The 139,000-nt window shown below is 46.6% G+C and overlaps 7 protein-coding genes across 24 annotated transcripts in view; 3 read left to right on the forward strand and 4 right to left on the reverse strand.

The window, feature by feature from the left end:
- Positions 1 to 1,543: 1,543 nt before the first annotated feature.
- Positions 1,544 to 28,425, reverse strand: AREL1 (apoptosis resistant E3 ubiquitin protein ligase 1). 9 transcript variants are annotated; one of them, XR_008234514.1, is made up of 21 exons: positions 28,312 to 28,425; positions 23,957 to 24,217; positions 22,731 to 22,790; positions 21,845 to 22,071; positions 19,941 to 20,178; positions 18,778 to 18,947; positions 18,519 to 18,699; positions 17,546 to 17,793; positions 15,765 to 15,842; positions 15,118 to 15,259; positions 14,000 to 14,121; positions 12,167 to 12,242; positions 11,682 to 11,791; positions 10,983 to 11,162; positions 10,709 to 10,834; positions 10,379 to 10,508; positions 10,234 to 10,292; positions 9,953 to 10,042; positions 8,719 to 8,959; positions 7,555 to 8,596; positions 1,544 to 1,874 (listed from the first exon to the last, which is right to left on the reverse strand). XR_008234514.1 is itself a non-coding variant. In XM_052782722.1 (21 exons), the coding sequence occupies exons 4-21, from the start codon at positions 22,744 to 22,746 to the stop codon at positions 8,532 to 8,534; spliced, it is 2,499 nt and encodes an 832-aa protein (XP_052638682.1). In that variant the 5' UTR covers positions 22,747 to 22,790; positions 23,147 to 23,248; positions 23,957 to 24,217; positions 28,312 to 28,425; the 3' UTR covers positions 5,413 to 8,531. The 9 variants fall into 9 exon arrangements, 7 of the variants coding, with proteins under 7 accessions (XP_052638682.1, XP_052638679.1, XP_052638683.1 ...); XR_008234513.1 differs by having other exon boundaries at positions 1,544 to 1,877; XM_052782722.1 differs by lacking the exon at positions 1,544 to 1,874 and adding an exon at positions 23,147 to 23,248 and having other exon boundaries at positions 5,413 to 8,596.
- A 124-nt stretch (positions 28,426 to 28,549) lies between these two features.
- FCF1 (FCF1 rRNA-processing protein) lies at positions 28,550 to 33,165 on the forward strand. Its single transcript, XM_052782729.1, has 7 exons — positions 28,550 to 28,676; positions 28,855 to 28,926; positions 29,449 to 29,597; positions 30,033 to 30,105; positions 31,018 to 31,105; positions 31,556 to 31,650; positions 32,937 to 33,165. The coding sequence occupies exons 1-7, from the start codon at positions 28,642 to 28,644 to the stop codon at positions 32,983 to 32,985; spliced, it is 561 nt and encodes a 186-aa protein (XP_052638689.1). The 5' UTR covers positions 28,550 to 28,641; the 3' UTR covers positions 32,986 to 33,165.
- A 5,251-nt stretch (positions 33,166 to 38,416) lies between these two features.
- Positions 38,417 to 77,191, forward strand: YLPM1 (YLP motif containing 1). 8 transcript variants are annotated; one of them, XM_052782730.1, is made up of 21 exons: positions 38,419 to 39,554; positions 44,439 to 44,681; positions 45,616 to 45,810; positions 47,077 to 47,819; positions 50,856 to 53,276; positions 57,069 to 57,174; positions 59,011 to 59,491; positions 60,665 to 60,757; positions 61,165 to 61,339; positions 61,488 to 61,633; positions 61,992 to 62,179; positions 62,832 to 62,894; positions 63,184 to 63,303; positions 63,588 to 63,764; positions 63,976 to 64,059; positions 64,321 to 64,404; positions 65,883 to 65,969; positions 69,020 to 69,071; positions 74,296 to 74,426; positions 76,235 to 76,414; positions 76,778 to 77,191. In XM_052782730.1, exons 1-20 carry the CDS (start codon positions 38,499 to 38,501, stop codon positions 76,379 to 76,381), a joined length of 6,792 nt encoding a protein of 2,263 aa, XP_052638690.1. In that variant the 5' UTR covers positions 38,419 to 38,498; the 3' UTR covers positions 76,382 to 76,414; positions 76,778 to 77,191. The 8 variants fall into 8 exon arrangements, 7 of the variants coding, with proteins under 7 accessions (XP_052638693.1, XP_052638692.1, XP_052638694.1 ...); XM_052782731.1 differs by having other exon boundaries at positions 62,025 to 62,179; XM_052782735.1 differs by having other exon boundaries at positions 59,248 to 59,491.
- Positions 77,192 to 94,046: 16,855 nt separating this feature from the next.
- On the reverse strand, positions 94,047 to 102,790 carry PROX2 (prospero homeobox 2). Of its 2 annotated transcripts, XM_052782738.1 has the most exons (6): positions 102,276 to 102,790; positions 100,923 to 102,190; positions 96,999 to 98,624; positions 96,334 to 96,441; positions 95,670 to 95,864; positions 94,047 to 95,577 (listed from the first exon to the last, which is right to left on the reverse strand). In XM_052782738.1, the coding sequence occupies exons 3-6, from the start codon at positions 98,559 to 98,561 to the stop codon at positions 95,392 to 95,394; spliced, it is 2,052 nt and encodes a 683-aa protein (XP_052638698.1). In that variant the 5' UTR covers positions 98,562 to 98,624; positions 100,923 to 102,190; positions 102,276 to 102,790; the 3' UTR covers positions 94,047 to 95,391. The 2 variants fall into 2 exon arrangements, with proteins under 2 accessions (XP_052638698.1, XP_052638697.1); XM_052782737.1 differs by having other exon boundaries at positions 100,923 to 102,790.
- A 111-nt stretch (positions 102,791 to 102,901) lies between these two features.
- On the forward strand, positions 102,902 to 120,881 carry DLST (dihydrolipoamide S-succinyltransferase). The gene is made up of 15 exons (XM_052782740.1): positions 102,902 to 103,032; positions 107,790 to 107,823; positions 109,162 to 109,210; positions 110,265 to 110,320; positions 110,678 to 110,752; positions 111,141 to 111,196; positions 111,903 to 112,014; positions 112,517 to 112,675; positions 112,964 to 113,049; positions 113,739 to 113,836; positions 115,707 to 115,837; positions 116,418 to 116,491; positions 117,369 to 117,452; positions 117,996 to 118,163; positions 118,666 to 120,881. The coding sequence occupies exons 1-15, from the start codon at positions 102,964 to 102,966 to the stop codon at positions 118,798 to 118,800; spliced, it is 1,386 nt and encodes a 461-aa protein (XP_052638700.1). The 5' UTR covers positions 102,902 to 102,963; the 3' UTR covers positions 118,801 to 120,881.
- Positions 120,882 to 122,119: 1,238 nt separating this feature from the next.
- RPS6KL1 (ribosomal protein S6 kinase like 1) lies at positions 122,120 to 130,366 on the reverse strand. 2 transcript variants are annotated; one of them, XM_052782742.1, is made up of 10 exons: positions 129,877 to 130,337; positions 129,398 to 129,522; positions 128,473 to 128,565; positions 127,598 to 127,645; positions 126,702 to 126,834; positions 124,463 to 125,371; positions 123,562 to 123,651; positions 123,325 to 123,407; positions 122,930 to 123,025; positions 122,469 to 122,804 (listed from the first exon to the last, which is right to left on the reverse strand). In XM_052782742.1, the coding sequence occupies exons 1-10, from the start codon at positions 130,112 to 130,114 to the stop codon at positions 122,694 to 122,696; spliced, it is 1,926 nt and encodes a 641-aa protein (XP_052638702.1). In that variant the 5' UTR covers positions 130,115 to 130,337; the 3' UTR covers positions 122,469 to 122,693. The 2 variants fall into 2 exon arrangements, with proteins under 2 accessions (XP_052638701.1, XP_052638702.1); XM_052782741.1 differs by lacking the exon at positions 123,325 to 123,407 and having other exon boundaries at positions 122,120 to 122,804; positions 129,877 to 130,366.
- A 2,051-nt stretch (positions 130,367 to 132,417) lies between these two features.
- PGF (placental growth factor) overlaps positions 132,418 to 139,000 on the reverse strand; it is a 9,818-nt gene continuing 3,235 nt past the window's right edge. The window contains exons 5-7 of the mRNA XM_052782743.1: positions 137,588 to 137,617; positions 137,435 to 137,497; positions 132,418 to 136,829 (exon numbers count right to left, since the gene is read on the reverse strand). Coding sequence (XP_052638703.1) covers positions 136,808 to 136,829; positions 137,435 to 137,497; positions 137,588 to 137,617 — 115 coding nt within the window. The 3' untranslated portion in view covers positions 132,418 to 136,807. The remainder of the gene's footprint in view (positions 136,830 to 137,434; positions 137,498 to 137,587; positions 137,618 to 139,000) is intronic.

The raw sequence follows: 139,000 nt of genomic DNA on the forward strand, positions 1-139,000 counted from the left end.
ACTCCTGTCCATCAGAGGCAGGTTTTGGCCCTGAAGCAGGAAGGTTTGTTTGCTTTAAATCTTATTTAACCATGGATGTTTTCATTATCCACATCCATGTCACACTCTTTTATCCGCCCTTAGGAGGACAGGGAGGAAAGCTCTTGCTTTCCTCAGTCCATCTGTGGAGCAGACAGCTTTGATTAGCCACGTGCTTGTTGCCTTTCAATCCCTGCTGGCTGGCTCTTTGACCTTGTTTGACAAGACACAGGGATCAGGAGAAGCTGTGTGTTTCCTCAGCACTCTTCAGCCTTTTATAAACTTCTACTTCAACACCACAACCTCATATCAGACTCTGGTCCTCTATCTGTCTCCATAGGCTACCTCTTCACACAACCCTAAACCTCCAGTACTGAACTGAGCCCTTGAAGAACAGGGATCCTGCTGAGAAATGCAGCCAGATGCCTTCTGATCCGTGAGCATTTCTGCACTAGAATCTAAAGATGCCTCTTGGGTCGAACACCACCGGTCCCATGACTCTTTACCGCCTTCCTCCCCTCTGCTGTTGCTGTTTGATCTGCTGCCTTTCCCTCTGCTCCTTACACTGTGGGGGAGCAGATCTGTCAAGGTCAGAGCCTCAGGCCTGAGCTGGCTCGGCAGCACCAAGTGCATTACACCTCACTAATGTGTTTGGTATGCGGCTCCTCTGAAACCGTGCCACTTCACACTTGAATTGCAGCTCAGCCCTGCTCAGGAGGAGGAACCAGAGGGGCTGAGGCACAGCAGAGCCAACTCCTAGAAAGACGTTCCCAGAGCACCTTCCAAAGCGACTTCCAACAGGCTACTGACACTGCTGACTGCAAAGCGCGAGGTTAGCTGGGCCAAGCTACCTCTACTCAAAAACAACCTGAAGCAGCGTATCCAAGGCAGGCACTGCCTGTAGAGAGACCACTTCAGGACAGTTGCCCCCTGAGGGTGGTAACAGGGTCCTTTTTCCCTCCTGTCCCTGGAGCTGTTGTACTGCTCCAGTCATCTACTGCACCTCATCCAAGCTCGTGTCAGCTTCCACTCCCCCAGGCTCTCTGGAAAGGCTAGTGGTGCCTGCAGTTAATAAAAAAAGTCCATTTTGTTATAACGAGCCCTAAAAGGAGAATATCAGCTCAATTCTGCTTTCCTGGTCCATGCGTTAAAACTCTCTCTCCCCTCGCAAACCGATGACTAATCTGTGTCTCAAAGCCTGAGGGAATACATCTAATCTGTTTAGTGTTACTGCTGTTTGTTCATATTAAGCACATTATTCTTACTAAGCTATTTGTCCTGAGTCTTCTGAGAGAGAGTGCTGCAGGTTAATCATACATATGTAAATCCAACTTCCCTTCATGCATTTTAAATGTGTTGCCTGTTGGAAAACAAAAGGGCAAGGGGAAGCTGCGCAACTGGGACTTGTGTAGAACCAGGGGATGCTTCCTAGATGCTCACTTCTTATACTCTTCAGTTTGGGGATTAGAAGCACAACAACAGAATCTGCCAGCCAACTCGTTTACTAGACTACGAGGTAGTGCTGAACAAAAAACCCCCCCAAACCCCATACAACAGTAACCCAAACTGCAGGGTTTCAAGAGAGCTGAAGTTGGCCACTCTTAAACCTGACCAGCTCAAGTTGACTATCGGTCCCCCTCTGGTGGCCAACCAGCCGCAGTCACCTTCTGTTGGCAGAATAGGGCTGCCAACAGTGCTACCTGTCCCTGCACCGAGGCACCTGGAGCATCCCTGAGCCCGGGGCAGTGCTCGGAGGGGCAGCACGGCTCTGCTCGGAGGGGCAGCACGGCTTCAGAGCATCGAGCTGAGTCAAGGAGCTTGGCAGACCTCAGCACCAGGACAGATGTCATGAAAGTCTTCTAAGAAGAAAAAGATTCATTACCAGAACAGCCAGCATCTGCCCAGTCCCTCCAATTTGACAGCCTTAGGGCTATCTACAACTAGGCCCTCGATTTTTAATAGCAATACTGTTTAGCACTAGGAGCCCCCATCTTGAAACAGGACCCCCTTGTGCAAGGAGCTATACGCCATCCAGACACAGAGAGGCTGTCTGCTGTTGAGGATGGGGAATGAGATATAGAAAGGACAGAAGATGACCAGGATGAGAGCAAGCAGAAGGAAAACAAGACAACACCGGTCAGCATAAGAGGTAGTAGTCAGTGAGATGCTCTCAATAGGTGAGGACATGCAGCACAAAGATAACCGTTCAATGTCTGACTAGAAGACACCAAGGCGACATTTTTGTACTATAATTTTTAGTTTCAACAATGACTACAGTTGCTACCAGTGTATTGCATGTTGTTCCCGATATAAAAGGGCCTAGGAGAAGGAAGGCTCCATACTGCTGCTGACTGCTCTAGTCACAGACAAGAAGTGGCTGCCAGTTTTCCCTGAGTAGGAGTCTGTCTGTTCCACACCAGCAATAAAGGCCTCTGCAAATCTGACCTAGCCTCTACACAGCAAACTACTTCTCCAAACAAATCTGAAACCCCTGGAGCTGGTTTCATCATCCTCCAAGAGGACTGCAGAGAATTGTATTTCCCTGTGTTTCTTCACCCACTGCTGTAAGCAGCACTATCTCATCTCGAGGCAACCTCACACTTCAGCTACTGAAGCACAAGAGAGGCCCAAGCAGCTGTGCCTTCTGGTAAGAGATGAGATTGCTAAGATTACTCAGAAAATTGCATGACTTTACAGGCTTTCAGAATTATGTTAGCCTCAATCCCTAAATTAAGGGGCGGGTATGGGCCAACACACTTCTCGCAGCTTATCAGAGAATTGCCTCAAGAGGGAGAGAAGAATTTGGTTTTGGCCACTGCAGAGTCACTCCCCCAAAAACCACCCAAACTCACTCTGGCCTTCACATGCCTCAGAGAAAACTCTGGAGCAGCCTTAGGCCAATTCCAGTTTCTCCATTCCTCATGTGGTGCAAGAGCTCTGCTTCCTTTGTCTGTATTCGTTGCAGCTTTATACCACGGCTGAGAGGCTTGGCCCTCGGCCTCACTCCCCACTTCCAACCTCCTGTGCAATTGCCCACGCCTCAGCATACTTTGTAGCACACCATCCCTGCAGAATGGTAGCTGGAAAAGACTGATCGGGAATTTTGGGTGAACTTCAGCTACAGCTGTTTTGTTTTACTGCAAAAGAAGTTATAGCAAATTATATCTAAAAATGAACACATTCATGCAGTAACACCTCCCTCCTACAATCAAGTTTCATGCTCTGGAGAGCAAAGATTAGGGTTTCTCACGCATTCAATGAAAAAAACAAAAAACAAAAAAAACCCAAAAAACCAAGGAAAGAGTTTAAAAGGAAGATTCTAAAATCTCAGATTCTGCACCATACCGCTGATGCTGAGACAGGCTGAGGTTCTGGTGGACTTTGCTGTTTCCCATAAGTGTTTTCCTTCTATAGTTCCTATAATCACATGTTCAAACTCTTTTTGCTGTCATATACCAGGTCAGTCAGACACAAGATGGTAGCCAAAACCATACATAACATAGTAATTCACTACAGGAACTAGGAGTTACGGAACCAGGAGTTACAGCCTGGTTCAACTGACCAACTCAGCCATAACACTTTGAAAGCAAGAAGGGATCTTATCCAAATCAAGCATCATTTCCCCATTTTCTCATTCAGGTATCTGAAGTATCCTTCTCCGTACCTCTACAACTGAGGCAAACAGAAAGCTGAGCAGAGGAACTGAATGCACAAAAGTCCAGTTTCCCAAGCAGCACATCCTGACACACCTCAGGTCAAGTGGCCATGTATATAATCAAGGATCCTAAGACATCAGCCAACTCCTTGCTATTGCTGGAGACACAAGCTGGGGCGTGTAGGATTCCAGCATGAAGTGCATAGGCGTGATTTCTCTCCCAGCCCCAAGTCCATGCCAGGTGCTAGGATAAATGGATGTTGTGGAGTCAGCAACAGGTCAGTCACCACTCCCTCTCTATTAAGACACCACAAGAAACTGGTGATCAGGACAGACAATGTGGGCAGCCAGATGATACCACGCATCCTGCAAAGACAGGCAGAAACTTTAGATCCTACTTTGTCCTAAAGTAATCCAGCATGCTGAGCACTCTCCTTCACACCCAAACAGATAAGAGTTTCTGAAAACTCCAGCCTCAACTTGGCCCCCTTCCCATGAGTAATACAGGTCATGGCATGTAAAGACATGTCCACATGGTTTGCTGTGTTTCATTTTGCTCATGCCAGGTTTGCAAAGTCACCCCACCTGACCCCAACTCCAACAGCTCTAGACTCACAATCTCTGCGATTTCCAGGGGACAGTGGAACTTGTTTCTGGATTCTTCATAACGCTCACCACTGCTTTATCTAACCTCTATCTTCTCTGAGTCCAGCATAAGACAACTTTGTTCCCACAAGTAGCATCTAAATAATACCATGACCCAGCACAATGCTACAGAGGCAATCCCTGAGACTCACCTGCACTGCTCACTCTCTTCTTTAGCCAGCACTCATGGCTTGAAAGCCAGAATCAAGGCTAGAGGCTGGTTTCATAATATATGAGAACATCTGCCTAGTTATATGGTGGAATACACGCAGCTAGCCAATGCTATGCTGGCTGAAGATGGGCCAAATCTTTGTACAGCCCAGGAAACTGTTTTCATTGTTATACAGGCAGCAATGCTAATGGGTACAGAATCATATTGCAGAATCTTCTCAAGTTTTAAAGTTATGATTTTAATCCTTAAGCTACAAAAAAAAAAAAAAAAAAAGTCCATGAAAACCAGTGATAAATTGAATGCTATTTGTCAGAGCTGGGAACAGCTCAAGCTCAGAGAATCACAGAAATTGGGTATTGCCCCTGAAGGCAACAAGCTGTCCACTTACTAATAATGCCGTTGTTCGTTAGCAGACACTTGCAGGTACATTGTTTCCACCCTGCAATCTGAAAGTATTTTGTACAACTTTGAAAGGTGCAAAGGTCTCCAATGCCCCCTCTTCTCCTGGCTTCATCTAACCCTCTTGAAAGTACAGTGAAGCACAAGCAGTACAAATACCTGCAGCTCAAAGAGTCAGGTAATACACAGTGAGATGAAAAAGTAATTGCACCAACTGCATTATTAATTTACATAAAAGAGTCTTTAAAATACTTTCGGGCATTACTAGCTGCTTCAGCCTATTTTCCAGCCTGCTGCAGAGAGGCCTCACAGTAGCCTGTGAGCCCCAGCCGAGTCCTGCCTCTTCCCAGAGAGGTTCAGTCAGGCATCCTGAAAGGCTGCAGGTGGAGAACTGTCCTCTCCCCTCTGCAGCAAACCTCAGCGAGACACCCAAGGACCTGGAGAGGCCCCTCACCCATGGACAGCACTAACCAGTTTGACTCCCTCTGTACAGCCCCAAAAGAACACTGAGCTGAGAAGGCAGCATTTTTAAAATATTTTATTTATTATACAAACTATTTACAAAATCAGCTACTACAACCACAGGCTTCCAAATTTTGGCTGAACTCTGCCAGAAATTCACCAGAGGGAACTAGGATTTGACCTGTATCATCCACAGCTCCTGGTTTCTAAAAACATGCAACATGTCCTGCAGGTGCAGGCTGAAGCCAGGCCCTATGCACCTCAAAGCAGCTTCAGGAAACACAGAACCTGTCTGAGATGATACCAGGATCCTACAGATTTCTACAGAAGGGCCTCTATTAAGTGGGAATAAATAAACGGTAAAAAGAAAAGTAACGAGCCTCTGCCAGAAGTAACATACAGTATAGGTGACCAAAGCACATCCCCATTGCCAGTGTTAAGGGCAGCATAAAAAGTGACTGTACTGGGAGAGTATAAAGCTAGAGACAAGTTTAGAAACATTGTGATGCATCTCAGGAACATGGGACCAGCTAGGGGCCTGTGGAAACAATGGGGATGGGTTTAGTTGACTAAGAGCACCCATCACAGTTCTGACTGCACGTATGTTAAGAAGAAAGTCCTTGGCATCTGCACAGCTGCTGGGAAGTGTGGGGTGTGGGCTGCAATGCAGTAAAAAGAACTTAGGAGCTCCTTCCAGCAGAGGAAGACTGCCCAATGTCCAGCTACTTTGTCCTCAGAATAAAAAAGTCCAGCTCAAGAGAAGGGAGAAGATTCCTGAGGAAGATGTCACTGGCAGAGCTGGCCCATAGCTACAAGGCTGGAAACATCCTCACCAGGTGAGACTGCAAGACAAGGCTGCAACGTGGGAACAGCAATAAGCTACGCCTCCCAACAAACAGGAGTTAAGCCGAGCACAGTCACCCACCTCCTCTTGGTCCCTGGAGACAGCAGTGAAGTGGTGGCATGGAGAACACAGGAGCTGTAACTCTACTGACCATGGAAGCCACCTGCAGTGTAAATAAAATGGTACCATACTCTCCACCCAAAGGAGGTCAGGACCTTGCAGAATGGAGCCTGCACTAAAAAAGGGAGAACAGCCACTACTAAAGTGATCTGTCAGAGCACAACAGTGGCAACTCTCAAGCTGGCAGCCTCCCAGCACCTTGGTGCCAGTGAGAGAGTGAATTCACAAGGCAAAGAAATCCCCCTGAGTAGTCTCAAAGTTCAGCTGGCTGCTTTTTGGCACCAAAATGGCTTATTTTTTTCTGTACAGAAGTAACACACTCAGTCCAAGAATGGTTAAGATGCTGCCTTAAAAACATTTTCTAGATGTAGAATGTTTCCCCCAAATTCCCAGCCAATTCAACTAAGGTATACTGGAAAAGCACACACAGTTATCTTAAAATATCCATACTGTGCAGAAATCTGCCCCAATCAGCTTGAGGACAGCAGAAAGGGACTGAAGAGGATGATGCGACTTTTTACCTAATACGGTGTTCTAAAATTAGCTCAGGGTTGCCAGTCTGAGACTCCATTCTGGAAGAAACCCAGCAATTCCATAATCCAGTGAAAGCTTACACTGCAAGTAGTAGCAATGCAGGTTTCTCACACTTTGACTCCTGCATGCCTTTGACTCCTGACCTGAACTGTTTAAGGGACTGTTGAGAACTTAAAGATCTTGAATTTTGCTTCACTGAGAACTTGTGAAGATTCCCAGATTTCCCTTCCCTTTATTTCCCTGGGAAGGGCTGAATGGACTGCCAGCAACAACACACCACAATCATAAGCTTACTTCTCATGCTGGTCTGCCCACTCCTCTCCCCACAAGCCAGACAACGGTGAGTGCAGGCTGTTGAGTGATCACTTGAGTGAAGTTCTTGTTCACATTTTGTGCTGGAAAGCCAGTAGCACTGAATGGAAAAGGAGGAAAGCAGAGCTGAAGAAAGAAGGTAGGAAGATTGGGAGGACAGAAAGCCAGCTGCTCTCCAGGCACCAGCACCCCTCTGGAAACTCTGCCTGAAATGCAGTAGAGAAAAAGAAGCCTCAGGCTGCTGCATGATAGAGGTAGAAGCCAAGACCCTGTGGGATGCCAGTGTGGAGGTACCACGCTCTGCCCAGTACCATCACCCCAACAACAAATGCAAGCCCAGTGCACACTGTAGCTGCTTACTGACCTGTCACTGTTACTACATAATATACATACCCTGAACGTGAATGTGGGATAGGCATTGGTGCTCAGCATTGAGGGATCACACTCATGCCCATACTCTCTCTCCTGAGGAAGGGAAAAGAAGGCAAGGGCATGGGACAGCTTCCTGTGCAACATCAACTGTCAGAAACATTCAATGGAGGAGAAACTCCTCTTCCAGTTCATTTGTAGAGGCTCATTACCAGCCACTGCTGGAGAAGGACGCTTCTGCTGCTGGACCCTGGCGGAGGTAGTACAGGATCACTGTCAGGGCCAGCACTTGTGCTCCGATGAGATTGTTCTCCCCTTTGGGTTACTCCCTCCAGTGGATACTGCCTATTTTTCTCTGTGGCACAGGCAACAGCAGCATCCAGAGCAAGATGGAGGAGGAGAATCAGAAACCCTTCTGGGTCAGGTGCTGAAAGGATGGATAACCCTATACTCTTCATGAGTCATAGTTAGATGAGCTATCAGGGTAGCATTACTGTGGGAGTTGAGCCAAGACATGGAAAGTTACTAAGGCTTCCCATGAGCCAGCTTTCCAGCAGAGCTCCATGCTGGTCTTCCCCCTTCCTCCCAGAGAGCTACAATAAAGGCAGCTCATCAGATCTTCTGCACATCACTAACTTTTGCTTATGAACTTCATCTTCTCACAGAAGGATGTGGGTGCAGGGAAATCAAGTGCAGTATCTCCTTGATGAATGCACCACAGTCCTTTTGCTGTTTCACATTGAACCAAAAGGGAGAATGAGGGAAAGGGAAAAGATGAACTCTTGATGACATATTTGGGATACGGAAAGGCCACGTGACATCTTCTGGATGACAAGGTCCTTTACATGGAGTCTTTGCTCTGTGTCCATTGCCCATGTGAAGGGAAGGAGAACAAGCAGAGGACTGAACCTGGGTCTTGCCATGAAGAGCCAGGAGGCTAAGCTGTCTCCTGGAAAGGGAAAATCACAGCATGCCAAAGCCCTCACAACCCTCGCTGATAGCTAGCTGCAGCATCTTGTGCACTTCTTCATAGGAGTCATAAGTAGGGAGGCACAGCTGGTTAAAACTGTAAAACAAAAGAAAAATTCCATTCAGACTAGATCTGACAGGCGACCATCCCCATCAGCTGCTTTTAGATGGGCTGACACGAGCATCACACACTTTACATGTTATACACTGCTTGCTCACCACAACTAGCTGGTGTCATTCCCAAAAGCACAATGCAGAAAGTCCTACCACCCCAGGATACTTGCCAAGTGTGGGCTGTCGGCAAAGTACTGTGAGTTGGAGCTGCAATGATCTGGAAAGATGGACAGAGTGCAGCAAACCCTCCTGGGGGCAGCTGGGAGGAACCAGTTGTGAACTGCAAGAGCCTGGCCAGCTCTTCCTGCGTGAAACTAGAGACCACAGTCCAAAACCACCTCATGACCTGTTAGGAAATAGGAAAGGTAAAGCCAGTTCAGCCAAGCAAATCAAGTAGGCATATAAGCAAGTTGCAAGAAGATCAGTCAATTGCCCTTGCAAGCAAGTGCTCTACTAATAGTCAGAATTTTTTTGTTTTACCAGGGTGACACATAGAGGCAAGTATTACATAGTTTCTTCTTATCAGTTAAGAGATGTCCCACGCTACTACCTCCCACCAGTCCTTTCCCTTAAAGGAGAAAGCTTATGCTCTCCCCACAGAGATTTTAATTTTAGAAATACCTGCATAGGCAATGAGGTAGGTTTACAATGCAGAAGCTCATTTGCTTCTTGCACTATGCTCATCTTTTACTTTTTCACATCCTCCGGTAATTTTGCAGGAAGGTGGAACCGTCCCAGTGTTTACAGCTAGAAGCTCATACTCCCAATCTCTTTTCATCTTGGGTGTTTTGGCAGCTTCCATTACTTTTCTAACTGAAGCTGCTACCATTCCCATACCCCTCCCACTGGGAAAGGCAGGGAGGGATGGGAACAATTACAGGGTATAAATTTAGGCTACTACATCAGTAGTCTTTACAACAGCACTGAATTCCAAACACTCCATGTTGGCTGCAATCATGATCTTCAAGCATCCCTTAGAGATAAGTGTATCACCATGAACATCTTCAGTAGCAATAATTCCCACCAATTCCTCCCAATTCCCTGCTGAACTGTTCTTAATTAGTGTTGTTGGATTTTCTTAAAAAGACCACTGCTGCTGATTTTTACCTGCTGGTAACTAATTAAGTATCATCTCTAGTCAGCCAGGCTGAAGGATTTCTCTAGGGTGAAACATTATTTCATAGTGCGTGCAGTCCTACTCCCGACCCCCAAATCTTCCAGTTTGTCCTTCTGGAAGCTAATTTCCAACCAAGAAATCTGTTCCCAGTTTTAAGTTGTCTTCTGCTCTAGTTGGGATAACTGGTTTCAGCAAGGAGGAAGGAGAAACCCTTTCACTTACCTTCTCACGGAAGTGCCAAGATCCTCCTACCACTACAGCATGTGCCTTGAAGTCACAGACACTGATATCTCCGGTACCGCACATAAGCAACTGAAAGGCAAGAGACTGCAGTCAGAAAGTCAGAAGCCCAGGAAACAAGGCAACAGTTACTGTGCAGATTACAAACATTTAAAATGCTTAGAGAAGAAACATTTTGGCTTTATTCCAGATGCAGAAAGCACTTCCATTTGTCAGAGAGGAGGGGAAGTAAGGGTAGAGATGCTTATGGAGGCAGCAATTACCTCAAGCTCATTCTCATCAAAAATAGCCAGGAGGTTCTCAGGAACTAACTCATTAAGACCTGGAAGAGAAGAGGAGAGAAGAGCAGCAAGAGCTATCCTCTGGGACATAAAGGCAGAAAGGAGCAGGGAGCAGACAGCCTGTTACCTTTCAGGAAGTGATCCACTTCCTCTCTAACCTGATTGGCCAGCCTGTATTGCGCAAGCAGATTTAGATACAAGATTTTGTTTTCATTGGTCACTTGTACTTGAGCCCCTCCTGTCACCAGTTCCACCACCTGAAAACAGGAGAACACTTGACCTTGAGTGTGACCAGCAGCATTCCCCAAACCTGAACTCCCAACCAGAATAAACCCAAGCAAGGAGCTACTGCCCAGAGTAAGCTCAATTTTCTGGGGCACAAAGCAGAGTTCTCAGCTGCCCCTGCTATAGGCAGAAGGGGTTAAACTGTCCCACCCTCAGGAACTGCCTCCCTCACCTTCTCCAGCTGTCCTGTTTTGCTATACTTCTCTTCAGCAAAGACCAGATCCATCTCACTCACATCATTGTTCAGTATGAAACAAACTTTGGATTTATAGAATTCTGGGTCATCCGTTTCAAAATACTGTGTGAAAGAAAAAGAAGGCAGGGACATGGAGGGAAGAAAGAAAAACACACATTGTTAGCCAGGACTCTGGATCTGCTTCTACTACACCAATGCTCAACCTCTCCCCACACCAATACAGCCTTCAGACAAGGCTGGGAAGCTTTACCTTGTAATGCATACGAAGTCCTATGATCTGAGCCAGGAATGATCTGGTGAAGCGAGCTCGAACCAGTTGTTTGTAAGCACCTCCCAGAGATGATTCATAAAGACACTTTCCTACTAGGCGGCCTGCAAATTCGTATACTTTGAGTCGTAAATATGTGGGACGCCCCGGATTTGGATGCACCTGTGAAGAGGAAGCAAAATGAAATATCCAAGTACCAGACAAGACTAATAAAAAGCAAGTATGGGACTAGTTCAAGTCACTGCATCTCTCAGGCTGCCCCAGAAGCTTTAGTGTAATATTCTCAAAGCCAAGCAATAGAAGTAAAATGCCTGAGCCTGCCTAGGAAGAATACAAAATGTTTCACATGCACAGGCCAGAAGCTGTACGAGAGCAGAAATGGATTCTGAAACATTCAGATCCAACAAAACCTCTAGACTCTCTGATGCCACCTCCTCTTGCCCAGAAATCCAGCCTTCCCTACTGACTGGCCACCCTCTGCTGTTCATCCAGCCAGTTCTTTGACACTTCAATGGGTTAAGATCATTAAGCAAAGCTTTGAGAAAGGCACTGGAAGTGACTGTGCAGGCAAGCTAAAGAATGGGTAAGGTTGCACACCACTTAATAGCAGCAGCATTACTTAACCATCAGCATGTCAATGCACACATTTCTGTGCATTCAGCATAGGAACTGCAGACTCACCAAGGCCTGGTTGTTATCACTAAAGCGGGTAAAGAGTTGATTGGTGGTATCAAATAACGCCTTACAGATGAGTTCAAACCACTCTCTGCGTGGACCTCCCCAGTCCAGAGCTACAAGATAAAACAAGCCTGGTCATCCATGGGTCATCAATTCAAGAGTTTCATGAATGCTGCTCACTATTACCTGACATGACAGCTCATCACAGTGAACAGCTCTATAGCAAAAAAGCAGTAGACAGGGACTCTACAACTCTAGGTTCTGCTCCCAAACCTAGTCCTGATATTTTTTATTTGGGCCTCAGGTCCCTATGTAAAGTAGGGATAGAATAGCACCAGCAGGGTAAGTTGCTAACATCTGTGAGTAAGTGATAGTACTGGAAAGCCACAAAGGATAGACATATTACAAGAAACCAGAATTTCAGACTAAAACTACTCCACCATCATTCCTTTCACTTCCTCCTTAAACATATTCACAAGATAACTCACCTTCTTCATCCTGAAAAATCACTTCAAAGTTTTTGCTCCAGTCAGAAACAGAAAAATTTCGTGTTGCTTTAAAAGACTGCAAAAAAAAAAAAAATAGCAGCAGCCATTACTGCTTGGCACCCCATAGCCAATATGCAATCCTGCACATGTGGATAGGCAATTTAAGCAACACAAAAACCAAGAAACAGTCTAGTACTCTAAAGTATAAAAGTGAGAATTAGGAACTCCTAAGGTCTAATTCTTATTTGTCCAAAGCCACAGAAGCCCATTCCTCATTTTCTATTATAAGACACATTATCCACATACAGCTTGTCTTAAAACCAGTATGAAGTCTTAGCACAGCACAGATGTATCCCTCTCAAGGCTGCAGTACAGTATTGTTTAAAGTATTAAAATGCCTGTGGGAAGGAGCAATTTCTGTAAAGCACTCTCAGCCCACGAATTAGAATTAAAAAAGGAACATTTCAGAGAGCATTAAAAAATAGCTTGAAGGGTTCACTGAATGCATACTTAAAGCAAGTCACGATGCAAAAAAGTAGCAAAATATTTCCAGTGTCTAGAACTTGCTGTGTCCCGATTCTGGATTCCAATTAAAGAAAATTTAAAAAGCTACACAGCAGTCCTCAGTCATACAGGTAGCTTTGGCTTAGCTTATTTTCAAATAGGTTAGAGCATCATGCTAGTCATACCTCTGGGTTAAACACCTTGATCACATTCATTGTGCTTGTCAACCTTGGACACTAAAGCTTACATTTATTATTATTATGGCCCTTAATTTATTTCGTCTTACCAGGCTGTAACACCAGTGCTCATGACAGTGCAGGAATTTCCAAAATTGCGGGAAAAATAGTCATGGAAATGCTGTTTAGAAGTGAAGTCATTTTGTAGCAAGCTATTAACCGAAACATAATCTCATAAACACTGCAAGCTCGTACATGCAGAAAATATTCTAAAACACAGATTTACTGAGTGTAAGTCAAGGGAAATCCCAGCCACTCCTGCTTTCCCCAGAAATGTTCTTTTCCATCCCTATAACATTACTGTTGTGAGACACATGTGGAAACAATAAGTCAGGATAACTGCCTGCGCTGTGGACACAGTATTTAGAATGTCAGTTAAGAACTGTATTATATGAATGACGCTTTTTTAAATTCAATTTTAGAAGCACATCAGGTCAAGTCAGTATCGGTGAAGACTTAACTCAAGGACTCTAAAGAATATTTTATCATCACACTGAACCACTACTAGAAGCCTGTTGATGCAAGAGTTTCATGCATGCACCTCAGTAACACCTGACTTGACAGCTTACCTCACTGAATGGCTCTGTACCAGAAAAACAGTAGATAAAGACTCAGGAGCTCTAGGTTCTGCTCCCAAACCTGATCCAAGCAGACACTCTCGCTCTGGGCCTCAGGTTCCAATGTAAAGTGGGGACAGAATAGCACCAGCAGATTTCCTGCTTTTCCAGGCTATGCATGCATTTATCCTAGACATCTCTCAGGGCTTGATTTACTCTGTGACGAGTTCCTTAAAAATTTATCAGAGCTGAAGTTTCCTCATTACTTAAGAAACTGATCTGATCTTACTGGCTGTAGAGAAGGAACACAGCATCCCACACAATACCAAACCTGAACACAGAGGAGCTACCTTGAGATTATTTTTTTTCTTTTTTCCATCTCAAGCTGTCTACTGGCATCTGCCTTGAAACAGAAGGACTAACTATTTTAATGTGGTTGCCCCAGCACATGGCAGTTTGGATTTCTTTAGGCACTGAGCAGAAAAAAAAAGAATGGAGGAAGCATTGGGCTTAAGTGAAGTGACCTATACACTCACCGACTCCAGCAGACAGTGACGGCTGACCTTCAGTGTGACCTTCGAATGAGGTCTTTTCATATGCACCTGACGTAGCTCTCGCTGAAAGAAGTTCACTTTGTCCTGGAAGGTCTCTGAGCCCCCTGAGAATAGTGACAATTTGGGTCAGGCCTGAGCTGTCAACACCTCAAACATCTAGAAGGCATTCCTAAGACTAACTGCACAGGTGTCCTGTTTTTGGCTGGGAAAGAGTTAACTTTCTTTCTAGTACCTGGTATAGTGTTATGTTTTGGATTCAGTATGAAAATAATGTTGATAACACACTGATGTTTTTCATAGTTGCTAAGTGGTGTTTATACCAAGTCAAGGATTTTTTGGCTTCTCATGCCCAGCCAGCAAGAAGGCTGGAGGGGCACAAGAAGTTGGGAGGGGACACAGCCAGGGCAGCTGACCCAAACTGGCCAACGGGGTATTCCATACCATGTGACATCATGCCCAGTATATAAACTGGGGGGAGTTGGCCTGGGGAGATCACTGCTCGGGAACTAATGGCATTGGTCAGCAAGCGGTAAGCAATTGCATTGTGCATCACTTGTTTTGTATATTCCAATCCTTTAATTATTACTGTCATTTTATTATTGTTATTACTATCATTATTAGTTTCTTCCTTTCTGTTCTATTAAACTGTTCTTATCTCAACCCACGAATTTTATATTTTTCTTTCCGATTCTCTCCCCCATCCCACTGCGGGGCAGGGAGCGAGTGAGCAGCTGCGTGGTGCTTAGTTGCTGGCTGGGGTTAAACCATGACAACAGGTCAGCTTTACAGCCCAAGGATGAGTTTTTTACAGCAAGGTTTGGAGACAGAACTCTAAAGGCAGTTTGCAGTTAGTCTTGCTGACATCCAGATACTCACAGGTGTGCTTTCAAAGAGCCTGACAGAAAAGCCAAACTGAAAAGGAACAGCTGGCATGATGAAATACATTCACTGGAAGCACCAACAGGAACAGAACATGAGACTCTGGGAATCAGAGTCCTCATCAGAGGTCATTCAGTGCTGGCAATCCTCATTCCCTGGGGAAACCAGCAGACTCAAGTGCTAACTTCCTGACTACTGTACCCACCTCACCACCCCTTTACCTATGTTTTTATGTAGAGAGCGAATGAAAGTGGCTGCCAAGATGTTCCTCTCCTTGCAGCTGAGCTCCACAGGGGGTTGGATCCCATCATCCACCACCAGTGTCAGTAATTTGTGCACAGGGTCAGGACCAAGGTATGAAAACTAGCAGCAAAAAGATGCAAGAACGGGTAAACCCATCATGCAGAAGGCACAGTATGTTCAGTAGACGGAGCAACACCACCTGTGCTCTAAAACTTTCTCTGCTCACTTATGTAGATGCAGTTAACAGGAGCACTATTTCAAGCATCCAGACTCCAGTTAGGAGGCTGCTTCAACCTTCACAACCTAGCCTAGGGGCTTCAGTGGACACCACCACAGCATTTTAGCAAGGTTATGAGGAAAATAAACATGGGAAATGCAAAAGGAATCAAGATTTTTGCCTAGCATTGGGACAAAGGGCAGGAAGGAGTGATACAACTGGCTCCTATTCATAAATATTAGCAGAATTCAGGCAATGAGAGGGAATTCCACAGTTGAAATTTATGCAACAAAATGTTGTTGTGGGTGGAAGCCCTCCTCTCCAAAAGGAAAAATCAAACTGTGATTCACAAGGACCACAAGCTAACAATGTGGAGGTGCAGTGACAGCTGCATGGAAAGAGACTCACCTTTGTGCCAGGACATACTCTAAAGGTGAAAAGGCGCCATGGAATAATCTTCAGGTAAAATTCTTTCACTGAGAATTGCTGAGCAACCACAAGGAAAAGAAAATGTTAAAGGTCACACATCTGTTAAGGGCTGTCCCTGAAACACATGAGGCACAGGACAAATCCATAAGGCCAGGCCTCCCTTCAACCCCAGGGACAGGTTTCTGCAACATTTGGTGAAATCTTCTTCTGGCACAATACATAAAAACCCTTAAAGCTGTACAGAACTGTAAGCAACTTGTCAGTAAGATTTTACTGCATGCATTTACGATGCATGTGGGATCCCAGCATGACATGTTTTACAGCAATAAGCCATTGTGTTCAGTAGAACATCACCAGTCTAACTGGAAGGTAATGTTAAGTACACTTGACAGGCTGAATTCAGGACAAGTCTGTAATGCATTAACAAAAAGGTTTTGGAAAAAGTCACACTAACAGAACTATTGCTACTACTCCCTAATTTTCACAAACATTTCAAACAACTTTTAAAAAGCACTTGCAATTGCTAAGTTCAGGAGGTTTGCAGAAATTTCTTCTCAGTGTATTTCTGCCAGAACAAATCACTAACTGTGGAACTGTCATCTTCTGGAGCACAAGCTAAGATGAAATTTTAGCATCTTTAGAGAAAACACAACCATTTCCTGCACAAGCCTGTTCTAGCTGCAATGACTGGAAAAAATGACAAGCAGCATTTCTCCAGTAACAAAGCAAATAAGAACAGCAACCCCTTAAAGAAATAACAGCATAGTAAGTTATCTGCTGTGCAGGACAGATGCTCTAGATTATATATAGACTTATCCAGGGATACAATTACACAGGCATCAGAATTGCATTAACAACTTTAGCACCTAAAGGGAACCTGCAACAGTACCCACTTCTGTTGATCTCCTTTACCAGGTAACGCAATAGAAAAGAGTACAAAAGTCCAGAATGATACCCCAAGGATGAAAGGATGCTGAGCTCACAAGGACCCAGCACTCACTCCCAAAGTAGTTCTTAGAGCTGCATGCAGCAGAGATTTAGAACTCTCTAGCAACACTCTCCATCCTGTAACTGTTTCACAGCCCTCTTTCTCTGTCAGGAAAGCAATTCCTTGCTTAGTCTTTCACTTTGATGTCTACCACCGCATTTTTCAGAATGCATTCAGATCGCTAGATTAGCAAAGTGAATTTAAGTTTATTAGTAGATTTAGCAGAATTTTCTTTCTAGTTTCCCTGATGCTTGTAGGCAATAATAAGGGGTAATAGTTTGTGTTAACATATTCTTACTATAAGAGAATCCTTTTTCTTCTGTTTATACCTTTACCTTTTGTCCTCTGCCCATTTTTTTTCCTTTTCTTTGCCCTGAAACGTTCATGAAACAGGACAAAGATATAAAATCTGAGAAGTCTCTTCCTCTATGTTCCAATCTACAGGTATCAGAAACTGAGAAAGGGAATTGCAGGTCTGACTTGAACAGAGCTAAGGCAAGGCAAACAGAATATCTATTGAACAATCAGTGAGAAAATTCCCAGTAGGCTTTGGGTCAGACCTAGAAAGACTCATGGCATCCTAAAACTTCAAGGAGCATTTTAACGTTATTCTCAGTCTACTGGGACATTTTACTGCCTCGCCTTAGGCAAACGTTTTTTAACCAAATCTGAGGCACCTAAATGTGGAGCGAAGATATAGGGCACAAGGAAGCTCTTCAGTTGCAGTGTACTTTAAACGTGCACTCAAGAGTGGTAACTTTGTGATATCTACCTTAGGTGACACATAGCAGTACACTTTTTTAGGTTTCTTCACTTTCTCAGGTGTTTGGCTGTCAGAGGGAGAATCTTCATCTTCATCCTCAGTTGCAGTAGAAGGACGGCGCTGGGAGGAGCTCAGGTGCGTTGGTGGAAGTTGCCACTGAGTGTTGGTATAACTAGGAGCATCATAAAGGTAGGCTTCAAAGTAAATACTGACACCCGAGGTGGACACATTGCGTTCCACAATGTTCTTTTCATTCTCTGAGTGAAACAGATAAGAGAGTTGTGTAAATCTTAACGGAGACCAGAATCAAAAAGTAAAGAATCCACAGACCACCAGCAAATTAGTTGCTATGATTTTAAAGAAAAGGCTACACATCCAAAGGAAAATCTGGTCAAGTGAAACTGATGAAGAGAACCCAGGAGTGGGATAAAAAGATTTCAAGACAGCAGTTTGTCTGTCCTGGCTTCAGTGACCGGTTGAACAAAAAAGGAAAAAGGCATACAGAACCTCCCTCTCGGAGCACCAGCTTGAAGGCATAGCCACTTGACAGCCATATTGCAGACTGGCTTACTCCTGAAGAAACCAGGAATTATAAAATTGTAAAAAAGCACATAGGTCACATGCACTGTCATTCATCTATATAGCATAACATACAATACATGACTGGCTCACTTCCAGTATGGCCCAGATGCTAAGTACTAGCAAGCAATAAAAATTGTCTAATTTCAGAGGTAAACCTCCTGAGATAGGGGAAAAACACATGTGCTTTTATCAGCTGATGAAACAGAGTATCAGCCTTCAGAGATCTCCCTTGTCAGGAGCAAATTCATTTACCTTAGCATTTTTAAATGAATAGGTGTTCCTTGAGCAATTAAGCATGGCTAGCCTGCAGAGAAGCCACATTTAGCTCTGCCACACAAGTGTGCAAAGCATCTTGTAAGAGGACACCTGGAGAATGAATACTGAGTAGGTCTCGACTCACCACTTAGAACAATGATGTCAAAATCACCATTGCTTATGGGCTGGTTCTGGTAGGAGATGCAGGCATGGAAACACCCCCTACAGTGCAAGGTGAGTCGGAAGAACACTTCGCAAGTCTGCCGGTTGGACACCACAGACTTCTCAAACACAACGTCAGAGCTCTCTTCTTCTTGAGGACCCAGCTAAACAGAAAACAAATGAATAAAGGGGGCTCTCTAGCTCACCTGAAGTCAAGCAGCAAGTGATGAGGTTGCACTCACCTCATGGATGGAGAGGCTGTAATTGTGCTCATCTATCAGGGACACAGAATTGCTGGTGGGATTGTCATACTCATCTCTGGGAACTATCTGCAGAGTGTGCTGCTGTCCACACGTCAGCACCAGAGTGGAGAAATGGCAGACAATTTTGGTTTTGGAGGGAACCACCATCCCTGAAGACAATAACAGTTTAGAGTCAAACAAATTCCAAGGTGAAGCTACCAAGAGCAAAGGAAAAGCAACTGGGGCACAATACCCTTGAAAATGAATCAAATCTAAACACATTCTACGCCCCTACATTCAAAAAATAAAGTATCTGAGCACTGAAATACACGATGTGGTGCACAGGGTTTGCCTTGGGTCAGAAACTTAATACTGATATAGCAAACCCAGTTACTAGCCTTCTAAAGAATGTTTTTTCCACCATTCTAACCTTCAGCTCAAGAACTTGCTCCCACTGCACATACAAAATACAAGTCAGCTGACATCCAAGGAAACCTGCAAATTCAGCTTACCAAACAAACTTTAGCCTGAAGGGTATCCAAATTAAACCTGAGCTTCCCCTTTCTGACGAGGTACATTAGCAAGCTTTGTATCTATTCACAATGCAATGGAATAGAGGTACTTTCAATGAACATGTACATGAAATATAAAAGATGCCGATTGGGGTCAAATAACAAAAGTAGAAGGAAACCAATTTAAAATGGATAAAAAAGTTTTTAAAGCAGAATATAATCAAAGGTATCAACTGCTCCAGGAGCTTAAAGGAATAGAGTAGGGTATTCAAAAGAGGAAGAGTCAAATCATGACAGCATTTCCAATTCAGATGCAAATAACTCAGTACTTTTACAAAAGGCATTCTCTGACTACTGGATGGATCACGAAGAAGTTACTACAAAACGGAGAACATGACATAAGTGGTTAGGGAGTTTAAGCAGCACTAATGACTTATTCTATAAGGCAGTTTCTATTTTGCCACGTACTGGTAGTCACAAGTATGTTTTAGTCATGGGTGTATTGCTGGGATCTACACACGGCAAGAGGAAAATGGTGAAGGGTAACCCTTTCCCTGTCACCTACCTATTTTAGCTGGAAACACATTTACCTAACTGCCTCCAATACCTCCAAATCCACTTTGAATCATTAGAGGGCCAGTTAGATCTTACCTGGCTGGAACACCTTGTAGTACGGGCTGTAAGCCACATTCAAGCCACCGAGTTTTACAGTGATCTCGTATCTCCCAGCCCTGCGCACAGTGAAGGCCACTTTCACCACATTGGAATTAGGCTCCTGAAGAACTTCCTGGGTTACAGGAATATCAATTGCTAGCTCCACATGGCAGATGTGAACTCGCAGCCCCACAGGCCGGTGAGCAGGGAAGGGTTGCCCATTTTTATAGAATAACTGCATGGGAAATGGAGAAGTCCAGGTCAGCAAAAATATGCAGTGCACAGAGGAAGAGAAAGCAAGTCGCCTTGAGGAAACAAGGGCAAGAACCCCAGCTCAGCAAAGGAAAAAAAATTAAGAGCCAGCTCTGTCACACAGGCTGTGTTCTCCAAAGCAAACAGGGCACAAGTGGGCATTGAACAGCCTCATTCTCTTTTGTGCTGGGGTTCAAATGAGTGCCCTGAAAAGAACATGCCACTAGGCATTTCTTCTCTGCACTGTTAGTGCAATATCAGAGCAGAAACCAAGAGAACCCACTACCAAAAGGAAAAAAGCAAAGCCACATCCTTTCAGAGAAACAAGCAGATCTTGTCCATTTGTACCGCTAAGCTTTGGAAAAGCTCTCACCAATCTATTACAGAAAACAGTTTGGAGAAGATGCTGACCTATGGAGCTGACCCAGTCTGTGCTGATAAGAAGCATCAGCATGAAAACGACGTGTTAGATAAAATCACAGGCAGCTCAATCACAGAAGTGATCTGCTGGACAATTTCAGAGGGTAACATACCTCAACCAGTACTTCCTTACAAGGAAAGAATTACACCTTGGAACCCTACGTGCATGGCTCTTCAAGAGCTGCAGCTTGTGGCCAGACCCTGCCTGCCATCTGCAACCAGCATGCAATCAGCAAGAGGTTACTATTATTCCGTTTCTAAATAAGGCAGGTCGTGGGGCCTGAAGTGGTACGTATCTTGACTGACAGTGAGAGAAAACAGTGCATGCAACAGCTACTGTTGATGAATAAAGGGCTAAGCAAATGGGAGACAAGCATGAAGTAGAAGGGCACATAGCTGGAGCTGCCATGAGTGAGAGTCAGTAAGGTGAAGGGAATAAATTTAAACAGCAGGAACAGAACTTTCCCCTCAGCTCTTTTTCACTGCCTGCCCTGGAGTTAGAACACCTTATTCACCTTCAAGCGGAAGGGTTTTCCTCGCCTTACCAAGAGGTATGGGTATGGCAACCTAGCTGAACCTTTCTTCTTATTTCAATGCCTTTCTGGGTAGGGAAGGTGGGGCAGAAAGGTGGGCACGAGCCCAGCAAAATCTGTTCAAACTTCCTCCCTTAGTTTCAAACTCTCAGTGTTCAGGCCCCTCACCTATCTTATTTGTATACTTGTCCCATTCCCCTAGACTTGGCCTTTTGGTATTGGAGAGAAAAAAGAATCCTTGGCAGGCTTTTCCAGGTCAGACAGAATAACACTCAATTTTGGAGGAATGGGGAGCGGCCACGAAGCTTTACAATTCTTGAGTTGGTAAAACACCCATTCCCATGCTCCCAACTTCAGCTGCACAACCAAAAGATAGCACCAAGTCTGTTGAAGGCAAGGCTCGGCCCACTCACTTCCCAGTAAAGGAAGCAGTAGATAGGACAAGCCTGGTCTCCTCCGGTTCTTCAGAGGATTCTAAAGAGATGGAGATAAGATTTTAAGGAGCACCAACCTCAGCTATGCACTTACAGAGTTCTGCAACACAATTATGGGTAGCAGAAGACATAAACAGATAGTTTTCCTACTCCTAAGTTACATCCACCTTGGCCCCAATAAAAAATATTTTAAGAGCCCATCCCTAACTCAGACCTCTGTTCCTGCCCCCAAAGCTGCATGGAAACAGAAATATTCCCTTACATGCACTCGGAAGGCCATGCTATGGCCCACCTCATAGGGGTCCTTCCAATCCCAGGAGATTTTGCAGGACCGGGGATCCAGGTAGTTGCCTCGCACGTAGTCATAAATAGTTCGTTCCCCTCGGCGTTCCCGGTCCTCATGCTGAAGGAAGCTGACTATACGTGCGGCAAGCTCAAAGAGGAACTTAATGGTGAAGAAGAAAGCTACCACAGATACTGTGATCCCACCTGCAGCAAGGAGAGAAGAGAGGGTGGTTGCAGCAGCATGGCTGAGTCAGGCACCAAAATCTCCTCTGCGTGAGCCCAAGATGCCTTTTATTAATGACATTCTACTCAACTGCAAATTAGGAGTTTAAGGCAGAAACTATTGTGTGAACATTTATGGTTTGTGTTATGCTACAAGTAAGGTTAGAGAATAACAAGCCCCTTAAAACTCTGCAAATGACTGCAAACAGAGGAAATATGTAAAGGTGGTACAGAGTCTCAGGTATGGCTAGCAGACATCCCAACAGAAGCATGGAATTCTCTTTGAGCTGCAAATTAGAACTACAGAGATTTCTTTAAGGAAAACAGTCATATAACCACACAACCCCTGCACATCACGTTAAGGCTGGATTAAGAAGCATCATGGAGGCAACAACCCTGCACTAGTTCCTGAAAGAAAAAGTAAGGGAGTGGCTTAGGAATGAGGTCAATGGAAGGACTTTAGGAACAAGAAGAATAGTGGAGAGGCAAGTCTGCCAGGTGGAGGGCACAGTGTGGGGTGACAGTAACTTCATGTTTGTTAGGTAGACTCTGAACTAACGTGAAAGCAGAGGCTTTCAAGAAACCCTTCTAAAGCCTATGGAGAGGTCAACAAAGACAGTGGCAGCCTTTCCTTCACTTACCAATAATGTAAAACATCAGGTCCCTTCGGTGAGACACACAGCCGAGGATCACAGCTGCATCTAGAACACAAAATAGGCCAAGTCCAGTCCAGTGACTCTTCCTCACACACACTGGCCTAAATTTAATCTATGATTCCTCAGACAAATACCTATCGATCATCTATCTTCCTCTCCAAGGACATCCCTAAAGCATTATTCCGTAAGACTGTGATTTATGCAAACAGCACAGCATGCTACAAGGAACAGTTCTCCCTCCATCACAGATTCCCGTTCAGATTCAGGGATCTATAAGGACAACATATTATCCTCAGAAACCAGTGAGAGCAGGCTCTGGCTGCTGCAAGAAGGAGCTACTTTTTGCAGGATCACTAAGTTCGACAGCACCAGCCAAAAGCCACTCATCCAAACTCTCACACCTGCTTGCTTCTGCAAGCCACAAAGTTAACTTCTAGTCTGCCATGAAAGCACATCACAGAGCCACCACCAAAATGGACAGAAGATGACCCTCAACCAGCAACCTCAGAAGAAAAAGCTATGGAATAAAAGGGTTGCAGACAAGACCATCCCCATTTGTTCAGAACAAACAAAATCCTTCTAGGGCAGAGCTGAATCCATTTTTTGCCCTGTAACTCTACTACAGAAAGTACGAATGCAACTGGAAAACAGTCCATCTGTATTTTTCTGCTCACTTCTGCAAAGCAGAGCCTCTCCGCTGAAACTCTCACTGATCAACATACAAGCTAAAACCTTAGTTTTGTACGCTATTAAGATTACAGCAATTTTTAGAGACACCAATCTAGAATCAAGTTCTCACTGAGGGGACTGCTAAACAAACATGTAGTAAAAAGACCACACCTAGAACAACATGCTGTTTGGTTGATAAGACATAGCTGACAGATGGAAGAGCAGCAGCAAGGAATGTGACAAGTAGACAAACAATTTGGCATACACTAATGCATACAATATAGCTCACCACGTCACCATTCAGTTAGTGAGAAGCTACATTGTGCATTCAAGCCGCTTTTTCTATTTATTTTTTTTTAAACAAACACAAAAGGGGAGTTATTTATCAGTCATCTCAACAGCAGCAGCAATGGACAGCAGCATGCAGAAAGCTTAAATGAGGTATTTCCTCCCAACAATAGCCATGACTTTCCAGCCTAGCAAATACCGTTTGCTGGCCTCCACAGATACTCCATCCCTCCAACCAAAGAGCAATCACATACCTTTACACAAGTGCCCATGTTCTAAAAGCCAAAAGGGGGGTACCCATTCTTCAGCATCCTTCCTCTTTGTGCCCAACACTGGGGCTAATGTCAGCAAGAAGAGGCCATAGAGAAGATTATCACAGAAAGAGAAACTCCTGGAACTTGCATCACAGAATCACTGCTGAAAGGTGAGGACCTGAGCACAGCAATTTCCTCCTCTTTGTGGAAAAGGGTTGTCCTGCAATGTTGCTCCCTATAGCCTGCTGTTTGCTAGCCTCCCTGGAAAAGAAAAAAAACGAGAGAAAGGTTAGATGTCTCCACTGTTGTGGGCAAATCTAGCAAGTAGAAACACGTGAGAGGTGTAAGACGCAAGAATATCACTAGACGTCGAATGCATAGGAGATGAGCTATAAAGGATGGCACAGCTAAGAACCTGCGTGCTATTTATGAGGAGTGCTAAGGAGCAGGTACCACTTCAAGCCTTCACAACCCACAAAATGCCACGTACTATTCTCAGACTGATTTTGCCCAAATCTAGATGGCTATTTATAGTCAAGCCTAAAAATAATTAAATAAATAAATCTTTGAAAGTTCTTGGATCCCAGAGCAAACTAGATAATTTCTTTTGTTGCTCTTGTTTTAGGTATTCAGGAAACTAGTATCCTCACAAGGCATTTCAGTTTCAGCAGCACTATCCACTAAATTACAGTCTACTGTCAAGATTGAGATTAAAAAAAAAAATTAAAAAAAAAAAATCTAACAGCAAGGATTGATGCAGCCCACAAAAAACAGGACATATGCCAGAAGAAAAGCCACAGAACCTACACAGTCGGTATCTACTCATTCAGAGCACAGATTATATAAAGGAGTGAGAATGAAATGAACAAACCCACACTCACCACAGCAACTCTCTGTAAAGAGAGTCAGCTCTTCTGGGGATGTAAGTGATGCGCTCCTCCTGCCTGCCATATCACTGCCTCAGCTGCCACTTCCTCCTTACTCCTGCCTCATCTACCTTCCTCTTCAGATGTCTCTTATTTCCCTCCATCCCAATAATCATACAGATCTGGCTGCCTTTGCATACGTCCACTAAGCTTTCTAATGCATATGAAAACCGACAGGTAAGTCTGTGCAGAGCTCTTTGATTGCACTGCAGAAGCAGCCAGACTCTCACTGTCTTTTCCTCCCCCACATCTCAAGGAAAATCCCACCCACTCAGCTATTTTCTTCTTTCCTCTGCTTGAGCAGTGTTGCAGTCCCCAAGGCATAAGTTCTCATTCTCTTCCTAGATGAAGGTTTCTAAACTCATATCTCTGTGTATTAAGAATCACAGACTTAGCAATTTCATTGGTATTTGAGTTCTTTCACAGTACATATCCAAGATGTGCTACAAATGGCTGGCTGAAACTCTGCTCCAGCTTGGCCTGGCTGTGGAAGGTGTGTGGTTCCTCCCCACACAGCTGAGGAATTTCACAGAAACTTATCAATATTTGGGAATCTATGAGATCTCCCTCCAGCATCTTACAGAACCACTCTCTTCATGTCACTGAAAAAACAACACAAAACTGGCCCTGTGGGTTCATCTACCCAAGCCATTTCTGTCTCAGTCCATAACTCTTTCCCTTCTGTAAAGCATATCACAAGTCACACAGACTCTCTCTCAAAAACATAAAAAGAGAAAGACCCATCACTTCAACTACAAGATTTTTAAGTCAACTGAAGCCTGAGTATCTTGATCTGGGTTGCAGAATTTCAGAGCTCACTGGACACAGGGAATTAATTATCTCCCTCAATCAGCACAGCAACTTCTCATTTTATTATCTCTACATGAAGTGGTAAACAAGACACCAAGTCAGGTGGCCACCAGAGATGAAGTGGCTGTCGTACAATCAACTTCCCTCTAGCATACACACTGCCATCAGCTTTAAGGATGCTCTTGCAGCTGGGATACATTGGGGTAAAGAACCAAGTTGTGAGTAGCTGGTATCCAAGATATGTTGCCACTCACTTACCAGAACGTAGATCTAAATTAAAATAGTATCTGTGCTAAGAACTGCCAGCTAACAATCTGGGAAATGAATTCTGAAAATCAGCAATATAAGGTGCCATCGTAGCTAGGCTGGAAAAAAAATGCTGAATTGTCTGACAGGTCTTAGTGATCCAAGGACAAAGCAAGCAACGGTCTCCTGCCATCTGCAGGGAAAATGGGGATTTGGAAAGCTTCACCTTGGTTTGACTCCAGGAGAAGTACTGGCAGAATCAGGATAGACAGTATGGAATCATAAAATAAACCATATTAGTGCTATTGCTTCTCTCAAGTCAGCAAGGAAAGGAAGGTCAGTAATGGGAAAACATTTTGTTTGTATTACTGCTGCTATGAAGCCAGAAGAACACAGTACAAAGCTCCAGAAGGAAGCACAAGTGTAGCTGCACATACAAAAGGAATTGTAACACAGTAATGGCACATTCGCGTGGCTACTGCTACGACGTCAGTTGGGGGCATGCTATACAGAACTGATTTACTGAGGTCCTAGGAAATCTGTTGTGCCTCCTGGTTTTTTCGGTGCGCTGATAAATTTAACTTCCTTTCTTGTCTCCCCTGACAAGTTCCAAAACTAAGAAGACGGATTTAAAACCTTTCTGCGGGTTGATACTACCTCATCCAACCAAGAAGAGAGAACCCTTCATCTCTGTGCAAAACATCCTCTCAATCCACGTGCACAAATGTCCACCACCAATGGCACGTGTGTCTCATGCCACGCACAAGACAATTCTCTTCGGAGTAAAAAGGCACAGTATTTTCGCACAGTAAGTAGAGCATGCACAAACCAACAAACAGGAATGCCCATGGGAACCTAACTTTAAAATACACCCACAGAAGACTGAAGAGTCAGCACAAAAGGCACTGAGTAGGCTCCAGTATCAGCTGTCAAGGACAAAAGCCACATCAATGGCCAGTGTCCATACAAAACAGTCATTCTCTCATCAGGGCTGGAATTTGTCATATGCGTTTACACACAAGCCAAATAAAATAGTGACAACAAGGAAAAAAAAAAATAACATGGGAGACTTTTGCCAACTGCCTAAGTCTAAAGACTTTTCATTCACAACTGAACCACCACCAGGGCTGTCAGCTCCTCCTGCCTTCCTCAAACACAGCAAGCCAGCCAGATGGCAACTTCCAGGCCATTCTCATCTGGTACGATCACCCAGGTGGAAAGCTTAGCCACAGTTTCCCTAACAAACCAAGTTCTCCTTTCAGCCTAATTTTCTTCCTCATTATCAGAGCCTCAGTCACGGTTCTACTGAGGCCAGCGCTTCAGGAAAAAACTCCTGCATAGTACCTCACTGGCTGCGTATCTGCTTTTTCTGACCAGCACACCAGATAAAACCGGTTGCATTTGGAAGATACCAACAGCTGCCAGTTCTCACTAATCCCAAAAGCTTACACGAGAAAGATAACAACAAGGAGGCCTCTCTCTCACCATTCCCTGCACAGGGCACTACAAACCAAGTGCCTGGGACTAGCCTGAGAACATGGAGAACGTTTCCTTATGTGTGCAAGAGAGATACTTCAGGTCAGACTACACCATTACGGCTGCAGAAAGCACAGCTGCAATTATGCTCATTTGCCAGGATTTCAGGTCACAGCTGTTGGCAAGATATACGGATTCCTGACAACCTACTGCTTTTCATGAAGAAGTTCACGAGCTAGAGTGCAGCACAGCCAGCATGACATTAAGTCTTCAAAACGTGCCAGCCCAGCGAGCTTAAGGAAGCGGCCTGAAGATCTCCGTGCCCTCCCAGCTCCGCAAAAGAGAAAAGCGGGGGGAAGGAGGGCGATCGGTGCGCTGCGGTTCCCCCTCCAGCCCGCACCAGCTGTGGCTCGGCGGGGCCAGCAAACCCCGCGGCCTTTCTACAGGCGCCAGCCCCCCCCAACCTACCCCACGTGCCACCGACAGCGCCGTGCAAAGGGCACGGCTAAACCTGAAGAGAAAGCCGGAGGCCGGCGCGGGGCAGGCAGAGCCAGCTCCTCCCGCTCACCGGGAGCCCCGCTCCCGCCCGCCCCCGCCGCCGGCAGAGCGGGGACCTCCGCCGCGGTAGCTCCGGGCCTGCCAGGGGCAGCGGCGGGGCGGCCCCCAGCACGGGCGCCCCGGGCCGGCAGTGGGGCCGCCCGCGCCCCTCCCGCCGCCACCCGCGGCCGGGCCGGGCCGGGCCGGGCCACCACCCCGGCGGGACGCCCGAGCACGGCGGGGCGACCGACTTGCAGCTCCCTCGCCCCGGGAGCCCCGCTCCCCCCGCCGGAGCCCGCCCTCCCCTCCCGTCCCGTCCCCTTCCCCCGAGGCGCGGGAGGGGGCGGGGACCGCCGTTACCGAGAGCTCCGGCAGCGGCCGCGACGTCGGGCCCGCTCCTGCGCGCGACCGGCGCCGGCTCCCGCTGCCCCGTGCCGGCGGCCGGAAGTGACGCCACTCCCGGGCCTTCTCGGCGAGGCGGGACGCGGTGACGCGTTGTGGCGGCACCGGAAGTAGCAGCGGCAGCAGCAGTAGTAGCAGTAGTGGCGGGATGGTGAGCCGGGCGCGGGCAGGGGGGGCCGTGCCGTGCCGTGCCGTGCCGTGCCGTGCCCTGCCCTCTCCCCAGCTCATCGCGGCTGTGTGTCCCTCTGCTTACAGGGGAAGCAGAAGAAGGCGCGGAAGTACGCGGTCATGAAGCGCATGATCAGCCTCCGGGACCAGCGCATGTGAGTGTGGCTGCGGCTGGGCCCGGGCCCAGGCGGGGCCCCGGAGCCGGCCGCGCGGGGCTGGCCGTCCCCGCGTCCTGCTCGGGAGGGGCGGGAGGGGATCCTGGCCCAGGCCTCTCCGCCGCTGGCCGCCCTTCCCCATCCCCCCCCCGCCAGGAGTGCCTGTGTTTCCCTGCAGTAACGAGAAGGACCGGGCGAAAGCCCCCGTGAAGAAGAAAGAGGACCCGAGTGCCATTAAGGAGCGGGAGGTGTAAGTGCTGCCGGCGCTTTGGGGAGGGAGGGAGGGAGGGGAGGGCCGGCCGGCCGGCCACGCTGCAGGCTGCAACTGAGGGCGTTTCGGAGTAGTAAATGGTGCCCCAAACCAAGGGATTGGGTTTAGGAGGCGGCAGGAGGCCTGGCAGGCCACCATCCCGTGCTGCCTTGTGTTGTTTCCGCGCGTAGGACGAGAGGAAATGGCCTCAAGTTGCGCCAGGGGAGGTTTAGATAGGATATTAGGAAAAACTTCTTTACTGAAAGGGTTGTTGGGCATTGGAACAGGCTGTCCAGGGAACTGGTGGTGTCACCATCCCTGGAGGTATTCAAAAAGTGCGTAGACAAGGCACTTCAGGACATGGTTTAGTGGGCATGGTTGGCGGTTGCACTCAATGATCTTAAAGGTCTTTTCCAACATAAACGATTCTATAATTACTCTTCTTTCATTCTGCGCAAGTTGTATGATTGGATATGTTGTTAATTGCAATTAACTGATTTGAATTCTTTGTCTTCCTGGCAGCCCCCAGCATCCCTCTTGCTTGTTCTTCCAGTATAATACACAGTTGGGCCCCCCTTATCACATCCTGGTTGACACTAACTTCATCAACTTCTCCATCAAGGCCAAGCTGGACCTAGTGCAGTCAATGATGGACTGTCTCTATGCCAAGTGTGAGTGTCTGCATCACTTGCAGCTTCTTTCGGACCACGTAGTGCCATGGTGTGCTTGTGATGTGCTTTATCAGCCTCATACCACTAGCTGAGGATAACAGAAATCTTGAAAAAAGTATGTGTGCTATAATCATCGAGCTCATTGTTCATGGCTATGGTAACCCTGGAACTGTCTCTGGTTTCAGTCAAACAATGGTTTAAATGCTAATCTCAGCAAAGGTAAAGCATTAGTAACTTAAAAATCTAAAATTACCATGGCATGGTCAAACTCAGTGGCTCTACATTTCATCACTTTGCAACTTTATCAGTTCTCATAAGTTTAAAACTGTAACTAATGTTGTAGAGTTCCATGATAGTTCCTGGGCATGTGGGCAATATGTAGGGGTCTGTGAAGACATACTGCTTGGGTTTAATACAGGCTTTTTTTGCATGTAGGTATTCCATGTATCACAGATTGTGTAATGGGTGAAATTGAGAAGTTAGGACAGAAGTACCGTGTGGCATTAAGGTAGGTGCAGGGTGTTCTTCTCTGTTTCTAGAACTTAATGTTTTAATATAAATAAATGAAAAGCACTTTCCGTGATGGTGCTTGTGGACTAGAGAGTAGATAGGTGGTTGCAGAGTCCCGAACTGGGTTTTATTTCTCTGGCTGTATGAGATCAGTACGATGGCTCAAGTTTTAGATGATTTTTTTAAAAACTAAATGCTAGGTATGAGTGCCTAATATTGATCTGTTAATCTTTTTTTTCCCCTAAGACTTTCAAAATAATGCTTCCTCCTGTTTCTCAATATGTATGTAGATTTCTTTTTTAATTACAGAATTTTCTGAAAATAAATAAAGAAGTGACCCAAGTCTTATCGAACCTTTCACTCTTGCCTCATGTTATTCCTGTAGGAGTAGGTAGCACGTGCTGATAATCTAGAGCCAGGTTATTTTGTGATCTGTAGAAAACTAGTCCAATGTACTTTGTCTGCTGCAGGTGTACCAGTCAGATGTATTGTTCTTTACTTTTTATTTTGGCCTGTTGTGTTGTAAAGTATCTGAGTGCATCCCCTAAACAGCTTTGATGTTCCCCTTCAGGGAGGAGGTGAAGTGTTCCGATGTGCATGGTACGAACGTTGAGATACCAGAAATTCTAGCTCTTCCAACAGATAACTTCTTTCAAATTACTTTGTTAGGCAAGAGCCTAACATTGTAGGGATCTTGAATCCAACTAACAAGTAACTAGCCAGATAAATGGCATTCTTTTTTTGCTCCTCATTACAATTGACTGTTGTGTACCATTCACTCCATCCGTTCAGTCCTTGTTTTGAGAATAACGTGCTGTGTATCACAGAAAGGGGCATTCCTGTTCCCCTGTCCTGTGTTACTGTACACTCTGGTCTGGTTGCTGTGATGCTGCCTTATATGTCCCCACAGAATTGCCAAGGACCCTCGTTTTGAACGCTTGCCATGTATGCACAAAGGAACCTATGCAGATGACTGCTTGGTACAGAGGGTCACTCAGGTATTTCTGTTTCTGAAATTTTCAATACTGTGCTAACATACTAAAAATTCCTGAACATTCCTAGTTACTGATGACTTAAATTTCCCACAAAGTGACTGTAAAATCTCACTAAGGGGCAGTTTCAGTCCCTAGCACAACTTTATTTGAAGCAAGGTATAGTCTTCTCTGAGCATTCTTCTTGTATAGGTCAGCATCAAGAAGCACTTAGGATGAGAAAGCTGTCAGCTGGGAAGGCTGGACAGGCTTTGGATGTTTCTATGAGTCTGTTTTGATGAGCAGAATGATGTTACTAGACTGCTATGGAATTCTGTACAAGTTGTAGTAATGCCTCGCTAATGACTCGTAGACCTCTTGTGTTAAATGAGCTTACAGAACAGAAGCTTTTGCTCAGCTTTGTTTCCTTTCTGCGGGCTCACTGGTGTTCGATCTGACTCGCCTCTTTTTTTGCAGCACAAATGTTACATTGTGGCCACAGTGGATAAAGAGCTCAAGCGGAGAATACGAAAAATCCCAGGAGTGCCTATAATGTATATTTCCAGGCACAGGTAAGGGACCCCCCACAAGGAGGAACACTGCCTGGTACAATCCTTGTCTGACAGGGACTCCATCACCAGGTATTTCTCTCCTGCATTGTCTATAGTGCAGGTTGCAGTAAAGGGCCTAGTGTTCGCACAAAAGTAGAAGTACAGCTGCTGCTGGGAAGAGACTGGTCGCAGACCCACTTTTACTGCAGTCTACATGTTTACTTGCTTTTACCCGGAAAACTAGTTTCCTTGAGGCCAGTGTTACCATAGATCAGTTTTGCTTACCAGCAGCAGCAGTAGGACTACCGGGCAAGTGCATTCTACAGGTTCTCGAGGAAAAGAACCATTCTTGTTCCATATTCTGTTTGGTAGCTTTGTGTAACCTCAGCTAAGAGATTGAATTTGCTTCTTAGCTAAAAACCAAACCAACTCAGAAGGACACTAATGCAGCAATTTCAATGCAGCAGATTTTTCCAGCATCTGCAAGTACTGGCTCACTATATATATTTAATTTTTTATATGCAATAGCACCAGTGATCTACTGTAAAAACATTTGCTTAAATCCATTTCCTGTTCCTTCCAAAGTACTTGTAAAGCCTAGACTAAGAAGACTTTACTCACCTTTGTTTGTCATATATACATAATGTACAGCCCAGAAGATTTATCTTGCATTGAACCTATGCCAAATTGTTTCACAGTATGGTAGATATGTTTGGTAGCATTGTAAGGAGAGAAGTCAGGATGTGGAGAGAAAAGGGCCAAAGTCATCAGATGGGATGGGAGAGATACTGGGAAGGAGGCAATTGTGCTAGCAGTGGAGACAACGAGTCTAGTAACATGCAGACAGAGCAATATATCAGAAATTAGAAGGTTGATTGCTATAAATATGTAAAGTCTTAACTGATCTGTAATTAGAACATGGCTCAGAACATTTTTCTCTCAAAACATCTTTTCCCCTTATTCACTGTGGCCATGAATCATAAGTTTAATGGCCAAAGTTTTATTCTTTGTGGTGGTCTGCTCTTCAATCCCAAGTCAGATCTTACAAAACCACCATTTTTTTTCTTCTCTGGAGATGGTGAGTTTTTGAGATGCCCAATTTCTGGATTTGAGGTGAAGGATAACAGCAACCTTATGAAGGCTTTTCACTTTCAGGAGTAATATTTTTCTTCCTGGAGATCTGAGCTGCAGATATAAATGCAACAAAGCTTCTTGTTGTTCAGTCTGCCTGCAAGCCTGTTGCTGCATGGGGAGGGGAGCAATGTGGAGTAGGTTGTCTTCATAGGTTTTCCCTCTTTCTTTCTCAGATACAATATTGAGAGGATGCCAGATGATTACGGAGCTCCTCGATTCTAACCTGTCCAGCCAAGCCATCAATGCCAGGACTCTGAGCCAGGATAAGGGTCCTTCTGGTTCCAACCCTCCTGCTTGCTTTTTTGCTGGGACTCTGCTCATAGGACTGTGGGTGACATTGGACTAACTTCATAGCCTTGATCTTCTAAGAAAAAGCTACTTGGAAGAGTCTGTTTTTATTCATCCTTGTTCTGACTTGGCCTGGGAAAAAGGGGACAGCAGTGCCCAGAACATGCCTAACTCCCTCTTCACTGGGATCATTGGAAAAAGTGATTTCAGCATTCCAAATTAAATATTGGTGATGCAACTCTGACTGAGAAAGAAGCCACAGAAATTTTTGAAGTTTCTTATTGCTGCACCTGCAGCAGGACAACTATTCCTCTGGTAAATCCCTCACACCTGTCCCACGAGCAAATTGGAACCTGCGTTCTGGAGAAAAGCTGTCAAACCTGCACCGGTTGGCATGCCTTCTCTGGACCAGTGGTCTGGAAGATTTTAATTCAGAATTGATGGGCTTTTATTCAACTGTACAATGAATGAAGTTTGGTTAAGCATCCTGCTCAGATTTTCGTGTCTGTACTGGGTTAGCTGGCAGCCTGGTCCTTTTGCTTATATGCAGAGTGGTGGCGGGAGGGCAGGATTGGGTTGGGACAGATCTCTCCCTCTTGTTTGCTTGGCATCTATGCACCTCAAAGCCTTATCCCTTTTGTTAGGTGTCAGGGAGGAGGAGGAAGGTATCAAACTGTGGCAGGAAGGTGTCAAACTGGGAAAGCTATTAATGTGGGCTGGGAGCAGAGTCAGTGGGGGGAGTCGGAGCAATGGCTGCAGATCAAGAGAGTCTCACAGCATTTGCTGTAGGGAAGGAAGTGGTCAGAGGAGGGAGGGAAAAGAGATGGTTAAGCCACATGGAGAAATGCAGCGGAAAAAATATTTCAAAGCCATAAACTTGTATACTCCTATCTTCTCAATTACTCTTTAATTTTTAGCAATATAATTTGCTCTTCTGAGAATTGTCTTAAGACTGTGAGATGACAGACAATATGAGGGTCACCAGGGGCCAATGTGCCGAAGTGTGCTTCCTGGCCAAAATGCTATAGTTGAGGTATAGTAAAGAGGGAGACTGAAAATTTATATTCTTGGTATAATTAGGAAAATTTCCAAACTTTAATAGAGCTTTTATCCTGTGGTGCCTCACACTGGTTTGGCTGCAGAGAATAGCTGAACTCAGCTGTCTGTATGTTGGACAGCATACAGTGAAGATAGTACCTCTCATCTGCTAATCATTTCCTGTCCTTGGGAAATGCCCTGACATGCTAATAACTTTCTTGCTAGCACCCTGCCTCTACAGATAGTGCAGGAAATTTTGGGAACACATCAGACTTACCCCTCCTACTATCTCTTGCTTGCTGCAGGCTCACCTACCATTGTGGTTTAACCCCAGCCAGCAACTAAGCACCATGCAGCTGCTCTCTTGCTCCCCCCCACCCCCAACTGACACCCAGTTAGTACCCAAGTGGTGATTCCTCCCAGCCCCACTCCCCCCAGTTTACATCCTAGACATGACATCACATGGTATGGAATATGCCTTTGGCCAGTTTGGGTCAGCTGTCCTGGCTGTGTCCCCTCCCAACTTCTTGTGCCCCTCCTTGCTGGCTGGGCATGAGAAGCTGAAAAATCCTTGCTTAGTCTAAACATTACTTAGCAATAACTGAAAACATCAGTGTGTTATCAACATTCTTCTCATACTGAACCCAAAACATAATGCTATACCAGCTACTAGGAAGACAATTAACTCTATCCCAGCTGAAACCAGGACAGCTACTAAACTCATCCCTGAAATAACAGCATACTGACACTTTCAAAACATAGCCTCTTCCAAGCTATCACAATTGAAGTTTATCTTCACCTCCAGCCAGGAAGAGGATAGCCAACAACCCTGAGATTTTACGCTCGGTGTATAATTGTACATTTCAAAAATAATATGCTTAGTTTTGTTCTCTCAATCCAAGTCACGTTTCTTTAAGCTAAATGTTTAAGTATTGTCATGAACACTTGAAGACCATGTTTAGTCAAATGAGGACTGAGAAACAGTTGTAGGATTAGATCTGTGTAACTTAGTTTTCAGAATAATTCTAGTTTTGATAGACTTCTTCAAGTACAGAGTTAACTAGAATTGTTCCTGTACAAGCAACTTCACTTGAATTAACCAAAATGGAAGGAGACTGCAGAAGAAAGGAATGGACACTCATAGTAATATTTGATAGAAGTCTTTCTGGTGCTGGAGAAGAGGTCAAAGGCACAGCAACCTGATGAATTTGGGGAATGTCTGCCTGCCAGCAGAATGCCTATTGGAGGGACTTCATGAAAATACATGTATTTAGTATGAACTGTGGGTAGGAATCAAAGCAAATGTGCCCATTTACTGAAGTCTTTTACTCCTTAAATGAACGTTTCTTATGATCTACTTTGTTTTAGTAACAGGAGAAGGAACCTAGAATAGGCATAAGGCAATTGCTAAAGAAGCGTTAAGAGGGTTGGAGGATGAACAGCAAGGAGAAAGTATTAGCAGTGAGTGAACCCATCAGGAAATTTTCATTAGTTGAGTATAATCGGCAAGACAGAAAAAACTTGAGTATTAACTTAAAGAGCCTAGTCAGAAGAGAAACAGGACAGAAGAGGACTGCCTGAGTCATCAACTGCTTCCCCTGCAGTCCCAGGGAACCTGTGTACCAGACACTTGGTTCAGAGGAAAATATTTATTCCATTCATACCATGGCATCCCAACCTCAGATCCAACTTAAGAGTATGTCAGAGGAGGAAAGATCATTGTAACAGGAAAGAGTTTGGTAAGCAAGAATGCTTTGATGTTCCTATGAATGCAGAACTCTGCCAGTCCAAACCAGAAGAGAAATTCCTTCCTGACCCAGTTGGTTTAAACCTGCACACGAGTTAGATATCAAGCAGATGCCTGCAGTGTTTCTCAAGTAACTCTAGGTAATCTGGCCTCCCCCCTAACATCCTGTCTTTTGCTGTAGCCAGTTTCCATAGCTTCAGAAGACAGAATAATCAGAAAAGCCACAAAAAGAAGGTCTTAAGTTATGCAAAGAATGGGAGAAAATAATTTCTACTCCTTTCAGGCCAGAAGGCCCAAGATTGCTGCAGCGTTACCACCAGATGAAGTGAAGAAACTTAAGCTGCTGATCGAAGATGTGACACTGGTTAGTTGAGGGATAACTGAAACCTGGTAGAATAACATTCAGAAGCAGGAAGAGCATGAGCTATTTAAAAAATGAACTAAAAGCAGCATGATGACATACATTAATGTTACAGACTGTAAAAGAATGAGGGCATAATGTGGGCTTAACAGGGTTGCTTTAGGACAAGGTAATGTTGGGTAAAGCAAATGTATCTTGGGTGGCAGGAGTCAACTCTGCTGCTGCCCAGACCAGATTTGGGTATTGACAAAAGCACCTGTCAAGTTATTTGGAAGTTACACTTTGGCCTCTTCAACATAGGCTGGAAAACAATTGCTACTGAAAATGGTTCAGTACATGTATTTCCCCATAAGGGAACTTAACAGGTTTCTTCACAATATTGAGTAACCACAACAAACAGCAAAAATATTGGGAGAGACCTGCCTGCAGGAAATAACCTTGAGTAAACTGATCAAAAGAGAACTCACTTTGAGTGAATCAATCAGGAGGATAAATCAAAGGATGTTAGCAACAGGAATTCCCTATTTTGAAAGGACAGACTTTCAAAAGCTTAGTTAGTGAGTAAACTGGCCCAAAGAGCTCAGGGATATAAATGTTAACTACATGTACAATGTGGAGGAGGTGAGGGCTAAAAGTACAAGTGCTATCTAAAAGTCATATTCACTGCAAGAGAAATCTTAGAGGAGCACCACCCTAGACGGAAAAGGATCAATAATCACCTCTAGGTGAAAGGAAAGGATACTAAAGAATAGAAAAGACAGTTTTATGTGTATTAAATTAATTAAGATAGTTTTCTTAAAGATTTGCATCTCATAACTTGAGTCCATACTACCTGAAGCTTTTCTTGCAGATTCATGGTGTATCACCTCTGTGGATTCCCTGGAATTTAACAACAGATGAACACAAAGTCCAGCTTTTCCAGCAGAGAGGTCAAAGCTTTTTCTCTGCCTAACAATCTGGTTTTCCTGATTTTTCTCTTGACTGAAAGGTCTTTGGACTTTTCTTCCAACACCTGCCTTTCCCCACTAGCCAGGGATCCTTGATTTGCCAGCCATGAACTAGAGATTGAACATGAGAAAAATTGCTCAGGTTTTCTGTATTTGGGAAGGAGGGCAAGCAGTGAGACACCACAACACTAGTGCACTGCTGACCAAAACAGTAGCCACTAGGCTTCACTGCCCAGCTACTAGAATTCATACGCACAAGCCCTTGTGTCTTTTCTCAATGGGAGTTCAGCACTTTGCCTAAGTCTTTGCTAACTGGCTACAGAACGTATTTGTATGTTTAACTCATGCTTCAGTGTGGCAAGCAAGAAACACAAGAAAAAAAATTCTTTCCTGCTCCTCAGTGCAGTTGCTTCTGTAATGGATGAGGCATTTCACACATCTGCTGCTCCATTCACAATTTTCCTCTCAGGTTTATCACCAGCATATTCACTGAAAAAACCAGAATCGTTCACGTTGTTTCTAGGGGTTGGAGCACCCGGCATCGCCCCCATCCCCATGCGGGGGCTCTGCGCCGTCATTCGCGAGGCCGCAGGAGCCCTTTGCGTCTGCCCTTTCCCAAGGCCTAGCTCAGCGGGATTTATGGCCGCGCGCCTTTCACCCTTCAACCGCTACAACCGTTAATTATCTCTGCCATCGCACCTCGGGTCACCGACACCGGGTTTGCCCTAGCCGCGTAGGGGCTGAAGCACGGTGACGCCCGCTGCGCGCCAGAGCCGTTGCTGGTGGCGCCACAGCCCCCGACGGGAGCGGCGGGCAGGTGCGGAAACATGGCCGCCGCCGCCCCGGGGTAACCCAGGTCACCGGCGCCCCCGCCCCCGTAGCGCCACGGCCCACGGAAGGCCGCCGGGGGCCGAGCCGGCCATACACAGCCTTGCCTGCGGGCCGGCGGCAGCACCCGCCTGCTCGTCGCCCCCGCTGCACAAAATGGAGCCCCCGCCCCGCGCCGCGGTCCGCTCTAGCTCCCTTCCGTCGCCTGCCTCGCTCTTGCCCGGGCCGACCGGCGGCGGGCGGGAAGCGGCGCTCTGGACTCGCCTCCGCCCCCTCTATGCGCCCTGCCGCGGGGTTAGCGTCCTCCCTCCAGCAGTGACGGCAACCGTCCGCTAGGCGGCGCGCTGGCGGCGCCGCCCCCCCCACCGACGAGGGGCGCCGCTCGACGCTCTAGCGCCCCGCTGGCGCTCTACTGCCCGGGAGGGCGGTGCGCCTGCCCGCGCAGGCGCCGTGGGCCGCACGCGCCGCCGCCGCGGCCTGTGGAAGGGCCGCGCTCCGCTCCCGCCGCCGCAGCAGCAGCCCTGCCATGTACCCGGCCTGGGGCTTGTACGGGGCGGCGGGGCACTACCCGCCGCCGCCCACCTCCATCCCGCCCCCGCCGCTGCCCATCCCTCCCCCCAGCGTGCCGCCTCCCGCCGTCCCGCCGATGCCGCTGCCCAGCTACCCGCCGCCGGGCCCCGCGCCCCCCGCCGCCGCCGCCGCCCCGCCGCCGCCTCCTCCCGCCGGTACCTCGGGGTTCCTGAGCCTGCAGGAGCAGCACCTGGCGCAGCTGCAGCAGCTCCAGCAGATGCACCAGAAGCAGCTGCAGTCCGTGCTGCTGGGGCCGCCGCCGCCGCCGGGGCCACCCCCGCCGGGACTGCCGCCGCCGCCGCTGCCCGGCTCCTTCACCGACTGGCAGCAGCAGCCGCCGCCGCCCGTGCCGCCGCCGGTCCGCAGCTACCAGAAGCAGTTCGCCCACCGCGAGCCGCCGCCGCCAAGCCGCAAGCCGCCCGCCGCCGCCCGGGAGCGCGACGGCCAGGAGCCGCCGGGCGGGCACGGCGACTGGGGCGAGCCGGTGCCCTCCTCGCCGGTGCCCATGGACATGGAGCTGTCCTCGCCGCCGCAGTCCCCGCAGCCCGCCGCCCAGGCCTACCTGCCCCCGTCCCAGGCCTACCTGCCGCCCCCGCAGGCGGAGCCCTACCTGCCCCCCGCCCAGCCGCCCCCGGCCCAGTCCCCGCCGCTCCAGCCCTACCTGCCGCGGGCGCAGGCCTCCCAGCCGCCCCCCTCCTTCTCCGAGCCACCGCCCCCCTACCTGGAGCCCCCGCCGGCCACCGCCTCCCAGCCCTACCTGCCGCCTCCTGCCCAGGGCTACATGGCGCACCCCCAGCCCTACCTGCTCTCCTCCCAGGCCTCTCCTTCCCAGCCGGCGCAGCCCGGCCTGGCGCCCTCCATCCCTCCACCGGCCAAGCCATCGCAGGCCCATTTCCCCCCGCCCCAGCCGTCCTTGCCCCTGCCCGCCGCTGCCCAGCCGGAGGCTGGGCAGGGCGCCAGCAAGGAGGCCGGTGGCACCGAGCAGCCGGACCCCTCCACCATGACTCCCCAGGTAAGGCAACGCCGCCTCCTCCGCTCGCCCCCGCGGCCCCGGCTGGCAGCGGGGAGCCGCCGGGGCAGCGGTGGCGATTAACCGCTGCTGGCGGGTAGGTCTGCGAGCGAGGGCAGTTAGTAAACACGCCGTATTTGCATAATACTTGAAGGGTTTGGACGCAACCCGTGGAAGGCCGGCAATGGCGCGGCTCAGGCGAGGCTCCGTAAGCGCTTCTTTATCCAGGGGTGCTTGTTGGGACGTAACAGATCATCATTTTTCAAGAGCCAATGAGTTGTTTATGGAAAAGTCTAACTCCTGGCTGAATTTAATTTTCCTGGGGGGGTTTGTTGGTCTCTGGAGAATTGTTTTCCAAAGTACAGTGTGTGGGCGACCTGCAGCGAACCTCTGATGACTTCGTCCAGCATGTTCTGAGATGCAACAGACTGTTTGCTTAGTGCATGTTGCAGGATGAGTGCCTCTTGTCTTTGGCGATTCCTTCATTTAGTTTTCTCATGGGGTTGTGTTTCAGTTGTCTGCCCGATTGGTGTAGAATTATGACTGTTTTAATCTTACCACACATAGTTAAAGCTGCAAAAGTGTTTCTGTCGTAGTACGTGGTTGCCCTTTGCTTAGACTTACGTGTTGTGTGCTACACGTGCCTGATCTTCCAGTACAAAATTGTGTGGGGCGTTGGAGGGAAATGTTCTGAAATGCTTTTGAGGTGAAAAATGTTGTTAATGCTGTGTGCTTTTTATGTGTACGTTAGGGCCAAAATGTCTGCAAAATGTTCACGTGCTTCACTTCCTAAATGTGAGCAGTTCCAGTGAACTTGGCGTGACCATTCAAATGCATTAAGTTAGGGACAATCCAGTTGCTTAAGGTTAAGCAAGCACAAAGAGACAGGCATGTTGAGGTCCTCCGCTGTGTATACAGGTCAGTCAGATTCACTGAGGCTTTTGCATGGTTTTAGGGTCAGCTTGTAGAGATCCAGCTGGAAGGACAAAGCTGAAGTGCATGCTTTAAATTGACTTTATTTATGTTTAAAAGATATCTATTTTTGGCAAATTGGTCTTAGGATTCTGATTTGAACCTAAGTTTGCAAAAATCCTGTTGTGCCATATTGAAGTCACTGACACTTTAAATTTGTTAATCGTTGGGACACCTTTTTAATTTCCTACCAATACCTGAATATGTTTGGGAATGTATCGTTTTTAAGTTTACACCATATAACTAATCACTGCCTAGCAAAGTGGTGCTTTCAATTTAATTTTACAAAGGTTTTGGACAGTACTAGTTGATCTTTTACAGTGAGAGCAATGGGACTCATTAAATTTTTTTTAATGACAAAACCAAAACCTTGAAAAATCAGGTGTAAAAAGTGATGTTAATTCGGTGTTGAGGCTGCTTGATGACTTCTTAAATTATTGAACTTGAGATTGAACAGGAAACTGTAATTCCTCCCCCCTTATGTAGCCAGAAACTTCATTAATGTTATTTAATTGTTCCTCAACTACTCTGTCCTTTCCAGAAGAGTAGTAAGTAGTGCGTTATTGTGGTGCACACATAGAAGTGGCAGAATACTGCTGAAGTTTACATTGTCTGGTTTATGAGTGTTTGTACAAACAGCTTCTATGTTGAGTAGTTTGTTTACTCTCATGCACAATTCAGTGTTAATTCAAAAGGAATCTGGTACTTTGCTGGTCATAAATTTGTTATAACAGGTTGATACGATTTTGGCTATCTTGGGCTGTAAAATGAGACAGTATTTGGAGCAACAAGTCCTTACACAACAGGAATAGGAAAGACAAAGCGTGGTGATGCTTTCTTCCTGATGATATTAAAAGCCAAGTAGAGAAATACTGTAATTTGTAATTTATAAGATCCTATTAAGCCTTTGTTTAAACTGGTAATTGAAAACAATTCTTTTTGTTCTCATCCCACAGTAACAGTGGCTGCAGCCAAATAGATCAGCGTTTTTCTCTTAACATAGAAAATACGCAATTTGCCATGACTTAGTGTTTTATTATTTCCCTTTCTTGTCTAAAACCAAGATACTGGTCTTTGCCTTGACAATATTGTGAGTTTATGGTAGCTTATTACATGAGTATACAGTTGGATTAAATTGCTGGATTCTTGTGTTTATCTACAATTAGATGCATCTTTTGTCAAGTCCTGTTAAAATACCTGTTCTATTTCTTTAATGGTCCATCTGATATTTGGGTACTGTATGCTGCTATTTATTTACAGTAGTAAACAAATATTTGTGGGTGCATCTGTACCCATAAATATGCATTTATCTACATCTGTTAAAGCTACCTTAGCTTTACCATGTCACCTTTCAGCAGATTGCTGCACTCTTTACAATCCCCCTTTTGTTTTATAAAGGGTGCTAAACCATTCTTTTGCTATCCTTACCAGAAAAAGACCAAGTGTGCCCCAAAATAGGCATTGTGTTGTGGCCTACGGTTGCCTAAATTCATTTTGAAGTAGTCTTTTGGCGTGGGCTCTGCATTAATGTTTTTGGTGGTATGTCCTGTGGTCGGGAGCTGATAGTGCCAGTTTCAGTGTTCCCTGTAAAATGCAACAGGCATAGTCTTTTGGTCAGCCAAAGCTGGAAAAAGGCATATGTTGATGCTGGTGTGTTCCTTGGGCTTAAGGATTGTAACTGGACTTGAAGAATGACGGTCATCGTGAGGATATAAGCACTCAAATAACTGAACTTTTTGCCATCAGGAATTTTCTACGCTAGCACTTCTGTTTTGCTCAAACTAAGCTGTAGAAATCTACCTTTCCGCTTTTCTCGTGCTTTTCAGATAGAACATGCAATACATGTGTCACTGACTTCATCTGCTGCAAAAAATAGGTGACAGGGTATTATTGTAGCTCTTTGTGTGAACCCCTGGTCATATTATGAGTTTTAGCCCTTTGTCCAATTGGTAGAATGAGGAGGAAACAAAATGGATCCATGGAAACAACCGTTTTGTGGCAGTAGAACATGTGCTCACCAAGCATAGCATCCAGCACCGTCATGGTAAATCACCTTATAATGCCTTTTGAGAGGGATAATTGAATCAGCTTTTGTATGGCTGAGGATGTATGCTCCTCCCTGGTGTTGAAAGTTGCACTTAGTACAGCATGTTGTTGAAGGTTTTTGAGAGAGTCCATGCTGGAGCGTAAATGCACGTCTTTCACCCAAAGCCATAACAGCTCTTCTGAGTCATATTCTTGTTAAAAAGATTCTTGGCAGGAGTTATTGCAGGATCAACATGAAGTCCAAGCAACACAGCCTCTCCTTTCATTGACCGCATCTCCAAGTTACAGCTTTACAGAAGTATTTTTTAAAAAATACAGCTCCATGTTTAATTGTGTCTGCTAGATTGCTACCAATAGAAAACATCATTCCTGATTTGAGCGTGAGGTAGGCTTTTGGAGGAAGCTTGCACTTCTTTTAAACCTCTTTTAAGATAGGCAGAATGGTTCAGTTTTGAGAAATCTCATCAGACAGCACCTACCGCTTTGTTGTTGTCACAGTTATATTTTAAAATACCTGCATCTTTTGGATTCTTTTCCGTTTCTGAGTGGGCTTTATATAGGTGTCTTGTCTTAAATGTGTGTGCTGGGATGGAAGGGAAGAACAGAGGATATGAAAGATGTAGAGCAGTTACAGATTCTCAGAGGTGGTGTGGAGTTGGCATGAGAGCACAGGAATGGTTGCACTAGGTCAGACCAAAAGTACAGTACTTTATCATTCTGTCTTTGACAGTGACTAAAAGCAGAGGCTAAGAGAATAACTTAAAAATCAAGTGTATAGCGATACTTCCCTAAACTCTAGGAGCTGCCTTAGCTGCAACTGGTGTCTTTATCTTTAAAATCTGTAGATTTTTCTTCTATGAGCTTATGGAGCTGTGTCTTGAATCCACAAAATTTTAGCCCTTGCAGTGGTCTCTGGCAGGGACTTTGGTAGCACAAGGCCATGTCAGGTGAAGAGCTGCTTCCTGTGTGTTTTAAATCTGTGTCCTGCTAGTCTGATTTGACGCCTGATACTTCTTGTATTGGAGAAGGTACAGAACTGTGGGTTCCTATTCAGGACTCTTTAAGATGCACCACTAAAGTGTTGAGATACTTATCTTTAGTCTTTTGTTCTTTATGTTGGTGTCAGCTTACAGTGCTTTGAAGCTACTGTCATCTGTCCCGAGTACTCTAATTCTAGCCTGAAATGTTCAAAACTGAAAGGTTGATCACTTCTTAAATGGATAATTTTTTGGGTGCAATCATGTCTCTTTACCTCTTCAGCTGTTGAATGAATCAGAATTAATGAGAATTCAGATGATAAATAATACTCACTATATGCTGGTTCTGATTGTTCTTTTTCCTTTCCACAGCCTTTATTCAAATGTTTCCACCACAATTTCTCAGCTGTCATTTTCACTCTGCTTGATGTCTGTGTTCTCTGTGTGTCCTCTTCATCTTTTTTGTACGTTTCCTCCTTTTTCTCTTTACTGGTCCCTTACTCATATGAGTCCTCCATTTTCCCTTCATTTTACCTGAGTTAGTCTCATCATTATAGTTGTTAGGAATAAAAAGCACTAAAAATAAATGTGGTACTTATCACATGTCTGTACTAATTTGGCTTTTTATTGGCCACCTTTTTGCTTTTTGTTATTGTGCTCTTTAGTTGTAAGGTCTTTGAGGTAGGAAATAAATTCTTCTGCAGGCACTATGCCTCACATAGTGGTTTCTGAATTTTGATTCAATTTTCTGACATCCATTGCAATACTGTTGATGATGAAGTGAGTTCTCCCTCAAAAGAGATTTCTAGAGTATGATTCTAGTGACTGTCATGAATTAATTTTCATGTTTTTTCCTTTGAAAGGTGTCTTAGAAAATTTCTGTCTATTGTAGGAACAGCAGCAATACTGGTACCAGCAGCACCTGCTTAGCCTCCAGCAAAGGGCAAAAGCCCATGCTCAGGGACAGCAGCAAATGAAAGGTCCAGTAGTGAAGGATGCATCTGAGCAGAGAGCAAAGTCTGAAGAAGGGAAAATGAGTGCTTCAACTCAGCAGTCTGAACCTCCTCCACTTAATGAATCCCTGCCTCCAGCTTCCAAAGAAGATGAGTCTTCTCTTCCATCCACTGAAACCCAGGTAGGCTTTGTAAAGTGATGCCACTCCTTTTGTTGTGCTAGATAAGACAAAGAAACAGGAAAACAATGCCATCAAGTTCTTGTGTATACTGTGTAACAATAACTAAATATGGTAAAGCAATCTTAAAAGAACGTTTGCTAAGGCTGCACCAATTTAAAAAATAAAAATACACACCTTGTATATAGACTTAAATAGTCACCCACACATGCACCAAGCAAGTCCAAGCTTGACTCACACCTTCCCCGACGTTGTCGTCTTTGTCTATGAGAAACATATTGTGATACCTAAGCGTAAAATCCAAGTACTCAGTAGATGAGGAATGCTATCTTTAAGACACTAGTTCTTTATTCCTCTCTGGCAGTTTGCCAATTCTGGCTCCCCTTCTCTCTGTGTGTTATAGCTTGTCTGAAAGCCAAGAACTTTGCACAGGGTATTTTTGTCAGCATGCTTAGTAACAGTTACTACACAATGGATGGAGGTCATGATTGATGTTTGAACAGATTACTGTAGGGTAGTAGATTACCCTGCAGCATGTGCTCCACTTCAACTTACAGTGTGTGCGTTCGTATCAAGTGGCAAAAATAATGCACTCTGAGTTACTTTACCTCACCATGAAAAAGCACTGTTGTCTCATTATATTTGCTGTGAGCAACAGATAAGAGATCTGCATTAATCTCTTTCCTGTAGGTAGTTTCTGTATATATGAATACTGTAATTGCTATCAGCCTAACCTTTAGATCAGGCTGTTCACATTAAGAATAAATTAAATAAAAATCAGCCTTCCAGAAGCTGTGGGTGGCCAGAACACTGAAATATAGAGTGATAAAATAATGAACACTGAGAAAGTTCCTGTAGACTGGTTAGTGACCGAGTGTGGTTTTTCTTCTGACAGAAGGAGCTTTCCTTTATTTATAGCATTTTCCTTTTTCTCTAGCTCAATATTGAACCGCCTGATGACCCCGAGGAAGATTTGAGATTGCAGCAGTTGCAAGCAGCAGCAGCTCAATGGCAGCAGCATCCCCATCACCGGGTTGGATTTCAATATCAGAGAATAATGCAGAAGCATGCCCAGCTGCAGCAGATAGTACAGCAGTATCAGCAGATCATGCAACAGCCTCCACACTTACAGGTGAAACACTAAGGAGATGGTGTTTGATATACGTCCTGGGTAACCCAGCACTCATGGTCTGCTGAAAAACAAGTAGTTGAATAATTTGTCATGGTTGGCTCATTTAGCTACTTTTTCTGCTTGGGTAGAAGTCTGTATCCCCTTTTCCTACTGTCACTCAACTTCAGAATGAAAAAAGAATTGACAGATGGTGATGAAGCTTCAGCAGGATGAGAAATACAGGACTTTACACTTGTCTTAAGATTTTTCAGACATACCTGGGTGATACAGGAGCAAAGCTGAACACAATATTGAATTTACTTGGCTTTAAATGTTTTACTGCTGGAGAAACAGTTCAGAAGAAAGGTCAAGTAAGCAGATGATTGCATGGAGTAATTTGGTAGCTGCTCTTTTTTACAATATTGTGTAGTACAAAAATAAATATGTACAATGATGAAGTAAACATAGTTGCCAAAAATACACAGTTAAAGTAATTAAGAAAATCAGTCTCACATTATTTTTTACTCAAATAATCAGTGAAATAAAATAAAAAGTCTTAATAACAAGTTTGGATAATTATATCAGTTGCAACCTTTAAGCTTTTAAGTGGAATTTGATTACTGTATTAGAGAGGTGAGTCAGCTTTTTCTAGGTTGGTGGAGTTTGTACATTAAGCATTTCTTTGTAGCTTGGGCTGTCTGCTTGTTTAAAAAAAAAAAATCTCTTAAGTGTGAACCCTGAAAATCTCAGACAAGATCAAGTCATGGATATTAGGACCTGTATCTACACATAATGAAAGACAGCCTTGAAAGAAGCCTCATTTTGCCAGATCTTATTTGCACAGGCCTAGAGAAAAATAAGTGCTGACAACCGAAGCAACGCTGAGCAGGTTAATAACGGCAACTGAAGCCTTGAGAAATAGCCATGTACTGTATATATTGAAAGCACGAAGATTGATCTCGGCTTTAGCTGTTGTTAGCATCCAGTAATAATACAGCTTGGAGCCCTTTTATTATAGCTTTCTTCAGCTGTCCTGTTTTAAAAAAAAAAAAACCACACACACACACAAAAAAAACTTTTATACGTAAATGTCCTCTAGTTATAAAATGTGTAAGTTGTCACAATGACTTTAGACATCACAGTTTATGTTTGCTTTTGTTTCAATGTAGTTCTTCCTCAACCTTCTGCCCAAGTCAGAAATTGTGATATTACAAGTGATACCGAAATACGTGGCTCTGAAAATAACTAAGACAGTATTTTGAAGCTATTCTTGTGTTCTCATTTCAGACAATGTCAGTGGACATGCAGCTGCGACATTATGAGGCACAGCAAAAACAGTTCCAGCAGCTTCATAAGGATTGGGAACGATCAATGAACCAACAGTGGCAGCATCAGCTTCAAACCTACCCTCACAAAGACCAGCTTCAAGAGTACGAGAAACAGTGGAAAGCATGGGATGAACAGATGAAGGTTACTCAGTCCCATCTGCAGGAGAAAGTGAGCTCACTCCAAAATCTGAAGAATCAGTACCCTGCAAATGTTTCGCTGCCACCTCCATTTGTTCCATATTCTCAAACCACTCAAGGTGGCATTCCTATTATGCCTCCAACTTTACCTTCAACTACGCCTCCACTGGTCCCCCCACCTCTCTCTTCTGTTTCTCAGTTATCTAATTCCTCCGTCCCTTCAGGATCCAGTTCTCAAAGCAGTCAATCTACTGAGACACCAAGGCCAGCTCTGCTTCCCACCCCTGGTACCTATGCATCAAAAATAGCTAGTTCAACTGTCTATTCACCTTATCATTCTCAAGTAAGTTCATCCTTTGGCTCTTCAGACCATGGAAAGTCTCAAGGTCATCTTAGTAAACAAACTGTCCCTATTTCATCTGAGCAAGGATGTGGGGAACTGAAAGCCACTTCTGCAGTGTCTTCAACTCATGCACCTACCATGCAGGATAAACCAGTGAGGTCAGGTGGATTGCTTCCTGATCCTCCCAGATCAGCACGTTTTGAAGGCCCCAGAGGCCCTAGGTAAGGATGTTTTTGATTTATACTTGTTCCAGGCTACAAGACTTTCAGTGATATATTAAGAAATGAAATATGTATCTTATTCTTAAATCTTCCTGAGGTCGTGTGAAGTGTGCTTGTTTGGTTGGGGTTTTGTTTTTGATGTATGTACACCGTGCTCTGTATTTATTTTATTAAAGCAAGAATAGATAGATGCCTTTCACCTGAGCATTATCTAGAATAGAATTTTTTTTTTTTTTTCTAGTAAAATGCTTGGGCACACTGCACCCTTTTCATTCCTGGAGACATAACATCCCTTTTGTGAAAACAGGAAAGCTGTTGTAAATATTTGATATGTCTTTGCTGTCCTTAGTTTGAAGATAACTCACACTTGAAAGAGTGATCCTATATGAAAAGTGATTTAAATTCCCAGCATTTTGTCTGTGGTACTTGGAACACGGTTTAGGATAATCTAAAGCAAAAATGTTGAAGGGTTGTTTTTCAGGTGTTGCTCTATGTGGTAGCAATTTAATGTAGGCATTCTGAAAGGGATTGAGGAAAGTATTCAGATATTCAGCTGAATATACCAATGTAGCTAATTACTGGCAATTTAGATGCTATTTATTTTTTAGAAACAATAAAGTTTGTAATCCAACATGTATTACAGAAAGATATGAGAATTCAAAGCTGTTCACCAGTACTTTAGCTTCTAGTGTGAGAGTTCTCCAGCTATATGATTGTCCTATTCAGTGCACTTTTCAAAATGGCAGTTTGATGAGAGAGATAGTGCTTGTCTTAAGTACAAGTCAATGGTTTTCTACACATGTAGCATTACTTAGCATTCAAACAGTTATAAACAAGAGAGAAGGAAAGAAATGAAGATTTGAGCCTTAGGATCTGAGCATTAGGATTCTTTGCCACTTTTTCTTTTGCATTACGTCATGATGGTCTTGGTTTTGAAGGTTGCTGTCTTTATCTTTCGGTAAGGTACAGTTTTGCTCAAATTTAAAACTTCATTTTTATCAGGTGGATGACCTGCTGTCTTAATGTAAAGCTACTCTAAAAGCCAGTGTTCCGTGTCTTTTATGTGGTTTTATACCTGCTAATGGCTTAATCCAAGATCTTGGGTTTGGAATATTTTTCTTTCATACTTGACATGGTATCAAGTTGCAAAAACAACATCTGTTCTGTCTGGTCATTAGTTCAAGATGGGTTGATGTGATGTCTACTGAATCAAAGAACAGTCTTGTTCTGTTCAGTTGTGTCTATCCTTGCATACTCAAGGTTCACATGGGCCCACTTCTCGAGCTTGTCCAGGTCCCTCTGGATGGTGTCCCATCCCTCAGGTGTGTCAGCTGCACCACTCAGCTTGGTGTTGTCTGCAAACTTGCTGAGGGTGCACTCGATCCCACTGTCTATGTCATTGTTGAAGATATTAAACAGTACTGGTCCCAATACAGACCCCTGAGGGACATCACTTGTCACTGATCTCCATCTGGACATTGATCTGTTGACCACTACCCTCTGGATGCAACCATCCAGCCAATTCCTCATGCACTGAACAGTCCCATCCATGAAATCCATATGTCTCCAATTTAGAGAGAGGGATGTTGTGGGGGACGATGTCAAAGGTCTTACAGAATTCCAGATAGATGACATCTGTAGCTCTTCCCTTGTCCACTGATATAGTCACTCCGTGATAGAAGGCCACTAGGTTGGTCAGGCAAGACTTGCTCTTGGTGAAGCCATGCTTGTTGTCTCGAATCACCTCCCTGTCCTCTATGTGCCTTAGCATAGCTTCTAGGAGGATCTGTTCCACGATCTTCCCAGGCACAGAGGTGAGGCTGACAGGTTGGTAGTTCCCAGGGTCTTCCTTTCTACCCTTTTCAAAATTGGGTGCAATGTTTCCCTTTTCCCGGTCACTGGGGACTTCACCTGACTTCCATGACTTTTCAAATACTATGGAGAGTGGCTTGGCAACTACATCAGCCAATTCCCTCAGGACTCTGGAATGCATCTTGTCAGGTCCCATAGACTTATGTACGTTCAGGTTCCTCAGGTGGTCATGAACCTGATCTTTTCTTACAGTGTGAGGGACTTTCCTCCCCCAGTCCCTGTCTTGCAGTCCATCCACCCAAGAGGTGTGGAAAGAGAGGTTGCTAGTGAAGACTGAGGCAAAAAAGTTGTTGAATACCTCAGCCTTTCCATCTGCTGTTACCAGTTTGCCAGTCATGTTCATTGCAGGGGATACGCTTTCTTTGATCTTCCTTTTCTGGCTGACATACCTATAGAAGCCCTTCTTATTACTCTTTGCATCCCTTCCCCAGTTCAGCTCCAGCTGCACTTTGGCCTTCCTGATCCCATCCAGTGAGACACAACTGTGAATCCCAAACATCCAAGCAACTTGACTTCAGACATGAGTTCTCTGTTTTGTGTAAAATGAATTTAATTTGTTCTAGATAAATATGATTGCATGAATTATTCATTAGTTTGCCTGACCTATTTCCTCATGTTCAAGGAATAGCAGTTCTAAGTGCTCTCAAAAGGAATTTAAAAAGTGATGCAATAAAAATATATTTGTTTTAGGCATATTATCTTGCATGGAACTGGGCGATATCACAGTTTGTTGCACTTTCTGAAAGGATCTATATTTAAAGATTTTTCTAGATAGCATTCATCACCATAGTTAAGTAGGCTTGTTGCATATTATCAAAACAAAAGTTCAGCGAGAGTTGTTGATTGCAACAAAACTTCCGTTAACAAACATTGAAAGCTTTTTTTTCAAATGAGTGCCAGCTTTCTGTGTCAGTCAGGTTTCAGTCCTGAGATACTTAAGCCAAATTTCCTTTTAGGGTTACATAACCTGCAAGTGGCTTAAACTGGTCTTCAGTGGACAATATTGAAGAACATGTCTGTGCTTCTGCACTGGTTCAGTAGGGATTGATCCTAAGGCACACTAGGATTCATCAGTTAGAAGTGACTTCGGGGGGGGATGAAACTCTTAGAGTATTTTAACTTGACTTGTTCATTTGAATAAAATTGCCATTATGTCATCTATAGATTTGATGGACCTCGAGGAAGAGGATATGACAAATTTGAAGGCTCGAGACAGAGAGGGCCTCGTTTTGACTCCCAGCGCTCAGAAGGATACAGGTCACGTTTTGACCGACAGAATACAGATGGACAGTCTTCAAGTAGATGGGGGACTATCCCACGAGGACCAGCAGCACAATTTTATACTTCGACAAATGCATCACATGGACATGGTTCCCGACCTGGTGGTCCACGGTGGAGGGGGCCCAGGCCTCATTTGGGACAGCAGCAGCAGCAGTCACAGACAGATTCACAGTCAGAAAACAAAGAACCTTTTACAGATGTAGCTGGCAATCAGCAGACTGTAAGCAGAACACAGTCTACTCCTGATGCACAGAGTGCAGGTCCCGTTGAGCCAAATGAGGACCTGACAAACACTCCACAGGAACCATCGAAACCTGAAGTCAAAGAAACTATTTCAGACCCTCCCAAAAAGTGGACGTGGAGTTCACATGATCCTAACCAGCAAGTAGAAGAGTCCAAAGCCCCTACTCCACCTATTCAGAACCAGAAATCAACATGCCTCTCCAGTAACCCTGTAGCTTTGCAGTCAGGTATTGCAAGAACAGGTGGTGCAGTAACCCCTGTAACAGGAAATCAGGATTTGGATTCACCAGACGGCCAGTTGATTGCTTCAGATAGCACCCAGGGCCTACCTGGACCAGAAAGCAGAGGGAAAGGGCCATTTATGCATGAAGATAGAGGCAAGGGACCAGTAAGCAGAGGAAGGGGCCAGGGCAGACTGGATGATGGCCGTGGCAGAGGGCAGGGGGATGGCCGTGGCTGGGGAATGGGCCGTGGCCGAGGGATGGGAAGGATGGATGGTGGCCGAGGGATGGGAAGGATGGATGGTGGCCGGGGTATGGGAAGGATGGATGGTGGTTGGGGAATGGGCAGGATGGACGATGGCCATGGCCGGGGAATGGGCAGGATGGATGATGGCCGTGGCAGAGGATATGTATACAGAGGCAGAGGGCAGGCTAGGCAGGCATCCATCCGTGGCAGGGGTATGTTCAGGAGAGCAGGCAGCAGGGAGAGGATGCCAGATAGGCGATCGGGCAGCCGGGAGAGGATGCCAGATGGACGGTCTGGCAGCCGAGAGAGGGGACTGGGTGGACGGTCAGATAGCCACGAGAGGGTATTCTCTAGCCGAGACAGAGAGCTAGCTGGGCGGACAGGCAGCCGGGACAGGGGACGGGCAGGGAGCCGGGAGAGAGGCCCAGTGAGGCGGGCAGGTAGCCGGGAGAGGGAGCCCATGCGGCGGGCAGGTAGCCGGGAGAGGGAACCCATGCGGCGAGCGGGTAGCCGGGAGAGGGTCCCCATCAGGCGGGCAGGTAGCCGCGAGAGGGGCCCAGTCAGGCAGGCAGGTAGCCGCGAGAGGGGCCCAGTCAGGCGGGCAGGTAGCCGGGAGAGGGGTCCCATCAGGAGGGCAGGTAGCCGCGAGAGGGAAGCAGGAAGATCTGAAACAGGCAATATAGATAAACCCATTCACCTAGGAGATGATCCTGACAAATTGCCTCCATACCATCGAGATGAGACACTCAGGGGTTCTTGGGGTCATGAAGATGATAGAATGCAGGAGGAATTTCCTTTAGATAGTCAAGATGACCCTGCTTTGGAGCATGAGCGATTGGATGACTGGGAAAGAGAACGATACTGGAGAGATCACAACTCTGATTATCAGGATGATTCTGTAGATGCGTATGACAGAGATGACAGGTTGCAACCCCACCATTCATTGCCTCCATTATCTCCCTTACCACCACTACCTCCTTTATCATCTGATCACGACAGACGAGATTCATGGTGGGATGACTGGAAAAGACCAAGAGAGAGGGAACTCGAGAGAGATCTAGATAGGTCTGGAAGATCCTCAGATATTTATGATCAAGATTTAGACAGAGAATGGGATAGAGACTGGGACATGAGACCTATGGATGACAGAGAAATGGGGAATCGTGACCTGGATATCCCCCCTCTACCACCATTACCACCTCTTTCACCTCTGGACAGATACCATGAAGATAGGTGGAGGGAGGACAGGAACAGAGATCATTATGACAGAGACCTCCGAGACAGGGGGGAGCTGAGGATTCGAGAGTATCCAGAGAGATATGACACATGGCGGGAGAAGCAAGACTACCTTCCTGAAAGGACTGATTGGGAGAGGGAACGGTTGTCAGATAGGTGGTATCCAGATGATGGAGACAGACTGCGGTCTTTAGATGATCATTCAGATTCATCCCTTCCTCCACCTTCACATTCCTCTGATATGCTGGGAGCAGATTCAAACCTGGACTCTGACCAGTCCTTGGGAGGAGTGATGGTCCTTAGCCAAAGACAGCATGAGATAATTCTGAAGGCTGCCCAGGAGCTCAAAATGCTTAGGTGAGTTGCCTGGTTCTGTCACTTTGGGTGGGAATTCCATTCTGTGGAGATGGTGCTCCTTTCCTAATTCGTTCCTTGATTTATGCGGTAATGGCTTCATTTCTTTTCGCCACAGCATGATAGTGGGAGCTCATGTGGAACAAGTTATTTGGAGTACCTCCATCACAGCTTTTGTGGATTGACTTTTTTTCTTAAACAGATGGTTGTCCCTTTCCCCATGGATATGGTATTCCCTGTTTGTTACTTTCCAGGAAGACATCTGTCCACATCACCTGACCAATCTTTTTGTTATCCTCAAATGAGCTTGTTGATAACTGCTTTTTAATACTTATATGTCAAGATCTACATTAATGTGGTTCTTAATTCACACAGTGGGACCTATTTAATTTTTGGATACGGCTTACTTTTCAATTAAAGCATATGTGGGTTTTTTCTTTTTTCTTTTCACAATGCTCCCTCCTTTGAAATCCAGCATCGTCAGTGAATAATTTTGTCAAGTTTGGTTGATCTTAGTTCTGAGGATCAGCATAACAGCAGTGATAAGAGTCAGGAGGATATGAATGCAAGAGTTCACCAAGACCACATTTGAGAAAGCAACTATTAGACTCCATAAGGCTTTAATAGGTATTTATTTCGAACTAAGTAACACAATATCCTCTTAAACATCAGAAACATCCTAGGGCTCAGTAAATTTAGTAATAGTAGAATGAATGGAGCACATATCATCTGTCCAAATGCTATCTTTGCAATTTGGTGCATGGGTTTAAGTGCATTAAATGTTTAAAAAAAAAAAAAAAGATGAGTTTCTTTGACTATTTCAGTGAATGAGATTTTTCAGAGGAGATTGTAGAGAAGAGAGGAAGCATCTTGGAGACAGAGGTTCATGTGGTTCATCCTATTCATGAGTTTCTGAGAGACAGCTAAGGATTGGTGCCTAGTAAAGACAGGGGTTTAATTTCATAAACAAGATATACTGTGGTGGGTTGACCCTGACTGCATGCCAGGTGCCCACCAAAGCCGTTCTATCACTCCCCCTCCTCAACTGGACAGGGAAGAGGAAAATATAACAAAAGGCTCATGGGTTGAGATAAGGACAGGGAGAGATCGCTCAACCAATTACTGTCATGGGCAAAACAGACTCAACTTAGGGAAAATTAACTTAATTTATTACCAATCAAACCAGAGTAGGGTAATGAGAAATAAAACCAAATCTTAAAACACCTTCCTCCCACCCCTCCCTTCTTCCTGGGCACAACTTCACTCCCAAATTCTCTACCTACCCCCCTGAGCGGTGCAGGGGGACAGGGAATGGGGGTTACAGTCCGTTCATCACAGGCTGTCTCTGCCGCTTGATCCTCTTCGGGGGCAGGACTCCTCACACTCTTACCCTGCTCCAGCATGAGGTCCCTCCCATGGGAGACACTCCTCCATGAACTTTTCCAACGTGGGTCCTTCCCACGGGCTGCAGTTCTTCATGAACTGCTCCAGCATGGGTCCCTTCCATGGGGTGCAGTCCTTCAGGCACAGACTGCTCCAGCGTGGGTTCCCCGCCGGGTCACAAGTCCTGCCAGCAAACCTGCTCCAGCGTGGGCTCCTCTCTCCACAGATCCACGGGTCCTGCCAGGAGCCTGCTTCAGCATGGGCTTCCCACGCGGTCACAGCCTCCTTCAGGCATCCACCTGCTTCAGCGTGGGGTCCTCCCCGGGCTGCGGGTGGATATCTGCTCCACTGTGGACCTCTGTGGGCTGCAGGGGGACAGCCTGCCTCACCATGGTCTCCCCCATGGGCTGCAGAGGAATCTCTGCTCTGGCACCTGGAGCACCTCCTCCCCCTCCTTCTTCACCGACCTTGGTGTCTGCAGGGCTGTTTCTCTTACATGTTCTCACTCCTCTCTCCAGCTGCAGTTTCTGTGTTGCAGCAACTTTTTTTCCCTTCTTAAATACGTTATCACACAGGCGCTGCCACCATTGCTGATGGGCTCGGCCTTGGCCAGCGGCGGGTCTGTCTTGGAGCTGGCTGACATTGGCTCTGTCAGACACAGGGGAAGCTTCTAGCAGTTTCTCACAGAAGCCACCCCTGTAACCCCCAGGTACCAAAAGTTACCACACAAACCCAATACATATGCTAAAATAATGGGCAATTAAAATGAATGTTTTGTTATCATTATTACATTTACGTTAAACCATGTTGAAAGATAACAGAGACATTTTGCACTTTTCTTGAAGCTGTTTTGTTTTCAGACTCATAAGATTGCTAAGCATCTGTCCCATATGGAGGGCCTTAGTTGCATGCCAAAATGCAAGAAAAATTATTTTAAAAAAGGAAAGGAGAACTTTTTTTCTGAATAATTTAATTTTTCACTGCAATTAGATTAATCCAAGAGTTCGGAGCAACAGATCGTTTTCAGCTTCCTGACTTTCCCATTGCCTCAGGTTGCCAGGTATATGCTTTGCTGTTTAATGTGACTAGCTGCAAGCCAGTGGACTTAAGCTAAGGACCATAGTTTGTGAATCACTACTTAAGTGAGTAATTTATTAGGGCTGAAATACTTAAACATAGGAACTAAAATGTTTTTTGTAAGAAAGTAGATACATATATCTCTTTCTAATCCAGTAGAAAGGGGAAATATAAACATGATACTGCTGATACTGATTTTTAATTGAATATGGGGGTGATCTTAAAATTAGTTACACTGGTACTTCTCATCAGGTTCTTATATGCAGGTGACCCCAGTCTGAACAGTAGGAACAACTTTAAGGGAGACTGCTTATGATTTTTTTTTTTTCTTTGAACAAAGAGTTATACCAGTAGTGTGGTACATAACTGCTTTCATCTCAAAGGTAAAGACTTCATCTGGCTTTGCTTTTATTGTGTATAAAACAGCATACTCTGAGCTGCATGCTGTTCTGTATTTGTCATCTGGTGTATTTTTCCTAAGCCAGGTGTAAAGAAGACATAAGTGCTAGCAATTGCTCAGTTTATTCTTTGTACTAATGCAGCACTTGGGATCCCTTCCTGTGAGCTAAGTTCCCCTTGTGCTGGACACTGGACAGGTGCATTGCTAGTCAGGATGGTCTCTTGTGTCTAGTACAGAGGAATCCCATTCTTAATTTTCCTTTGGGAACTACTTTAATACACACAATTAATATGAACAAAGAGTTATTAGCAATAAAAAAACCTAGTTAAAAAAATGCTAACAAAAACTGAAAGGAAAGGAAATCATATTCAATAGATCTTTGTAATCCAGTGGTTGTAGTATTCACTGCTGGTCCTGGTCTCTGCTCCATAGCTTATGTACTGGTTGTATATTAAATAGCATTTTGATACATAAAACAAGGAAACAAAAGTTAAAATCACCGTTTGGTTTTTAAGTATTGGAATCTCCGTTGTGCTTTGGCCTTAATCCTGTTAGCATGTGAACCAGAGCACTTATGCACTCATTTCCAATGGGCTTCTTGTTTGCAGAAGGTATTGGCAGAAGCTAAAAATCCAGCTTTGCTCTTTACTGTCAAAGTGGAGTGGTTCTGGCTAAGCACAAAAGCATAACTGCATTTCTCGGGAAACTTGTGATCAAAAAAGGATAGAGCTAATGCACTAAATACCTCCATGGTTAGGTGGATGTGAAACGGATTTCTGAATCACAGCATTGACTATATAAAGCCTGCTGTGTCCTTTTCTTTGGACTCGGCCCCTGATGTTAGTGTAATACGTGGTTTTCACTGTGAGTATTGATTCCTTTAATTTTTCATTTAGGCTACAGACTGATAACACTTTCTTGTGATTCATGTGCAGAGAGCAAAAAGAACAGCTACAGAAGTTGAAAGAGTTTAAACCTGACATTTCCACACAGGACTCTCCGAGATCACAGAACACAAGTACAAGGCCGGGTGCCTTTCAGGTAAATTCATCTTGTATTAACTTAGTAACATGCCGGTAGTAATTACTATTAATGTGTATGTCAGATCAGTTCTACACTCTAATGGTCAAACTTCTCTGTGGAATGCCTCCCCAGCAGCCCTTACAACCTCATCAATTCTCTGTTGAGGCAAAGCAACTTCTTAGTTTCTTGAGATTTTTCAAAGCCTTTTCTACTCATTCAGTCCACCATGTCTTCTGAGCATGACCCATTGGGGACAGTAGCACATGAAGTTCAACAGCCTACATTGCTGTGGGATGATGTGCAAGAATAGGTGAGCTCTTCCAAAACAGGGGCATAAGGCTCTTGTTCCTTGCCTAAGTTCTGACATCTTGCTCTGCTCTTCCTACTTTAAGAGCTCTCTCCTCTTTGAAGTTAGAGAAATTTGAGGATGGATCCATCAGAAACAGATATTTCAGTGTAGAGTGGGCATTAGCTTTCTGTTTGCTGTCTTTATTGGGAATTCTCATTACCCTCTGGAATATCATAAAGTATATGGAAGCTCACATTTGTGTACCTCCATGACTTCATCTCCTGTTGTGATGCAAGTCATTCCTCTGCTGCTTAATCTCCTGGTTGGTTGTGGAAATAATTCTCAGCTGCTTATATTTGTTTTTTTTATAATTTGTACCCAGTCAGAAACCAACTGAACTTCTGCAGTCATGTTAACTCAGGTTTATAAATCCTTCCTAGAACAAATAAACAGTTTAGTTAAATGTATGTTGGAGGAGATACCTGAGTCGATGCACAGTCTTCATGCTTCATCACATTTTAACCCGAAAGTTACTGGTACCAATAAATTTAGCCCTAATGACCTCTGGGTCTGACATTTAGCCAGACCAAGCTTTGTTTGTCCCTCCCTCCAGAGAAGTGTTACGCAGTGAATAAGGCACTTCAAGTTTTCTTTTTGCCTAGGTGACCTCTTCCTTGTTTACAGTGTCTATAAAGTAAAATAATGGAACAGTTTTGCCACCAAGAACTGCAGGTATGTTGATGCCTTTAGGAAGTGACTTTACTCAACTTTGATACAAAGTATCTCAGACTACACCTGTCTGCCTAGAGGTATTCAAACAACTCTTGTCTTTCTTGGGATTCCTGCCTTCAGATTTCTGCTGTGACTTTGAACTGCTATTACAAAGTTCAGCTCTGTATCTACAACCATTCTGCAAGTTTTGTTGCGTGTTGCTAATAAGGCTGCCTGTAACTTGGCATCTGCTGTGATGCTGAAAATACTCTTGAGACACAGCACTTGAGGTTCCATAGGGGTGTTTGGTTCATGAAGGGGGTTCTCTGTTTTGTTTTGTTTTTTTTCCACTGGGCAAGACCTCCCCATTTCTTATGTTTATCTCATGTTGATTTCATTATGGGGTTTCCAGGTGTTTCTGCTTTCTGGGAATTTTTCCAGTGACTTCCAGACAGAAGCTGGCCTTATCAATCCTTTTGTGCCTCACCAAGCTGTCCTACTTTCAGACTTTTTCAGCCTCCTCACAGACAGCAGGAATCTTTGCAGACAGCAGGAGTCTTTGGGAATAAAACCGTAGACACTTTTGAACTGAGATAGGCCTACTGGAGCTTAAATTGGTAAGGTTATTTTGAAGCAGAAAATAAATAGTATTTAAGTCTTCACATAGTGAACAAACACCAAATTAATTCAGGCCACCAGTTCTTGAAATATTGTCCTCCTACCTGTAGCATCTTGATGGAGGTACTAGAAAATGCTTATGATTTGATTACCGATTGCCATTGTGCTTACTGACTTACAGAGGATGAGAGAAGGTTAGTTTACAGATCTACATTAAAAGTGCTTTCTGCATCTAGGTCTCTTCTCAGCTATCTTCAGAGGCACCAGTAGAAGCCCAAGCTATTAAAGCTTCTCCTGCTGTTATTATAAAGCCTCCCGTGTTGTTCAGACAGCCCACCCCTGTGACAAGACCAAGTGCCCCACTGACAAGGCCTGCTACACCTATGACAAGGCCACATGCTCCAGTTTCTACTCCAACTACAACCCCAAGTCATGGTCAGTCTTTAAAACCATCACCTTCTACTGTGGAACAGGAACGCTGGGATGAGGATTCTTTCCATGGACTCTGGGACACAAATGAGGATAAAGGAGCAAATATGGAGTACGAGTTGTGTAAACAGGAGTCAATGATGCCTTCAACCATCTCCTCGCCTGTGAAAGTACCTGCTGTTCACACCTCTGTTCCGTCAGCTGTACCAGTGTCCCTTCCTCCAGTTATTCCTCCGGTTCCTAAAGCACCTGTAATTCAGCAAACCGTGGATTATGGCCATGGGCGAGGTGGGTACTACAGTGTATTTGTTTGATCTGTAATGGAGAGCTGATTAGTCCTCCTCGCTTCTTTCTAAAGGAGTGTGCCACACAAAGCATGCTGTAGATGTTCTGCAGCTGACCTGTAGGCTGCGTACATTGCAATCTAATGCTAAGCAATTCAGTTTTAAGGAGGCTGTAACCTCCAGCCTTGAGTTTAATGTTTTCTTCAGTGCTGTGATTATGAGCTATTTTGTGTGAACTGAATGGTATATAGCCACATCCGCTTCTAACAAACACCAACTGATGTGATCACATTAATGTGATATGTTTAGATTGATATTGATACTTCCCTTAATCCCCTTGTGGCTGAGTATGGAAATAACTGTGCTAGAATGTACCTTGGATTGTTACAGTTCTTAGGTGTGACTTACTAACTTAAAACAGAATGTGACTGGTGTTTGCATTATTTATATAGTGCTTAATGGGTGTGAAGTACCCCCTAGATAGGGAGGGAGACAAAGTCCTAGGTCTGAAGGGTGTGCACCCTAAACAGTCATTTAATACATAAACAGCGATGGGCTCTGACATTTAGTATTGAGCTTATCAAAGCTAAAATTCAACACTAGTTTTTTAATAGAATTAATTTCCCTCATTCTTAGTTTTTAACAGTGAAATCACGTTGTAAAGAAGTACTTAAATTGTGCATTGTCACTTAAAGAGCATTTTTTCTCTCTCTAAGGTGCCATAACATGAATTGAAGCCATATCAATTCCATTAAGTAGATGTTTTACTAAAAGCTGTTAGAAAAATTTTCACTGTTATGAATCTAAAGTGAGCATTTCAGTTAATAGTCTTGATAATACAGTAGTTCTTCAAGTTATTGAAACTTTCAGAGCATTTTAGCGTTTATAATCTTCTGACTGTGCATGCTACTTGAACTCATCTGAAAAGGCAGAATTACCATTCTTAAGATAAAGTGGTATGCATACTTACACACACACACACAAAAGCTTCAGACTTTCAAAACTATGGTGTTACATATTTATGTATATCTCTTTTTGCATTATCCATTAAAAGAAATTTGGTAAGTTATTCCAGGCACTTTTAATGCCATTGACTGATTGCTTTTCATGATAGAGGAAAGGAAATGGAGGAAGGGTATTTTAAGACCTAATTTTTTTTTTTATTATTTTTAACCAGATATAACTACCAGTAAAGTGGAGCAGATTCCATATGGGGAGAGGGTAACCCTGCGTCCAGAACCTCTACCAGAGAGGCAAACATTTCAAAAAGGTAGGGAGCGCTTGGCTAGCTCTCAGACAGTTAGTTAGCTCTTAAGAAAAGTTTCAAGGCACTAAAAGTGTATTTTAAACTAAGTAACTCTTGTTTAAGCTACAACCACTTTATTTTCTTCAGAGGCCCATAAGAATAACAGTTTATATTGTCAAGAGGAGTAATGCAGTCAATGACCTAGCCACTTTAAAAATTCAGTTTTCTAGCTTTAAGTAGGATTGCATGGTACAGTTGTCTGTTACAGTTTGGAAAAGAGATTCAGTGGCTGATTAGATCCATTCTAGCCCTCACCTCATATGTTTCTGTATACTTTTCTTGCACTCTTGTTTGTTGCTTTTCCTTCAAAAATAATAAAAAATTCAGAGTATCTTTTAGTAGTTTGGATTTCCATGGGTTTCTCCTTTCAGAGCACCCTGGTCGTTACAACAGAGAAAGAGATCGTGAGCCTTATTTTGAGCGTCAGGGTAATTCCAACACAGATCATCGGGATTTCAAGAGAGAGCGGGAATTGCACAGAGACCGTGGTTCTGTGGACTATGAACGAGAGAGATTTGAAAAAGAGCGGCATCCCCGAGATGATAGGTACGTGGTTTTGGAAGACTATTGAAATCAACGCAATTCAGGCTGTATTGAGTATTAGGCTGTCCATTTTGCCTGTGAGGTGCGTGTTTATTTCTCTCTGGAATCTGTAGTAGAAATTCTAGAAATATGCAACATACTCTTTTCACAGGGTTCTTCCTACTACACCTTCAAGGACTCAGTCTTACCGTGACAAGAAGGACCATCCCTCCTCCAGGCGGGGTGGTTTTGAAAGACCACCATATGAACGAAAGACAGATCGCCCAGCATATGATCATGGGCCTTCCATGTTTGGAGGTACAGTTTCTCAATCTTGAAGCCATGATAGAATATTACAAGAAATACAGCCTTGCAGAGGTGAAGATTAATTGGGTGAAGATTAATTGATTTGCAGTATTTCTTTGTTCAGAATATATAATTCAGGAAAATTTATTTGGGTGGTGTCATGTAGTTTTGTTTCTCAGTGGTGATGAGATCAGGAACGCAACAGTTACATACTCTGCTAAAAAATGTCTTTGATTGCAATAGGCTCAAGATTAGAAATTTGAATTATGTGGGGGACAAATCTGTGAATTTATTCTAAAATAATGCAGGTCTGTTTAAATCAGCTCAGCTGAGTATGAACATCTTAATTTTTTTATTTTACTGAACTAAGAAAATTCTTCTGTCCAAACACTGGAATTTGAAGGTGATCGTAGAAATTACCCTGAGGAAAGGATTCCTATTTCTGCTCCATCAATGCCCCGTCAGCCACCACCTGCTCCACGAGTGGAAAGGAAACCAGAATCTAAAAATGTAGATGATATTTTGAAGCCACCAGGACGGGATAGCAGGCCAGAGAGGGTGAGTATGCATTCTGAAAGCAACAATCAGTTTCTATGAGGTCTGTATTCAGATAAAATGCTCATGAGTGTAGTATGTTGGGAACAAGCCTACATTTGAGGAAGCTCTGGAAATTTCTTTTGGTTTCTTTGCACATGCCTAGAGTGTTGTAGTATAGCTATTAGGAGTCCACAGGAGATGTAAACTTCCTGGGAATGCTAAGATTAAATTCCTATTAGTGGGTAATGTTAATGTGTTTTAGACACTTCTGAGATCTTCACTTGGGTTTTCGATGTATCAGAGGAAAGACTTGGCTTTACACAGAGTCAGAGATTTGGCAATGCACCATATAAAATAAGAACGAACAAGATACAGGCTATAAAACATTTAGACAAGTTTAATTCAGTTAATTGTACCTGAACCAGATCTGTAACATCTTATGCAGTATAAGCTGCTGAGATGATTAACATCATATGCTCTTATTCTGTGGAACTACTACCATTCCTCACAACCTGGTTTGTAAAATAGGCAGTAAGGGATGGTACTGGCTTTGCTTGATGGTGTGCAAAAGTGTGAGCCCAGAGCACATAATTTTCTAGAAGAAAACTTTTGCAAAAGAGATTCTGTTAAATGTAGTACAGTATCCTGTCTTCTTACATGATATTTGTTTCAGATTGTAATCATAATGAGAGGGTTGCCCGGCAGTGGAAAGACACATGTAGCAAAACTCATCAGGGTATGTAAACAACTGCTCCCTGTGTAGTGCTGTTTGTCTTACGTGTGCTTCCTCTGCTGTTTTATTTCTGTTTTTCTGGAATTTCAGCCTGTTGTTATTTCATGTTCCATGTCTTCATATGGCATGTAAATCCCCTCTACTATTAGCAAGCATGAGGGATACTGCTCTCTTTTGTTTTGAATATAGAGCAGGGTACTGCTGTGTTTGCCAAAAGTGTTTTGAAGATCCTCTGTAGCAGAATGAAATTTTTACAGCAAGAATATATGTTTTCTTTTTGCTTTCTTCCCAGGATAAGGAAGTAGAGTGTGGAGGACCTGCACCAAGAGTGCTCAGCCTGGATGACTATTTTATCACTGAAGTGGAAAAAGAAGAGAGAGACCCAGATACAGGGAAAAAAGTGAAAAAGAAGGTACTTTTAATTCAGTTGTTTATCTTGACAAAGAAACAAGACATACTGGAACAACACAGTGGCAATCAGATTTCAGTCTGTGGCTTTGGAAAAGTGCAAAGGTCTGTGGGCTGTTTTTCAAAACAAGTCAATGTAACTTAAGGGCAGAATGGGCAAATTCTTAAAAGTTGACCTGGAAGACGTTTTTCTCATACCATTGTACTCTGTGGTCATAGCATTCAGCAGTTGAACATCAGCAATTTAATAGGTGTCCTCTTTCTTAAATGCTTTTATCCTTGATAAAGGTGATGGAGTATGAATACGAAGCTGATATGGAAGAGACCTATCGTACCAGCATGTTTAAAACTTTCAAAAAGACCTTGGATGATGGCTTCTTCCCCTTCATTATCCTTGATGCTATCAATGATAGAGTGCGACATTTTGAACAGTTTTGGAGTGCTGCAAAAACCAAGGGTTTTGAGGTAATGGAGCCTAAAAAGCATTTGAACTTTCTAGCACCCATATGCTGGTATTTCTAAACTTCTGAATACAAAGTCCCTCCCGCGTTCGGGAAGAATGCTACAGTTATAAATTTACCTTTCTTAGAATGTACAACTGCAGAGTGTATCACCAGGTAGAAAAAGAGCTCTAAAAGTTGATTTACAATATTTAATATTGTCTTTCTCTTTCTAGGTGTACTTAGCTGAAATGAGTGCAGATAACCAGACATGTTCCAAGAGGAATATTCATGGACGCAAGCTAAAGGAAATCAGCAGGGTAACTATACATCTGGAGTCATAGGATTAATGATAAGTTTCATTGTGCTTTCAGGCCTGCTGTTGTTGGAAAACTATTGACCTCTTTTAGACTACATAATGATTACACTTTTCCTCTAAGAAGAGCTTGTAGTTATTTCATGGGATTGATTGAAATTACTTTTCTTAAGTACAGATACATCTTGTTCGTGATCAGAAACCCAATTTTCCATGGAATCTGTTACATTTTCAGAGGTGCTTCATTTTTGATTGTTTTTTGTAGATGTCTGATCACTGGGAGGCAGCACCACGTCATATGATGCGCCTGGACATTCGTTCTCTATTGCAGGATGCTGCTATCGAAGAGGTGAGAATCTCTGTGCTTGTTAAAATCACAAATTATGTAGATGTGACTATACTGAAAATACAAAGCAGAGAAAAGTATAGTCATAATAGGGCAGGTATACTTGGCACTGTAGAAAGCCAGAACTGCTGTCTCAGACAAATGTATTCCATTTTTCTTATCAATTACCCAAACATGAATGTACATGTTGCTTTTTATCACCTTTTTGGAGCCCAAACTTATGCATCTTTGAGCAAGAGTTGAAGCCACTTTGCTCTTAGCAACTGTTGAGTACCAATTAAATAGGATCTTTGCTCTGTCAGGTGAAACTTGGCACTCTTTCAGGTTACTGGATTAATTGGATCATAATTTGAGGAAGTAGTTTAATAAAATAAATAAGTAAAACACCAGATTTGAACTCCTCTCAGTCCCTGCTTTGAGAAATACAGATCTGTAGCAGAGAATGAAGAAATAAATAACACGCAGCAGTCTACAGCAATACACTTGCTGTAGAAGTATGCTACCTTTTTATTCCATTTGCAGTTTGCCATGATGTGCATCTTTGGTGCGTCAGCTTTCTGTATTGTTGGCAGATGTTTCAGGAGCTCTGGGAATAAATTAGTATGTTAATCGTATGGTCATTGTGAATGTAGCTGCATGTTGCTGTCAGAACAGCTCTTGCCATGGCCATATAAACTAGTGAACTGCTGAAGTAGGAAGAGAGTTTACTCTTTGCAGTTTGTCATGAGGTCAGCAGGTTATTTTTGAATCTCCATATTCTTTGTATCGGAAAATATTAATCTTTTAAGAGGACAGCAAAAGGCTCAGCTCTCAAGTAGACTCTGAGAAGGGCAAATTTGGGATTTATTCTGTGTGTACTGAGGTTTTACTAATGGTTTGAAGAACTGTACATACTTGGAGAGTTTTAGGTATTCCACAGTATATGCCTGAATCCCCATTAAACATGTGGACCCCAGAAAGTAATCCATTAGATGGGCAGGATTAGATGTATGTTTTAAAGCATTCATTTTCTTTATTATGTTAACCTCTGTGGTTGTTATTCACTGTGATTTTTAAATATATAAAAGATAAAGGCTTGGTAGAGATGTTCTGTGCAGAGCGCGCCATTCCAGTAATGTGTAAATGGCAAGTTTAAGATCTTTTTCTGAGATTTCAAGTTTTGAAATGTGATTGTGTGGGAAGCAAGAGAAGTATCTTACTGTTACAGACACTGGTAGCACAAATAATGCATGTAAAGGAAGAGAATAAACAATTGCTACTTTCCCACACAGTTTATCACTCTGTAGCTAGAAGGGAACCTTCTTCTAAGGGAAGCCAAAATGGAGCCAGTATTCATATGTATTGCGTCATCATACTTTCCAAGATAAATCCTTTCTTTCCTTTTCTATTTGAACTTGGAATCTTCTACTTACTCTGCTAAAAAGATAATGCTTTAGAAGTCAAGCAGTGCCTTGTAAGTCTGTGCTTGTACTTTGGAACAGGTGGAGATGGAGGATTTTGATGCAAATATTGAAGACCAGAAAGAAGAAGTCAAGAAGGATACAGCAGAGGAGGAGGAAAGTGAACTGGTAGGAGACACATCAGCCATCTCTAACAAAATGTTTGTTAATGTGTCTGAGGGAGAATCTCAGTCTTATAAATGCCAATCCATTGCCATTCTTAGCAGTGCGATCTTAATACACATTTCTAGTCGTTTGTTCCTTAAACATTTCTAGGAGAACTTTAATGTTAAATCATATTATTTCTAACTGAATTTTTTTAAGAATCTGTGAGTATATGCCACAAACAGCATTATCAGTGGAGCGTGGCAACATGCCTCTTACAGACATTTATAAATTGCAGTACACTGTAGCACTGTCTTCCAGATTATCCAAGAAGTACATTAAGTGGAGAGATGGGAAGAACGGGCAAAGGTTAATTTAGCTTATTTCCTTTCACGTGTCTAAAGAACTCTTCTTGACTCTCACAGTATATGACAACAGTTAATGAAGAAGAATGCTTTCTCTGCCAAGGCTTGCTGATTTTGTTTGTCAGGAAGTATTTCCAAGATGAGGGATTAGGTCTCTTGGATAAATGAAGGTTAGAGAATTGCCCTGAGGGCTGGCGTTTTTAGGTATGTATGTAAAAGGCTACAGAAGGCTTCCTAATGTAACTTCTTGGTATGTGTTGGAGCTGCAACTGGTCAGTGCTTGATGAGTTGAATGTGTCAAACCCTGGTTCCCACAACCAAGCAGTTAACTCCAATAAACAGGAAGTAACCGAAAATGTCTGAGATGAGCAAAGTCCTTTTTCTTGATGGAAATTTACTATTCTTCAGGAGTGGCAGTTTAGAAAGCAGTTGAAATACAGAATAAAAAAAAAAAAAAAGCTTAGGAAGAGTGGATTTTAATAAACATCTGTTTTTTGCAACATGACTCATTCTCTTTACTAAATTATTCTTTGGCACAGTGTATGAAACTGCATAAAGTGTGGTTAGAACATTTCAAAGATGCATCCATGTTTACAAGAATATGGCTGCTAGTCTCATTTCTTGGAAATGAGCTATATCTAGAAAAGAAAGTTGTCTTTAGCTTTTGAGACATCTGTGCATAAATGTGTGTGTATGTGTGTGTTTATGGGCTCTGGGGAGTGTCTTAATGTACAGCACATATAACAATAGGCCTTTATGAGACAAGGAGAAAGCTTGGTGGTGAAAACTATGCAAATTATTAATAACTACTAGTAATCTACATACAAGGATGTTTTCTATTCAGATTCACAAGAGATGAAAAATAGTAAAGGATTATCTGCTGTATATAATCTCTGCTATTCAGTCACATGGCTAATCTCAGAGAGGTATGTCAGACAGAAAGGTGAAACAGTACACTGTATTTGGTATCTGTTACCTTCTTGAGAGCAGTTGGTAAGGGTTCTTCCATTCATTTTGCTGCATTTAATGCTGTGGAAAAAGAGAGGTCTGAAGCTCCTGCCGTCTGGCAGATGTCCTTGAAATATCCAACTGTCTTGTACCAAAGGATGAAGCCTGAATCTTTTCTTATCCTCTCTGAGGACCGGGATATTGTACGGATTCAGCACACAATAGGCCATTTCACACCATCAAAGTCACTCTTTTGTTGCTATTATCAACTCCCATAGGGTTGTTTGTAGCATTCAGACAATTCTTGCTTTTCTGTGCTTGATGGTATGAATTACTGATGCATTTAACTTAGTGTTCTCACCAGTGTATCACACATCACTTTGTTCAATACAGGCTTCTAGCTGTGGTGTAAACTTTCTGAGCAAATTTTAATGTGCAACTTGGTTTAAAAGTATAAATATACATATATACATGAAGTTTGGGGTTTTGTTACAAGGAAATATTGCAGCACAAATGTTTTAGTTTGTATTAATTACAGACTTGATTAAAAAAATAAAATACAGAGATCTGATAATCTCAAGTCATTGATATATGCTTGATAGAAAAAAAGGTCTTTCAAGGATTTTGGAAGAGCAATGCTGAACATAATCAAAAGCAGTGTAGCTCTGTGGAATAGTACACTCTGATTTAGTAACCCTTAGCATTAACAAATACATGTGTATGTTTACCACAGTGGAGGCAACCTATAAATAAGAGCAGGAAAGAAGTTAGTGTAATAAAACTGGTCTGTGGATTGTTTGTTTTCTTGTTGAAATCTTCTAGAGTAGTTCTTTTCCCTCTCTATTAAAAATCATTCTTAAAATAATGAAATTCTCACAGGGGTTCCATTTCACTACATAGAGCTTTTTATGTGATTGCAGAGAAACATAAGTAGTTTTACACCAAATGTGAACAGCTGAAAGGAGTTATAAGGGGTTGCTTAGTAAGGATTTACTTGTCCAAGAGTATAAAATGAAAAGATAACAAGAAGATATCTAAAAATAAATACCTTTTTGCCAAATTTAATACCATTATGCTCATTTACAAGGAATAAACTGGCTAAAGATCATGACATGTAAAACGTATGATGACATTATTTGTAGGGAAACAGTGTTTTAGGAGAATCATTGAACTAAGAGGGTTATTTTAAAATGAAAAATAATACTTAAATCTTAGTGATTCAGCAGATACTCTCATTTAAACTAAAAAAAGAATGTTGTTTAGTTGTGGACTAACCACTCATACAAGAATTTAGTATGTCCCTTTGAAAGGGTTATTAAGTGAAGCTTGTGTGTAGTAAATCTGGGAATATATTCTTAAAAGCTTATGACTGTGGTAACTTTTTCATTTGTATTTGTAAAGCTTTGAATATTCTTTATGCCTGATAAGTTGTGTTGCAATAACTTTGCCACCGGGGATAATATAATATAGTAACTGTGTACACAGCACCATTGCTGTCTGTTAGACTCATTCTGGAGTTCTGTGTTTGCAGAGGGCAGCACTCTTGTAATGATTTGCAAGGGTTGCTAAAATCACTGAATGGGAAGTGGATGCAGAAGTTCTGAAATACTGAGTAATTTGTTTCCTTCATCTGATAACAAGAATTGTGCCTTACAAAAAGAAATACCTTAAGCTCCCATTGTAATGCTGTTTCCAGTTCAAAAGTGATATGCATGTGTGTCTCTCTCTAATCCTGCGAGCTTCTCTCTGTGTATGATTTAGGGTTACATTCCGAAAAGCAAATGGGAGATGGACACTTCTGAGGCAAAGCTAGGTGGGTATTTATTTTTTCCTGTTTCTTATAGTTGGTATCTGATGATGTTTGCAAAACGTGAATTTTCATTTTTACTGTGCCTCCTTACCAAAGACAAATAAATGTATTGATCTCATACATGTGTCTGAAACTGCAAAAGCATCTATACAGAAAAGGAATTTGTCTTCTGCCAGAGGCAAGGGAGTTATGATTTTATAACCATCACTGTTTTATATACTCATTAATTGTTCTTTCATCTGTTCAAGGAAAGTACTTCGTCTTAAAATTTTTAAAAAGCGGTATTTCTATTCTTTATTCATCTCTTCCATATTATAAAAAGCAAAGAGTCAATTTACATTGCACTGCATTATTGTTCATACTGCATACCTTTTTTTCAAGCCTAAATGTCGTCAATAGCTTCTTACTTACTTGGAGACGTGCCTAGTAGCTAACTGTATCAAAGATGTTTCTTGTTCTCCAAAATTAACATGTGTGAGGACAAAGTAGTGCCTTGCTTTGAAGTTGGTTCTGAATGATTAGGCTTTGGTGTATCTTTTCAACAACTAAGGTGTTGAAAAGTTAAAGTTCGTTATGCTTTTCAGTTCCAGGAGAGTACTAGAATTTTTCTTAGTAGGATGCAAAATGGACTTTCCAGGAGCACAAGGACACTATTTTTGCTGTGCTTTTTGTTCTGGTTGATGCTGCTGGTTGCGTTAGACGTTAAGTGCTAATATTAGGATTCTGTCAAAGCCAAAAGCAACTTTCAGGCTGAAAGGTATGCACCACAGCTATGGTGGAAGGTGTACACATGGAAAGGGGTTTCTAGTCGTTATGATCAGTTCTGTGGGGTTTTTTTACTGAACAGTAATGGTTTTAAGTGAAGATTTTATCAATGCAATCTGCATAAAACTGCTATTTTCTGTCACGTCTATGAGAAGTAACAAATATCTAAATGGGATGCAGCATGTCTTAACATTTTGAGGTTTGCTTCTGCATGGGTGGTACAGCCCTGTGTATCATTACTTTCCAATAACCAAAATCACAATTGCACCATAGAAACAGCATTAGAAGTTCTGACTTACATAAAGCAGCCTTTCATCTTTTGCTGTTAACTGCTTAGCTGCACCATCTTTTCTGCTGCTGTGCTCCCTTTTAAGTAATTTAAATATTTGTGGAATATATTGATGTTGTGGCACCTGCAGTACAACCGGAGGAGCCTTGTACTCAATGATTCCAGCATATCAAACAGCTAGGCAGTTAGACAGAATTAATTCAGGATTGCTCTGCATGTTCGTTATAAGAGTTGATTGGTTTAATATCTTAAGATTATTTCTTAAGTTTATAATGATTTTTTTCACAATAGCATATGAAATCATAGTAGTGGAAAACTGCATTGTTGAAGAATGCTCTGATACATTGTGTTGTATTCCAAATACCATAGACTTCTCTAAATACTGAGTAGTAAGAACAGATGTGTTGCACTGCATACGGTGAACCTTAAGTCATCCTGTGCATTTTAGAAATATAACAGGAGTCCAAGGGCGTGTTCTAAGAATGTTTAAGTTTTTATGTGTAGTTTCTAGCAATGTGGAGACTGTGCAACAGAAATTTACAGATAGCTTTCAAAATTTACCTCTCTCATGATCAAATACTGCTAACAAACAGAAACAAAGAACTGTGTTGCATTTCTTTCCATATGAAAACTCCATAATATAAAATGCAGGATTTTTATATGGTCTCCACTTAAATGTAAAATGGGGAGAAAGCAGCAGTCAATTTTATGCTAAAGTAAGTTACTTGCAAGGCTGTTGCAATAATCCTTTAACAATCAAACTCCATTAACAAACTGGATATTAGCATGCTGCAAGACACAGATACAGGTGCTGAGAAGGTCTTTCTATTAAATCTGTATTCACGATTTTACTTTTATAACTACCCTCTAGATCATTTTTATAAATATATAGAACTATAGATTAAAAGTAAATTCTGACAGGACATACATTTTTTAAAAGCCAGGCATTCCTATGTAATGAATGCTGTTTCTTTGAAAAATTGCTCTGCAAGGGCAGACAACTTTCAGCTCAAGGTATGTGTTATAAGCACTTGCAGTCTGTGAGTAAGAATTATTATATTTAATTCACAATAAGACTTTGTTGTAGATGACCAATTAAAATTATTTCCTGAAAGGCATGTAAACTGTGGTATGCATTTGTTATTCCAAAGTTAAGTTATTTCCTGGGAGCTGGCCTGCCTATTGCGTTTATTGCATTAGTCCCAGAGGGCACACGTTTGCAAAAGTGATATAAGTGCAGAATCCAAAAACAACACTGTAAGTCTTGTTTTGCTTTTTTGTTTTCTTTCTGAGTAGACGTTGTTACAGGAAAGCACAATAAGATCTTACTGATTGTAATAAGCCTCAGAAAAGTTCTGAAAAGTTTGAGTTCTTTAGCTGCAACATTGACTTGTGACAATCACCATACCATATACCCCAGAGCTCTTGCTTTAGTTTAGATTTGCTTTGGCAGGGGTGATGCATTCCTCTTGGGTATGTGTGTGGTATATAATTTCTTTGTGTTCTGCAAAGCCACATTTTTATTCTAAAGTCTAATCACTGGTCTGTCTCAGTGCATCGTGCACATGGGTTCTTGTATTTAAATTTCCAGAAATGGACTCACATGTTTAAAATTTTACTATAGTTGAAGTGTTTAGTGCAATACTCTGTTTCAAAGTGTGGCTTAGTGGTGAGTTCTACAGACTTTCAGGAAAGGAGAAATGAGCTCTGGCATAGCTGAAGTTTTGATGCCGCTGTAAAATTTGCTCTAGAACGCAAATAACATTTTACATAAAACTTTGTGGCTTTTGTATAAGAGGCAAAAATTTAGCTGATTGATTCATTTAGGTTTTGAAGGAGCTAATTAAGTCACTTTCAGATGCTTTATTATCAAAATTCTAAAGGTGAGTTTTTAAGTTCTGCCGGTTTTCAGAAATGCTGCCGCTTCATTGTTTTTAAAATTGAAATGGTAAAATGATGTTTGATAGTTTAAATAATCATCTGCCATAAATATTCATGAGGACCATTATTACAAAATGACACCTTGTCTCATTTTCTTTTAAAGAATATTCTGAAATAATGCTTTGTGGTAGGCTTTCAACACTTCTGTAGTATGTCTACTCCGTGGCACATGTACCTTGAACCACAATAGTATGGATGGAAGCAGAAAGGCAATCCAACTTCAAACATGGAAGGAGATAACATTTTAAAATAAATTCTGTGTAGCAGTAACAAAAAGGGACAGAGGGGAACCTCATACTCTGAACACCTCCTGAACTCCTCTATTGATGTTTGAGGGTTACACATTTCTCAGCGATGTTTTCAATTGGTCTGTGTGCAGCAGGGAGTGGGAGACTGAAGTCTTTCTTCCACGTTGGTAATGAGATGAGCTTGCATCGTAGCGTGTTGCCTTCCAAGAGGAATATGTCTGTGTACAGATACTTGCCAACAGAGAGCTTCTGAATTTTCAGTTCTTCATGTTCCTAAATTTTCAGTTCTTCATGTTCCTAAATGCTCCTCAATGCATTTGTTGCTCTCCTTTTCAATGTTATTTTTTTTCTGGAAACCCTTGTGCTACGAATGATCTATGCTGAGAGTAATACTGAGGAATAGTGCAAGTATGTTATGTGCTGGAGTAACAGAGGAATATTGTATAAATCAATTTTGTCTTCTAGAGGGAGTGCCGTCTTTCTGTGGAGATTGAGCTTCAAATTTGGCAGATTTAACTTAGAGCAAAAGAAGAACCTTAACTGAATCGTGTGACAAGATATCATGTAACAGATACAAATGTTCTGCACAGTTTTCTTAAGTGTTGGCTTTTTTAAAAGGCAGAGGGGGATTAAAGTGTTTTCTTGGACGAAATTCTGTATCTGTTCCAGGGAAATGGGGCAAAGGTGGAGTCTTTACAAATTTTAGAGTTGTATGAGGGAGAAATTACTTCATTATTTTGTGGCATTTAAATTATACTAGCATGTCTACATCACCATTGCCTCACATTATCTCCGTTGTTGCTCTTTTCTCTCCCATATTAAGTAAAAAAACCTCATCTCTGAACTGAGCTTCTTTAAATACATACCTTTGAACATCCTTTTCTGCTATCCAGAAAATATGTTGCCTGGTATTTCGTTGATTTCTGAGGCCTTTTGTGGGTGAATTTAATTACATCAGTGACTTCTGGAACAATGTTACTGACATCACTGGAAATGGTTTACAGAATATAACTGCCAAGCTTAGTATTCCTTCTGCATATGCTTGAATTGTTGGCTTATAAAATGGTAGCATACATCAACAGAAGTACTAGGATTTCCTTTGACTTGTAAAGCCGTTTTTCATTTTCCTGCTTTGTTGTTCGTAAGCTTACAATGAATACTTTATCTCCTTTCCAAAAGCAGTTTGCCACATAATTTCAAGAAGGTGTTGTTTTTTCACTGAAAGTAAGTGTCCAAGAGGAACAAAATTTTAGTACCTAGGAACGGAATTGTTTCTCCTCATGCCCTATTGGTTCAATAAGAAAAAGAAGAAAATGATGACTGTTGGACAAATGTACTGCTCAAATATTCATGACTGACCTCTTATACCATGAAACAAAAGATTCTGAGATATTTTTTTCCGGTCCTGGAGGATTTTTTTGAGTGTGTTTTCCTTGTGGGGAGAGAAAAAGAAAGAGGGGGATCAGGGTTGCCAAGGAGCTTTTTGTTTAGCAGAAACAGTATCTCAAAAACTTGTCTTTGATGCGTTAAATTATATGATCATCACTTGTTCCCTGATACTGCATGTATGCCATGTTTGACACAGTATTACACCCCAAATTTGGGAAAAAACGCTACAGCTTTAGTATTGTGTTCAAATACAGAAAGGTGGATCTGTGGTTCCTAGCTATTGGTGTCTATATTGTACCTGTAAGGACAGACTCCATATAGTGTGAACATCCAGAAGAGCAAGCTTTTCTCCCTCATACAAATAACAAGACTGAGTGTTATTGCCACACAGTTAATGTGAAAGATCAATAAAACTTGAAAATGGTGTTGAGTCTTCTCTAGTTTATTTCAACTCTCATCGTTCCACCTGTCAAGACAAGCTGGATGTACAAGTTCTGCTGCTCATTCTTTTGAAAATTTTTCCACTCTCGTCTTGTTTGTGTGAATAATAGAAAAAAATTCTCCTTTAACTCTGAGGCTCTGTGTTTGTTCTCAGACAAGCTGGATGGTTTGCGGACTGGCACTAAAAGGAAACGTGACTGGGAAGCAATTGCCAGCAGAATGGAAGATTATCTACAGCTTCCAGATGACTATGATACACGTGCTTCTGAACCGGGAAAGAAAAGGGTAATAAATTTTCAAATGACTTACTGTCTGTATATGACCATTTAACGGTCTCTGTGAAAAAGAGTTCATATCAAATCATTCAGTGTCTATGAATATGGCAGTTTCACTGACTCACTTTTCATTTTGCTGTTCCATTAGATTCTGTAAGAGAATATTCTTGAGAGTAGGGTCTTCCAGAGGTAAACAGATTCATTATAATGAAGTGAGGAATTGTAGATAACAAAGATTAACTATGCATGGCATGGCTTTTGAGATTGAGAATAGAATCATGTCCCATTTCTTGCTGGGGGAGAGCACTTTGTTTCAGAGCAACCTGTAGAGTCCTTTTCTTATGCTTTATGTTTTGTGATGAGATAGTGCAATATACAGTGCAGATTCCAAGACAAGGTGATGATTTTATTAAGCTTTTTTTTGTTAGGTTTTGTAATAAGTAGGCGGAGAAACAGTACACTGTTCTTATGTTCAAAAAGGTTCAGCTGAGGAAAGTATCAGCTGTGTAGGTTTTATATCAAGTCTTGTAGATGTTACCTCCTGCATATACCTTGCATAAAGTTTGGGAGATGGTGTATAAGAAGTTGGCTTCAACCACTTTATATGTAGTTCTGTTCTGAACACAAAATGCTACATCTTCAAATACCATTGTGAAAAAAAGGACAAAAAGTCATAGAGGAAGATGAAAGAGAGGAAATAGGAAGAGGTAATACTTTTTTTTTTTTTTTTTTTTTCTCCCTAAATAGAAAGACCAGCTTTTGCCACTAAAAGTCATTTGAGTTAACTGTTGGTGTTTGGGCTTCGTTTTGTTCCATAACATCAAATAGAAAACATGGGTAGTACTGGACAGTGTGCATGAGAGAAGTGGAGATACTAAGGCACTGGCAGAGGAAGTGATGGTGGAAGAAAGCAGACATTGCTTATCAGCAGGAATGTGTGGGGAAATCCAGGTAGAATGTGGAATAGGGGGGTGCTGGCAGAAAGGTGATAAGGCTATGTCCCCAAGTAACAAATCAGCCTGAATGGGACGAATCAGTTAGAATGTCAAGGAAGAGCTCCTTCACTTACTGTTTTTTCTTGTCCTGCAAAGGTGTGTTCCAGCTGAGTTCTGGACTGTAGCCCTTCATCATCACCTCCCTCACTCCCACCTCCCTGCCCTCCCTCCCATTGGTGTCTGGGTTTGTGGGTGAGGGAGTGACTGTATATGTTTGAACAGGATGAATGCAAGTGATCTGCATGATGACCGTGAAGAGCCACAGAGGAGATGGCTGCAGCTGTAAAGATGGGAGATAAATGCATGAAGAAGTTAATTAATGTAAAGAAATAGTGGAAAGATTTAAAGAGAAATGTACCACAGAAGATAGAGAAGAAAACTTTCACTCATTCACTGCTGAGTTATTCTTTAATGCTTTTTTCTGTAGTTTCACAGTCGTCTTCTATATGTTTCAATTGTGCAATTGAAAGACAAGTTGTACAGAAAATGAAGACACTAAATGAATCTTTTGATAATTCTTCCTGCAGAAAGCATTGCTTTGAACTATAGTAATTGCACTTCAGCTCTCAGATTTATAGCATTGAAATGGAAAAGGCTAATCATCTATACCTTTCTTCTACTCTGTGGAACACCTGGGATATTCAATTAAAAAGAATGTAACTGGTGTAGTTTCCATCTTTACCGTTGGAAAACAAATTAATACTTACCTGTTTGAATGAAAAAGTACAAATTAGAATTCTTGTACTCTTATCTGCAGTGGAAAGCCTAGACTTGTCTCAGGATTTCTTAAGAGATTGTCCTACTGATAGTATGTTCTCCGTAGGTACGGTGGGCGGATCTAGAAGAAAAAAAAGATGCAGACAGGAAAAGGGCCATTGGTTTTGTTGTTGGACAAACAGATTGGGAGAAGATAACAGATGAAAGTGGTCATCTTGCTGAGAGAGCCCTCAACCGCACCAAGTATATATGAAAAAGTGGTTAAATGGAATTTTGTGCCTTTAAGGTAAGTATTCAGTCTTCCTGCATGTTTATAGCCTTGATGGTTTTTTAAGAGTTGAGGTTGCAGTTCACGTCATTGTTAGAGTTCTCCCAGGCAACATTGTTTGATTTGGAGCCTTGTATAATAGATGTCATCTGTGCCCATGTCAATCTGCACCCTCCTGTACAGCATCTAAAAATAAAAGGAGAAGGATTGTCAGCTATCAATCTCCCAAAACTCATTAACAGGAAGATTACATTTTCATTAAAAGCGTAGTTTCGCTGTGTGCCTAGTCCTGTCTAGTTCAGATTTTGCTTACTATATCTTAACTCTGACCATGTTAATTGCTGTTTTACTTCATGTAACAAACTTTTCCTTTCTTTACAGGCCATTTGCTCTGAGGAGAAGTGAACCAAGGTGTCATGAGCATCTTGCATGGGTCATGTCACTCCCACCTTCACAGTTTTTCTTTGTTACTTTAGTTTCAGCAATTTTCTTGAGATATTGGCAGATAACCAGTGCCCTCAAAAAAACCAGCGAATCCCGCTGCTCCTAAGTGAGAGAGACAGTTTACTTTTTAATATTTTTGGAGGGGAGGGTGGGGGAGGGCCAGTAGTTTTAGCTGCTGTTTGTGGGATAAAGTGGAAGGATTAGACAGACGTTATCTCCACTGTACTGTCACAGAATGTTTATCACTTTTGCTTTGTGGCCGTTCTCGTTTTATACTGTATGTACCTTGTAGCTTATTGTATTAGGAAGCAGAACAATAAATTTCACTATAAACTCAGTGTTCTTGGTGGACCATATAGCATGTTTTTTGTTTGACATTTTAAATGTGGTCTGTGTTCACATGTTGACAGTGCTCAGAACTGTCCTTACCTGGAAGAGGTGCTGTGCTCATATTCTGGAATGTGTCCTGTCTTCTAGGTTTATCACCTGCTCTTCTCATAGGCAGCGCCATTAAGGCCCCAGGTTTTGCTGGCCTTTAGGAGTCATACCATTTCTCATTCTTCCTGGAGAGCAGGAATGATCGTTATTTTTTGGATCCTAGTTTCTCCATTATGTCAAATTTCCATTACTACGTGAGTATAGATTCGGTTGGATGGCTCTGAAATACTCAAGGTAGTAATGTATGAAAAACATTTATTTAATGCTCAACTTGAAAACAGGTACTATGGAGTTCTCTGGAGGGCAGCCTAGAAAATTCATTTTGGTCTTACTATGTCTTTTAGTCAACAATGATCCCTATCAGGGTACTTAATTCCATTCATAAGTCTACTGTCTCATAGAGAAACATCATTAAAAGAAGCAACAAAGACCAGAAGTTACACCCTTCTATTCCTTTAATAAGTGTGTTTAGGTTGCTAAAATAGATAAATGAATACCATTCCGCACTATTAAAAGTGGTACAAATTCTTCATAGATGCTGGTATATCGCTTCTGCACAGCATCAGGTTTACTGATGAAAACTTTCTTTTGTCCTCAGGTTTTGAAGCAAATGCCTTGTGTTGAAAATGTTGTAACCGGGCAAGGTGTTTAAATCCGAAAAGAATTCCTTTTTACTGGTGAATTGAACTTTTTTCTTCTGATCTTTCTAAGGGAAGAAAATGAAGTCCTGAATTTCCTTCTTTGCTATTCTTTGTTGCTCTGCTGAGTGATTACATTGCAGTTTGCATCTAGATTGGTAAATAACTAGTTCTGGTGTGGTGGTAGTTCATGCTGTTAAAGGAGAGCCATGATGCTAATAGATGGTTTTGGTTGCCATTCTAATGTTTTGGTTTATGGGATGTTTCTCAGACTTGTCTGTGGTGCATGATTGAAAGCTCTTTGGTAAACGAGGGGAGTAGCTGAACTTGTGTTATGCCCTGAATGTGTTTAATACAAGAAAATCAAGCTCCCTGAATGCAGTGTTTTTAAAATGGAAGGTAATAAGTATGCATTTTCTGTGTACACATACTATTATGTAGCATATGTACTATCTTTTTTAAATGTTGCTAAGTGCTCTTTGAATTCTGACTGAGAATTGTTGACAAACGGAAACTAATAGTTAAAAATAAATCAGTATTGTGTATAGCTGTGGAAATCAGGCAAGCTTCACTTTGGAGAAGTTACTCTCTCAGGTATGTGTAAAATGGGTTTCAGTCTATCCTCAGTTGTCCATAATGAAACTGGAGTTCTTGTGGCACACCATTGTTAGGAGTTGATGCTGTTTCTTGACTTTTAAGAACTGATAATGGTTTTGTCTGTATTTTTGGTAATACACATGAACCAGATCCTTTTCTAACATTTTCCTTTCCAGGCTAAATAATATTTCTGGAGCATGCAAATGGATAGCATGTGACAGAACCAATCATTGTTTACCATTTTTAACAATTTTGAAAATTACTTTAGCAGGTAACACCCAGAGGGGTCACACTGTTTATTCTGTGGTGCATGTAGAATTGAAGAGAGACAAGCAGAGAATACACATAAAGTTATACTTTGCTCTCAGAATGGAAAGAAAATGTATCAATCTTCAAGTTTAGGGCAAAATATCAGTTATGAAAACATACTGTTGCAGACTGTTTGTCAGACTGTTTGATCAGAACAAGCTGAAGGGCTGGGGTTTTTTTGTTGCTGTTGTTTTCCTGGTTCCCTGAAGTTCAGAACTTTTTCCGTTTCTGTAGTACAGAAATACCATTCCATAATTGTTGCCATTTGTTTCAGTTGGCTTGAATGTTTAGCAGGTCAGTCTTCATCTGCTTGATGGGAAGTGGCTCTTAAAGAAAATAACTTATGCCAGAACTACAACCTGTAACACATTCTACATACTCTAGTCCTTCAGTGAATGAAGAAATCAAGCAAATAGGAAAAATTCATTATTGTTGCTGACAGAACTGAGAATAGCTAGGTAGTGTCGTGCTTGGCTCATAGTCAGAGGTTGGTGATTAGTGATTTCGCTTTTGTCTGGAAAATCCTTCGCTACAGAATCCAGTAAGTTTTGATACTGATTTAGTTCTTACTCATCATCTGCTCACTGATACTGGCAGTAGCATCTTTCACAGCGCTGAACAGAAAGAATACCTGCTTTCATTGATGGCCAAATAGGAAAATAGGCATCCAGCGCTCTCGCATAATGATCCATCTTTGACCAATCATCCAGTTGTGCTAACTCTAAGTTGGACTGTTTCTGTGCAGTGCATCACATTTAAAAATACAACTGAAAAAAATCATCAGCTGCTGCAGAATGGAGCTGCTACCCCTTGAGCAAAGTTCACTGTTAAAGCAGTATTTTCTGTGAATTACAATTTCTTACAGCACTTCAGTTTTTCTCAAGACTGTCTGCTTTAAGAATATTGAAACTACCTGTCTTACGGTAGAAATACATGAGCTTTTTGCAAGAGAATGTGCAACTTAAGACATGCTGCTGCTGTGTGAATAGAGCTTAGTTGTCATCTTCAGTCACCTTGTGGTTTACTGTAGGATTGCTCATTAAGCATGATACAACTATGGTGTGAAAGAGTGAAAATATAGTCTAGAGTATTATATCAGTTCTGGAAATGTCGTGGTTTTCTTTTTCTTAAATGTTTACATCAACATGGATAAATAACTTACCTTGCATTATTAGTTCCCAGTCTTTAGAAGGGAAGAATTGGTGTTGGTACAAGTTAGAGTTTCACTTTTCACCCATCAGGTTGGGTTTGGTATTTTTTGGACTTTGCTTCAGTCATCTTTGCGAACCCTGTCCATTAATTGTTCCTTGCCTGTCTGTTTGTAAACAAAATACATTACTGTTATTGTCTGTCTGTAAGGCATTGTTTTAACTATTTTCTGAAGCCTTTTAATCTCTGAACAACCATTTAGATACCATGGCGATTCGGAGGAGGATTTCAGTAGTGGCTCTTATGAAAGGATTGAATTGGAAGAGTTGTAATATTACACTGAAACAAATATATTAACCTATCCCCAAAAGCCCACATCTAATCCAGTTGAATAGTTAAAAATTATGAAGAATTGTGATTTGCAAGTCACATTAGAAAGTATGCTTCCTGCAGAAGAATAGTCTGTCATTAGTGTGCTTTTAAATCAGAGGGAAGAACATGACCTCGCCAGCCAAGATCAGTTTTTTCCCAGTTTGAGACTTCAACATCATTGGAACGCTCTGAGAATCCTTTTCAAAGGAATGAAGTAATTCACCCTGTGGGACAGCTTGTTGCCACCTAAACAAATTTATTGTTACCAGAAGAAAAAAATATTCTTTGCCCATTTATTTAATGCAGCTGTCATGGTGAATCGTTTAATGCCCTTCAGACACAATTTCCCTTAGCAGATTGTGCCATTTTATTATTAGCATTGCTGCCATGAAATTTTGGAAACCCACACAATATTGGGCAGACCTTGGGACTTTAAGAAAACGTGGTTGATCTGGGTTGGAGGCAAATTGTGCATTTTGCTATGAAGTTCCTAATATCTCTGCTGGCATGCAGCTAGCTAACTGTGAATTGACTGAACTGAAACCCAGGAACTCTCTTGGAGTATTGTAACTCAGCGTATGTGGACTGGAAAGGGGAAGCAGTACTGAGAGTTTTCTTTGCCTGAGGAACATTCACATGGTCTGCATCCTCAGGAAGCCAAATACTGATGGGTACATGGTTCCTTTTTATTATGCCTCTCTTCGTTATTTAACATTTCCCAGATTATTTCTGGGAAATGAGGTCGCAATACTGAACCTGAGGTTTATTGACCATTTGGGATCAAACTGTACCAGGACAACCTGCATACTATGAGATAATGTATTGAGGAGCAGAGGTGGCCATCTCAGTTGAGATCTGCACATTTGCAGCATAAACTATAAGTGGGTAAAAAGAAATTCAAGTTCTTACAGCATGGTGGTGTAGGACTGATTATACTTAGTTTTCTTTCCATAGTAGAAATGAGAAGAGAAGGAGATTTCCTAGAATTTTAAATATGAATGGCCTAATTATCTTTCTATTTTGAGTGTCTAGGGCAGTCATCTTTATTCTCTCATAAAACTTGAATCAAAGTTGTTTTCTCTTCTCCTGCTCATCCATTCCTACAGGTTTGAGTCAGAATCCTTTGAGAAACTAAAGGAACACTGAGTAACTATTCTGATTTCTGCTCAAGATTAATCACTTTCTTTGTCATGGTGAAACTATTTTGTTTCATTCTTACCAGTGGAGTGTTCCAGCAATTGCGATGTCTCTTTCTACCGCTTCCAAATTTGCATGGTACTGGATCTGCACCCTGGATTTGAAGCCTTAAATCTTCCTTATGCATGTAGGTTGGAAAATTGGTAATGACAATGTTTCATTCAAGTGGATTACCACTTTCTAGCTGATAAATACTGTTTGGAAGCAGAATGTGCTCTTTTATTAATGGTTTTGCTTAAACTAGGTAAGCGCAAGTACTGTTACCAAACAAAAAGTACAGCAAGTTGCTGGAAATGGAGAGACAAGTGTGTTTTGAAGTCGCATGTCTTCCATTTTGTGTTAGGTTTCTAGTCAGGAGGCTCTGGTCTCTTTAAATTGTAGGATTTAAGATTTGAATATGCAAAACCTCAAAGCTGCCTGGGTGGAAATGGCACAGTTTCTTTTTTTTCTAATATTTTTCTGACTTGCAGAACTCTCAGATGGAATCTCTTTGGGAGGGGAGGCCTTTCCCTAGGACTTGTGCTCTGGAGTGTCAGTCATTCAAATATTTCTCCGTACTGCTTACCTTGTATGTGTGTACAGGCGCAAAGTTTGTTTCCTTAACTGATCAAGATACACATGTATGAATGGATGTTCAGCTTTACACAAGAAATTCCTGATGCTTTTTATTAGGAAGGCGTCTGAACTGTCTGCTGTGACCAGTATATTCATATATGAAGTTGCTGTGTTTGAACAGTTAGTACTCTTAGGGGAATACATGGAAGGCTGCAAGGTTGTTATCACTTCACCAATTCCTGTGATGTTGCTGTCTTTGGAGAGAAACTATAACTGCAGCGCTCGTTGCAAAAAAAACCAACCCCAAAACAGAAGTGAAAATTCTCTATCTAAATGAAGAAAAAAACAAACAAAAAAAAGAAAAATGGTAATACAGTTAGTTTTACTGTAATTATCTGAGCTGGAATCTGTCTTGTGTGGATAGAATGTGCTAGCAACTCCACTGTCTGAGGCGTCTGCTTTAGCAACTGGCTGCATATATATTTGTGGAGGAGAATCTGAAATTAGTTCCCACAATTTTTTGTCTGCAGGTCAAAAGTATAGTTGAGCGAGCTGATTTAGAAAGCGGTTTGTCTTGAAAAAGCCTGTTAAGGGTGATTTGAAAGTACTTTTTCATTCTCTTTAAAAGCACAAGCCATTAACAGATTTACATGTAAGCTGAAACATTGCCCCCCAGAAAATAGAAGCGTCTTTCAAAAACTAAGATTTCTTCTGTTTAACTCTTGTAGGATGTTACTTTTCTTCTCTGGGGATTAGCGCAGAAAGGGAACAGAGCTGCAGTTCTTCCCTGCTTCAGAGTGTAAATTGCCTTAAAATGCAAAAACCTAAATATTTGTTTTGACAGGTAGGTAATACAGACAATTACTTTAATTTGGCACTACACCATATGTGGATGACAAGGTATCTTAAGCAGCGTCTTAAAAATTACCTTTTTATTCTGTTTTAAGTCTGATGCAGATAGTAATAAAAGTTTTGTTTGGCCACTGTTGCTGATCCAGGTACTAGCTTTTGTACATGTAGCTTCTGGGTTTTGAGAATACTGTATTACTGTTTGAAGCACAGAAAACACAGCTTTACCAACAAACACCTACACTGTTTCAACTTACTCATCTGTGGATACTGAGAACTCTTGTGCAAGCGATGAGTCTTTACTGCTATTTTTTGAGGTGTTTGTTTTTCCATTTCCTTTCAACTGAAGTTGCCAAATCCTTTTCTTTTGAAGAAGCCATGGGCAGATTAACTTGTCTGGTAGCAGATCTTATTGTACTCTTCAGTTAGAGTCACACAGAAATCAAGATTTTTCAGGTAATGACAACCAGATGGCACTAAAGCTTTGATTTCATGTTAAGATTAAATTGGAGAAAAAAACAAAAGCTTGAAATTGTTTCCACTATAATTAAATTTATGTGGTTTCATATTGCCCAATACAGTTTTAAACCATTAACTTCTACTTCATGAAAGAAAAAGTCACCACTTTTCTGTGGAAAAAAATTTAGTGGATTAACATTGCACTATTGTGTGGAGTATCACTTGCAGTCCACAGTCAAGATTTTGCACTCCATTGAACCTGTGTGCTGCATAATTATGGAACAAAATCTTTCTTCTGCCTTAAGGAGAGGCTTCAAAATTAAATGGTCTTTTTATATCCTGCTAAAAAGCTCGACAACTGCTGACGTCTAATGGAAAATGGGATTTAATTTGGTAGAAGCTGCTTTTGGATTGTAGAGTCTTTAAATATATTGTAGCAAGAAGTAATTCTGAAACCTTCCAAGGTTTCTGATTGAATCTTTCACTTTTTTTCCTCTTGGAATGATGAAAAATAAGGATAAATATCCAAACCAAAGCACTAAAGATACTTCTGATAGAAGAACCCACTCTGGCAAAGAAATCTCAGAACTTCAGCTTGATCAGAGACACTACCAAGATCTCTTACAAAGAAATGTACTTGAAGCTCTAACGTGAACGATTCAAACAGGTTTACGGAATGTATGATTACTGCATGTTTTGCAGTAGGTACTTTATAGTTAAGGAGGAATGTGAATACCCTTTTCCAAGGAGTTTACAATCTACATATTCCTTTATTAGGAATATAATGATTTGCATCTCCTTTTCCTTCTCCCAGCAGGCAGAGGGAATCTGCTATAAGGCTGAGGGGATGGCCCTGAAGTAAACTTGGGTATAAACTTCCTCATTTTTACTTAGAAGCCTGTCTGTTACAGCCTCATTGCAGTACGTATGTTTCAGGTGTAGCTTGAGAAGAATATTCTGATAGCCTTTAAAGCAATTTATCTACAAATCTGTTGGGGAGAGACACTAACATGGTGAGTATGCTGCATTGCTAGTAGTATGCTAACAGTGCACATCTGTACCTCCTACTTGAAGATGAACTTGGAGCAAAATAAGAATCTGACTAAAAAGCTAGATTTACCTCAGTAAAACCAGAAGTGACTGTTTGGCTTTGGGTCAGTGTGCGGAACTGATGAAACCTGTGACCTTCAGTGATAAATATTTCTCCATCACCTCCTTTGTCAGTTGTGTCCAGTACTGACTTGTAGAAGATTGTCTCAGTCCCGTGGATTTCCATCATCTTGTTCCTGAGCTAGACTTACAATGTGCTACGTTAAAGGAAAGGACTATCTAGAAGTTAAGACTGGCACGATTTATGTTTTGCTAAGTGGAAAAATGCTGACCATACCATGTTGTCACTTTGCACTCTGCTTTGATAGTTTCTTGGATTCTGCATCTAAATCATAGTCTTGAATTTCATGTGAAAAGCCACAGTTGTCCAGAGAATTTCTCTCTCAAAGGCTGTTCTCCACTACATACTCTGATGCAGCAGCATCCAGTGCAGTCATTTTGGAGAGGAGTTCCTCAACAGTGTCCTCAACAGCTGAGCAATCTAATAGAGAACGTCTTTCTTGAGGAGTATTGCAAGATTTCTCTCTTCTTTCAGACATTTCTTCTCAGCATCTGACCTTTTTGGAGCCAAGTTCTGTAAACAAAATACGGGTGCTGTGTTCTTGTTCATGGACAGTTGTTTACCGTTCCTAGTGAAACGGAACTTCAGAAATACACTTTACTTATAAATCTGCACAACTGATGTGAGATTGAGGGTTGGTGATGAGGTGACTACATTTTTGCAAGAGTGTGATTTATGTATGTTCTTCATTGGGGTGTTTTTATTCACAAAGGGCTTGATTTCAAATGTCATTGCCTTGGAAAATACTCTTTCTGCAGCAGTTGCATATCAGTCTCTTATTTAGATGAATGCTTTAGGTTGAGACTTTGGTATATTAGTTCTTGCAGTTTAGGAGATTTACCTTTCTAAGATAAAGATGTATAGTTTAACTCTTTTGGTACACATTGATTTTCCTTTTCTGGACTATTGTGGGATTTCCTTTTATTTTAATTTGTCCTTGGCTACATGCATCAAGATGAGGGAAATCTATTTTCAACAGTGGAAGCTACTTGTGAGCCTCAATGTACAGGAGAGACAAATAATATACTTCTCTCCTTGTGATAATTTAACGTAGTTGGGCATCTTTTTTTCTGCATTTTCTAGCACAGGCCATAACCAAATGTGTAACGCACCTCATATGTATATTATATAAAACTTAAATAAATGTGTGATGCTGAAATCAGTTTCCTTTACATTCAGTTCTCCAGCTGGATTAGTTCAGTCTTTGCTGTGGTTTTTTTTTTCCCTCTGTGTTTGTGTCAAGTTGTATAAACCTGGTGAGTACAGAGTTCAGTATAGCTGAATGTACAGATGGAGTCTGTGTATTGTAGAAACAATACTTAACTTTCTGCAGTATGTAGGTTGCTTGCCTTTTTTTTTTTTTTTTTTTTTTAACATTACTGGTTTCATTGTTCCCTACCTTTGATACACCAGCTGTGGAGAAGACCGACCTCTGGAAATAATGGTGCTAAAATTGCATTGAGTTTAAAGTCATTAACGTAATTAAAATATTTTACAAATATGCAGCTGGTTGGCATCTTCCCTGGCAAAGAGGATATAAATTAGCAGCAAAATCAAGACTGGACAGTATTCTAGGGAATTTTGGAAAGTAAAAAAGGCTAGAAATATATTGCAAAAAAAAATAAGAATTGAAATTCAGCATTCAGTGTCAGATTCCTTTTTTTTTTTTTTTTTTTTTTTTGCTGACTTTCTAACTGTGATAAAAGGCAAAGGTTTTGAAAATAGGATAATATGCTGCTTTTGGTGACCTTGGGGAGAAGAATGCTCAGTAGCAATTAGGCACCTTTTTTTGACTTACACTGTTATCAGCTGGGATTTTTTTGTTTGGCTGTGTTTTTGCTGATGTCCTTGTCACTGAGTTTGGTTTATTTTAAGAGCAGTTTTGCCTTTGGAAGCAGCAGCCTACCTCCAGCAGCACCACTGACATGTTGCCCTTGAACCCTATGCACACAGGGATTCCGTCCTGCACCCGGGATGCGTCTGAGCCAAGCTCTGAACAGTTAATGTGGAGCAGATAAGCCCTGTTACCAGAGAGGGAATGGCACAAAGATGCATGTCTTCAGTGATGCTTCTCAGAAATCACCTTATAACTTCTCATAGACTAATTAACTTGATTTTTATCTAGGGGTTTATCCTCATGAGTCAGTCCTCTTCCATTTTGCAGATGGGCTGGGCAGGTGCTACACCTTAATGTGGGGTGGTGGATGAATCACCTGTCATTTTGAACTGTCTATGGTGTGGATTCATGTGCTGGGGCACACTGAATGTCCGAAGCTACGCTACGGTCATATGTATTGATAACATACCTGTGTGCTAAATCTTAACAGTGTAGAACTGAGTTGTCATGGCAGGGGATTTTCCCAGTGCTACTGTTCTGTTTAAATGTCTTATGGGGAAAACAGACATTGGAGAGGTGTCTGCATAAAACCTTCCTCCCTATTAATCTCAGTGCTCCTTTATTTGTACCAGGATTTAGGGCTATTGTATGTACATCTTTCACATGTAGGGCCTGATTTTTTTGTAATGCCATATTTACCTTGTCATTACTCCATTACTGTTATGGATTTCTGTTTACACCTGCATGATATCAGAGTTACATCTACAATACTTGCATTTATCTATCCTCTCCGCCTTCCTCTCCCCGAGCTCTCTTAATTGTTATTTTGTATGTCTGAGAATCCTTTCTCAACTTTAGCTTCCAGCATGCATTGTTGTGTTTTGGGCATAGGGCTTCTAGCTCTATGGTTTATTTCCAGTGGAAAAAGCCACCGAATGCTTGCAAACACATGGCCATTCAATAATATACTGAATAAAGACAACGGAACTGGCACCAGAAGGCTTATAGGAGAACCTTTGTGAGATGGTGAACTGAGTTTTGCAAGCTGCTGTACTAGCAAGATCCTTGGATCACTGGAGCATGTCGCAGGGATGATGCAAGGGCCACTAAGTTTTTCTGGAAAGACTTTTGGGACATTACACGCTGCTTTCAGGTGATGTCAGTGCTGTGCTCCCAAGGAACACCCTCCATGCTGGTTCCAGCGTCATTTGCAAAGAAAGGAGCTGCTCTGCAAAGGATTGCTACTGCCACTAGTTGCCAGAGAACAACCTCTGCGGAAAGAACAGCCAGATGGCTCTGAGGCTGATGGTTGGCTGTGGTTGGCATAACAGGCCATACAGTAGTACGAAGAGAGGTAAGATCTTCTGATGGTAACTGCCGGTCTACTGGCTGACTGAAGCCTTAATATTCATTGTTTCTTAAGAATCAGATCTTGAGAATTGAAGTTAGGGTATTCCCACATAAATGTTGGCCTGTGATTCATGATGCAGTCAAAAGCTAAACTTGCTTTTGTGTAACCAGTAAATTTGGGGGCAAATGGTCACAGATGGTGGTGTGGTGATCAGAGTAAATCAATACCATGAGGAGATGGTGGGCTTTGCTGTGAGTCTATTGATGCAGACAGACCGTAGGCCGTTAGCGGGGAACAGGATGGCCACTGGTGTTCCTGAGCACGTATAGGAAAGAAATTGCTATCTTTTTGTTTGAAATACACAGTGCAGTTTTATGGGAATAATCTTGCCACAAGTTGGGAGAGAGGATTCTGTAGTTTTGTCTCAGCTATTCAAGAGTTCGCACGGTAACAGCTTGTTGGGCACCAAAGAGATGCTCTGTGCCATTGCAGTCTTCCCCACAGTAGCTGCTCGGGAAACACTGGTCCAAAGATAATTCCTTCCAGCATGAGGTGGCCCCTTCTAAAAAATGAAATGCAATCATCTTCATGAGTAAGCCCAGGATCTGCAAGGATTTTGTTTCCCTGATTGGTGTGACTGTTCAAATGCAGAAAGCATTGCCACCAGCATCCTGGTTACATTGCAGGTATGAAAGAGGCTTACACAAGCAAATCATAAAGTATAGTGTTAATGCACATGTCTCCAGTTAAGTGCTAACGTATGGGTGAGTACAGTATTGTCACTCCTTTACATTTCAATAAATAATCAAAGTTCCATGAGGTTCTTGAAACAGAACACTTGTCACCAGATTGAACACTCCCACCTTGGCTTGGCTTGTTACAGCCTTGCGAAGCCGAGATCCTATGCCATGAATACAGAGACCTTCACTGACTGGACCATGATGGAGACGGTGTTTCCAACTTCCAGATGCTGCCAGTTCCTGCAAAGATTGCTCTGGTCTTTTGGATAACATTGCTCATTAAAAGTTTAGTCAGAAACGGAGGTGAGATTGCTTTGAAGCTCAGGGGTTAGAAACAGCTGCAGAATAAATGGTCTGTTTGAAGTCATGGCATGATGAAGAAAAATGCAGTGAAGGGCTTTACCTGAGCTCTGACAGCAGCGGTGATTCTGAGTGCTGCACAGGGGCTTGCGCTCTACACAGAGGTTATTTGAAGAGTCCACTGCCGAGTAAAAAGCCCCTGGTGTTCTGTGCTCGCTTGGAAATGCCATGCTATGGGCACGGCCTTCCACAAAAGAAACAACAAACTGAAAAATTTCTGGGCCAGCAGCTGTCAGAGCTGAGAAGATGGGGCTTTGATGCTGCTTGGCATAATGCTCACAGCTGCAGCCCAGGACATTTCTAAACATGAATAGATGATATTCTGCTTTATAATGAGTGCTCAAGAGAGGAGAACACTGGCTTTTAAAAATACCATTTCTACAGCGTTCTCTTTTTGTAACTGTAGCTACTGTTCCTGAAGTGTTTTATTTAAAAACAGCCTTTGTAATTGGTTTTATTTGAACACAGATTGCACTGCCAGTCATGGGGACTCAGTAGACACAGATGCATAGGGCTGGCCTTGCTTTTCCCTTCAGCAGGAATTCATGGTGTTTTCAAAAGTTGCCCTTATTTCTACTGTTTCTTACTCACAGACCTGGAAATTGGAAATGGAAAAGAATTACTTAAGCTGTTGAATATTCTGTGCTCGCTCTCTGAGAACCAAATGAGGACAGGTTTTATATAGAGATGCATAGACATGTAGATACATGTGTTGTCAGGTATTTTGCTTAGTTTTTTAAAATAATACAAAGTATTTTTTAATATTTTCTGTTCTTTGTGTAAAGCTATGGATGACATATACATGCTTTCGGAAATCCAGTAAATATTTTCCTTGAAGTTTCAGGTTTTTTCCTCTATCTGGTATTTTTCATATTCCCAGCGTTTCACTTCAATTGCTTTTAGCTGCTTATTTTCCATGATTGCAGTAGGACAAAAAGATGGATCCTGCTGGGTACAGGCTGGTACTTTTACCAATGATCCTTGTTAATCTAGTAGAACAACTAGTGAGAAAACAATAAAAGCCTGAGCAATAAACACCAGCAGGGAAGCTGCCACATTTGACTCATGCCACTTGGACTTAATGCTGTGTCATTAAGAGTTGCTTAGTAGGTAATGGGAAATAGCCACAGGAAATGTCTATAGAGCCCGTTTTATTGGAATAGCAAAACCAAGAATGGTGTTTGACCCTAATACACAAAACAAAAATTACCCTATGAACTTTTAAGCAAAAGCCTAGTGCTAAAAAACAAATTACTAAATCTGGGAAGCCTATAGAAATACTGCAGAGGCTGACTGTAGGTGCGATTGCTTACTGTAAATATGCTCAAAGTCATCTCAAAAAGAGAAAACAGGAAATTTCTCAAATTTTAGGTCTTTGTAATGTTTGTATGTTACCAAAAAAAAGAAAAAGTCGATCATGACATGGGACTTAATGACATGGGACTTCACCTGCCACGCAGCAGCCTGTGCAGTTAGCTGAGAAAGAATTAGTACATAAATATGGACTGTATCCTCATACATGTTAAGCGTTGACCTAATTCTGCTTTTCCTTGAGATCCACGGCACAGCTTTCACTGGCTTTACTTGAATAGCCATTCTCAAGCATTCTAGATCAGGCCCACTTTTAAAAATGCATTTACTACTTTGATATTTATGTAGGGACATGTGTGCTTGTTCTCTGGCAGCCTGCCTCCCATCTGCCACCCCAGCTGCCTCCCCTCCGAGATGAGCATTACCCCCAGCCAACCTGCTGGGTTTGGGTGGTGGAGGCAAGTCTGTGCTCTGCTTCCAGCAAAGGCTGACTATCCTCTCACTCCTTTGTGCACCCTTGCTCGGAGTAAGTATCTCCCTTGAAAGCCCCTGGGCTACGCGATGGCCTCCCTGTCGTGGTGCCTCCCATGCTGCCCTGTCTGGGCAGAGCTCCCAGTGAGACATCTCCCTTCTCCACCTTGCTCATCTCTGCATCCAAGTTTTAGTGCTTGCACCTGAGCTGCTGCAGGCAGGGTGGTGAGCCGGGGCACCCCAGAAGGGAGAGTGCAGCCCAGTCGCTGTGGCTCCATTGCCACCGTCTCATCAAAACAGGGCTTTTCATTGCGTAAGTCAAAGGAGGACAGCTCAACTAGCTGCTGCTGTGAAGCTGGCACCTGGCACAGCCCCAGTTCCCATGCCCTGGTCCCTGGCTCACACTAACATCATATTTCATGGTGTGCAAAAAGAAAAAGCTTTTGCTAGCAGCTAGAGATACCAGTCTGTCCTGGGGGACCCCACAGCGTGTTTTATCCTTGAGATTGATCGCCACTGTCTCTCCGTGCATCGCTTCACCTTCCCCTGGAGCGGCACTGGGTCGGCAGCTCTGCGGACCAGATGCAGAGGAAGGGGTTGTCTTCTCTAGCTGAAAAGTGATGCCAGATCTCTCAAATATGGTATTTGTACTGTAACCTGGATTAATCTGTCTTTCTAATGCATATAGTGGGACAGCAAATATTGCTGAGATTTCATGAGCACAGGCCACTGGCTCACCAGGGGATGCTTACCTGGAGAGAGCTGCCCTGATGCCAAATACACATGTGTATTTGAGGGATGGTCCCTTTCAAGAACATCTGCTTGAACTGGGAACCTCTAGGGCTGGTTCAAGTCACGGCAGACGGGTCCGAGTCATTAGCAGGAGTAAAGTAAAACCAGAGATATTTTATTGCTTAATTAGAGTTTCCCCCCAAGCTATTTTGGTACATGGGGTGAACATTCACTAGGAACGTCTTCAAGCCCTAATTAGCTGTACATGAGTAATAAGGGCTTTTATGGTAACAACGTAGATAAGTACATAAGGGTTCTCGGGCCTCAGTGTGGTCACATCTCCCTCTTTCGGCTGCTGCAACACACCAGCAGCCTGGAGGCAGGAAACAGCGATTTTTAGTGCTTTGCTGTCTTTGCTATTGTTTGGCTGTGTGGGCTGGGTGCGTTGCTGTGGATGGGTTAGGAATGCAATTAGAAATGTAAAAGGATAGCCCCGAGGAATTGTTCCTGGAGGAGACAGTTACGGGTGGCTGTGGGCTTTTTGCATATACCACAGAAATTTAGATAGAGGGAAGGAAAGGATTTTTTTATTTTTTTTTTAAAAGATGAAACCGTGTCAACAGTAGGTGAGTGCATTGCCCCTGTTGCTTCCTCGGGTAATTAGTGGGAAATGGTGAAGCAAGAGCCCACCCAAGCCTGAGGGTCACAACTGTAGTCACTGTGTGGGCAGCGGCTCTCCCTTCTCCCCCCAGCCCTCCAAGCAGACACACTTTGTCAGTAGAAATCTCCCTGTGACAGGCACCCGTTAGTCTTTGAAAACTAGCTGCTGTATCTTGGGCACCACTAGAATGTAAATGAAGTTTCACACCATACCCTGCACAGCACAACCAGTGAAACCCTAATTTCTTAAGAGTTCACACCCAATTTCCCTTATGCTTTAGGCTCCATTGCCCCTGGAGTAACCCCAGCTCTCCCCACATCCCAGTAGATGTGCTGCCTTCTCCGTATCCGTGCTCCTATGACCTAGATGGAGGGAAGGCAGCGTGAGTCCCCCCTTCCTTCTCTGCCAGCCGGCTGCTGCTTTCCAAGGCTCTCACAGGAGCGTGGGGCTGTGATTCAGCTCATGCCACTTGAGCATTGTGCAGCAGAGCTGTGCCTGCCTGGGTGCAACTCCCCTGACTCCAGGAAGACCAGCACCCCCCGAGGAGGCAGCTGCACCCCCAGGCTCCCCAGACAGGAACTCTGCTTGCAGAGGGAGTGTGGAGTGAGCAAAAGGTGGGTAAATGCTCCCTCTGCATCCCTGACACCTCTGTGCTCTCTGTCACACTTGGCTGAAGGTGGACAGGGGGTTGAAAAGCTGCTAGGGAAGATGCCAGCCAGAGAAGTGCCCTGTGGTCTTATGTCCTTTGCAGAGTCTCTCTAGCCCTGCTTTATTGTTCCTGTTTCTGTTGGATGGAAAATCTGTCTGGGAAGAATTCAACCTGAGGATACAAGTGGCGAGGCCTCATCACAGGCAAAAGATAACTGACCTGAGATGCTGTTTGTTGTGGTCATGTTGGTCCATGTTTCACAAAAGCCAGTGTAAAACACAGCTCTCTAGTTCCTGCTTCCTTGCAGTTATGTGGCAAACACTGGAGCAAATATTGCTCCAAATACTGGGTCCAATCCTGTTCAACATCTTCATTAATGATCAGGTTGTGGAGTCTCCCTGATCCAACTCAAACTCCCTGATACTCAAACACCTTCTGGACATGGTCCTGGGCAACCGGCTCTCGGTGACCCTGCTTGAGCAGGGGGGTTGGACAAGATGATCTCCAGAGGTCCTTTCCAACCTCAGCCACTGTGTGACTCTGTGATTTGGGGCATTGCCTTGCCCTCAGCCCCCCACCTGCTGCTTTGCTGACTCCCGCGAACTTGCATGTTAGCAGAGGAAGCAAGAAACTGCTGCCCCGGGGACTCTATGTACAAGGGCTTTGTTCCAGCAGGATGTCTTCAGTAAGCCTGTATCTTATGTCCCCTAATTGTTTAGCTATGGCCAAAAGAATTTACTAACCCTTTCCCTAAGCCAGAGCATTATTTAAGCTCTGAGGTAGTTACTGCCTGCAGGAACACTACCGTCCTGTCCTTCATGGTGCCACCAGCAGCACTTCTCAGATGCTGCACATTTGAGTCCGGCACCTGTAAGCTTTGGGATGTGTTCCCATCTGCATCCAGCCCCCCGCTTCCTGATCCTCCTGACAAGTTGCACTTTGGAGCGGACTGACCCCGAGGCATTGGGGTGAGGGTGCAGGTTTAAAGGAGCATGTTGGTTAGTGAGGGCTGCTCAGCCCCTCAGGGATGCCACCACGAGGAGTAAGCCCTTTTTGCCGCAGTGTTATTCTTTTCCCGACAAAAGGCAAGAAATTCCCAGGGTAATGCTTTAGAGCAGAAGTTATCAAAGAGGTCTCTAGGGACGTAAAGGGGTAACTTAAACTATGCATTTATTTAAAAATGGATTGAGTAAATTTGGTGTTGGGGTTGTAAAATATACAAACCTCAAGAAATGAATATACAAACAGAAGCAGGAAATCTGGCTAGCCGCACTCGCAACGGGGGAACCACTGTAAAACTGCCCCTATTTCAGAGACCCCATCCTACCCTGACTTTACCACATGCTTCCTTACCCCTGCAGATCACCCTGTGTGCTCCTCTGATGCTGGAGCTGTGATTTTCCTCTCCCATGTCACTTGCTGTGCTCTAGTACCTAGCTGGCACCTTGCAGCACATCCAACAACATCTTGACCTCCTCCCAATCCTCTTCTCGCTGAGTGTTTCGCATGGGGATGTCATTGCTCATCCACAGTTATGCATCACCACCCTCCCAGAGCCCTCCCGCCATGCCTCTCCCAGGACATCCCTTCTCCTCACAGTCTTCCCCTCCCCACCGCTGCCTCTGCCAGGATGAGAGCCCTTAACACAAAACGCTTTGCCACTCTCCATCGGGTGGAAAAGCGGCCACTGAATCCTGGTCACAGGGAAAAGAAACCTCCTTGGGTTTACATCCCTACAGCAATGGGGCTGCAGACCTCAGGGCCCAGCTCCTCACCTGCTTATGTTAAAACCCACAGGGACTGACAGGTCCCAAATAATGTGCTCCTCTTTCATCATGGGCAGGTTGCGGAGCCAAGATGTTTGAGGCAGTTTTGCCAGTGGAAGCATGGTGTAAAGGGATGTGGGTGGGTGTTTAACATGGCACTCTCCTCCCAGGTGATGGGCTGATGGGGGCTGGTTGAGGGGCTGAGCGGTGCCACCTGTGCACCCTGCTCTCCTCCAGCATCATGGGTAGCACTGCTCATGAGCAGTTGCTCCTGGGCTGCTTCCACCAGTGCACACTCACCTGCTTCGCCACAGCACACAGCTGCGTGGGGGGCTCTTGCCAACAGCACAGGGGAGGCAGGGGGGAGTGTTGTTCATGCTGGCTGCAACAAACACTGGTTTTACATCTCCCAGACAGGGTCAACTATCCCCATGGGGTGCTTGAAATGCTGGAATTCACCAGCTGTTTTCTTTGGACACTGGTGTGTTGTATCTGGACAGAAACCAAGGGATGCTGTTGGACCAGGCACATCCACTGGTCTGCTGTGCCAAGAAAACTTTGCCCGCTGCTAGGACCTCTGCCTGCTTTATAAACAGAAAGGCTGTTTGCCCTGATCTGTGGCCCTTTGGGGAAGAGAAGGAAGGCAGCTCAGCCAGGGTCACGGGGATAATTGGGGCAGGGCGATTTCCCAGGCTCCAACCTCATGGCTCTATCCCTCCCCTCCAAGGGTCTCTGGTAGGACCCCACCAGCTTTGAGCAGGGGAAAAAAACACACAGCATAAAATCCCAGCACCTGAGGCAAGAGACAGACCTCATCCAAGGAGCTGTCTTACAGGCCAGAGAGAAAATACTCAGAATAATGGATGCTGTACAGAGTGCCGGTGAGGTGCTTAGCACATGGTGGCTGCACACAGGACCCAGGGCTGCTTTCACAGCGTGTCAGCTGCGGAGCAGTTCCTGGGAGCAGCCAGCGGCTTTGAACCCTTCCGGGATGTTGCTGTCCAGTTTGGAAATGATTTTGTAAATGGGTTTCTTCCAGGAGGGGTCGGCATCCTTGCCCGCCCTGATGGCACTGAAGAACTCCCGGAGCGTCAGGCTGGCCACTTCCAGGAACCGCCCTGGCACCTGTGGCGAGACAGGCATCAGCCCACAGCACCACCACATCCCTGGCTCCCTCTCGCCCCGCCATCCCTGTTCCCTGGCTCCCCCCTCCTCACCTCGAAGTCGTTCCCCTTGTTATAGTGCATGTTGAGGGCACGGAAAAGCTCCGAGTCCCGGGAGACCCGGAGGGTGCCAGCATCCACAACGCCCTCCAGCAGGGCCTGCCGGGCAAACTTCTCCACCTGGATGTAGTAAAACTCGCGGAAGTTGCTGAACCACTTGATGAGCTGGGAGGTGATGCAGCGGCTGAACTGCCAGGGCAGGGAGAGCCGGAGGATAGGCATTACACCAGCTTGGAGCCTACTTGCCCATGAACCCCCACAAGCCCAGCCAAGCACCGCTAGCCTGGCCCCAAACCCATCCCTGCCCCAGGGGTGCAAAAGCACCATCCAGGACCATGACATGGGGGTTTCCGCAGTGCCTCTCCCCCCTGAGATTCAGATCCCAGCCACCCTGCAGTGGGGAGGCACATTTGTGTTGAGCTTTAATCCCAATACCTTGACTGTACAAAGCAAAGACCTGGCAGCCCACGTCTGCCATGGCCTTGAGCACCTGCTCCAGGGCAGCCCGTGCTGAAGTGGGTGCCATCCCCCCGCTCCTGCCAGCGAGGTGGGGGGACACAAGAGCATCCCCTTCCCTGCGGTTCCCCAGCGAGGTGGGCTGGGTCCCACAACGCGTGGGAGCCCTGCCTGGCACCAGTGTCTGGTGCTGCTGTTTTACCTGCACGTCAAGGAAGTAGGTCTTCAGCAGAGTGGAGCTGGGGTAGCGGGTGAAGAAAAACATCAGCTTGGCCTTCTTCAGGTGGCCAGGGGTCAGCGCCTCCTGCATCTGCCTTGGGGTCAAGGAAAGCCTGCACACAGCAGCCCAACTGGCTCGGCATATCCCTGAGCACTGGCCCTGGCATGCACATGCCTGGTGCCCACAATAACCCCTCCCCCTGGCCTGGCAGCAGGGTGGAGGGGGTTCATCCCTGGCTGGGCAGCCACTGACTTTTCCCTTTGGCATCCCCAGGGAGGCTGCTGCTCCCCATGGCACTTCCCAGGATGGTGGGAATGGGGATTTCCATGAGACACCTGTTCCTGGCATAGGATGATGGGACCACCGGGATGGCCTAAGAGCAGGCTTGGGAGCTCCTCCTATCCCCAGCTATGCTACAGCACCTAACCAACGCTGAGGAGCAGCAGTGCCCTTCCATGACTCAGGACCCCTTTCCTGCCCACCCCTTTTTAGCCCCCTGTGGAGCAGCAGGGACCATGGCCCTGGGGAGACCAGCAGGGGCTGTGCCGAGCTGTGGCTTTGGAGGATAAGGGGAGCATGTCCAAACCCAGGGACCTCTCTAGCTCCAGCTGAGCCCAGGGACCTCCCCAGCTGCCCTCAAAGGATACATGGGTGGAGGCGAAGGGCACGCCATCCATCACAGCCTGCAGCTCCCCGCAGCCATCCCTGCCAGCTGGCAGCAGCGCCAGGCTCTCCATGTCGGCAGGGCTCAGGGGCAGGGTATGCTGCTGCTGCTGTCTCACGACCGACGACCTCAGTTTGACGGTTCCCCAGTGCAAGTCGAGGGGCTCCAGAGGACCTCTCTCCAGAGCAGAGGGGCTCCCACGAGAGCTACTGCCCCAGAGGCCGTGCTGGCCGAAGCCCAGCAGCTGGCTCAGCAGCTGGCTGTCCTGGACTGGGGCAGCTGAAACCAGCGAATAACCCATGCTGGGTACCTGAGAGGGTTTTCTGACCCCCTTTGAACTGAAGGAGCCAGCATGAGAGCCCAGGCTCTTCCCCAAAGCTCCTGACAGGGCCTCAGGTGAGCCCAGCAAGCCTGGTGCGTTCCTGGGAGATGGCTTAGCAAGTGGCTTTCTGCATTTCCCAGCAGCAAAATACTCTCTCCTCACATCAGGCCCTGGCACTGGGAGGCTGCGGTGCTGCTGCAGAAGGTGGTTGGCTGCCTTCGGCCAGACAGTCTTCAGGACGGAGTCCACCACCTGCGACGTCACCCCGGCCAGCTCGTGCTTCAGCGCCTGCGAGAGGACCCTCGCTGCTGAGGGCAGGCCACCTGTGTCGCCGCTGTCCTCCTCCTCCTCCTCCAGCCCACGCACCTCCAGGACGCTCTTCCAGAGAGGAGCTTTGCGCGCGTCGCTGGTGGCAGTGGCGCTGTCCTTGTCTGGTCTGTCTCCAGGATTTTCAGGCAGTGGATGCACTTTCTCAGCACCTTCCTGGGTTTGGGCAGTGTCCCCAGAGTCGCAGACCTGGGAGAACTTCTCCTGAAGCCGCCTCAGTTGCTGCTCTAAAAAGCAGAGCTGCTCCTTCAGCTGCTGGCAGCCCTCAGCATGGGGGCTGCCCGCCATGGGGGCCACTTGCCCAGCTGCCCCTGTGGCCTGCTGGGGAACCCTCGGCTTCCTCTTACTCTCCCGGGGCATCTCACCGCCCCTCTCCCTCTTGTGCCCAAAAGCTGCCTCCAGGCTGGTGTCAAATGCCTGAGGGGTTGGTAGGAGGCTCATGCCTTGGATGATGCTCTCCACCCTGGCCCGTTTGGCTCGTAGGTGCTGGCTGGAGAGCTGGTCCTGTAGGTGCTGGTCAGAGAGCTGGTCCCTGTCAGCAGCACAGGGCACAGGAGCCGGGGCATGGGTCCTGGGGAAAGCCAGGGCTTGCGCTCCTTCTCCAGGAGATGCACCACACTTGTAGTCCTGAGGCAGGGCCACTGCCTGAGAGGAAGGGAAAATGATGGTGGGATCCAGGCTCCTGCCAACCATTGGGTGGCTGAGGAGCTGTGATATCAGGGACGCACTGGGGGAAGGCAAGAGAGAGTCAGTCTGGAAACAGGGCTCCAACTTTAGCCCCTGGCTGTGCCCTGAAGTGACACGGTCTCTGTCCTGCTCAGAGCCAGTCCTGCCATCCATCGTCTCTTGTTCCTGCCTAGACACCGGAGAGCTGACCCTCAGCTGATTGGGGATCATTTCCAGTGACAGATTGGCCGGCTTCCCAGGTGTTTGATATTTCAGCCTGCTAGTGGTGTGGAGCTGGAGAAAGAGCAAGAAACATCAGTGGGCAGGAACTTCATACAACAGCTCTCCATGCACATGGCCAGAGATTTTTCCTCCCAGATTTCCAGGGCATCCCTGCTCCCCTGCAAAATCTATTTGACCAGGGAATGACCCAGGCAGAAACCTCCAGGCACTCCAAAACCCATGAGCAGGCCGTCGGGTGTCGCATGACAGCAGCAACGCCCTGGACACTGTCACAGCTCCCACCTACCAGCCAGGCTTTCACAGTGTCCAGAGTACATTTCACATGGTTTGGGCCCTGGATGCGCCCGGCAGCATGGACTTCCCACGCCGCCAGCTGCGCCCACACCAGAGGCATTTGGGGAACCTCCCCTCTGGGCTCATGGACTCACATACAAGGCTGGTGAGCAACAGACGGAGCCCTCTGCCACCCACGCCTGGGCAAAGGTGGGTGCACAAAGGTGCTCCCGGGTGCTCACAGAGCATGGGGAGGACAGCTACATCCCTGGTGAAGGCATTCACAGCACATAGTGGCTAGGCCAGGGCATGGCTGCTGCGTGTTTCTGCTGGCACCCAGCACCCGCCACCACAGCCCCGAGGACACGGTGATGGGCGGCAGCGCTGTGGGGCCGGGGCAGCACAAACAGGCTGGTGGAAAGGGGCACAGCGAGGGTGAAAGTGTGACGTGACCTGCTGCGAGCAGGACACACCGGGTTGTTCAGGCTAACAGCACGGGGCTCCTAAGCATTTGGCAAAACACTGAATAAAAGGGATGGGGATGGGGATTACTGGGGAAGAGAAAAACTGCTGAGGCAGCAGCCCTGGGCTTAAAATTGTCATGCTGACTCCAGGCAGGGATCTGCCCCCTCCACTTGTTCGCTCACTCGGACAGCTTTGCAAAAGAAGGTGCAAAAGCTCCTATCCTAGGTGATTAGAGTAATCATCCCTGTGGAGTGCTTCTTCCTCATCCACATTAATTAGCAGTAGCTTTGCATCCCTGAAGTAGGACAGTTTATGTCTTTTCCAGACACCTTTAAAGAGCCCAAGATTCTTTTGCTATACCCAGAAGTATCTGATCATTTTCAATACTGTCAGTCTCCTGTCCCTGTGACTGCTCCACAGCGAGTCCCCCAAGCTAATGAGCAGTGTAGAAAATGGTTTTTTTCTCACTGGTTTTTAGCAGGTTGCCTTTCTTCGAACAGCCCTGTATTCCAAGCAGGTATCTGGGAGAGCTCTACCTTTTACAGAGCTCTAGTCTTGACAAAAGTATTTTCTGAGTTGTCCAACACCACTTGTTGCTCTCCCATATTGTCTCCCCACCCCTCCTGACCATTAGGGTTTTGTTTTGCTAACAGTCTGTCATGGGGGCATTCAAACTGCTCAGTTTACCCATGGCCAGTGCGAGGCTGGGGTGCCGGCAGCTCTCAGCAACACCCCTCGCCCTTGTATAACAAGCTTCACTGTCGCCTGCAGCTGCATCTTAGCCTGCCAGTCGCTTCCAACAAAGCCACACAGGAAATGCAATGCAGTCATAGATTTCATCCACCCTTAAGCCTTTCCGCATGGCATGGGCACAAGACAGTCGGTCCTGCTACCTCACTCGGTTTGTCACAGAAACACCTTCTTTTGGCACTTGGTCACAATTTCTCACCTCCTCTGTGTTCAACAGCAATGTCAGGGAGCTTGCCTGTCCCCTATGGTGAGGCTTCCCAGCCCCAGAAACATGGGGTGATACAAGCCTCATAAGCAGATCGACTCAGAGCTGGCAAGAACCCCTCCACTTGCCTAAGGCTTCCAGCACCACCATCCTTCTGCTGGAGATTTGGAGGGTGGGAGCAGAGCCTGCGGTCCCAGGCCATGGCAGCCTGCCGTGGATGGCCTCAGCTCCCCCCTGCAGCCTCCCCAGTGCCGCAGGGCTGGGAGGTGCTGCCCCAAGCAAAATGCTTCTGCTGATGCAGCCCTTTCCCCGCTGAGTTAGCAGATGCATGCTTCGGTTCCTACTCTTACTACCAGCCCTCACCAGTACCACCTTCCAAAACACTAAAAAGCAGCCGAGGCTCCTCTTACCTGAAGAAAAAGACCGAGGAACAAAGTGAAGATGCTCAGAGGAGAAGGCAAGCGTGTCCTCTCCAAAATGGGAGCCACACCACATAGGCTTCCCAGGTGCTCCTCGGTAGGAGAGCCGTACACGGAGCAGCCTGCCGCCCCTCCAGCACTGCAAATCCCCCCAGAGCCTTCCACAGCCACCGCACCCCTCTGTCTTCAGCAAGCTGTCCCCAACCCAAGCCACTGGCACCTCTCTGCCCCACTCACCTTGGCTCCAGGGGTGCAGGGAGCGCAGTGCCTGAGGGCAGGCGTCCGGGGGCCACTGGATGTCGCAGAGGCAGTGCCAGCACGTCCTCCCACTGCGCTCAGGTCCTTTAAAGAGGGAGTGGGGAGGCCGGAGGCAGCCAACCGGCTGGGAACGACATCTGAATATGCAGATGGATGTCCAGGAGGTCAGGTCCAGCGCTGGGGTCCAGCCACCTTCCCTGCTGCTCAGCCGTCTCCCAGGCTCATAGCCCCTGGGGTCGGACAGGCAAGGGCTGGTGCCCAGGTGGGCAGAGGGCCAGACGAGCAGTTCCCCCCTACAGTTTGGCCTGGAAACCCCATCTAGGACCCAGGGTGGTGAACCGTTGGTGAGATGATGCAAATACACTGAGCTAGAGGCAGTGCCCCAGGGAAGGAAGGAGCTGACCCAGAGCTCCAGGTGCTGCCCAGCTCCCACAGAAAGTGCCCAGGCATTTTCAACATCCCCCGCCATGGGGACACGGAGGCATTTCGGCTGGCCTGAAGGTCTGCAGTGTAGGACATGGCCAGGAAATGCAACAACACAGGAAAAGCAGCAACACTGAGTCCCTTGCTTAACGCAGGGTGCTTTAGAGACACTGCCGCAGCTGGCAGAGCCAGCACCACTGTCAGCTGAGCACACCTTGACCCCAGCTCCAGGACAAACCTACCTGCCCCAGGAGCACACGTGGTTGTAAGACATTTCGTGCAGGAGCTGTGGCGTGGGTGGACAAAGGCTAGCCACACGTGCCACTCCTGGGGCTTCGTCTGCTTTGACGCCACACGCTTACTGAACATGGTGATGTTTGGTGTATTCATTTGGTAGGCAGGAGGCTGTGGTTAAAAGCAGTTGACATCAGGTGGTCACGTTCAAGGATATTAGCCCTCGAAAGACAGATCGCGGAGAAATCCCTGGCAGAGAGCCTTTCTGGCTCAGCTACCTTTTATTAAAGCAGGCAGCACAGCCTCAAAGCCTCAGAGACTATCCCCTGTTGATTTTTATTCTACCTCTTTTCTTTGAAAATGATCCCAAGGATGTTCATTGCAAATTTATATTAGGAGACTATTTTGGAGGTTGCAGTTTACCATTCATATATTATTAAGCAATGGCTAAATTAAGGGCATGTGTATAACCTGGACTTGGCTCCTTGAGAGAAGCCTGGCTGCCAGACAGCCTTTGATGACTATCCCAAGCTAATTCTCAGATTCTGCAAATGGGTTCCTTGGGTTTTCTTCCACCCGTGGTTCCCCACCTGGAAGCAGGCAGAAAAAAGAAGCTGGCTGGGGTATTCTCAAATGTTTTCAACATACAGACCACATCTGAGGAGCAGGGCTTACTTGTGGACTCATTTGCCTGTTTGCCATGGTGTGATGACCACCTTGCCCATTTCTAACCATGCAACATCCCACTGGCGGACGCCTGCAGCAATATCATCCTACTCAAGCCCGACCCCATGGTTTGTCAAGGTGAGCAGGAAGACCACTGGTACAGCTGTCCTGCAGCAATCCAGAGTGGGTTCAATGAAAAGCGTCACGAAACAGCACCCTTTGGTAATACGCAGGTCCGTGTACGTACCAGGAACTGTAGGTAACATCACTCGTAATGTGGAAGCCCCTGTGCCCGCTTGTGCTGGGGGCAGCACAGCTTGTGGACAGGCAGGGCTGTGCAAAGATACTGACAACAGGGACACAAGGCATAACCTAACCCTCTGCCTGCCACCCGGCCCTGCACGGGGCTGGGGAAGACATCTTAGGTACGGTTCCACAGGAGCCTCCTGAGGCACCACAGCCTGTCCCTGCCCCGCAGCCCCTGCCTTAGGCCTGTCCTCACCCCGCAGCCCCGTCCCCACGCCTGACCCCGGTCCACAGCCAACCCCCCCCACCCCCCCGCCCACCGTAGTGCCGCCCCTCTGACCCCGCTCCCCCTGCTCCGGAGAGATTGGTCCGGCCCTGCGCACTTCCGGCTCGCGCCGGGCCTGCTTCCGGTGTCCGCCCTCCGGCTCCTCCCGCCGCCGCCGCCGCCGCGATGCTGCTGCTGTGGCGGTCCCGCTGCCTGGGCCGGGCGCTGGGCCGCTCGCTGCGCGCCCTCCGGCAGGTACTGCCCGCCGCGGGCACCCGCCGCGGGGAGGGAGGGAGGGAGGGAGGGCGGCGGTTGGACGGGCGGGGACGGCGGCGGCGCCAAGGGCACCGGGACGCGTCCCCCACCTTCCTTCCCCCCCCGCCCGACGCGAGGCACCGCCGCCCCGGGCGCGGAGGGCAGGGCAGGGAGGGGCGGCACGGGCGGCGGCGCTGCCCCTCACCCCCGGGAGGGGCCGGGGCCAGGGTGAGCGCGGCGCTGCCCTGCCCCTTCCCGGGGCCGGTGCATGTGTCGCTGCCCCCTCCCGGGCCGGGCCGGGCCCGCCGCCCCCGTCGGGAGAGGCGGCGCCTCGCCTGCGGCACCGGGCAGAGCTGACCGAGGGGACCGAGGAGAAGAGTCTCCGAAAAGCGCCGCTCTCGGGCTCCGCCGTCGCCGCCTGTTGCCGGGCTGAAGCGGTTTGGGGGGCGGTTCTGTTGGCAGCCGCGACTCGCTTCGCCCCCCCACCCCCCCACCCCGGCCTCCGCCGGCAGTGACCCTCCCCGGCCAGGGTCGGCCCGGTGCAGAAACGGTAAATGAAGTGGTGCCTACTTTCTCACTTAATTCCTGTGCTCAATTTTCAAAGCGGTCGTTGAACCAACCAGTGCAAACAGCAGTAACCTGTGCTGGCGGTAGCCTGGCCTTGCGGGGTCCGATAGCCAGAGCCAGCAACTCAAATCAACACCGTGGCGGCTCATGGCCCGCTCGTTTCTGTCGTTTGCTGACTTCGGGCCACATCTTCCGTTTAAATAGCAAACATGCACAGCTTTATCTATGTACATATATATAAGCATGCATATACATAACGTATATATGCATATACATAATGTATATATGCATGCCTACAGGAGGAAAAAGATCACTTCTCTTCCAGATGACCAGCTGAAGCCTTAGAGCATGAGATTTGATTTTAGCCATTGTGTGAATGTAGGTGAGCAAGTGTTGACAGCTAATTGTAATGTTGAACATTATGTTATGCTTCCCCGTAGGGCTATTGTGTGTTAAATGCTTGCCTCTCGGCACTAGAAACAGATTCGTGTTTATAAATATCTCTGTGTGTGTATATAAAACCACTGTAAACAATTTATAACTAACTATATAGTTATATTTTGTTATACATATATGTAGATACAAATTGATTATAGTGCAGGTTAAAATAAGCTTATTTAAGTGGCATTTTAACAATATTTATGCTTTGTCAGCTCTCAGTGGTGCTGTGTAATTACACAGAACAGAGGGGAAAGCCAGATGGAGTATTCCAACCTTTTACAAAACTAGTCTGCAAATCAGGAGGTTACAGGAGGTTATAGCTGAGTACTAGGAAGGGGAGATAATTTTAGTTAACCTGTTAGATGTACTAAAAAAGTTGAGAAGTCAAGATGGTAGCAGTAGTTTGATTTCCATTTCAGTAGGGACATGGGAAGTAAGTTTTGATGAAAGAGATAATACAGGCTTTTGGTGAGATGGAAAGAAATGCCAGAACTTGGCAAACCTCTGATGGGAGAAGTGAGAACAATAGACATGTAAAAATTCAAAAGTGTAGGGTTGAATGGGAGAACAGTGGAGTCAGCAAGAAACAATGAGGGTAGGGCAGGGTTGGCTGGATTTTGATGATCTCGTAGAAGAGAAAAAGGTCCTGGATTCATGTATCAGGTAGAAATCGTGAATGTGCATCAATAGCCTGCATCCAAGCATGTAAGACTCGAGGTGGAGGAGGAGAGGTAGCTGTTGAAGGATGACCTGAAAAAGTCCAGAGAAGAGCTAGTCTGAAAAAGGATGGTTTGATCAGGAGCTATGTTCAGTGCTTTGAGAATCAAGTCCTCCTGTTTATCTGGGGAAGAGTTTGTAAAGAACTTTTTCTTCCCTGTTTGATCCTCCCTGTGTGCTGGAGGAGTTCTCAGTCTGTCATCTTAGTAACAGTATCCTTTACCACTCAGCATTGTTATCTCCATCCCATCTTAGCATCTGCCCTGCCATGCTGTATATAATTGTGTTAAAATCCATGAAAGATGTGCCATGGGTTTTTTGTGTGTAGCAGTGGTTTGTGCTCATCCTTGTTGTTAAAGCAGCAGCTTCTTTGCTTTGAAGAAGCCAGGGCTGGATGACCGATTGCTGCTTTGCCTGTTGTCAGAGCTGCCGAGCACTGGGCTTCTGTTTTGCCTCTGTTGAAATTAACTGTACCTTCCTGTTCAGTTAGTGTCCTTAACTGAACTGGTCGCTGTTCCCACTCCTGGAGAAGAAATGTGTAGGTGTACAGGCTGTCACTTTAGCTGATGTATTCCATAATTTATTTCACTGTGTAGTGACCTACTGGAAGGTGATGGCTCCTTGAAAGGTGTGGCCTGGGACGCTGTGTGCCAGGGTCCCTTCAACAGAATAGCAGTTATAAAAGCAATTCTGAGAAGTCATGTGAAATGTAGGGGAAAAATTAATCACTTGGTATGTGAGTCACTAGCTAATTAGACCAAGACTTATTTCTTCAAGTGAAGGCGGTCTCTTTAAAGTGACCCAAAGTGCTAATGCCAGCTAGCGAAAACTAAATGTTTCTATTTTCACTGAAGAAGCTCCAAGATCAGGCAGAGGCAGATTTAGCCAGGTGATACCAGGAACAGGTGCAATCACAGGGATTCCTTCCAGGAAAAAGGGAACAGGAAGCAACCCTGTCAGGCATCTCTCGGAACTGCACGTGCATCTCTGAGGTACTGTGGTTAAGGGATGGACACAAGAGAGAGGGAGTCTTCTTATCTTTCATTAGTGCTTCTTCCTCCCATTAGAGCTCTTTCCCTCACTTCTTAACCTGAAAGACAGAAGGGTAGAGTGATACCAGTTTTTTCCTTAATTTTGCAGTGGTTGTGGAGCTTTCATCATGGAAGAGAACTGCAGGTGTGTTTTCGCGCAACAATTTATTTTAGGACAGGCCTTCTAAACTTTTTTTTTTAAACCTTACAGTAAACTGGTCATGAGCAAATAAAATTGGCTGGTTTTGCCTCAGTCTGTGTCTGTACCTCTTTCTTAACAAGTTATGTGTAGGTGCTAGGAATACCTTTACCGCTTTTTTTATGAAGCACCCAGGAAAACATTAATGGGCAGAGGGGAGCTCAGGTTGCTTCAATACAGGATCAATACAGGAACTAACCTATGTGCTTAAGATTGTGGTGCTTTAGACGCTTGACCAAGCAGAGTTAACTTGAAATTTGTCTTACTGATCCCAGCTTAGGGCTGTCTCTAAACAAACCAGATCTGAGTTAGCAGGGCGCCCGTGGTGCACCAAGATTAAGCGTTGTAGCATTCGCGATGACTCTGCAAAGTCTGTGCAGTGCTCCCTGCTTTCCCTTCCCCAGTCAGACCCGGGGCAGGGGCTCCAGCAGGCTCTGCTGGAGGCTGTTTTTGCAGGACTGTTGGTCCAGGATCATCGGTCCCTGCAGCGGGCTGGCAAACAGGGTAGCTGCATGGCGCTGTGCTGGAGCTCCTGAGCTCTGCCAGACCCACGCTGGCTTAGCAGCAAGTCAGCCTGGCCGCCTGCATCCTCGGCACAGCTAATCATAACCCTGTTGAACTGCCCATTGATCATTGAGTTGACCATGCGTTAATATCTGAGAAGCCAAATTGATCAATACATTTGGGTAATTAAACTGCCAAGCGGCTGATTCCAGACCTGTTAGTAGTTTTGATGATATGAAGTGTTCACTGAATGTATTTTTGTATGCTACAGCACTCAGTCCTGCAGATGGTATGACAAGCTTAAGTATCTCTGTGGTCCTCGATGTCTATGCTGTCTTATCACACACAGCTCCACAAATTATTTTGGTATTTAAGATCAGTTATATCCCATCCTGCTTGCTCTGGTGAAGCTGAAATCAAGGCTTATATGCAAACTTCCCTTCAGACACTGAAGATGTGAATGAAATCTAATTTTTACCTCTTACCTTAGCTGCTGGATAAGGGTGCTTTGAGCTGTTGGGTAGCTGTTCTTCCAAACCAGTCAACTGCATTTTAGTCATGGTTACTGTGATATTTTCCTGTAGCTTTTAAAGAGTTCTTACATTCTCCAAATCTGCAGGTTTGATGCTAGAGAAATGTATAATAACCATAGGGAAGGTAACTGGAATATCTTGAAACGTCTTTTACTTTTGAGGAATGTTACACTCAGCTAGGAGTGCAGTCAATGATTACATGAGTATGAAGTGAAACATCACCAGAAGGTGGAATTCCTGGCTCACTGAGGGCAGTAGATATTTTTCCATCAAGGGAAATTCTGGCCTTCTGGAGTTCAAAGGCTCCATAGCCTTAAAACAAACAAACAAAAAAAACCCAGATGCTGCATTTGTGACTGTAGGAGTAAACATCATGGGATGTTTTATTGTTGTACCAGTAGCTACCCTTGACCTTCTCATTTATAGCAAATTTTAGTGAATGAGTCCTTAGAAATCTGTTCCTTCTTAAAGAGGAAAGTATGCATGAGAAGGTCAAAACAGCTGGAGCCACAACTGAAAACCAAGTGCATCAGGTTTAACATCGCTCCACAGGAAAGAATCCTGGAAGGAGACAAAGCAAAGAGAAGGGTGTAGATGCTCTCGCCGTCTCCTGCTATTGCACGTTATGGGAAAGTAGCATGCTTGCAGTCTGGAGCATGGGAATGATGGGTCCCGTCTCTGATCTAGGTCTCGTGGGAAAACCAAAGTCCTTCTAGGGTGGGTCTGTCTTTTTGCAATACTGATAGTTCCTCTTCTCTCTGACAGGGGAACTGTACTCTGGCAAGATGCTCTCTGTCTGGTGAGTCTTATGCTTTTATTTCATTTCAAACTACCTAGACAGAACAGAGCTGATGATGGAAATTGGTAATAGGTTTGATTGGGGTTTATTTCCATCAGTCATGTAATGAAGAAACAGTTGGTGAAAAGAGCTGTGTTTCCATGTGAGTGCCTCCCTTGCCTAATGTATGTACTGCCCAATCCATTCAGCTCTGGTGAAGATTTCACAGCAGCAGCACGGTGTATTTCAAGCACTGCAGTGCTTGAAACACATACTGTTGCAGAGCCTAGCTCTCTAATAAACTCCTTTGAAAATGATGGGTGAATATTAAGTGACATGTCAAATCTAGTATGCCTATGAACTCCTCTTCGGTACTTAAACTGGATTTTCCCAGAGCTCTGTTTTTTCTAGCTGTACTGTGTTTATGTAGCATTACCTCACTCGCTTCTGATTCCACATTGAGAAACCAGTTAAATCTGCTTACCTTTTCCAGCTCCTAGAGTTCCAATAGCAGCTCTTTAGTAGGGGATGGTGTCAAAATTTTATCACTTTTTTTAAAAATCAAGTGGGGAAATGGTTCTTCCTTCTGGCATTGTGTAATTGAGATAACTATGTTCTCCACTTGCTATGCTGACTCTCTTTAAGATCAGATTGGAAAACTGCCCAGTGCTCTGAAAAAGACAAAGGACAGGAGTTTGGTTCGTAATAAAAATTGCAGTGTCAGGGCGTGTGAGCAGTGTGGGAAGGGGACGGTGGGGTATGTGAAACTGAGAAGCTATGCAAGTAGCTCTCTGCTGTGAGCTTTGGAAAAGAAGTGTTCATGGGACAAGGGGTAGACAGAGAGCAGGGGTGATGGTGGCTTGCTACTCTGCCCTACACCCTGTTTTCATTCCTTTTTGACTCCTTACCTATCCATGCAACTGTGAGGCTTCCTGGGGGTGCCTCTTAGGGGACTGATGCCTTGCTCCTGTTAGGAACCCCTTTGTATTGGTGAGGATAACTCAGCAGCAACTGAGGTTTTAGCAGTCCTGGAGGTGTTCCTCGTAGCTGTTTCCTGGTTTTGTTCTGACTGGGGTAGCTGCTGCTTTGTTTGCCCTTTTCAAAGTTATCCTTATTAGCATTGAGGTCAAGATACAACTTTTTCCCATCTCTATAAATCTAGATGAAGACAAGACCACTGTTCTTGGCAAGCTCTGGGCAGGTTTGATGGCACTGACGTGCCTCTGTATGCTTATATTCCCCACTTAGTTGCAAGCTTCTTTCAGGGTGGACAGTGGTATCCTCTGCTCTCTTTTACCTGACAGGGACACTTGAGGGCTGGACAACGTTCCTGTGGGGTAACACCATTTTCATTCACAGGTGTGGCTGGGAGCCAGGGACTGGCTTACATGAACAGCAGGAAGCTTGTGTAAGTATCTGCAGGAAAGCTGTGATGTGGAGAGGCTGGGGCTGTTCTAGCCCTGATAAGATTTGGGAGCTGGGAGGCAGAATATGGTTGGCTGTCATAAAATCCCTGTGCACATCATAGGAGCGTGGAGCTAGCCCTAACAAAATCTAGGTTTTGCAGGTCAGGAACTCTGTCACGCTTAAAGAAAATAAACCTTGTTTGGAACCAGATACTGAGGCATGGAAGGGACAGGAATGAGGAGACTGGTGATAAATGGATCTCTAGCCTTTGATTATCAGACTAGAAGTCTTTGCTCTATGGTGGCCTCCTGGTAGGATTTCTGTCAGGAGAAGTGGCATGGTTCAGGGAGCTGTTGTTCATATGGCAAGGTTTGTATTGCTGAGGTGGTCTTGTAAAAATGTATTTGGGGAAATAACCTTAAGAGCATATCCATAAAAGCCTGAAAAGCTGGTCTGTTTGCACCAAGTAGCCTGTGTTAGAGGAAATGCTAAAGCACGTTTGCTTCAGGTTTCCAAATGTGGTGTCAGTAGATATAAAAAACATCCTTTGGAACGCTTGGGATTGCCAGCTCCCTGTGAAGGGACGTGGTGGAGAGAAATAGCTGTCTCTTGGATGTGTTGCCATAGGCAATTTACGGGACTTTCTCTTTTTTTGGAGCAATCTAGCAACTTCTGTAGAGATGACAGTCCTGATCTGGAGGTAGAAAATGGTTACTGCACTAGTCTTGGGCGTAGGGTGGGCTGTCTGGGTCAGCCTTTTATCAGTATTTGAACCGCAGGGGTTCTGTTGGGTTGTCTCCCGAAATTAAAATTCCTTAAATGTCAGTTCTCACTGAGTTACTGAGAGCGCTAGTGATGGTAAGCTGCAATGTTTCCTTTCTTAGTGGGATTGTTGCAGCTTGAACAGTAAGTAGGTGTCCTTGGAACAAATACATCAGAACAGCTGAGCAGCCTTTCAGATCAGTTAAGCAAGTGTAAATTCTGTACTTCAGCTTGGTGCTGGCAGCCTGCAGAGGAACATACTTCTGTGTTCATGTCTTTCTCTCTTTCTGCAGAGTAAATAGCTCCAGTGTCTTCACTGTCCGTTACTTCAGAACCACTGCAGTACGTAGTAAGTAAAAAGTCAGGAGTCAGCGGGATGGCTCTTGTGCTACCTGTTGGTGTCCTGACAACAGCTGAAGCTGCCTCTTCCATTCTTGGTCTAGGTCCACTGCTGTCCCACCTTGGTGGATGGCTGAGTGTTTATGTCGTGGGGCCCTAAAGATTTTGTCTGGCATTCCTGTCACAATGTGACTTTCAGTCAAATGGGAATTCTCTTGTGTTAATCAGTGTTGAAGCAAGGAGAAGGCCAACGTTTGATGTCTGTTGACTTACGCCCTCTAGTAGAGTCCTGATGACAAGAATGAAGCAATGCCATAAGTTTTGAGCTCTGAATGCATTCAAGTCTCTCTCTGTCTCTCTCTCACAGGGGATGACGTGGTTACGGTGAACACACCAGCCTTTGCAGAGTCAGTCACAGAAGGAGATGTCAGGTGGGAGAAAGGTAAGCTGTTGCCTCTTCCCTGAAATTCTCAGAACCATTGCTGCTGCACTGGGCAGCTCGGGGGTGCATTGTAGTTCACTGGCTGACAGCCTGCTCTGTGCCTTTCAGTCTGTGACAAATGAGGCAGTTAATTGCAGTTCTTCTGAGGGGTAAGGATTGCAGTTACTGCCTCAGCACCTCTCTGTCATGGGTGATGTTGGGTGAAGGGTGATGTCTAAACTGGAATCAGACTCTGCAGTAGATTGATGTTTGAGCTAGACTTTTCTTTAGCAGCTGTGGAGAACTGGAGTGAGAAAATTCTGGATTAGTGGGGGAGACTGCTGTGGGTTAAGAGGAGAGGCCAGAGCACACCTCCCTCCTCACAGTGGTCTTCATATCTATCATTCAGCTGTTGGAGACACAGTGGCGGAAGATGAAGTGGTGTGTGAGATTGAAACAGACAAGGTAGGAGTTTTCTGGACCAAAACTTTTTCTAGTTCTGTAGCAGGTACCCTGTATGGCTCCTCCCCACTAAGAGCTCCTGAAGCCTGCAGGCCCTGCCTGTGTCTCCTGCTTCCGTGATGGAGAAAAGCTTTTCTCATCTAGTATGAAAGCTGGCTGTGCCTTTAATGAGAATTCTTTGATAACTCTTTCCTTCCTCATACATTTGATTAAGCATCAGTGGTGCTGATGTTTGTTGGAGCTGCAATTCCACTCTTCCTTCCAATTTCGGTGCTCTAAGCTTTGAAACATGTTTGTGTTTAAACAGAGGAGAAATCTGCAGAGCCATAGGATGTCTTCAGACTGTTTTAAATTTAGCCTTTAAGTTTACTCACTCCTTAAAGGACTCTTAAGCTTTGAAGTTCTTGCTAAAACGCCCTGCCAAGTTCTGCTTCCGGTGTTGCTGTCAAGAAGATGCTGGCAGTGGGTCAATTCTTGATTGTACCCTGGAGCAGGAAGATCAGGCTATATGTTACACTGCCAGCATCTCCCAAAACTTCTAAGCATTGGCACAAAATCCTGGTGGGGGGTGTGAAAACGGGCGCAAATGGTGCAAGACAGAGCTGCTGCCTGTGCCAAATTACAATGTCTTATCTGCGCATATTGGCATCTTGGGCACTTGTTCTCCATCCAGTGTTTGGGGGAATTTCACTGATTTTCCGTTTTGCAGACATCAGTGCAAGTTCCAGCCCCAGCAGCTGGTGTGATTGAAGCCCTTTTGGTACCCGATGGTGGCAAAGTGGAAGGGGGGACACCTCTGTTCAAACTCAGGAAAACTGGGGGTAAGTCCGGTATGTATAACTTGCACAGGCCTTCCTGTTTCCACCAATCTTTTTCTGAAGATGGAAGCAAGGCATTTAGAGGGAACCTGAGAGAGGTTAAATGTTTCCTCTGTCTGCCTCTCTAGCTGGAAGAAAATACTCCTATTCTTTCGTCCATTAGAAAAGCATAATTTCAGCCCTTCTGAGGGTGGAACTTTACTTTTGCTCCCTCTGGAGGAGACTGCAGCTCTAAGTTAAAATTAATTGAGAATTCCACTGATACAACTACCTTCTCCACCCTCTTTAGCATTCAATCTTGTGCACAGTGAGGAGATCTAGGGTGTCGATGAGTAAAACACTTTCACCTTGGGATCCTCTTGTGGTGGCTCCTTTCAGTTCAGTAGTGCTGAGAACATAAAGGCACTCTGCTGGAGGGTTAACTTTTATCAGGTTGGTTGGACTCAGAGATCCCTGACAGTGGAAGCTGTTGTTGCCCTTACCATAGTTCTTCCTTGTCTTTCAGCTGCTCCTGCCAAGGCCAAACCAGCAGCAGCCCCTCCTCCTCCTCCTGCAGCCCCTGAACCTGTAGCTGCAGCTGCTCCTCCCCCTGCTGCAGCACCAATTCCCACTACAATGCCACCAGTGCCGCCTGTGTCAACTCAACCCATTGATAGCAAACCAGGTGAGCCAACAGCCATTTTCTCCTATTTTCAAGCCTCTCTTACTTGGGGAGAGTGTGTAAGCTTAAAGACAGCAAACAGTCTGGCATTTATGGTGAAGGCCTCCCCGCATTATTGCCCTGCATGCTCCAGACTAGAGAGCTCAGCTATGCCTGGAACCTGCCCAGCCCAATTGAAGGCTGTTTCGGCACTGTGTTGCTTGAGCAAGGAGCTCAGATGGGCTTTCTACCTCAGGGCGTTGCAATTAAGCCCTGGCTTCCCTTTTTGACTGATGTGTTCTTTACCCTCAGTGTCTGCGGTGAAGCCAGCTGCAGCCCCAGCGGCAGCCCCTCCTGGGGAGGCAGTGCCCAGCAAAGGTGCCCGATCAGAACATAGGGTAAGCTGTGGGACTAGGGGCCTTGCCAAGGCTTCTGTTGCTGGGTGACAGTCTGTTCTGGCATAAGTCTTGAGCTTTCTGGATGAGTCTGTATCTACCTGTTCACATCCAGCTCAGTGGGGCTATGACAGATTGGAAATTCTCTACATGAGGGCACCGCTTAGGGGTGGGCTGGAGGAGGAGCCAGGTCTGATCTGACGCAGGTCTTTTCTAGGCAAAAGTCTTGTCTTGAACTCTGCTGACTGAGCACAGAAGGCTCAGTGTGATCTGCTTGTTCTGTCCACAAGCCCTCAGCAAAGGGCTGAGGCTGCTGCAGCTGCCTTGTGCATTCTTAAGAGAACATGGTTGAGCAGCCTGCTTTCTTAGCAGTCTTGCTCTTCTCACATTAGCCTCATGCTGGAAACCTATGCATGCTTGGAGGTCCTGAGGAACACATAGGTTGGAAGTAGTTATACTGTGATGCATTTCAGCACTGCTTTTCAAGTGAACTGTGTGTTGAGCTGGGCAGCTCTAGTGAAATCAGCTTAGCCTGTCATGCTCCTCAGGGAGACCTGGAGTGAAAACCTTGGCCCTAAGCATCTATTGCTAGTCAACCAGATGGCAAGAAGAAGAGCCTTTTGAGTTTCTTGTGCATTTTGCCCCTTGAATGAGCTTGAGGTAGCTTCTGCTTATATCTTTCTAATTTTCAGGTGAAAATGAATAGGATGCGTCAGCGTATTGCTCAGCGGCTGAAAGAGGCTCAGAATACTTGTGCCATGCTGACCACTTTCAATGAGATCGATATGAGGTGAGGAGCAGACCTCTTTTTCCCTTTACAAGTAGAAATAGATGCAGGCAGTCATCTTTAAATAGCAGTCAAGACCTTGCTGATTCTCTTTGGAGAGATAGGCAACATGTCTTTTGGGACCTCTTTCTTAGGTGAGTACCACGATCTGCGCAGCTTCATCACGGCCACGTTGGTGTTGCAGTATGAGGGGTGTGTAGCTTCCTAATGGTCTGTCATTCCTTGGGAGTCATCTGCTGCTTGTAAAAGGGGCAGTCTGGTTCCTCATCTGTGTAGTTCTTGGTTGAGGACTGGTAGATGTCGAGCAGAAGACCAGGAGTGACTACTACCACTTGTATAGTGGCGATTAGAAGACAGCAAGATGTATCATCTGCTTTCTGCCACCCCACCAGGTTACTGCTTTTGGAGGTGGGAATATTTAGCTTCCAATGAGGTGGTTCCCCAGGGCTCATCAGCCTTTCAGGTGAGCACTACATAGGTCTGAGGCCTTTGCTGTCAGATGATGCAGCTTTCCAGAGACAGACTAACATCCTTCCCCAACCCCTCTGGGCAGGTGGGGGTCTTCTGACTCAAGTGTTTGCACGGACTGAACACACTAATGGCTTTGGAGGGTGGGCAGCTCATGTTACAGTGCATTAAGGGGAAATTGTGCCCAAATCAAATTGCCTTGTGAAATCCTATTCTGCTCCTTAAGACAAAACATGTAAATATTTGGGTCTCAGAACAATAAGGTTGGCAAAATAGTCTTGATTGGAGAGGAAGTGCTGCAGCTTTATCTCCTCTCAGAGGCTCATTGAGGTGTCGCTTTACGCTGGCCTCGGGCTCTCATTGCATCTGGTAATCTGGTTTGGATTGATTGCTGTGAGGTTGACTCGTGAGGACCTGTGCTGGGGCCTCCTGCTTCCCGCGGGGGGGTCAGCATCTGAAAGGAGGAAGCCATAATGAGCCAGTTTCATAACAAACCTTGTCCTCATTGCTGCAGTCCTTGTGTCTTGGGAGACGCTAATGTCTTTGGGTGGTAATCCTAGCCCTAAACAAGGTTAGGCGCAGGAAAACAAACACTCTAAACCATGGAGACCCCTGTGCCTTGCTGAAGCTGTCTCTTCAAAGGCTCAAGGTCTCTGGAGGGGGGAGGGATGGACCATGCAATTCCACAGCTCTGGTATTAGCCTAGAATAGGCAGAGCTTGTAGCCACAGCTTGGTTGAGTTTTGTAAATGGCCTGAGTTCTGATAAATAGAAGCAGTGGGGAAACATGATTAGTCTGGTTGAGGGCTGCAGGTGGGCTGGCACCCACTACCGTAGCATCTGGGAAGATTTCTTTCATATTCATGCAACTCCCAAAGCTGGAGAGTTGGGTACGGAGGCATTGTCATGCTGGCTGGCGCTGGACTTGCACAGTGATTGAAGTCTTTTCCCTCCGTCACCACGTGCATCTTTTCTGCTCTTGGCATTTTCTGGTGTTCCACCCTTCCAGGGCTGGCCCAGCTACTCCTGCTGTTGCTGTCTGTGGTGCCACACTGGTGGCAGCACTGGTGTCTCCAGAGAATCGGTGGCAATATCAGGTCTAAGCAGGAAATACACCATGCCCCATCTTGCTTAGGTGCCTGGCAGTGTGGGCCATGCAGGTTAACCCTGTCCTGTGGAGTTTGTGGTCCAGGACCAGTGCCTGTTAGATCCTTTGGCAGGGGCCTTAGAGCCACCTTCAGCCCACTTCACCTATGACATTTGAAGGATTTTTCAGCAGACTGGGGGTTTGCCGGTTGGTGGTGCAGTTATGCAGTCCTTGGGGCTGGCACTGAAATCTGTTACAGAGCAATGGAATGGTGTTTTCTTGGGCTCCCAGCTGACCAGCATTATCACGTGTTTTGCAGCAACATCCGGGAGATGAGAGCTGTACACAAGGATCCCTTCCTGAAAAAGCACAATCTGAAGCTAGGTTTCATGTCAGCTTTTGTGAAAGCTGCAGCTTTTGCTCTGCAGGACCAGCCCGTTGTGAATGCAGGTGAGTGGTGACCCTTGCTGGTGAGTTGCATGTCTCACCAGTGAACATGGCAGAGTGGGGGAAAGCAGGTGGCCCAAGTCCATGGCAGGGCACATAGCCTGGACAAGCAAGTCAAATACACAGAAAAAAGGGGGACAGTCCTACGTGCTGCAGCTGATTTTGCTAATGCCGCTTATGTAGGTAGAGGACAGCTTGCCAAGAGGGGCTTTATTAGGAAGGGGTTGCCAGGAATGGGGCTGGGGCCATGCGTACACAGCTGCAGAGGGCAGAGCCTGCTGGCTGGTGTAGAGGTAGCTGCTGTAGGTGTGATGCAGTTCCTGGGCGGTGTCAGAGTACTTGCTCAAATCTAGAAGAGGAGAATAACCAAGGGAATGTCTGAGGGGGACTGACTTATCTGGACTGTGTTTCCTTTCTGTCTATCCTGGTGCTTCTCCCACAGGTGCAGTGAGGGCTCATTTTTCTCTGGAGTTATGTTTAAGCTAGAGATGAACAAGTTGTTATGATTTTGTGGCTACGTCTGGCCTGTTGAGCCCTTGATCTTGGGTACTGCATGTGAAAAACAGCTTCTTTCTCCTTCTAGTGATTGATGACACGACCAAAGAGATTGTGTACAGGGACTATGTGGACATCAGTGTCGCTGTAGCAACTCCCCGGGTAGGTACCTTGGATGCTTTGGCCGTGCTTCCTGCAGCCTTAGATCATGGGATGGTCATATACTTTGAGCCAACTCAGCTTTGAGCTCTGCTGCAGCAGAAACTTACTGATGAGACTGATCTTCTAAATGAGACATCTGATATATTGTGGACTGCTGAGATGGTTTTGGGAGAAGATGGAGGAGGACCAAGAATATTCTGCCACTGTACAAGGAGATGGAGTAACAAGGTCCTTATAGATCTCAGTGGTTAATGAGTAAGGCCAAGTTAAGGAAACCCTTTTTTTTTTTTGTGGACCCAGGAGGATATGGCATAGACAGTAAAAGCTTTGCATGTCCTGTCCTTCGGCTAACCCTGCTGTGTTGTTCCGCCATTTCTGTAAATGACATTGCTGCTTCAAAGAGATGTTCCTGTCCAGGCAGAGTATGGGATGGAGGTACAGATGTTGAATTAGTTGGTTCTGTTGTGAGGCAGAGGTTTGGCCGCGACTGAAGTTCTGTCACTGCTCCCAAAGTCTAGGGGAGGTCTATTTTAAAGGGACTCGACTCTTCTGGTGGAGAAAGAGGTGGCAGCTGAACTCTACCCAGTGCCTCACCTGCTTTTATGGACGTGGAGCTGGATCCAGACAGACCTGGTTGATTTTATGAGACGGGCTTACAAAGGCAAAGATGATGTCTCATTTACGGTGTCAGCCCTTAGTGCTTGTCATGCCAGGTTTCCCGGCAGGCTGCCAGGGTGCGAGGCAGCTCTGCCAACCACCTGCTGTGTGCTGAGGAGGAGGCAGGAACTCTGCTGGGCTGAGGCCAGGCTCCTGCTCCGTAACAGTTATGTGTGTTGCTGCGGTGAATTTGCTGACCATGCACTATGCTTCTCCCTAGGGTCTTGTGGTCCCTGTCGTTAGGAATGTAGAAAACATGAACTTTGCTGACATAGAGCGTGCTATCTATGAGTTGGGGGAGAAGGTAAGGAAAGTTGGAGGTTTTTCTGAAAAGGGTTGGGAGGAATGGGAAGAATTGGGCGTGCTGAATAGGCATGAATTGATTCAGTCCCTCTGTGTCATCATCTCTGACCTCTAACACACTGAATTGTGCTGCGGGGAGTGATCCAGTTACATCTGTAGCTGTGCCTGTGCCTTACAGGACAGGTCTATCTACTTGTTGCCCTTCCAGAAGACTGCAAACTATGCATTAGCGACATGGTGTGTCTTTGCCTTTGTCGCTAGAGGCCAAGGCTGAACTGCCCTGGGGTAGAAGTCCCTGTGTCCGTCTCCTGCAAAAGCAGGAGTTGGAAGTGAAGGCAAGAGAATCCTTCCCCAAAGCCAGTAAATGTTCATATCTAAAGACAGGATGCATTTTCAAGTACTTCGTGCTGGTTTTCAGCTGAACAGATCAATAAGTGAAGGTCTTGCCATCAGCATTTATTCCTGGAGAGAGTGAACGTCCAAACCCTTGTCCTTTGCTTTCTGTGATATGTGCGGCTTTCCAAGACCTTGCTTTTTCTTCTAGGCACGGAAGAACGAACTGGCCATTGAAGACATGGATGGCGGCACTTTCACAATCAGCAATGGAGGGGTTTTTGGGTCACTCTTTGGGACACCTATCATTAACCCACCCCAGTCTGCCATCTTAGGCATGCATGCCATCTTCGACAGGCCGGTGGCTGTGGGAGGCAAGGTAGGTGGAGCTGTGCAGGAGGTTTCAGTGAACATAGGGGAGAGCTCAGTGGGATGAGGACCATAGCCCATATGCTTTTTCTAGGGGGTTGGTGTCAACTTCTAAAAGGCTTTACTGTGAAGGAGGAGCAGAGACTAATGGGTGTAGGGCAGCTTTGCTGGCCCTGGTACTTGCCTGAGGTCTGCAGGGGGCCTTGTCCTATCTGTGAGGGGGAGAAATGGATAATCTGCTTAGGTGTGGGGAGGAATAGGCTGTAGCCTTTGTGATAGAGAACAGCTCCAGAAAGGGACCTAGTCTTGTGTGGTGCGGACCCAGCCTGAGTGGTGATCGGTGCCTGGGTGAGTGAGTGGGTAGGTAATCCTGCCAGGCAGGACACATCCAGGAGGGCCTGAGCCCTGGGTTCAGGATAGGAAAAAGCCAGGTCTTCCCGGAATTCACAGGAGGGTATTATACAGGCAGTAGGGCTGAGCTCACTAATGCCTGTCTTATTCCTCCCCTTCAGATCGAGGTGCGGCCCATGATGTATGTGGCGCTGACGTATGATCACCGGCTGATTGATGGCAGAGAGGCAGTGACTTTCCTGCGCAAGATCAAGGCAGCAGTGGAGGATCCCCGCGTGCTGCTGCTTGACCTGTAGAGCAGCCACACCCCCACACAACCCACCCAGGGCAGGGCCACAGCACCAGCAGGGGCAATGCAGGGCATTCAGGAACTGGCAGGGGTCATTCCGGTCTCTCTCCCTCCGCTGTGATCGGAGCTGTCCCAGAGGGAATTGGGGGATAGCTCCTACCTCCTTTCCTATTCTGTTTAACGAAGGTTCAGTTTCTCACGAGGATTGCTATGCAGTGGGCCAACCACTGAATGGCACTGCCTTTCCAGAGCCAACTGTATGGCATCCTCTCCCTCACAGCACCGAACTCTCACCTCTAGCTTGTCCTATACCACTGGAAACTGCTTGCTGCTGCTGTGCTAGGGTACCCTTCCCTGCCGCTCCAAGGCAGGTTCAGCTTTATTTCCTAGCACTGAGGTTCCTGGGAGGGAGAGGAGAGGAAAGGCTACTGTTCTGTCCCTGTTTTGCTTGAAAATATTTCACACTCCTCTGCCTTGCAAGGGCAGTCTGGGGACCCCCAGGCCACTTGCAGCAGAGGTTTTGATCAGAGCAGGGCTTGAGGTAGGTGTCATGCCTCTGGCAGTGCCCTAGTTACACTCCCTCCACAGACAGGAACGCAGTGGTGGCAGCTCCCCTGCTTTCCCTTGGAGATTGTTTGTCTCTCTCCAGCCTGGTCACTGTGGTGTGAATGTTTGTCTGGGTGGGCAGAGCCCGTGACCTCTGTGGAGGTAGCACTGTTCCTGGGGGGACAACCCTTTCACCATTACACGCCCGACATAGGGCTAAGAACCAGCCCCCAGCAGCTGTCCTTGAATCACAGCTCACTGACGGTGGATCTGACTGCTGGCTTCCTGCGTGCAAGGGCTTGGCCTGCTACCAGCAGAGAGACAGCTGGGGAGGGCCAGGTCTTTAACTGTAATGTACATCCCAGCCCAAGGCTGCTGGTTTTGGGGGGAGGGGGGCAGTCCTTAATCTGATAGCGCACACATGTATTGGGGAGTGAGGGGGTTGCTAGTGCCTGCAGAGTCTATTACCCTCTACGCAGAACTTGTAACTAAAATATTTAACACAGCGGATTTTAAATGAAATAAAACTGGGCAACAACTGCGAGGTGGGGTGTGTTTGAGGGGACGAGCAACAGCTCCTGGGTGAGGACTCAGGCAGCAGCTTCCTTAGCGTAGTGTAAGAAGCCTGTTTTCTGGTGGTGAGAGAAAAGAGGGAATGGGGGCTGGGCCCATCACTGGGGGTAATACATTGAGGCTTCTCTGGCTGTGCCAAACCCTCTTTGGCACAGAATTGGCTCTTCCCAGCAAAGATGAGGTTTTCAGGGCTGGAAATCCTCCTTTTCTTGGTCTAGCAACAGAACTGTTAACAGACAGCGAGGAAATCCCAGTGTTTGCTAAATGGCCTGATGGCCAAGAGGGAGACCTGGGACAGGCTCTTAAAGTACAGGTGTGAAGCCAGGTTGGTTTTTCCCTGCTACAACAGGGGAGAGTTATAAATCATGCAAGTGGGGAAAAAGGCTGTTAAGGGTTGCAGAGGGAGAAGGGAGGTAAGATCAAAGAACTGCAAAGCAAAAGCTGTCTGTGGTGCTGAGAGTGTCTCCCCAAGGAGCTGTCCCTGTTGGAACAGTACGAAATCGTTCCTGGATCATGGCAGGGTTTTTCCAGCTCTGACATAAACTTCAGAGAATGGTTTGCCTTTCCCAGCTATGAGTGAAGAAGACAGCCCCTTTTAACAGAATATGATTGCACTCACAGCTGGCATGCTGATGAAAGGGAGAGCAGTTCCTAGTACTAGTTCCTACAGCTTCCTGGCAGCTATGGACAAACTGGTGGCTGGAGTCCGCTTTCCTCTGACTCCCTGGTTGAGGTAGAAGGAGAGGAAAAACCCCTTCCCTGCACAGTAAAGGAAGGGCAAGGAGTCTAGCTGCTCTTGAACAAATAAATTGAGTGGAAGAGAGGGTTCTGATTAAAAAATGCTGCTAGCACCCAGCCCTCCATGGTGGTTTAGGATACAGAGGGCCCACCTTGACTTTGTATGTGAGCCTGGGGAAGGGCAATGTCTGTATTCTGTCTGGAGCTGCAATAAATGAGGCCTTTGAACTATCCAGGGAGTGAATGTACAGTCAAGCTTTTAAAATGATGCAGCCTAAAAGCAGTTTGCTAATCTGCCCTGTTGGTGCTTGCTGTAGGAGGGTCATGCAGCTGCGGTGCTTAAAGCTTCCTTTTTTTTTGACCCTCCTGGGTGACACCCATGGCACTGTGTTGCAAGAAGCCATGCTGTGGCTTTGGTCAAGGGTCAGTCCTGCTGAACCTCCCCTGAATCACAGGACTAGGAGGCTGCTGGCCAAGGGTACAAGCCTGCTGTTGGAGGGTTCAGCCAGTGCACGCTGCCCTAGACAGGAAAAGCCCCAGGCTTAGCTGCTCCTGCTGTCTGACTTGCCGTGGCATTAGTGGTCAGCTCCCCGGTTAGTCCTCTTGCTTTTGCACAGTCTTTGAGGTGTCCCCTGCCCTTGCTGGGGTGGGACATGAGTTTCTCCCGGGCTCTGCTTCCCTCTGGTGGACAAGCGCTCCTGCTGCCGCCTGAGAGCCAGGCTGAACCAGCGAGGAGCAGGGTGTTGCTGGTGGTGGCAAGGAAGAGCTGGAACCAGCTAACCACAGGAAAGTTTCACTGGTGCCAGTAATTCCTTACTATCAGGGATAAGTGAGCAATGGGAGGGAGTGCTGGGAGAGGAGGGCCAAAACTACACTGCTGCCATTGCTAGCCATCCTTCCAGCCTATGGCTTTGACTTGCGCAAATGAGCACAGCAGCCTCTGCTTTGGGCTGTTAGCATGTTTGTGCTTTTTCTTCTATCCTAGTTTGTATTCACTCTTATCCTCCTCCCATCTCTGCTGGCTCTCAGAGTTCATCCCTTTAAACACTCACTGTTTGGTCTACCCATGGATGACTGTGCTCAAAGCACAGCAATGAGGGCAGTGGAGTTGCTGTCCTGCCAGCAGAAAGGAGCACCCAGGCACAGGAGGCTGGAGCCAGAATGAGTAACAACAACAAAAGTCAAAGCTGGAAGAAAACACAGGCATGCTGTGCATTTTTCCCAACTCTGAGCTGCAGCTGCATGGCTGTGCAGACTCGAGGCCATGAGGCAGGCAGGTGTACAAAGGGAGAGGGCCAGGCACTCGGTGTTACCTTCTGGGTTTTGGCTGCAGGGTGGTGACACCCAGCAGGTAACACCAACCCAGGGCTCCCAGGCAGGTTTGAGAAACAGATTTAGGGCTCTCCCTCACTCAGCACTCTAGGCCCAGGCCTGGCTTGTCCAGCTCAGAAAGAAAAGGACACTTCTGCAAGCAATAATGAGCGGTTTATTTTTTTAGAGGGCTGGGGGGAGAAGAGCAGAGGGCTCCCTCCCATCTCATCCCCCACAGCAGGCATTACCCACACGCACATGCAGTCAGGGATGGAAACATACCCCCAGGCTTGGGCACCAGCCCATGGGACCTGGAGGAGATGCACTTGGAAGCCACAAAAAATAACAGGGCCGGGGGGTCCCTGGGGTAGCAACAGAGATAAAAACCATAGGGAGGGAGTCCCAGGGCACAACGGTAAGCTGAGCAAGGGATGCCCCAGAAGGGGAGCACAGCCTCTCCCTGGGGGTGGGCACCTGGGCTCCCTTTCCCACCAGGGAAGACCTAGAAGAGAAGACAGCCTGGCCCAGACCGCAGCCTCCTCTCTTGGAGACACCAACACAAGCAGAGACAGAAGAACATGCAAGGCTGCAAAACCTCATGTGTACCCCACACCAGGGCAGCCCTTGCAGGCAAACCTCCCCCCAGCAGGCAGAGCTGCCAGTGCCACCTGGGGTCACTAGTGCCAGGGACAGTGGCTCTGTGCCCAGCTCCTTGCGGGAAGGACAGCCTGCCTAGCCCACCAGCTTGTTCCATGGGACGGTGCTGAAGAAGGAGTGGGACTTCAGCTTCGCCATGCCACCTCCTCCAGAGCCCAAGCGCCGCTTTGGGTTGTACTGCAGGAGCTGCAGAGAAAGGGAACAGGACAGCAGGATGGGGACATGGGGATACTGGAGAAGCTACCCAGGCTGGACCCTGCCTTTCCCCAGCCTCTAACCCATCCTCCCTCCCATCCACCCGAGCCCCTCACCTCCGTGAGCAGCGATGTAGCAGCCAGGCTGAGCCCCTCTGGCACATGCAGCTGGGTGTGAGGTTGAATCCCTGAAGGGTGGTTTTGGGACAGTGGCTGCAGGAGGCAGAGTGTGATGGTGAGCGGCAGCACTGAGGAGGGTAGGAGCACCCTCTGCTGAGCCTTCATTGCCACACAACCCCAGCCCTACATGGCAGGATTTAAAACCTGGGGCCCTGAACACCCAGAGACCATGCACAGGCACTAGGAATCACACACCTGAAGCAACCTGGCACAGCACTGAGGTGCCAGCAAGGCAAGGCACCCTCCCAGCCCCTGCATGGCAGGGAGCCCTTGCGCTACAGTGTCACCTCCTCCTCCTCCCCCCCTCCTTGCACAGCTCCTCTGCCTCTTACCACTCCTGTCAGCAACTCATACAAGAGAGAGCCAAAGCTCCAGCAGTCAGCTGCTTCGGTGGGCTCCGCAATCCCTCCCACTTCTGCAGAAAGAGCCAGAGAGGCGTTAGAGCTAGAGGCAGGGAGCACCAGTGGCCGTACTGTGCTGGGCACATCTTGCTGCCTGCAGAAGCCCCCTCACCCCCGGTCAGTGCTACTGGGCAGAGGGCAGGAGAAGGCAGGGGACACGTCCTTTACCTGGGGCACTGTACAGCTCTTCCTGTGCCTGGCTGCAGTATTGGGGCTCCACCTCTGTCCACTGGCCAAAGAAGGTGAGACGGACATGACCTGCAGAGCAGCACCAGAGACAAAAGCAGGGAGGTTAGGACAATGCTAGGGACTTTGGTCAGAGCACAAAGCCAAGCCATATCCCTGCAACTGGGAACAGCCAGGGCAATGGGCCCCTGTCATGCTCTGAACACAGAGGCACTGTGCATCCCCTGGCCTCCCAGTGCTTGCCCGAGATGCCCAGCAGGCATTCTCAGCTGGTGAGACTGGTTAGGTGGGCTCCAAGCTCACAGACCTCAGTGGAGGCTGTAGTGAGGAAAGAAACAGTTTTTAAAGGGGGGGAAGGTTAGCTTTCCCCTTGCAAAGCTCTCTGCATTTTTCTTTTCCTGAGCAATTTGTACCTCTCCAGTTTGCCCCAGATGTTGCCAGCTCAGCAGGGACTTGCACAGACAGCAGTACCCATGGCTCGAAGGGATGGGATGGCTCCAGAATATCCCAGCAGGCAGTAACTACAAGCAGGGGAAAACTGCAGTCCCACTAACCTCAGGCACAGTTCAGCTGGTCTCAGCTTCCCCGTGCTGGGCTTTCCCAGGCAGCCAGCCCCCACGTGGGAGCAGGGGCAATGCATTCCTGTGGCTACAGCCCCTGACCCTCCCGCTGCAGAGCCATCTCTTGTAATAACCACTTGGAAATCCCAGCTGAGACCGCACTTCCAGGCTCAGAAACATCCAAACTTCCCCAGACTCCCACCCTCCCCCAAAGCAAACTCAAGAAAGTTCATGTCTCCTGGAAATGGGGCAAATGGCAGTCTCCCAGCTGACAGGCCAACCTCCTCCTCCTCCTCGGGACAGCAGCCTGGGGCACGACCTACCAGCTGCATCAAGCAGCAGGTTCCTGGGGTTGAGGTCCTGGCACAATACACCCTGTTGGTGAAGTCCCTCTAAGGCCAGGAGGATTTCTGCTGCCCACAGCTGCACCTGCTCCTCCTTTACAGCCCACGCTCGCCGGCCGTGCCCATGGGAAGGCAGAGCCCTGCACTGTCCTGACAGCGGCTGCTTGCCGAGCTGGCCACAGGTCAGGCTTGCTCCCCGTGAGGGCTCCCGCACCACTGGGTCAGGCCCACAGGGCTTGCCAGAGCTGGACGTGGCGACTCCTGCACGAAGCTGCCTCTGACCCGAGATCAGGAGGGGACGAGCCCAGAGGACCTCAGACACTTGCTGAGATGGCAGATCCCCGGCCCCTGGCTGGCCCCCTCTCACAGTCTTAAGTACGGGGGTGAGTGTCTGAGGAAGCCTGGGGTCTTGTTGTGAGGCTGCTCTCTCCGATACGCAGCCCACGCCGCTGGTTAGAACATCCCAGGGGTAGACAACCAGGCCCTGACCAGTAAGGTGGCCGGGGCCTTTGGCTGATGCTGCTGGAGCATGGTCCACAATGCCAGACGCAGCCTGTGTCACGCTTAGATCCTGCCCTCCAGGCGCAGCCCTCGTGCTGCTGGCAGGAGCCGGGCGAAGCTGGCAGTGGTTCCCTGAGCCGGGGTCCATGGGGTCAGGGGACTGCTCCTGAGTGGGCGAGGCAGCAGTGTTTCCCAATACTTGGTGGGTCGCAGAGCCTGGGAGGCCACTGCCTGTCTGAGCAGAGAAGATGGAGACTTGGCTGCTGCCCTGGGAGCTTCCCACGCCATCCTCTCTGCCACGGTCTCTCAGCGCTTGAATGGTGTTTGAACTGGCAGAGCCCTGCTGGACACAGTACTTGGAGCGGAGGTGAGACCACAGCATCTCCCCTGGAAAGCAGAGAGAAGAACAAGTGATGGGGCAGAAAGCATCCCTGGTTCCCCCACTGTGGACACGGCCCATTCAGGCACAGGCCAAGGCCCACACGCTGGGGACGTGATCGAGCATCATTAACCTCCCCTGCAGCAAAGCTCAAGTCTATGCAGAATACTCCCCAGCCCTACAAGCACACCATGCTCAACACCACACCTCCCCTGGGACCTAGCACACCAAAGGCTCATTCCCCCCTCCTTTAGCAGCGCTGCTCCCCATTCTGCACAGTCCCATTAATGCCAGCTCTGCCGCTTCCTTGTCACAGGCCAGCCACCTCTTCACACACGCCCCTGATCCCACCGCCATCACCACTTTCCCCTGAAAGCCTTTCCTCCCCATGTGACAGAGATGCCGGAGCGCTCCCACAGCGCAGCAGAACCCGTGGGTCAGCAATGAGCCACAGCAGTGAGCTGGGGAGCCCAGAGCATGCTGCCAGGGCTTCCCAGCCTCAGTATGTTCAGCTGCTGGCTGCTTTCTGTAAATTCATCCTACAGCAACACATGAGGAGTTGAGGCTGTTCTCCAACATGTCAGCCTTCATTTGTCATTGCTGGACTCCAGCTGCTGCTCCCTACACATCCATTCAAGCAGCAGAGAGCAAAGAAGCTCCCTGGGACAAGCCTTGTCACACTTCTTCACCAGGAACGGGGACAAGCCTCAAGTTTGCCTCCCTGTCGTACCCAAACCCCAGTGTGCTCCCTGCCCCTTACCCCCGATTGTCTATCTATCTCCTCTATTTGGTCTGATATCAAAATCCAGTGTGACCTCTTCTTTCGTAACCAAAAAAGGTTTTATAAAGGTCCTATCAAAAAATTGTTTTGCTCTACAACTTCCAGGTGAACTACCTCACTTGGTTCTCCTTCTCCATCACCTTCCTGTCACGGTCAAACAATGCCAGTAAAATGAAGAGGTTCTTCTTTTCAAGACGCTGGACCACATCAACTTCTTTACCTCAAGGCATGACCATTCCCTCCCATGGGACTCAGTGGTCCCTAAAGCTAGTTTCCATATAACACCCATACACACACAACCTCTTTCTCCTTGTAGGTCTCCACATGTCCACTTCTAGGTTACTTCCCCAGTCAGCTCTTACCAAACCTCCAGAATCCCCAATACAGCTGAGCAGCTCTTTCCACAAAGTCTCCAAGCCCTGATACCCACCACCCATCTATGAAGACAGCTTGTGCTGTCACTATAAAAAACAGTCCCAAAGCAGCAGGAGAAATGTATTTGAGATTTTAAAAAAGGGAGGTTGGGGATAAGAGCAGGTAATGCTGTCCTCACTCACCCTGCACATGCTCCAGGTGGAGGAAGATGGAGTCCTCACTCACATAGTAGCACAACAGCTTGACCATAAAAGGGACCCCATGAGGGATGATGGTCTGTCGCTCACGGGTCTCAACATGGGATTTGGGGAGGCTCTGAGGAGGTACAGGTAGATGGGCGTTACAGCATGGTAGGGACTTGGACTCCTGCAACCTAGCACCCAGCAGGGCAGGAGACCAGCCAGAAAGGTAGCGTGCCATCTGCCAAGCCCCATGGCCGCTCCCCTGCATCACCTGCGACAGAGCTCCCTGTCTGTGGAAACCCACAGCTCATGCTGAGAGGTGTCAGTCCCCAGCTGTGATAAGGCAGGGCTGTGCAAAGCTCTGCCAAGGCGGAGCTCTCCCCACCTGCGCTGCGGGACCCAGAGGACACTGCTGGTCCAGAGCAGTGGCATTCTCCCACAACTGCCCCTACTCCCTTCAGATGGGAACCTGCCATCCCAGCCCCCTCTCCTCTCCCCTCTGGAACTGATGCTTTTCCCTGTCATGCCAGAGCCTCCTTGTCCAATTATTGAAGTCCTTTATGTTTAGCTCCAAGGGCACTGGAAAATGCCCTAGGACTTGTACTGAGCACACCTCACCCACGACCTGTTTCAGGGGTTGACACAGATTAACATGGGTGTAAGGCTTGGCTTGCAGCATTACAAGGCAGAGAAACAGCTGACCAGGGAGAACCACTTTGCTTCTGATCACAAAATGGCCGAGGCAACCAAGAGAAGCTTTATGAACAATGAACTTCCTCCAACACCTCTGTGAGCTGCTATTTTTTGGTCCTCCCACCTGCCCCAGCCGTCTGCTTGGACAAGGAGGTTCTTGACATGACAGGGAGAAGCAGGCAGATGAAACTGAAAACACCCACCTTAAGTATAAAAGTCCCGCCAGTGGCCGGATCCTGGACGATCTGCACCTGGGAGCAGTATATACAGTACCAGTCAGAAGCAGTGACTGCTCCCCCCACAACACACAGCCTACAGGAATGACCCAAGGGATTCGACTCTGGAACCAAAACAAACTCCCACCCAAACTAGAGTTTGGTGGTACTCAGACCCCTACTCTTGAAAGACAAAACACAGGTTATTAGCAATGAGATAGCCATGCAGCCAGGGAGTACAAAGTTAATTAAAACAAGAGGTGACTCCCACACCATTTTTGCTTCCTTCATAAAGAAGGGTTTCGCACTGCTCCTTCTGGGCTCTGTGGGCCATGCTGGGCTGCCCACCTGGGCTTCGGCAGGACAGGAGGACCACATCAGTCCTGACAAACTGAGACGCATGAACGGCAGAAAGCAATGTGCCAGTGCATGTATGGAGACAGTAAGCCTGGCATCTTCACTCCAAGATCATGAACTACTAATTAGTTTATTCATCCAGATAGCTTGTCTTCTGCTGAAGTCTAGATTATCCACAGGAGTTCACCATCACGGTACCTAGGCATCAAGCACGATTCCATGCATGGGAAAGAACTGGATGCATCAACCTCCTTGTAAGTATCTTGGGAGCTCTGGTAAACAAAAGTAATGGGGACATCAACAAATTTCCCAACTAATTCCTAAAGAGGCTTGCACCCTCGCCTGCAAATTTTCCTTGGTGGGAATGGTGTGGACGGATACCCTCATGTTCCTTGGTGGGTGCGCTGGGGGCCAGCAGCCCTATCCCAGCTGCCAGGACCCTCCAGCTTACACTCCCTTTGGTCCAGCCCCAGCCTCACCCCCCCAGTTCCAGGTCGAGTCGTTACCTTATCGATCACTCCCACAACCTTACACCGTCTCAGGTTCTCCACTGCCGAGCTCAGCGTCCTGATCGGCCGGAAGCGCAGGCTGCTGTAACCCTGCAAGGCAGTGAGAGAAGAGGATGAGGGACCTAGAGGTGCTACTGTCCATGACAGTGGGTGGGAGAAGTCCCCACGTTTCCAGAGGAAGCAGCCCTACTGCCGGGCTGGTCAACATACAGAGACAACGCTCCAACGGCCGTGGTTGATTCCTAACATCAGCTGGACCATTTTCTTGGCCAGCTTCTGGATTGCTGAAGTTTTCAGGGAAAGCTTGCACCTGCAGCAAGGGTAAAATCACTCCGAAATTTGTACCTGTACCTGGACCTGAACTGCTTCAACACTAAGGGGATCTGTATGGAAGGTAGTCACCTTTCTCCCCTCATCCTTCTCACCAGGCCCCGGTCCTTCCCTGCCTCACTCCCCTCTCCCTTCATTAACCACCTCCTTCCCACAATGCAGCAAGTGGCCATCGTCTTTGGTTTCCATCCAGATGGGAACAATGATGGGGAACACGACATTTTCAACATCTGACAAGGTGGCTCCCCCCAGTGGCTTCATTCCCACGAAAAATGGCCATTTTCACTATGGCGGCAGCAAGCTAAACACACACACCTTGGGGGGTCCTGGGAGCGCCCCAGGCAAGCTGGGCCCACCTCGGCTTTTCGATCCAGGCAGGGTGAAGGGCTGCCAGCTCCCTCGCAGCCACCATCATGCCGGGACACTCTGCAGCTGACGTGTCTGCCATTTTCTCTACACCACCTTACCGTGGCATTCGGCAGAGGCAGTCGAGGAGGCTCACTGGGGCTGCTCTGTGTGTGTGTCCCCCAGGTTTCCCAGTGCCACAGATCCGCTGTCATCCCACCCATGCCGCCCCACGCCAGCCCCTCACCGTGGCGGTGGGGTTGCCACCCCCCGCAGCCCGCTGGAGGTGGCAGTTGAAGATTTCCTCTGCGCGCCTCAGGTACTGCGTGATCTTCCGCTTCACGGCCTCCCGACGCTCCTTGTTGGGGTCAACTGCGGTCGGCGCAGAGGGCGGGCATGAGGGTCCTGCCATGCTCCCCAGAGGGATGCCCCGGTCACATTGCAACGCTCCCGGGTGGGGTACCCTGGCCCCCCAGCCACACTCCCCAGAGGGACACCCCGGTCCCCTCAGCCTTCTCCCAGTAGGGACGCCCCGGCCGCCTGGCTGTAACCCCTGGAGGGATGCCCCGGCCCCCTTGTCGTCTTTCTCCCGGCCCCCTTGTCTTTCTCCCTGGAGGGACGCCCCGGCCCCCTCCCTGCTCTCCCCAGGGGGATGCCCCGGGCCCCCCGGTCGCGCTCCCCGGAGGGATGCCCCAGCCCCCCGCCCTCCGGGGAGGCCCCACGCACCCTGCACGCCGCGGAGCAGCACGTCCACGCCGTTCTGGTAGTGGTTGAAGGCCTCCTCGTAGTCCTCGCTGACGTCCCGCTCCAGCGCCAGCCGCAGCTGCCGCGCCGCCTCCACCAGGTAGTCCCGCCGCCCGCCGCCCTCGGGGCCCGCCGGGGAGACGCGGCTCCGCAGCTGCCCCAGGTAGACGCGGGCCTGCGCCAGCGCCCGGGAGCAGGGCTCGGCCTCCGGCCGGCTCATGGCCCCGCACCGCCGCCCTCCGCCGCCGGCAGACAGGGAGCGGGGACGCGCGGGTGAGGCGCGCCGCACGCCCCGGACCTCTCGCCGGCCGGTAACCGGCGCCGTCGGCCGGCACGGCCTCCCGGCCCCGGCCCCGGCCCGGGCCCCCGCCGGGCCCCGCGGGCACGCAGCGAGGCGAGCGCTGCCGGCAGCATCCTCCGGCGCCGCCAGATGCGGCGGGCGGGGAGGGGCGGGCGGGGCCGGCCCGGGCCCGCGTGCCGCTGCCGCCGCCGCCGCGCGCCGCCGGGGCGGCGCTGATTGGCTGCGGATGAGATCATCGTATTCCCCCTCCCCGCCCCCCCCGCGGGGGGCTACGCTGGGGGGGGGCCGGGCCGGCGGGGGGAGGGGGAGGGGGAGGGGGAGGTGTCCCGGCCGGGGTCCCGCCCCCGCCCCAAGGCAGGTTCCTCATCGCCCCGTTAACGTGCGGTGAGCGCCGCTGCTCCGCTTGCTTTATCATCATCGTTATTCACCCTTAATTATCCTTAATTAATAAAGCTCCCGTTCATTAAGTACTGCCTTTGCTGCCGTATTTCCCTCCTCCTGTAACAGGTAATTAGCCGTGTTTTAAACAGCCGTCGCCTCTCCCTGCCTCTGGAAGGGTGCACCCGTCCCAGCAGCTCTCCGCAGACCTAGTCGAGGCAGCAGGGACCCCGGTGGGTGACCCGCCTCTTCGGCACGGCCCCCTCCCACGCCACTGGTGAGTCTTTCTGATTTGCATCTTGCAAGAAGCGGGTGTCGTTGCCCCCCTCCAGCCTCAGGTTCTTGGCCGGCCCTTCCGCCAGCTCTCGCAGGCTCATTTGGTTTTACAGGCTTATTTTGAATATATAGGGCAGGGAACGTCTGCACAAATGCATTAAGGTGCAGCAAAATGACAGCGTAGTCGAGATCCCAGCTGGTGGACAACAAATGCCTTGTATGTGGAAAATACCAGTCTTTGGCTTAACCTAGAAGCATGCATTCCCGACCTCCTTGGCCTGGCTTTTTCTTGGAAGGCCAGGTCTGCAGGGCCCGCTAGATCACCATGGTTGTTAGCGAAGGGGATTTGCTGAATCAGGAGTGCTCAACCAGTTATGGCTCAGGCCAATTGGTTTGCTGCATCTGTGAGATGGTCGGTCTGGGTCCAAACAACCGCCTTCCTGGAGGGGTCGCAGGGGACCTGGAAAGGGAGGACAGCTGGAATCCAATCCCAGCGATACCCTAAGACAGACTGTGCTAAGACGGGTTGGGAAGAGGGAGACACCTGCATCTTTGTCCATCCCTTGCTAACCTATGGGCATGTCCCATTGCAACAGGAAATGCTTCTAAAAAGGCAGTTTCACTTCGATAGGAGCTGGCCCCGTGCCGTTCCATCGCAGCCACACCAGCCTGGACGGTCACTGCATTCAGCCCCTGCTGGAGCTGGTACTTGCTATGGGGCTGGCCCCAGCCTCTCCCAGGGAGTGAGCAGATGGCATCTGAGCCCAGAGCAGAGTGAAGGTTCCAGAGCCAGACCAGGATGCCCAAGGGAGCACCCGTTTGGGGCTGACCCATTACTTCATAACCTGCGTACACCCATGGTGGGGGATCTCCCCTGACTCAGCTCCCCCAGGCAGCTCTTTTGCGCGGCCCAGTCTTTTAACAGAACAGGAAAAGTAAAGCCCGTGCCCGCAGCTCAGCTCAGCGTTCAACAACCAAACACCCTCTTTCTTGCAAAGACAATTTGCTTGGGAGTGCGAAAGGCTAATGCTGTGCCTCAGAGGGCAGGTCTGGTAGGATGCAAAGGGGTCAGCTTTGTAAGACAACCTGCTGCCCAAACACAATCTGTGTGCTTGGTTCTTTGTTTTTTTCTCAAAACACTTCTAAGTTCCTTTTTCCCACCAATCTTTACCTAACAGAGACCAATTTTTTCTGCCCAGCCTGTTTATAGCCCCCAGTCTCTAGGGCCTTTTAATTCCCACCAGAGCCTGAGGGCTCCTCCTTCAAAAGTCTGAGCCAGCAAGAAGTGAAGCAGGGCCCGGGATGACGGCAGGGATGCTGCTGGCATGACTCACCTGCCTGACTTGAGCAGATCTATGTGGGCCTGGAGACGATGGAGAGCACAGGTAAATTACAAAACCCAGCATAATGTATCTGTAGAGGGGTCTGGATATCGGGGTGATGGTGGTGGAGAGATGTGTGAAGAGGAGTCACCGGGAGGGGAACAAAACTCTGGTGAGTTCATTGCCAAACACCTCCTTTAGGCCTCGCAGAGATAAAGCAGCCATTACCTAAAATCACATTGGGACTGTATTTAAAGCATTTTATTGCTTCGCACAGTTAAAGCTGTTCTGCCTCTGGATGGGAAGGGAGGAGCTGGAAGACAGTGGTTTGACTGCCTTTTGGGAGACCGCAGTGGAGCTTTGCAGAGCTGAGCGGGGCCGTTTTTGGGCAATGCAGGGATCGCTCAGCCCTGAGCAGTCACGCTGTGGGGCCAGCAAGGCAGGGGGGACAAGGGACAGCACAGAAGAGAGCAAGCCAAAGGCATCGGCAAGAAGTGCCCCAAGGACTGGCCTGCGATGAAGAGCCTTGCAAGGGTAGAAGATGTGTACCAGCCCTGAGGCATAGTGGCTCTTACCTGTGGGCTTCCAGTTTCCCATGTCAGCGCTGTCTGGAGGATGTTAAATTCAGGGGATTATTTTCAGATTAACTTGCTGAAGAGCTTGTGGCCCTTGTCAGGAAGTTGGAACTTCCAAAGTAAGACCAGCAAGACAAATAACAGGGAGGGGAGTGAGAGCCACCCTTTTTCTCACAGCCTAAAATAGATGCATGAGAGCTGGCAAAAGCTTAAAACAGGCTGAGACTGCAAACATCGCTGGCTGCAACAAGCAGAAAGATTATGCCCAACTTTGTGGGGATGCAAAATCTTGTAAGTTTCAAGTGAGAGGTTAGGACCTCGGTACATCTTTATTTGCACAGAGACACGTGGGAGACCTGCGCCGGCACGTGCAGGGAGGAGCTGCTGCGAGGCAGCACTCCGCTGGCATCCCAGGACTGGGGACGATGGAGGTTACCAGAGAAGCGTTAACATCAGGGCTTCACCAGCTACGATACTACATCTCTGGGCTGATTTCCACATCACCTTTTCAGGTAGTTCCCCAAAAATATGTGATGTTTTGTTTCTAGTGCAGCCTGGAGCCCAGCTTATGTTTTGTCTCCCCTATAACTCTCCTTCTAAACCATCTTGCTGCAGCTCTGCCTCCTAAAGCTTTATTAAACAAACCCTTGCTCTGTAAGGCTGGGAGACACAGGGAGCCCAGGGACGCTGATAACCCAGTGGCGTGCTGCTCCCGTGAGACAGCTGCCCATCTACAGGGGGTACACAGGCAGGGGAAGGATGGGGGATTTGGGAGCACCAGGGCTGGGGCACGTTTGGTGCCTGTCCATGGAGGATCAGCATGGGGTTGTTCTGCTCCCCGCTGGCTTTGGGGCTGGGGTCTGCCCCAGTCCCTTTTCAAGGGAGCCAGTCCCCTCCTACAGCCCCACTCTGCAGCACTTGGGCAACATGGGGGTCTGTCGATGTAGCTGACCTTGTTGAGGTGCTCAGGGGACATGTCTGCTGCGGCCAGTGGGGGCTGACAGGAACTACTGGTGTAAGCCTCCAAAAAAGGCACAACTGGGAGCAACACAGAGGGGGAACAGGCAGACAGTGGCTGGTCCCCTTGGGAGGGAGCGTGGGTGGTGGCCATGAGCCCCAAGGTCAGGAGCCCCGCTCTCCCGCTCAGGGCAGCAGGCTTCCACCCTGACCCTCATGTCACCATCGGGTGCGATGTCCTGCTGGAAGTCCCTGCCACCCTGGGATGAGGAGGGTCCTGGGGGTCCCAGGACTCTCCCCTCTGGCAGAGACATGCAGGGGGAGGGAAGGGAATGGGTCCTCCCCTGGGCACGTGATGCCTGCAGCAGCTGTGAGAGCGTCAGGGCTCGTCATGTTCCCTTTGCTGGTGAAGCCTCAGTGAAACATGCCCAGGAGCTGGAGGGAGCCCCGGACGCCTGGAGATGGAGCTTCCAAACTTCCCATGCTGGTGGTGCCTTCCCCTGCTCCTGTTCTGCCCCAGCTGATCCTCCGTGCCGCAGCAGGACAGCCACATCCCTCCCAGGCACCCATGTCCTTGCCATCTACCCCAACATTCCATGCCATGGGAGGAGCAGAGGGTGAGGCCGCACACAGCACGAGGGGGCTCAGGCAATGCAGGGGGAGAAGCGACACAGGGTGGATGTGCAAGGCAGGCACCCGGTCCCCCCCCAGCTCTGGGCAGAGCTGCCTGAAAACTCTCAGTGCCAAGCAGCAGCCAAAGAGGTGACGCCAGACACCAGGGACCGTTAGGAAAAGCCGCTGGGTGGGAGTTTGTTTGAATTTTTCTCAACCCTAATCACCACTCTTGACAAACATATTTTTATTCATTAACATCCTTGGGTTTATGTAACTTCCTTTTTAAAGGTTTAATACTACTGCGGTGAAAGTTTTACTGTTAAAAACAATACAGAAACCATCACGTACGTCCCTCGAGTGCTGCACACAGTTCTCCTTAGCCTCAAAGCACAACCAGCCAGGCTGAAATGGCACACAGGGTTGGCAAGAGCCTGCACGGACCAGGACAGGCCACTGGAGCTAGGGTGCCACGTGGCCCATGCAGATCCTGACCCAGGAAGGGGAGCAGCAAGTCCCCTTCATCCGTGAGGCAGCCAAGGAGGAGCTTCATGGGTCATTGTTGAGGCAGAGTCCATGTAGGCTGTGCCCCAGGACACTGTGGATGCCAGAAGTAGAATGGGGTCCAAAAGGGATCCAGCAAGCTCCTGGAGGATATGCCCAGCTGCACAGGTGCAACTCGCCCAGTCCATGCCACGTTGTGTGGTGGTAGTGTGGAGATTCACATTGCCTCGACAACCACCACTGGCTTTCCCTGCCAGGGTACCACTGCCACAGGACCTGCCCTGTCCCCATGTCCTTGTGCCAGCCCCAGGCAGCACCAGCATTATGGCTCTGAGGGACCCTGCCCTGGCTACATGCTACCACGTCAGATGTGGGCAGGAGCTGCCTTGGACCCCAACACCTGCTATGTTAGGCCCCACTCTTCTTCCTCAGTGCAGGATAAACCACAGGTCACCTCATTTGATGGTAACGCTGAATCCTTTGCACATCTTGCCCTCTAGCTGTTTGCCTGAAGCTTTCAATAACCCTTGATTTTGTGTTAAACCTGTGCCAGGGGTGCCCCACAAGCATGCTGGTGCCCAACTCGCCCTTAGGGTTTCCACCAATGTGCGCTGCTCCAGGGTACAGCTTGCACGGAGCAGCACAGGATGCACTTGGCAGCCAGCCCCAGCCCCCCCGCAGCACAGGCAGGAAAGGGGAGAGGAAAAGCCCCAGAGGCACTGCTTAGGGCACGCAGAAGTGAGGGCTGGGGCTGCCCACACCTGGGCACAGACCTGACTGAGCAGGGAAAGCAGCAAACAGCAGCACCCACCTCAATGAGGGCCACCAGTCCCCTACAAACCCCAGAATGTTCCCTGTAAGAGATAGGCCCCCAGGCCAGCCTGTCCCCATGCTGGGTGAATGAGCCTTGGTGGGGTGTTTGCTGGGTGGGAAGGCCCACGGGCTGCCTGCCCCCCGCTGCCCTAACCTTACATCAGCCCAGTGAGGGAGAAGGAAAGCCACAGGACAGTGAGCCAGACACTCGGACTGGGGTGAGAACAAGATGGCCATGGTAAACAGGGAGAGGTACTAGCACCACACCATGGTGTAGAGGAGAAGGGCAGTTCCCTCCAAGGTCTCCCAGTACCCCCCTGAGCTCCAGCACATGGGTAACCCCCAGCCTGGGGAGCAGCTCGCTCCTGACCTGCTGGTTGCCCATCTCCAGCATCACACCACGGGCAGCCCCTTGGCTGCTGCAGGAGTTGGTGCTGGGGACAAGCCCTGGGCCACCACAGGATGCCCTCCTCCAGTCTGGGTGGGTGCCCATGGGGAAGAGCCCTGCCTGCAGCTGCTAGAAAGCAGACAGGAGTACTCACACTGCCAGCTCCTGCATCTGACCACCAGGTTTTATTGAGCAGGGCAAGGCTGGGATGTGGCTGTGAGTATGAGGAGCCCTGGCAACCCAAATTCCCTCCCCTTCCCCACCAGGCAAGCTCCCTGGCACCCTCATGGGCTAACCTGTGCCAAGGCTGGGACAGACACAGCCTTGCAGCCTTGCCTGCCCCAGGTTTCCTTCCTCCCCAGCTGCAGGGCGCTGGCAGAACACAGCAGTTTTGCAGCTGCAGCCCTCCGAGCTGCCTCCACTCGCGCCCCACATCATTCTGTCCCCAGCCAGCTCCAGCAGCACATCCACCAGCTCCGCTCCTCATTGCCCCCAGGATGCCATCGAACACCAACACGCTGCTTGAGCTCCTCATCTTCAGCCCCAGGCCTGGTCATGGGTCCTCTTGTCCTGCTGCCGCTGATGGTGCAGACAGGGCAAGGGAGTCCTCGGTTGCAGGCTGCGTTCCCACCAGGGCCAAGCAAGAGTCCAGTCAGCTCTCCCCTGCCGGAGTCCTGTTCCCCACCACTGCTTGGAGGGGCACAGCTCCACAAGCCCCCCATGCTGGGGGGAAACACAGCTGGCTCAAACCCAGGCAGCAGGAGTGAGGCCGGGGGCAGAGCGGAGGCTACCTGCGTGGCGTGCCACATCTGCAAAGAGAGCATGGCACAGAGTGAGCACCACCGGGACTGGGGGGGACACTGGGACCCCCAGGCTAACCTGCTCTGCCCCAGGTCCCCCCTCTCTGCCTGGTCCCTCCAGCACCAAACTGCAGGGGTAGGGACCACAGGCAGCCTCTTCACAGGGAGGAGTGAGGGCAATGGAGCTGTAGGTGCTGGCTGAACGCCGAGCAGCAGGCTTCAGCCAAAACAGGGAAATGCAACAGGGAAGTGCCAGCCACAGGCACCATACCCCGAAAGTGTCCACAGTAGGAGTCCAGCCTGCCCCGTTACAGCAAGCAGTTTGAGAGTCAGCTAAATATAAAGAGGGAAAGGGTAGAGTAGCCCAAACAACAACCAGCCAAGGACGTCAGGAAGGACAGAGCAGGCAGCAAGATGAGGCTGAAAGTGGAAATTCGTGGATCCAGAAAACCCTGGGACTGCACTATCCCCTCTGCCCTGCTTTCTCCTGTTCTGCTCTGCACAAACCTCTCACTGCTCACAGTGTCAGCAAAGACCTAAAGGCTTAATGAAGCTGCTCATCCCAAAGAAATAAACCCAGAAGACACCACCCATACCTGCCCCTGCTCACTTACAGTTCACAGTCTTTACGTCTCTTCTTGTCTTGTCTTCTCTTACCTCGGCCCTTGGACCTCCTCCTTCGAAAGAAAAGCACCACAAGAGAGGCTGATGTGTGGGAGATGAGACCCACAATCCCAGCCGGTAACGCCACCCCTGACATCACTTACCTTCCCAACCTCATCAGGTCCTGCCGGGGCCTGCAGGGTGGGAAAAGGAGAGAGTGAAGTGGTTACTCGGGCAATGGTGTCTCTTGAGCTGCTGGAGGTGGTTTATTGAGATGCCCCAGTGTACAGCACAATCTACCTGTTACTATTCATGCTTAAAACAGACCCAATACGACCTCTCCACATTATCAACTCCTCAGCCAGGAGCTGACTGCAGTAGGCAGAGAGAAGGCAGAGACAGGAAAGGGGCAGGGGATGGTCAGCTTTGGTGACTCCCCTGGGGATGTGACATTTTGCCCATGAGGCCAGGAAGCACAGGTTCAGTTTCAGGTGCTCTCAGTGACAGCTTTCATAGCTCAGCTGGTTAAACAAGATGCAACGTCCTGAGTAACATGTGGGATTTGCTGCAACGTCTCAGTAGTGGTTCTCAGACAACAGCCACGACATACTTGGCTTAAGCATCCCCTATAGAGGCCAAGGCTGGGACATTCACCACGCCTACGCTACACTTCAAAGGGGAGCAATGTAAAGGTGTGCAAGGCAGCTTAGGGAGAAGCCAAAAGGTGCTGCAGAAGCAAGAAGTTTACACAGATTCAAAGGCAACCTCCACAAGTGCTCACAGGAGATCCCCTGGGAGTTACCCTAGGTAGGAAAACCACAACAGGCTCAGGAAATTCCCTACATGGAAAATAGCTGGAAGCGGAGGGGGGAGAATTAACACGTGCTTCTTCCCGCTCCCCCTTCTGCATCCACCAAGAGATACTCCAGAGACGGCACAGAGCTGGATGGGCCTTGGGTCTGTTCCAGCACCGCCTCTCTTACAACTGCAGGGGAATACCGACTCAGGCTGTTCTTCCAGGCAAGCATCACATCTAACGGTTGCCCAGCAGGACACTCAGTCTGCAGTTTTCACAATACTAAATCACCCAGGGGTCATGATGGAGAGCAAATGCCAGGACGCCCCATGCAGACAGTGCTGGAGAGGCTCTGTGGTGGGGACCAGCTGCAGGCAGCACCGGAGCTGCTCCCCACTCCCACAGCACTGCAGCCCCCAGGCAGAGACCCCATCCTGCCCAAGCTCTCACCACTTCTGGGACACAGTGAGCACCCCGAGAGGTTAGCTATGTGCCAGGAGTCTGCGGCAGGTTGGTGCTGTGCATCCATCCCAGGCCAGCACTGTGTATCCATGCCAGGCTGGCGCTGCACGTTTTAAGCTTTCATTTGTTGGCCTGGATGTAAACCACAGCTCCCCAGCCCTGGATGGGGCAGCCTCCCTTAAATGGAGGCCCAAGGCCCAGTCCTTCAGCTTTCTCTTTGGGCCACAGTCACACTCAGGTATACCAAGCCATGGAGCTCCCTGCTGAGCCACCACCTTGGGCACGCTGTCCCACACCAAACACCTGCCTCAGATGCACC

Source organism: Harpia harpyja, chromosome 3 (genome assembly GCF_026419915.1).
Source record: "Harpia harpyja isolate bHarHar1 chromosome 3, bHarHar1 primary haplotype, whole genome shotgun sequence".
Lineage (NCBI taxonomy): Eukaryota > Metazoa > Chordata > Aves > Accipitriformes > Accipitridae > Harpia > Harpia harpyja.

Bases quoted from the DNA above. Each gene is read 5' to 3' on its own strand.
- DLST (XM_052782740.1), top strand. From the start codon at position 102,964: ATGCTGCTGCTGTGGCGGTCCCGCTGCCTGGGCCGGGCGCTGGGCCGC. The intron at 112,676-112,963 runs GTGAGCCAACAG...CTTTACCCTCAG, and splicing joins ACCCATTGATAGCAAACCAG to TGTCTGCGGTGAAGCCAGCT. The intron at 113,837-115,706 runs GTGAGGAGCAGA...CGTGTTTTGCAG, and splicing joins TTCAATGAGATCGATATGAG to CAACATCCGGGAGATGAGAG.
- FCF1 (XM_052782729.1), top strand. From the start codon at position 28,642: ATGAAGCGCATGATCAGCCTCCGGGACCAGCGCAT. The intron at 28,677-28,854 runs GTGAGTGTGGCT...GTTTCCCTGCAG, and splicing joins AGCCTCCGGGACCAGCGCAT to TAACGAGAAGGACCGGGCGA. The intron at 28,927-29,448 runs GTAAGTGCTGCC...TCTTCCTGGCAG, and splicing joins GCCATTAAGGAGCGGGAGGT to CCCCCAGCATCCCTCTTGCT.
- PROX2 (XM_052782738.1), bottom strand. From the start codon at position 98,561: ATGATCCCCAATCAGCTGAGGGTCAGCTCTCCGGTGTCTAGGCAGGAA. The intron at 96,442-96,998 runs GTATCCTTTGAG...ACCCCAAGGCAG, and splicing joins TGCCCTTCGCCTCCACCCAT to ATGCAGGAGGCGCTGACCCC. The intron at 95,865-96,333 runs GTAAAACAGCAG...CTGCCCTGGCAG, and splicing joins CCTACTTCCTTGACGTGCAG to TTCAGCCGCTGCATCACCTC.
- RPS6KL1 (XM_052782741.1), bottom strand. From the start codon at position 130,114: ATGAGCCGGCCGGAGGCCGAGCCCTGCTCCCGGGCGCTGGCGCAGGCC. The intron at 128,566-129,397 runs GTGAGGGGCTGG...ACTGCCTTGCAG, and splicing joins GTGGCAACCCCACCGCCACG to GGTTACAGCAGCCTGCGCTT. The intron at 126,835-127,597 runs GTGGGTGTTTTC...GTACCTCCTCAG, and splicing joins GCGGGACTTTTATACTTAAG to AGCCTCCCCAAATCCCATGT.
- YLPM1 (XM_052782730.1), top strand. From the start codon at position 38,499: ATGTACCCGGCCTGGGGCTTGTACGGGGCGGCGGGGCACTACCCGCCG. The intron at 45,811-47,076 runs GTGAAACACTAA...TTCTCATTTCAG, and splicing joins AACAGCCTCCACACTTACAG to ACAATGTCAGTGGACATGCA. The intron at 47,820-50,855 runs GTAAGGATGTTT...TGTCATCTATAG, and splicing joins GAAGGCCCCAGAGGCCCTAG to ATTTGATGGACCTCGAGGAA.
- AREL1 (XM_052782719.1), bottom strand. The intron at 20,179-21,844 runs GTAAGGGAATAT...TTTCCCATGCAG, and splicing joins GCATGGCCTTCCGAGTGCAT to TTATTCTATAAAAATGGGCA. The intron at 10,293-10,378 runs GTAACAGGCTGT...CTTCTCTTCCAG, and splicing joins AGTGGATCACTTCCTGAAAG to GTCTTAATGAGTTAGTTCCT.